Here is a 143,089-nt window from a genome sequence, read left to right on the forward strand (position 1 = left end):
GTCCCTGGTTCTCACTGCTGACTACTTTTTGGTTTTTTGTTTGTTTGTTTGTTTGTTTGTTTGTTTGTTTGTTTGTTTTGAGACGGAGTCTCACTCTGTCGCCCAGGCTGGAGTGCAGTGGCGCATCTCGGCTCACTGCAAGCTCTGCCTCCCAGGTCAAGCGATTCTCCTGCCTTAGCCTCCCAAGTAGCTGGAACTACAGGCACGTGCCACCACTCCCAGCTAATTTTTTGTATTTTTATTAGAGATGGGGTTTCACCATGTTCGCCAGGATGGTCTTGATCTCCTGACCTCGTGATCCGCCTGCCTCGACCTCCCAAAGTGCTGGGATTACAGGCGTGAGCCACTGCGTCTGGTCCACAGCTGACTACTTATTACAGAATCATCCAGGAGCTTTAAATGAGAGTGCTCATCCCAGGCCTACTGCCAGAAATTCAGATTCAGCTGATCTGGGGTGAGCCTGGCCTTGCTCCCACATTTTTGTCCTTTGTGTTGTTTTAAATGCCCCCCAACTAGGGTGATTTTAATTTTCAGCTACTATTTTTTAAAATAACTGAAGTATGAGTAAAAGGCCATAATTTATTTTACCCAAAGTGAAAGACCTCCAATTAAAGCCAACCGACTATAGCATGTAAAACAGAAGATAGTTTAAATGATATCAAATGTCAATTGATATAAAGTTTGAAAAACTGCAAGTACTCTTCTTTAGCTTTAGATTAGTTGTGCAATACAAGAACACTAACCAAATTAATGGCTTTTGTTCTCAAAGGACTTCCTAATTTATGGAGAAATGTCATCATGACCCCAAAAATCAAACTCATGGCATAAGTACATTTTAATCTTTTATATCTCTCAAAGAAAAAATTTCAGCTAAATGGGATTATATTTGTTTCTCTCATGACAACTTGTACTCCAGATATATGAAGTCAAATATCAGGATTTATTGGAATTTTAAAACAAGAGGCAAATGCTTTTATTCATAGCTTTGTTCTCCTGAAAATTTTTACTCTCAGTTTTCTCAGACAGACTCTATGAAAAGTGCCATGGATAGAGTTTTTTTTAAATCCTTGAGTTTATATGTGTCAGTGCAATAAATCGCCACCAGTTTGTGGAATAATTAGAAGACAATGGATCTAATGAACGTGTGTTCTTTGCCAGTTCTCATTGGATGAATCATGGAAAATTTTTACAAAGATTTACTCTACTATTAATTCCAATTCACAATTTTCTTCAAACAGAAGGAATACTTGCCAAACATTTAATAATCAAAGACCACAATGGGCAATGTAATTTATGTTTTCTCATTGATGTTACATTTCACACATGAGCTGAAATTTAGCCTCCAATCAAAGGAAAAGCTTATTTGTAAACTTGGTAAAAAGATATGACAATTATATTGAAATGGAAACTTTTTACAAGACGAACAATAATGATTTCACATACTTTTAACTTTTTTTTTTTTTTTTTGAGACAGAGTCTCTCTCTATCATCCAGGCTGGAGTTCAGTGGCACCATCTCGGCTCACTGCAACCTCTTCCTCATGGGTTCAAGCAATTCTCCTGCCTCAGCCTCCCAAGTAGCTGGGATTATAGGTGCCTGCCACCACATCCGGCTAATTTTTGAATTTTTTTAGTAGAGACAGGGTTTCACCATGTTGGCCATGCTGGTCTCGAACTCCTGACCTCAAGTGATCCACCCACCTCAGTCTCCCTGAGGGCTGGGATTACAGGCGTGAGCCACCGCACACTCTTTTAACTTTTTAACATTCTAATAGGCAGAAGATTTTGATTGTCATCAACATTGTTATGTAAAGTGGCTGTAAAAACTATAAAAACATTAAAACATTCTGTTGGTATTTATAAATTTAGAGTTGATTTTCAATTTTTGTGATAACTGTTTTATTATGTTCGTAATACTGAGTGGACACAGAGTTAATGAAGTTACTTAATTTGGATGAATTTAGTTTTGAAATTGATATGAAGTGATAGAGTTCACTTCACATGAAATCAGGAGAGCGATATCACCAAGATGACAGAGTAGGACATACCAGCCTTCATTCCCCTTGCTGCCCTGCACCCCCCAAAAAATAGGTATCCACAAATCAAAATGGCACTGACAGGTCTCAAAGACCCTCTGTTAGTCTGTTCTTGCATTGCTATAAAGAACTACCTGAGACTGAGTAATTTATAAAGAAAAGAAGTTTAATCGGCTCATGGTCCTGCAGGCTGTACAGGAAGCATGGCTGGGGGGCCTCAGGAAACTTTCAATCATGGTGGAAGGTGAAGGGGAAGCAGGCATGTCTTTCATGACTGGAGCAGGAGGAAGAGAGCAAACAGAAAGGTGATACACATTTTTAAACAAACAGATCTCATGAGAACTCAGCCACTATCATGAGAACAACAACAAGGGAGAAATCCACCCCTACAATCCAGTCACCTCACACCAGGCCCCTCCTCACACTGAAAAATACAATCATCCTTTCTCAACAGTCCCCCAAGTCTTAACTCATTTCAGGATTAACTCAAAAGTCCACAATCCAAAGTCTTACCTGAGACAAGAAAGTTCCTTCCACCTATGAGCCTGTAATATCAAAAAACAGTTACTTCCAAGATAGGATGGGGGTACAGGCATTAGCTAAAAGCTCTCACTCCAAAAGGGAGAAATTGGCCAAAACAGAGAGACTACAGTCTACACAAGTGCTCCCTCACTGGTAATTAAGAAGAAATTCTATCTTTATTTATTATCCCTTTTTTCTCACATTCCACGTCAAGCCCATTAAAAAATCCTGTTGTGTTTACTTTCAGAGTATCTTTAGAATTCTACTTTTTTTTTTTTTTTTTTGCCTTTCCCACTGTCACCACCTCGATCCAAGCCTCATCTCTCACTGTAGTATTGCCATAGCCCTTCTGTTCTCCCAGCTTCCAGCCTTAGTCTCCTAGAGCCTACTCTTATCTCAGCAACCAGGGTTATGTCATGTGATGTACTTAACCTCTGCTCAAAATACAACCAGGGTCATGTCATATGACGTACTTGCCTCTGCTCAAAATCCTCCAGCGTCACCCACCTCACTCAGAGCAAATGCCAAAGCCAGAACAATGTGGGCCTGCTGTTCGTTTCCTAGTGTTCTGCTGCTTGCTCACCTGCTTGGTTATCCTCCTACTCATCTTGTTCTTCTTGCTCACCTCCTTGCTGTTCTGCATGCTTTCTGTTCTTGCTTACCCTCCTTTCTCACCTTATTTTCCTCCTGGCTCACCTCCTTGCTTACTCCATTACTCTCCTTACTTATCTCCTTGCTTACCTCCTTACTCTCCTTGCACACCTCCTTGCTCACTCTTACTGCTTACCTCCTTGCGTGTTCTCCTGGATCACCTCCTTGCCTAACTCACTGTTCTTTTCCTTGCTCACCTTCCATTTCACCTCCTTGTTCTCCTCCTTACTCACCTCCTTGCTTATCTCCTTACTCTTTTGCTCACTCTTCTTTCTCTCCTCCTTGCTCACCTTCATCCTCTTCTTCTTGCTGTCCTCCATGCTCTCCTCCTTGTTTACTCTCTTTGCTCTTTTCCTTACTCACCTCCCAGCTATCCTCCTTGCTCACTACATTCCAGCCCCAGTTGATCTTTTTGTCATTCCTTGAGCAGCCACACTCCCACTCAAAGCCTTTGTACTGACTTGTTCCTCTTCCTGAATCGCTCTTCCCCTACATATCCATGAGGTTTCTTCCTTTTCTCTCTCCTACCCGTTCTTCAAGCATTCACTAAAAAGTCACCCTTTCAGTGAGACCTTCCGTGATCACTCTACTGAAAATATTAACTCCATCTTCCAACAGGCTTTCATATTTCCTTCCCTACTTTATGTTTTCTTCTTAGCATTGTACAACCTAACATTATACTTATCTAATTTACTACACATTATACTTATCTAATTTACCACCCATCTGCCCAACTGCAATGAAAGCTGTGCAAAGACAGGGATGTTCATCTGCTTTGCTCACTATCTTATCCCCAGCACTAGAATAGGACCCACCATATAGCATGAGCTCAGGAATATTGGTTGCATTGATGGATGAATGCATGAAAAGGTGGATGGATTAATAAACAATGGAAACAAAAACTTGACTTAATTAGTAGCTACATCATGAATGAATGACCACAAGATGGAGACATTCATTAATAAAATGTTATCCCTTCGTTTTGTTGTTTGTTTATCTGCCTCTTCCCGTCTGTATTTGTGTGTCTTGTTTACCTCAGTTTACCTCAGTTTCCCTCTGTCCGTATCTGTCTGGGGCATGTGTGTGTCTTTTCTTCCCTTTTTTATTTTGCATCATTTCTTGTAGACTTGGTTATATCATATTCTTTCTCTGTCCATGTAGTCTGCATTTGGCAATACAAAATAAAAGTTAGCACTGAAATTTATTTTGTCCAGATTAAGGATGCGTCCAGGAGACAGGTCTGTACTTTTCTTCAAAGATGATTGTGATGGCTTCAATATTTAAAGGGGAAAAGACAGATACTGGGGAAAGTGGAAAAAAATTTTTTAAAGTGAAGGTCAATAGGAGGCAAGCAGTGGCATGCTTCTGAGTCTTTGATAAACTCTTCACATGTGACAAGTACGTAGAGGAATAGTCACTTATGCATTCATCTGGCTCAGTTAATCTGCATTTTTATATAATATAAAATAAACATAAGGCAGAATGTTGGGGGGATCAGACCCAATACCAGGTCATGGGGGTGACAAACTCTGGTCGAGTCAAAGGATTGAGAAAAAGTTTGAGAAGTAAAGTGGGACCAGGGGGCCATCGCGGTTGTGGAGGCTGTGAAGGCCCCAAGCTCCGGGAGCCCACACTGTTTATTAGGTAATCCAACAAAGATTGTGGAGGCTGTGAAGGCCCCAAGCTCCAGGAGCACACGCTGTTTATTGGTAATCCAACAAAGAAACAGGTGGTGAGAATGTGCAGGTCGAAAGGGTGCGTTGCATCAAGCACGTGATTCACGGCTATGATGGTTTAGCATGTGCTCTGCTACTTGAGATAATGGAGAGCAGGTTCTTTTAACTCAAGATACAATCGATCCTGGGAGAGTAAGGAGCAAGGAGCCAGCAAGTCTAGACACATTCCAGAGCCACGAGCCCTGGATTCTATCCAAGCCATGAGGGATTTTATGCCCTGGGCTTAGATTATGGTGCATCAGGGTAGCCTTCCACCCTTTAGCACAGAACTTGGTGTTCCAAAGACCTCAGGGGATTTTAGATCCTGGATCCCGGACATGTTCCAAGACTCTTTTATGTTATGTCAGATATGCAAGCCCTGCCTCAGCGTCTCCCAACAGTCAGCTTTTCCCAACACAGAGGAAGAAATCTGATAGGCATTTGTCTCAGGTGAGCAGAGGAATGACTTTGAACTCTGCCCTTTGTCCCATACCTGTGAAGATATGCTATCAATTTACATGGTCAGGGTGAAATTCTGCAGAACTATTTTAGGGTAAAGGAATTTCCTAATGTACAAATTGTGAAGGAGGTTTTTTTTTTTTTTTTTTTTTTTTAATCTTTGAGGCTGTCTTATTTAGGAACAAAATGGGAAACAGATCTGCCTGATGTGGTTCCCAGCTTGACTTTTCACTTTTGCTTAGTGAGCCTGGAGTCCTGAGATTTATTTTCCTTTCACAGTTCCCATGTCAAAGCTGGACATGGATGTTGGACGTGGATTTGCTGGAGTGGAGGCAAGAGGCAGATACCAAAGGACCTTTGGGGCTGAGTGTTGGGTGGGTCATCTACACAGATTTGAAAGGGGGCAGGCCTGAGGTTGGGAGAGCACCATGCTTTTGTCTTAGAGACCTGACCTCTGAGAAGGATCATCACTGACCCGAACTGGGGTCTGCCCGCCCAGCTGGTAAGACCAGATATACACATTGAGGTTTGCAGCAGTGAAAAGGAAGGCAGTTATTTGCAGAGCACCAAGCAAGGAGGACCAGGAAGCTAATGCTTAAATCCTGACCTCCCAGGTGGCTTGCAGGTAATGGTTTTTAAAAGCAGGGTAGACCAGCGCAGTGGCTCACGCCTGTAATCCCAGCACTTTGGGAGGCCGAGGTAGGTGGATCACCTGAGGCCAGGAGTTTGAGACCAACCTGACCACCATGGAGAAACCCTGTCCCTACTAAAAACACAAAATCAGCTGGGTGCGGTGGTGGCACCTGTAATCCCAGCTACTCAGGAGGCTGAGGCAGGAAGTCTCTTGAACCTGGGAGGCGAAGGTTGTGGTGAGCCAAGATCTGACCATTGCACTCCACCCTGGGCAACAAGAGCAAAACACCATCAAAAAAAAAAAAAAAAAAAGCAGGGGTAAATTTCAGGAAAGCTACACACAAAGTTGTAAATCAATCCTGGAGGTTACACACTGGTTCTGACCTAAACAGGTGGGATATCTTGAAGTGGGGCTTACAGGTCAGGGTAGATTCAAAGATTTTCTGATTTGCAATTGGTTAGACAGCTTTGTTTAAAAATCAAACAAAAAAGAATATTAGCCAAAAAGACTGTTAGCTCTGGCTCATGGGTATGACCTTCTCCAGGCCCCTCAGAAAGAAATTTCTAATGGCAATCAGAGTTCAGTCCTCAGTTCTTCCTTATCTGAGGTCCGTGTGTCCTCGGTTCCATTTTATGGGGATCCAGGTTTCTGAAAAATAGCTCAGGAACATATGTTATGATATTATCTTTAATTTCTATAGGGAGCAAACATCTTCTGGCTCTAGTTTCTTTGGCTATTGTTTAAAACTACTATCACCTTCTTGCTTATCAAATTATTCATTTACTTTTCTAAGCTAGCTAGGTGCCTGGAATTTTCCTTGAAGGTACTCAAGAATTTCTTTTATGTCCATGCCTGGGGGACTCACAGACCTCTAAGAGGGGTCCCTGCTCTGTCTCAGGATCCAAGAGCCACAGCAAAATGAAGAGCCAGAAATGAGCTGAGGTCATCAGCCTCTGTGTGTGGAAAGTGAAGAACAGCCTCTACCTGAGATTACGACAGGCACAATCGTTCCTCCCTTCATCAATTTAAGCCCGTCAGGCATGCTGCATTATGTTCAGTTACCTAAAGCAATGGTCTACATTATATTTCATACTCTTTTCTGCAGGAGGCAACAGAAGATTGGTTCTACATTTTTGTCAAATTTCTTGTAGGGTCAAGTGCAGTGTGGCTCACACCTGTTACCCCAATGTGTTGGGAGGCTGAGCAGGAGGATCACTTGAGGTCAGGAGTTTGAGACCAGCCTGGGCAACATAGAGACAACCTGTCTCTACAAAAAAAAAAAAAAAATTTAAAATTAGTCAGGCATCATGGCATGTGCCTGAAATCCTAGCTACTTGGGAGCCTGAGACAGGAAGATCATTTGAGCCCAGGAATTCGAGTTTACAGTGAGCTATGATTGTACCACTGCACTCCAGTCTAAGCAACAGAGTGAGACCCTGTCTTTAAAAAAAAAAACCTGGTAGGACATCATCCATAATGTTCAGAGTTCCATATAAAAAGATTCCTATAATAAATCTCTCTCAAAGGTTTGTTCTATTGATGATCTCATGTGCTTTGTGTGTGCTAATTCCCTCTCAAAGACAGCCACAGCCATAAATGAGTTTTCTGGTATGGTGGCCCTCCCCTTCACCCATCGTATAACACATCTTTGTAATATTTTCCTTAGCATGACAGTTCTAATAGTCCTCATTTATAGATATCTTTTGTTGACCAAAAAAAAAAAAAATACTTGAAGAGATTTTATTCCGAGTCAAATGTGAGGACCATGACTCATGATGCAATTTCAGGAGGTCCTGAGAACACGTGCCCAAGGTGTGTGGGTTACAGCTTCATTTTACATATTTTAAGGAGACCTAAGACATCAATCAATACATATGACATATACATTGATTCAGTCCTAAATGGTGGAACAACTCAGGGCTCACTCTGTTGCTGCACAGGTGGATTCAAAGATTTTCTGATTGGCAGTTGGTTGAAAGAGTTAGGTTACTAATCTAAAGACCTGGACTCAATAGAAAGGCATGTCTAGGTTAACACAAGGGATTGTGGAGACCAAGGTTCTCATTATGTACAGAAAGCCTCAAAGGTGGCTGCCCTTGGAGGCAAGAGGTGGCAAATGTTTCCTATTCAGGCCATTAGAACCTGCCAGATGCCCAGGCTCAGCAGAAGACCTGGAAAGGGAAAGGGATTCTCTAAAGAATGTAAATTTGCCCCGCAAGAGACAACTTTGCAGGGACATTTCAAAATACATCAAAGAAATTTACTTTGGGGTAAAATGCTTCGATTTCCTTCAGGGCCTGCTATCTGTCATGTGATGCTATGCTGGAGACAGGTGGAAATTTGGTATCTTATCGCTACAGAGTCTGTTTTGTCAGTATTAAGATCTCTGTTTTAATGTTTTGTTGTTGTTTGTTTTGAGACGGAGTCTTGCTTTGTCACCAGGCTGGAGTGTAGTGGCCCAATCTCGGTTCACTGAAACCTCTGCCTCCCAGGTTCAAGCGGGAACCTGCCTCAGCCTCCTGAGTAGCTGGGATTACAGGCGTGTGCCTCCACACCTGGCTAATTTTTGTATTTTTAGTAGAGATGGGGTTTCTCCATGTTGGCCAGGCTGGTCTCGATTTCCTAACCTCATGATCCACCTGCCTCAGCCTCCCAAAGTGCTGGGATTACAGGCATGAACCACTGCGACCAGCCATCTCTGTTTTAATGTTAATGCTGCTTAGCTGGGCCTGAATTCCAAAGACAGGAGAGTATAATGAGGCACGTCTCACACTCCCTTCTCATCCTGGCCTGAACTAGTTTTTCAGATTTCTTTGGAATCCCCTTGGCCAAGAGGAGGGGTGTATTTAGTTGGTTGAGGGGGTTAGAATTTTATTTTTGGTTTACACTTTCATTGTAAGAATTGTAAAAAAAAAAATTTAAAAACTATTTGTTTCCAAACAGATGGGTTTTGTGGTGGCTAAATACTATCTTCAAAATAAGTCCATATCCTTATCCCCAGAACCTTTGAATGTCATTTTATTTATTTATATATTTATTTATTTATTTATCCTACTTATTTAGTTTTGAGGCGGCGTCTCCCTCTGTCACCCAGGGTGGGGCAAGGCTGCGATCTCAGCTCTGGGTGCAACCTTTGCCTCCTGGGCTCAAGTATCTTCCCACCTCAGCCTCCCAGGTAGCTGGGACAACAGGTGCATGCCACCACACCTGGCTAATTTTTGTGGGGTTTTTTGTTTTGTTTTGTTGTAGAGACGGAGTTTCACCATGTTGCCCGGGCTGGTCTGAAACTCCTGGGCTAAAGTAATCTGCCCAACTCGACCTCCCAAAGTGCGGAGATAACAAGCTTGAGCCACTGCGCCCGGTCTGAGCATCACCCTGAGCGCCATTTTATATCGTAAAAGAGACTTTGCAGATGGATGAAGGACCTTGAGATGGGAAAATTATCCCAGATGATCTGGGTGGGCTTAGTGTAATCATAGGAGTTCTCATGAGAGAGAGGAAGGAGGAGTTAGGGTCTTAGGAGTGGAGTGATGTACTTTGAAGACGGAGGAGGGAGGTACAAGCCGAGCAGTACAAGTGGCCACTAGAAGCTGAAAAAGACAATGAAATGGATTTTCCCCTCAGAGTCTCCAGAGAAAACAGCCCTGCTCACGTCAGCTCAGTGCAATTCTTTTCAGACTCTAGCCTCCAGAACAAGGAATGAAATTGTTTTCTAAGCCACTACTTTTGTGGTAATTTGTTATGGCAGCAATTGAAAACTGATACAAGTTATTAAAAAAATGAACAAAGAATTGTTACCAAGTCTAAATTTCTACAAGTAATAAACTGGGCAGCTTGATTATTTCACCTCCAGAGAGATTGGATTCAAATCTCAACTCCACCATTTACTAGTTGGACAAGTTAGTAACCTCTTTGTGCCTCAGTTTCCTCATCTATAAAATGGGAATAAAATAGTACAGTACTTCCATTATGGGGCTTTTGTGAGGATCAACTGAGTTAATATATGTAAAGCAGTTAGACCAGAGGCAGGTATGTAGTAATCCCTCATAATCCCTCAACAAATGTTAGGAAATGTTTGTCATTACTGAAATTCAACTTTCTTCTTGTGAGAAACAGAAGAAATTAATTCTTACTCATTGATAGGCAGAGTACTGCAAAGACCCATAGATCACCTCCCAGATCGACTCTGGACATGCAAAGCTGAACACAATGTGCAAATACTTGAAAGCTCTGTGTCTAAAACACACGTTCCTTGCTTTCTAATATTTCCATTGAAGAATAGCTTCACTCCCCCAAATGAGGTAAGACGGTTGGAATTTAGATGTTACCCTGAATCTGCAATTTCTGTTCTGGAAAAATCAGCAGAAGGAGTCAAAGCACTTCCCAGCAGGGGTGGTCATGCAGCCTTGATAACAGAGGCTAAAATAAGTGTTCCCCTTTGATCTGGCTCAGAGCCCAAGGGAACTGGGTTTGTTCTGAACTGCTGACCAGTTTAAGCAAGCAGAAATCTTCACGTTCAGGCCTGGGGAAGGAATAACTCACGAGTTTCAGGGTGTTACTTGAGACTGCGCCTCTTAGATGGCAACTGTCAAGAAAAGCCTTTGGGCTGGTCTCTGCCTTGTAGTCTGTACTCCTCTCATTGCAATTAAGATGGATTAGTCAGGACAGGCTAACAGGTGTACCCTAACCCCTCATATTTCAGAGAGTTAACATAGAAGTGTTTCTTTATTGCCCACATAATGGTCCACATTGGGCATTCATGGTTGGGACACTACTTTAGGTGGATCTCCTCCAAGTAGCAACTTAAGGACCAGTCTTCTCTATACTGAGTCTTAGCCCTCCTCAGACACAAAGCGCATCCCACACAGTCAACAGATGCAGAAAGGGCATAAAGGGTCATGTCTGAAAGGGTTCCATGGGCCAGGCTACTGGAGAAGGGTGATCACTTTGGCCCACATATGGCTCAAAAATTGCTGCGAGATGTGGTCTAGTCGTGTGCCAGGAATTTGGAGAATCAAGGGGTCTATTTGAGCCTACCACAGGGTTACTTAGTTGTGGGATCAGCACCACGAGAACATCATACAAGTTTGAATCCTGTAAAAGCTTTTCCTTGCCTGGACCCCCTGCCTTTTCACAGGCATTTATGAAGTGTTGCTGTGGCTGCCGTGGTTCCAAACCCTGCCACGTGAGGACACAGCCCTCTTGGCTCTCCATGCATGCACCTCCATCTTTTAAACTTAGCATTTAAAACTACCTCACAGACCACCTCTGCCTGCATCCTTTATCCTGATATCCATCCATCCTTGAAAGCAGAGGTATCCAGAGTATATGGCAAAAATTTCACACACAGGATCCTGAGGTCGGGGAGAGTCCATTACAGCTGTGACTTTACAATCTGTGGGAAAGGACCCTCTTGGGATGCGAATTGTTCACTCAAAATAATTTTCCCTGGCAATGGGCAGTTAAGGATCAAGAGTGGGAATTGAGAATACAGGAAACAGGTGCATTCCAGGATGTGTGACTGAGGATATAGTTCGATTCACACCAAGATGGCAGCACAGGGATTCTTACAGATGCCATTTAGACTTCCTCTGAAATGTGCTATTTGGGTTGAAGAAAGAGGCCATTAGAAGAGCGAATAGGATTTTTTTAACCTCAAGAACAGACAAGTAATCACACACATACTTCTGGACGTATCAACCTTTTAATTCTCTGATGTTGTGGGTAGGCAGTATTGGGGGAGGGAGACATTCAAGGTCTCCAACTTCTTCAGGTTTATAGAAGTGCTTGGAAATGTTTGTAGATGGCCTTAGAAGTGCCTCAGAGATCAAATCAAGACTTTCAGCAGAAAGAGAGCAGTCAGAATTGTTGAGATGATGGACGTCAGCTGAAGGCTTCCATTACTGCTGCCTACACAGTAGGTACGGATTTTTATGTTATTTATCGTCTCCTCATCCTTCAAGTTGCAAGCAGTTTCAGTTGCACAACCCATACCAAATAATAATATGGTGTCATTAACTGCAAAGAGAAGGATCCAGAGGTTAGTCGTGTCCCCCTCCTCGCCCACATCCTCAGGTCAACCTATCTGCATCCTCTGTGGAAGAGAAGGCTGTGCAGAGTGCCCCAGAATCCCTGCCTTCTGCCTTCTGCATGAGAGGCATCGACGGTGGCTCCAGCTCCATCCAGGGACCAAGCCTTACTGCCTTCTGGTCCCAACATCTCTCCAGTTGAGGAGAGACCCTACAGGGACCTTGCTGTCTCAGATGCATGACTGAGACTGGGGCCTTTGGGTCCTGACTAAGGAAGGGATCGTTGATGTAGGAAAAAAGCTAGAAAGAAGTCAGATCTCATGTGTTTTGCTAAAATACTTCAGTGGTACCTGTCCTCCTCCTTACCTTTGCTTCCTTTGGGGAAACCACAGTGAAATATTGCAGATCTCTCTCAAGATTGTGGCTCTTCTCCCCAGGGCTCTGAGTTTCTTGGGAGATTAGTACTGTGAAATCTCATTGCATGTCTGTGCTATCCACATGGTAAGAGGGAGTAGAGAGACTGCCCACTATCAACAGCTCCAACCCTTTTCTGTGTCCTACCAGACATCATATTTTTCTCAGTCATCTCAACATATCCAGACAAAGGGCCCTTCACCTGCTAGTACCAGACCCTCCTTCAAGATCTTCCTCCCTTCCCCTCCAAAGAAAGCATAACTCGTCTCTTTTCCCACTAAATTCTCTCTCCTGTCGTTTAATCAGCTCATAAAACACCACCAATTCCAGAAAACCTCTTCCAAATGGATCAGAAGAGAACTGACAGTACCTCCATCCAGCTGTACAATCTAGAAAGAGAAAGATTACGGTCGAATGGTATATGTGCCCTTCACCACAAATACACTTCTTCCCTACTCAGGAAAATTACAAATCTTTCTATAGATTTCAGAACAACACCATGCAAAAAGTAAAGGCTTAATCATGGGGTTTGGTAATGGTAATAACGGTAGCGATGATAACCGGAACTGAGGTGCCATCACACCCTTCATTGCCAATGAGCCAAGAGCTCATTTCAGGACATCATAGTGATACATGTCCCCCTCAAGCCTCAGTCCTAGCTATGGGAAGCAATTATGTTCTCTCTTCCCCTCTCTTCCTTTTTCTTTTTTCTCCTTCCAGATGTCTCCCTCCAAACCTTAGAGGGATAACCAAGCATCTGGCCCTGTAGTACACCTTGCTGTGTGTACCAGTCAGCCTCTCAAATAATCCCTAGTGGTTCCCATCTTCTGGTATTTGTGCACTGGCATAGACCTCTCCCAGGCTGTCAGTCTTGATCTGTGTGTGACCAAGAGTGGAAGTGAGGGTGTGTCACTTCTGAGATTAGATTATTAAAAACTATAGTCTCTCGCGCTCTCTCTCTCTCTCATTGTTCTGGGAGAAGCCAGCTGATATGTCCAGATGACTCTCAGGCACCTATGAGGATCATAGGAGACGAACAGAGACCTGCCAACAACCACGTGAACCAGCTTGAAAGCAGACCCTTCATCCAAACGACCACAACCCCTGCTGATACCTTAATGTCCACCTCATGAAAGACCATGGGCCAGGACCATCCAGCTATGCCACATCCAGATTCCTGACACACAAAAACTGTAAAATAACCCTTTGTTGTTTTCAGCTGTACATTTGGGAGTAACTAGTTATCCAGCAATAATTGGCTAATACACTACGCCCGTTAGGAAAGTGAACACCAAAATGCTTGGGTAAATATCGATACCTGTGCCTATAAAGTTAAGACACTTTGTCTCTTCCCCTTTACAGGCGAGGTCAGTTGGTTGGCAGGTAGCACCATTCTCGTTGTAGCAGGCAGGACAGGTAATGCCATTGGGATCCGAGGACTTCCGAGCCACTGATTGAAGAGAGAAAAAAATGTCTCAAGAAATAGGCAGATAAAAGAGTTCATTATTTATCCCCAAGATCATGGTTATTCTAGGATTTCTACACGCACACAATTACAACTAGGATGGCATGGGGAGGAGTGAGGAGGATTGTAGGTATTAGATGTTTCCATGTAAAGTAATGAAAAACATTTATTAGGAATTCAGTGTTATTTTCCCTTTTCATGAATCACCCCCTCTCTGCCCTGACTGGAGAAAAATATTTAAATAATGGTGGAGAAGATAATCTGTGGTCTAAAAAGATACGATTGAAGGAGTGAGGAATTAAATAGATGAGGAAGGACAAGTCTTTCAGCTGGAATTGAAGAGAAAATTATTGAAATCGAAAGACTCACATTTAGAGAAAATCCCCAAACCAATCCCTGCCACCCCCGGTCACTCAGTCTCCCCCACTCTCACTCAGTCTCCCATGCAGAGAGAGACTGGTGTCTATCCATGATGCTCCACAGGAGGAAGGACAAGCAATTGGCAAGCAACGTCAGTGGGTATCTCAGAAGCAGAAAGATGGGTTGTGGACTGGTTCTTAGAAGGCAGAGGCTAAAATCGATGGACTGGGATCAGGAGGAGGAAGGGAGGGAGAGCACAGCTGAGCTGGTCCTCACCTTGGAAGTCTAGCCCATATGTGTGGTTATCCCCCAGTGTCACCGAGAAGGCCCGTGGCTCACACTTGCTTGAAGAACAGCCTTTCTGCAGGATAGTATAGGGCGGCAGCCCTGCACAGAACCAACCCCAAGAATTTTCTCTCTGCGCCAGAGGCAGTGATGCCCAGTGGGCAGCCAGCATTAAAGGGTTGCAGGTCCCCACTCCGTGTGTTTAGTCTTTCCTCTTCTGCGAAAGACTGCTTTTGCATTGGTCCATTCCATAGAATAAACCAACAGAGGGACAATATGTTAGAATTTGCTAGAAAGGGAGTGTCAGGCCTCAACGGTCCCCACGAGATTGTATAGGAGCCAGAATCACCTATACCTTTCCCTGGACACCCAGTGTTCACACAGTGCCCCATCCCTGACACCACACTGTCCCAGCCCCATCCTGGCAGGACATTATTTTAGGAAGAGAGGATAAAGGAGATGATGCATAAAGGAATGAGGAGATACATAAAGTTTCTGAACAAAGTAACCCCTCACACTAAGCACCTCCTTTGTCTGCCCTGAGTGTCCAGCAGCTTGGGCAGGGTGGCTGGGACTTACCTGTCGTATTAAATTCCTTCTTTTTGCTGAAGCAGCCATGAGAGGAATCACAAGTTTTCTCCTCGTTACACTGTTGATCACATTGTACACATTTCACATTCCTCTTCTAAAAGGAAATAAATATTGTTCAAAAAATAATTCAAGAATGAAAACTGTCAAGTCAGAGTTGATGTTTTCAATAGCGAGAGATCCCTGGGAATCAAAGTCCCATGAAACCTGGTCCCTGTGGGGCTGGATGGGTCCTCGGAGGCCCACACGGTCCACAGTTGCTCCCTAAGGGACTTTATTGCTATCCTCACCCTTCAGATCTTTGGGAGAAAGGGGCATTTGTTCATTCTTACCCACAGTGCTGGCAACGAAAGCAGCGAGGACACAGACGGTGAGGAGACTCTTTAGGCTGGAGGACAGGGACATAATGGCTCCTCTGATACGCTGCAGAAGACCCAGGTGAGAATGAAGGAGTCAGGGACATGGGCCCAGGCTCCTACTATAGCATGTGCTAGAAAGGTCTGGGCTGTTGCATCTCAAAGCAAGCATCCCATTAGCTAAGGACACACATTTCTCAGTTTTGAAGTCACCTTCCCACAAAGAACCAGCCACCCTGACACGGGTATTAGCACCCACACTGGAAATGCTCACCTTCAAGTATTTCAGATCTTCTTATGAAGGGACTGCCTCTGAGATGGAGAGGAAGGCAACTGTCCTCACCTAGAGAGGAATGGAGACTTGGAAAAGGAGCAGAATCCTGAAGAAGGGCTCTCCCTACCCCTTTCTTTCGCTTACTTTTATAGCACTCTAATTCAAGTGGCCTAATGAGTATGCACAAAAACAAGTGCAGTAAATTGCACTGGTCTTGGCACTGGATACTGTGAGAACAACTGTTCCTGACCCTCTGATCTCCTAATAGAAAACTCTCTGGGAAAAAAGATTGTTGTGAGTTTAGCAACTAAGTTTTGAAAAGAAAAAGAATTCAGAACAGCTTGTAATTCAGAACCACCCGGTCATATGTTCTTCAACAACCGTTTTAATGTTGGGTCTCGCACAGGCATTTATCGAGCATCCAGCTCCAGAAACAGAGACACAAAATGCAAGGCAGTTGTAGCGGAGATATCGTTGACTGAACTAGACATTGCTGTGGAAGACTGCAAATAATAAATCTCTCGTAGAATTAAGTGTCGGGGGGGGGAACTGCCTCTCTTTCAAAGAAACAGCATGCTTCCTTTTTCGAATAATATGAAGTATGAACTCTTAGATAAAAGAGTTTTTGGCCATCAGGAAGTTCAGAGTTGTATTTTATGCCAAACCGTGATTTCTCTAATTTCTTCTTCCTGTTCTTCTTGTATATTGCTATGTTCATCTTTTTGAAGACGACTTGTCACCATTCAAGGGGCAGTGGAGATATTAGTAGGAAGCCCGTCTGTGAAAGAACATGACCTGGGAGAAAGTGGGGGAAAGTGGTCCTCATGGCAGGGGGTGACAGGGGTACTTCACAACACCTCTGGGCCTCTGTTTTGTGAGTTGTAAAGAAGAGTCCAAAGTCTCCCTCCCTGGGTTCTGTGGGGATTAAAGAGATGGTATGTCTCTGGCTTGTAGCTGATATTGTCCAGCTGTTCCTCAACGCTAATTCCCAGGTCTCCTTCTCATGAGATCCATCCCTTCCTTTCTCCTACCAGAATCAACTCTTATGGCATGCTTGTATTTCTCCAGATGAGGAACTGGGAATCTCCTTCTACCCCATTTTCCTTCTCCCTCTGTCTTCATTTTCTTGCTGATCTATTGTGAGGGCATAAGCTCTATCCCAGTCTACTTGTTTGAAATGGGAGACAAGGGAGATAAGATAAACACCTTATAAGCAAACTTTGAGAATTTCTTATTACAACATATGTCATTCTTCATTGGTATCTATGGACAAGTTGATATATCTAGCCATAAAAGGCAATAAACCCTCCTGCCAGGCACTGAAATCCTGATTGCACAGTCTGAAAGTTCAGGATGTTGTGGTTATTTTCTACAGTGGGCAGGCAGGAGCTTCCTGGGGTCTCCTTCGGCTGAGTGTCGAAGAAGAAGGTGTCAGGCCTGCAGGAGAGGAGAAACAGGGCTGTCCAGGTGCCTTGGAGGCCAAGGCATGGAGGAGCAGGAGAGGGACAGGCCCAGGACAGGTATAGAGGTCAGCAGGGCCTCACTGGAATCTCTGCAAAGGCACAGCACGATGCCGAGAAGTGAGGCAGCAAACGTAGCAGGTTCTTGTTTATTGAACAAAGTCGATAAAGAATTGCAGAGGAGACCGAAACATGAGCTCAGAGAAGGCCAGAGGACCCACCAACCCCTCAGACGTAGTTAGGGTAGAAGATGCCCTTCAAAACTGGTGGGAAATGCCAGCTTCCATTCCAGACAGAACTCTGCTCAGGCCCCACAAAATGACAGAGCCAGGACTTGCTAGACAGATTCTGGCATTCCTTCTAGACATTCTGTCATCAATTCTCCTTTCAAAGAAGATGTGCAGACTTCCCCAACCTAGGAAGGAATCCCAGACTCCCTGCCTTGTGGAATTTCATAAGCCGTCTCCCCCACCACCAGCCTGTCCCACCCCACCTGCCTTGAAACTCATCTTGCAGGGGTTGGAGGAAAAGCCTGCAAAACTCCTGCAATAACATGATGTGACGACTCAGCAGGAATCAGGGCCCCACTGCTTTCACCGCGTGGCCTTCTTGAAGGCAGGTTTTCAGGAAATGGCAAAGATTTATTTTATACTCTGAAATTCAGGTTTCATTTTCTATAACCTTAAACCAACCCAGAGACAAATACATGTGATACCCAACCAAGAATAACCTGCAGCCTCATTCCAACTTTCTCCTGTTCAGCCTCCATCATAACCTCAAGCTAACAGATAAAAATATTGTCTCTTGCTTTCTTTAAAAAGAGGGAAAAGATCGTTTTGCAGTGAGAATAGGCTTTGGAGTGAGTCCTGTCTCTGGCTCTGCCACAGAGCACTGTGTGAACCTGGACACACTGTTCCACTCGTCTGAGCCTTGGTTTCAGGAATGTGCAGGAAAGATGGCAGTGCCTGCTTCTCAGGATGGAAATGGAGACAGCATGTGTGTGACACGCCTGTTGCAGTGCAGGCACATAGCAGTGGACCTCCCTTGTCCATATTAGCAACATGTGCAAAAATAGGCAAGAGTTTGTGGTTGGTGGAACAAGGTCAGTGAGGCCAGTCAACCTGTTGCAATGCTCTGCATGTGCCAACGTGGAAGTGAACATCTGCTAGCAACAATGTAAGGCGTGTGCACATCTTGCATTTTTCCTCCACCACCTCACCTGAGGAGACGTCTCACAGGGTGACTGAATGTCCAGAAGCCCCAGAGGCTTGGACCCCCAGATCGGAGACTCCCCACAGAGTCCTTAGTATGGTTGTATAGAAAGAAGGGTAGCATCTTCATTTTTACTACCTTCTATCTGAAACGTAGCCCTTTCCTTCCATGATAAATGGAGCCCACAAACCACGGCAAATCTACCCACCAGTAGTCATCATCGAGGTTTTCTTACGACGTGGCGTCTGCAGATGTCTGAACGTATTCTTTGCCTTCATCAGCTGCTCTAGGCTACCTCCTTATCAGTCCCACTGACAGGTCCTGCTATCTGGTACTAGCCCACATGTTAGGGGAAATTTATGACCGTATTTTAGTATAATGATAATCCCGTGTGATTGAATTTGTTTAATGAGAAGGGGTTCTTGGATCCACAGCCTGCCACATTCCCATGGCAGACATGGTTTCTACCCCACTTCTAAAACAGCAAAATCAGCATCTCCCTCCCAGAACAGTGCTCTGTCCCCCTGCCCATGCAGAAAGCATGGCCCACGCTATACATTTTATGATTCTTTTCTTTCCTTGGCCCATTGAACCTCTCCCCTTTTTCCTAATAATACTTACCCATGAACTCTGACCAGCTGAGGTGGCTAGAAATAAGGATAGTTTCTGGCACAGGAATTTCAGGCCAGGAAGCCACACTTACAGTGTAGTCTTGGTTAAAATTTTGCAAGTTAAGTCCAACTACCTGCTGCAATGCAGCGATGCTGGATGCCTACCTGGGCTGGCTGTCAGCGTGGCCTGGAGCCTGAAGGGCAGACTGGGGTCCGTGAGGAGGGATAGGCAGAAGGAACTGTTTTGCCACTGCTGGTAGAAAGCCAGGGTCTGCATCTCTTATGTCACATGGAGAATAGAATGTAACAGTTATTAAATTTGGGACCGCCCACCTCTGTGCCAACTTCCTACTTCCCCAAGCAGGTCCTCAGCAAACTGTGGCCCAGGGAGCACAGACCTGGGCTTACCTGTTGTTACTGTGGCAAAGCTGCCAGCGGCCCACCTGGGGACACCATTCCTGCAGAAACACAGAAGAGAGTCCAAGACACTTATCGGGCACACGGGGATTCACTGTCTATCACCTCCCACACCTTCCGGCTTCAGAACCATCCCACAGATCTCCTTGCGAGCATCCCGCTCTCTCAGGGCAGCTGAGATCATTCTTGGAACCAGAAACAACATTCTGCTCCATATTTCAGACGAAAGCACTCCCCAGGGGAGCACCATGGCCACCCTCCCGTCAGCCCAGCTCCCGGGCTCAGTTCTGAGAGAGGCACACTCTCTGTTCTCCCAGTCAGACAAAGATGGTCTTCTGGACCAAATTCTACTTCAGGCTCTCTCTCAGCTCTCTTCTCAACTAGGCCCTGATTTTTGGGCTTCCATGTGGTTCTACCTTGTCCAATTTTAGCAAGAATCCTGCGATTCTGGGTGGGTGAAGGGTACTGAGAGCAGGATGCAGGAGCTGGGAGTGTAGAGACAGAAGAGCCAGGCCCAGGTGGAGTGCCCTGGGGGCCTGCAGAATGCCTGGCCCTGCCTCCACTGTCCTCACCAACCTGCCATTCTAGCCTTCATTATGTTATAACCCCTGGCATAGCATAGGAGGCCTCATCTGAAGGTCTGAACAACTGCCAGTTATCCTTATCAGTTGAAACCCAAGTATCCAAGTATCAGCAGGTCACAGGCAGGCCAAGACAGGAAGCAGTTTCACTCTGGAGAGGTTTCATTTTTACTTACCAACTGCAAGTCTTCTGTAAGAACTATTTGTCTAGCCCTTTGACCATATATTAACATCTTAACATTTTTTCCTTAACATTTGATGACAGTCATACATATATATAAAACTTATGTATATGAACTTACATATGTATATAAAACATGTATGTAAACATATACTATAACTTCTATATAAAGATATCCATTTTTATCACATTTATTGTTATTTGGTTCAAGGTCTATCATTTAACATTCAATTTGGGGGATCTTTGTTCTGATTAAAATGCCATTAATTTTGATATAAGCAAATCTTGTAGCTTTTCCTACCTGTGAGCTCCATGGAATAAGATTTCCATCTGCTTTGTTCACTCTTGCATCTTTAACAAATGTGATGCCGATACTTAGTAGGTGTTTGATAATTTTTGTTGGTGAATGATTCTTGATCTAATAATGGCAATGTTCTATTATTTGAGGCTTTCTATGTAACTCTTCAAACATGGAAAACAACATGGAGTACTATGTGGTGATAGATTTCGACTTTATGGGCCACATTTATTGATTTTAGACTTTTAATAGAAATCTGCTGTCAAAAAAATTAACCGGGCATGGTGGCAGATGCCTGTAATCCCAGCTACTCAGGAGGCTGAGAATCACTTGAACCCAGGAGGTGGAGGTTGCAGTGAGCCAAGGTCATGTCACAGAACTCCAGCCTGGACAAGAACAGTGAAACTGTCGAAAGAAGAAAAGAAGGAAAGGGAAAGGGAAAGCAAAAGGAAGGAAAGGAAAGGAAGGAAAAAGGAAAGGAAAGGAGAATCACCTGTCAAACCCCAAAGACTAATGAGCCAATGTGCCATAGTCAACATAAAGTTTTTATTTCAGCTGAAACCACTGAGAAGATGAACCGGTCATGTGGAATCAGCCACACTCCTCATCTCCTCAAATTCTGGAGCATCTTCTGTCCCTAGAAATGTGTGCAGGCAAGAGATTACAGGCTCGTTTTTTATTCATTATCACCCTCCCAAATGTAAAGCAATAGGCAACTATTCTGCAGCTTCTCCTCAGTCAGCACAAAAAAGCACTTTCAAAATTCCATTTTCTGACCTGGAGCTTCACCAACTGGGTGTCCCCAATCTCTGAATTTTCACCTCCTCTAGACATTCCTGATTATTGTGTAGAAATAGAACATATTTGGCAGCTCATGTACCCAACTTTTACACATGTGGTTAGACTAACAGAAGCATGTAAACTAAGCATTATTGGTTGTTATGACTGAATGTTGCCCCTAACAGTGTATACATTGAAGACCTAACCCCCAGTACCTCCGGATGTGACTGTACTTGTGTTACTGGAAGGAGGAGCTTGAGTGAGTTGTCCAGGTCCTTGGCATTTTGAACAAAGAATTGGACAAAGCGCACAAAGCAACAAAGGAATGAAACACAGGAACAAAGTAGCAAAAGCAGGGATTAAAGCGAGAAAGCACTCCACAGGGTGGGATTGGGTCCCAGCAAGCCACTCAAGGACCCAGTTACCAAGTTTCCTGGGCTTCGTGGGTTACCCCTTATCTGGATGAAGGATTTGATCTGTGGCTAATTGAAGGCTGAGGTGAGCTGGTAACCTGTGCAGATGAAGGGGTGGTACCTGCTTGGCCCTCAGGCAGTTCAAGGCACTCTCCCTTTCGCTGTGAGCCTTGGTGGAGAGGGGAGGGGTGGTAGGGAGCGTAGCCTTTGATCCTTTGTTGTCGGTGTGGGAAGATGGGGATTTTCCTTTCGGTTTAGCTATAGGAAGTTTGAGTTAGTTGGCCTTAGGGTCCCTGCCTCCAGACCCAGGTGTTTTCCTTTTGACCCAGCTTTAGGAAGTAATCATGAATTGGCCTCAGATTCCTTGTCCCCAGACCTTGGAGTTTTTCCTTGATTTGGCATGAATTGGCATTAAGTTCCCTGCCTCCAGACCCTATTTATTCTCCTGCCCCAGATCCTGTTCTCCTGCCTCATTTGGAGATAGGGTCTTTACAGGATAATTAAGTTACAGTGAGGTTATTAGTGTGGGCCCTAATTCAATATGTCGACAAAAAGATTATGCATGTTGTTATGTTGTTATGTCATCATAAACATTTGTGTACAAGTTTTGGTGTTTACGTGTTTTCAGATATCTGGGGTATATACCTACAAGTGGAACTTCTGAATAAGATGGTGGCTCTATGTTTAACTTTTTGTAAAATTGCCAGTGTTTTACAAAGTGGCCGCATTATTTTACATTTGTTATTGTCTTTTTTATTGTAGCCATCCCAGTATTGGGCCCCAGGACAAGATGTACTCTGGTGGTGGCTCCAGTCCCATTCCTGAACGTGCCGTGCTGCAGCAACCTGGGTCCTGGGCCACGGGGGGATCCCAGCACAAATTCTTTCTCTGGAATAATAAGGTTATATGGACTCTAGGCAGCACCCTATACTGCACTTAGGGACTGTGAGCAACCTCGGGCTGTGAGGTATAAAGTATCAACTCATTGTGGGCTTTTTTGGTTTCTTTTTTCTTTTGTTTTTGAGACAGGGTCTTGCTCTGTCACCCAAGCTGGAGGGCAGTGGTGCAGTCACAGCTCACTGTAACCTCAATCTCTTGGGTTCAAGCAGTCCTCCTGCCTCAGCCTCCCGAACAGCTGGGCCTACAGGCACACACCACCACTCCTGGCTAATCTCATCGTGGTTTTGATTTGCATTTCCGTGGTGGCTAATGATGTTGAGCATATTTTTTTGGGCTTGTTGGCCATTTGTATATTTTCTTTGGAAATGTGACAGTCTTTTGTTACCTTTCCTTTTTACTTTTAATGGCTAAACACGATCTTTTCCCTTTTTGAGCTATTTAAGAAAAGCAACACCTTAAAATAACATATCAACAATTAGATGAAGCTATGGTCCAGATAACTCTCCTTTGCTGATTCTGTTCTTTGCACTCAGAAGTGCCAGTGTTCATGAAGACCTGCAGTCCCCACATGATGAGAGGCAAAAACAGGAGAATTATTAGTTTAGGTCACATTGAACACTGAGTTTTGTGGTGGGTGGTTTTTGTCTTATTTAGGGAAGTTTAAAACAATACATATTTCATCCTACTGACAGAGTTAAGCTTGCTTCATCTGCCTAGTGTCCTGAAGAAATTTCACAAGAGGTTATGAGAAAATGTAGTTTCAAAACCAGCAATGGCAGCAATATCCACAGCCGGTTATAGATATTTTATAAGCTTTTCTGTCTGAAAACCAGTTTCTAAAAATGAATTGGTTGCAAAATCATATGTATTTTAAAGAGAATGATAATTATATGGGGCAGTAGAAGAAAAGCTGGAAAAAGAACACAAGCAAACTTGAATGTTGATGCAATTTCATGCTGCTCTTCATGTATGTCTTTATATCTTATAAAGACAAATAGGGAGGTAATAATAGGGAGAGAATCAAAAATGTACATAATTGAGTGAAAATTAAGCATAAGTACAATTATTTAACGTGTAGAGTTTGTTTTTGAGATTGCAAAAATGTTTCAGAGATGAATAGTAGAGGTGGTTACATCACATGGTGAATGTACTTAATGACACTAAATTATACACTTGAAAATGGTTTCAATGGTAAATTTTATGTTGTATATATTTTGCCACAATAAAAAGATTTTTTAAGAGTCAGTAGCTCAAAAGAAGAGATAGAGATCAAATGGCTAACTAGAGGTGCCTAGCACTCACCTTTTCCACAAAGAAGAACCAAAGTAACAAATAGATAACCCCACATTGACTAGAATGTGTAAGGAAGAACACTGGAATTCAGCAGATAGTGTTCAGATTCAAAGGAAAGAAACTTTGTGGCACAAAAACTCAGGATGGCAGCATAGAGAGGTAAGCAATGCAGCCTACCGAGATGTGCTTGGAGCCAGGAGGGACTCCCTCCCCATTGTGGAGAAAAGGTTAGCAGGAGGTCCCCAGAAATCTACATTCCCACCAGACACCTGCAGTCCTAGCTACAGGAGAGCCCTCAGCCCTCACAGTCCCTTAGTCTAGTATAGGGTACTGCCTAGAGTCCACATGACTCTACTACTCCAGAGAGAGAATTTATGCTGGATTCCCCCAATGCCCCAGGACCCAGGGCTGCAGCATGGCACCATTTTGGGAGTGGAGCCATCACCAGAGTACATCCTGTCCAGGGGCCCAGTTGCTCCCTTCATCTCCATCCCTGGGGTCTCATCCACATCCCACCACAGGTATCCAGAGTGCTGCTGCATAAAGACACAACTTAGATCTATTATAGCAGTGCAGCTGTGACCCTGGCACCTGAGCCTATGCAGCCCCTTACACCCCGTGGAGCCAGAAGATTGGTGTGTGTGCTCCCCAGACCCTGAAAGCCACCTGCCCGGGCTTTTGCTGCTTCTGATGGAGAACACATCCACTCTAGTGGTAGTGTCATCCCACACCTGCACATACTGCCCAAGGGCCAAAGGAATGGCCTGCCTAGAGCCTGCCACCACCAACACCAGCACCCATGAATGCACCCTTGGGATAAAGACTGACAGTAAAGGGATGGAAAATAATACTCCATGCAAATGAAAATCAAAAGCATCCAAGAATAGCTAATATTTATGTCAGACAAAATAGACTTAAAGTCAAAAAACATAAAAATAGACAAAGAAAATCATTAAATAATGATGAAGAAATAAATTTAGCAAGAAGGTATAACAATTACATACACACCCAACACTGGAGCAACAATGTAAAGCAAATACAATTAGAGCTAAAGGGAGAGATAGACCCCTGATGTAATAATAGTTAGAGACTTTGTGAAAGGAAAATAAGTCTTGAGGCCCCAAAATCACTAAGCTAAAGGGAAAAGTCAAGCTGGGAACTGCTTAGGGCAAACCTGCCTCTTATTCTATTCAGTCACCCCTCTGCTCACAGAGATAAATGCGTATCTGATTGCATTTGGTCTTTGGAGAGGCTAGTCAGAAACTCAAAAGAATGTAACCATTTGTCTTTATCTACCTATGACCTGGGAGCTCCCTCCCTGCTTCAAGTTGTCCCATCTTTGCTTTGAGTTGTCCTGTCTTTCCAGACTGAACCAATGTTCATCTTACATATGTTAATTGATGTCTCATGTCTTCCTAAAATGTATAAAACCAAACTGTGCTTTGAGCACCTTGGGCACATATCCTCAGGACCTCCTGAGGCTGTGTCATGGGTGTGCATCCTCAACCTTGGCAAATGAACTTTTTAAATTAACTGAGACCTGTCTCAGATATTCAGGATTCACATTTTGTTAACCATGAAGGGATTCTGAATGGAGATGCCCTTTGACCTTTGACAAATCTCCTATTGGTGCTTGGTACCAGCATGAGCTAACTTTATGGCTCAAACTAATAGGACAATTTGCTGAGGTCTGGGAGCACCCCCTCCAGATGATACAGGGGCTAGAAGGAAATTATTTAGGCAGTTAATGAGGGTAAGAGAGTCCTCAACAAGGTTTCCCTTTTAATAAAAAGCAGACCGCAAATCATTTCTTTTCTAACAAAGAGCAACCTGAAAAATCAAGCTGCAGACATAGAAAAGCAAGCTAGAAGCTTGCATGGGTGAATGCTGGCAGTTGTACCAATAGGAAAAGGCTACCTGGGGGCCAGGCATGTTCAACATGGAGGCTCCATCTTCCCTTTTCTTTGTCAACCACATGTACAGTAAAGGAACAGACAACATGGTGCCTGCCAGGTAGAGGACCCATCTGCACAATAAAAGATTAGGATGGGGCAACCAGCTTCTTTGTGTACTATGTAAATGGCACACCTGCTCCTACCAATCTCTCATCCCCCTGTGTAAATCACACTATGCCTTCTCAAGCTAATCCTTAAAACCACGTGCATTTCATCATGAAACCAGAAGACCCACTTGGAACCCCTTATCTCTCTGTTTTTTTCTTTCTCTAGCCTATTGAACTTCTACACTTAACTTCACTCTGGTGTGTTCGTGTCCTTGATTTCCTTGGTGTCAGGCAACAAACCTCAGGTATTACCCCAGACAAACAATACTGCTTCATAGAGAATACCTGATCTCCCAAAATTTGGTTAAGATCTAAAGTTTATTTTGCTTTGAAATACTATTACTATTTCTCACTTTTAAAGGGAATACTATTACTATTTCTCACCCTTTAAAAGTGAGAAATAGTAATGCTCTCCAGCTCATTTTTTAACTTATATAAGTTCTTTTCCTCAAGTTCTGTTTGTTGCGGCCTGATGATAACAATGTTTTCCTAAAGGTCTAAAGGAAATGTTTTCTTCCAACATAATATTGTATGCAGTGCAGGTCTTTTCTTTTGCCTCTTGGTAATTGTCATAACAGATTTTAGGGTTTATCAAAACAATTCCTATGCCATTATTATTATTTTTTTTTTTGTTTGCTTGGAAAAACTGAAATTAAAATAATTTTTTTTAATTTAAGGTTATTACATTTGTGAGTCTTTCTGTATGGGCTTTTAGAGTCATTGTGACATTGAGTTACAGGGCTTTGACTCCTGGGTCTAAAAAGGACACCAAGTTCTGCTAAATCTTAAACACTGACAGCAGTTAAAGACTCATCTTCAGGCCTGGTAAAAGAAGCCAATCAAAATAAACTGCAATCCAGAGACACAAGGCCAGAAATTAAAGCTATTCAGCTCCTTAAGGCCCAGGGGCTATCATGGAAGAGATGGGCATATGAGATTGTAAGTGGTGATTTGAAAGATATAACAAGTTCAGTTTTTCTATAAATTAATCCTTAATGTCAAAGTCACACTGATGCAAGACTGGCATGTGGCCCCCTGTGTCAGATTAACAAAGTTTTCCTGAAGCATTAACTGACTCTTTAATAAAGGTTATAAATGTTATAAAAGACTTATGGAAGTTATATCTTATGATCAAGACTAAAATTTTATAGATTGTTTATAAAATTTTAAGAAACAAATTTAATTGGCTTAATGCTATTTTTATTAGGGCTTACTATTTGGGAAATTGAGTCTCCTCTCTCAAAGAATAAAGATTTTCACCTTTTTTTAAAATCCTTGAGTTATCACTTTGGTCAAATGAATGACTTATTTTACAATGACCTTTAATATCAAGTGTTTTAAATTTTTGATATTGGACAAACTTTCCAAAATCAACATATAAATTATGTCTTTTTCTGACTTAATCCTTTAAGATGTTAGGTTCCCTAAAGTTTAAAAATGACAAAATTTGACATATTTGGAATAAACTATAAGCATTATATATATTATATATAAGCATTATATATATAAATAAAATATAGGAAACATTGTCAAATATAAAATGGTATTTAAATTTCTTTGACCTACATTTGTATAAATATGTTACTGGTGTGTATTCCAAAATTACGGAAAACTCCTGTAATTCTGATATGAATTAGTGTACATTATTAGTAATAATTATAATTGTTATGTTAAATTATCACGTGCCACAAAGGTAACAACTTACCTTGTCTATTGTGTCTTTGACTATGGCTGCCCTAAAACGTTTTGTCATCCATGGACAATTGTCTTGTTTTTGTCCACTTTAAAAAGTGGTTTTAAAATCAGCTATAAAATTCTAACAGGTGCTCTTGCATACAAGTTTCTGATAACTTTGGAGATTGTGACATCAGAATAGAAGAAAAACATTTAGGACTTATGGAGAACTGAAATGTTCATGACTGTCAAGCAGAACAGGAATTAACTACATGAGGTGAACTAATAGAAGACTAAAGTAATCTTTTTGACTTGTGCTTAAAATGTTGCTCATTCTTTTTTTTATTTTTTCAGTGGCAAAGAAACTTTTCTTTTGAGCTACTGACAGCTTTTAACAATTTAGTATACTCCTATGAACAAAATTTAGAATATATTTGTTTCTCTTTACCTGATTTATCCAGAATTTGGAAACTATTTTTGAGTATCTTTAACTCATGTCAATACAGTTATTTGCATAAGTGCATACGAATCTGTTTTTATTTATAACAGGACACAATAACGGAAACTGGTTATTTTATGAAGGCTTTGGCTGGAATGGTGTGCTTTCCTTTAAGGAATCAAACTTGACTTATGGAGCCAATAAAAGCTACTTGGGAAAACTGGCCTCTTACCTTGTCTACACAGTCCCTGTACAGGATTCCTGACCTGTGGTAAATAAAGCATGTCACTTTCTGACAGGCCCAGGAGCCCCAAGTTTATCTTGGAATCTCAAGAGTAAAAGAATTCACCCAACTCATAGGTACTTGATGCTACAAACCCACGGCTGGGCTTGGCTTTAAAAAAGTCTTATTTGAGACTCCTTTTACGGAACAAAGTTCCATCAAAGCCAACTTAAAAGCCTGTGTAAAAAAAAAAAAAAATATTCTTGCTGCACTTTATACAAATAATTAGGCCAAGTATAATAAAGCAAATTAATCCTACCATGATTTGTCTTTAGTAAAAGTGGGAAACCGGAGAGAGAAAAATTATATTTCAAAAACTATAGTACAACTGTTGTTAGAGTCTAGTCTTGCCTAATGTTTTTCCATTTTTATTATTTTCTACAATTAAGACTGAATTCTAATGTTTCTGGGCTATAAGTCTTCAAAATGCTTTCAATTTTTTTCTTCTTTTTCCCCCATTTTTCCTAATTTAGAGTCACTGAAAACTAAGCTGTACTTTCATAAAGCCCTGTGAACTGAAGCTAGACAAGTTAAACTTTAGAAGAAAATAACAGTGACCTATTTGCATACATAACCCACTTTCATACCTGCAGACTAACATATAGACTTCAGAGTAATATGGTCTATATCAATTTTCCATGATTGTTCTTTTGTTGTTGTTTTTCTCCCTTTCTCTCCCTATTTTCCCTTCATAGAACATGAGACTTCACAATCTGCCAAAAATGAATTTTCCTAATAACTCAGGACCTACCCATCTAAGAATAAACCATCCTAGCCATGAGAGATCAGACAAAACCTGAGGACAAAGACCATTCTCTTCTAATGTGCTTTCTACAAAAGATTTTGAGAAATAAAAGGAAGAAAATGTGAAAGGAAAATAAATGTAAATGTGAAAGGAAAATAAATCTAAATGTGAAAAAATAAATCTAAATGTGAAAGGAAAATAAAATCTAAATGTGAAAGGAAAATAAATCCTGAGGCTGCAAAATCATTAAGCTGGAAACTGCTTAGGGCAAACCTGCCTTCCATTCAATTCGAAGTCACCCTCTTCTCACTGAGATAAATGCATATCTGATTGCCTCCTTTTGAGAGGCTATTCAGAAACCCAAAAGAATGCAACCTTTTGTCTCTCATCTGCCCATGACCTGGAGGCTCCCTCCATGATTTGAGTTGTCCTGCCTTTTCAGACCAAACCAATGTTTCATCTTACATATGCTGAATGATGTCTCATGTCTCCCTAAAATGTATAAAACCAAACTGCTTGACCACCTTGGGCACATGTTGTCAGGACCTCCTGAGGCTGTGTCATAGGTGTGCATCCTCAGCTTTGGCAAAATACACTTTCTAAATTAACTGAGACCTGTCCCAGATATTCAGGGTTCACAACTTCAACACTTCACTTTCATCACTGTAAAAATTAAGCAGAAAGTCAACAAAAAAAATCAGATTTAAACTACACCATAGACCAAATGGACATAACAGACATTAACAGAACTTTTTATCCAACATCTGCAAAATACACATTCTTCTCATCAGCATATAGAACATTCTCCAGGATAGACCATAGGTTAGGCCACAAAATAAAACTCAACACTTTTTAAAAATCAAAACCATATCAAGTATCTTCTCAGATCACAAAGGAACAAAACTAGAAATCAACATAAAAAAAATTTTGGAATCTGTAAAAACATCAAAAAAGTAAAAAGATTTCAATTACACAATCTAACAATTCACCTCAAGGAACTAGAAAAGGAATAACCAATCCAAATATGAGTAGTAGGAAATAAATAATAAGGATCAGAGTAGAACTAAACAAAATAGAGACAAAAACAAACAATACAACAAAATAAAAAGTTTAATTTTTTTGAAATAGCAAACAAAATCAACAAGCCATTTTCTAGAGTAACTAAGAAAGAAGAGACTGGGCATGTTGGCTCATGCTTGTAATCTCAGCACTTTGGGAGGCCAAAGTGAAAGGATTACTTGAAGCCAGGATTTCAAGACCAGCTTAGGCAGTAAAGTGAGACATCCATCTTTGCAAAAAAAATTTTAATCAGCAAGGCACGGTGGCTCATGCCTCTAGTCCCAGCTATTCAGGAGGCTGAGGTGGGGTTCAAGGCTGCAGTGAGAAATGATTGAACCACTGCACTCCCGCCTGAAAACCAGTGAGAACCCATCTTAAAAGAAAAGAAAAGAAAAGAAAAGAAATAGAAGAACCAAGTAAATAAAAACAAACAAAAAAGAAGACATTACAACTGATACCACAACTGAACTACAAATGATCATTAGAGACTATTATGAACAACTACATGCCAACAAATTGAAAGGCCTAGAAGAAATGGATAGATTTTTGGACACATATAAGCTTCCAAAATTGAACCATGATGAAACAGAAAGCTAGAACAGACTGACAATAAGTAATGAGACCAAAGCAGTAATTAAAAGTTTCCGATCAAGGCTGAAGTAGGAGGATCGCTTGAGCCCAGAAGTTCAAGTCTGCCAGGAGCTACAATCATGCTACTGCATTGCAGCCTGGATGACAGAGCAAGCTCCTGTCTCTATTTTTTATAAAAGAAATCCCATCAAAGAACTCAGGACTGAATGACTTCACTGTTCAGTTCTACCAAATTTTAAAGAAAAACTGATGCAGTTCTTCTCCAACTATTTCAAAAAACTGATGAGAAAAAAAATCTTTACTAACTCATTCTACGAAGTCAGCATTACACTGATACCAAAACCAGAAAAGGACACATGCACACACACACACATACACACACACACACACACACACCCCTCAAAGAAAACCACAGGCTAGTATCCGTCATACAGAAATGGATTGACATATGCAAATCAATAAATGTGATATATCACATCAACAGAATGAAAATCCATATGATCATCTCAATAGACACAGAAAAAACATCTGATAAAATTCAACATTTCTTCATGATAAAACCTCTAAACAAATATGATACAGAAGGAACACACCCCAATACAATGTCTATATATGACAAATCAACAACTAACATCATATTGAACAGGAAAAAGCTTTTTCTCTAAGAACTGGAACAAGACAAGAATACCTACTTTCACCATTCTTATTCAACATACTACTGAAAGTTCTAGCTAATCAGGCAAGAGAAAGAAATAAAGGCACACAAATTGGAAAAGAAGAAATCAAATTGTCCCTCTTTGCAGATAATGTGATCTTGTGTGTAAAATAAATAAATAAATAAAAAGAACTCTGCAAAAACCCCTTAGAACTGATAAATTCAGTAAAGTTGCTGAATACAAAATCAACATACAAAAATCAGTAGCATTTTTATACACCCAATAACTAACTAGATGAAAAAATCAAGAAAGCACCCTCTTTTCCAATAACTACAAAAGAAATAAAATGCCTAGGAACAAATTTAACCCAGGAGGTGGAAGATCTCCACAATGAAAACTACAAAGCACTGAAAGAAATTGAAAAGGACACACACATACACAAAATGAAAAGGGATTCAACACTCCTAAATTGGAAGAATTGATATTGTTCCAATTTGGGAACAATACCCAAAACAACCTACAGATTGAAAAACACTAATGGCATTCCTCATAGAAACCGAAAACACAATCTTAAAATTTGTATGAAACCATAAAAGATCTTGAATAGCCAAAGCAATACTGAGTAAAAAGAACAAAGCTGTAGGCATCACACATGTGACTTCAAAATATACTATAAAGCTGTAGTAACCAAAACAACAGGGTACTTGTATAAAAATGGATACATAAAGGTCAATGAAACAGAATGGAAAATCCAGAAATCTATGCATTTATAGCCAACTTATTTTAAGAAAGGTGCCAAGAATATACGTTGGGGAAAGGACAGCCTCTTCAATAAGCAGTGCTGGGAAAACTGAATACCTGTATAAAGAAGAATGAAATGAGACCCCTACTCCTCACCATATACAAAAATTAACTCAAAATGGACTAAAGACTTAAAAGTAAGACCCAAAACTACTAGAAAAAAATAATAGGGGAAATAGATGAAGACATTGGCCTAGGCAATGATTTTATTAGCAAGACTTCAAAAGCACAAGCAACAAAAGCAAAAATAGACAAATAGCCTGTATGAAACTAAAAAGTTTCTGCACAGCAAAGAAAACAATCAACAGAGTGAAGAGACAATCTGTAGAATGGAAGAAAATATTTCCAAACCACTCGTTCTACAGGGGACTAATATTCAGAATATAAAAGGAATTCAAATAACACCAATAATAATAATAATAGTCTGATTTAAAAGTGGTCAAAGGATCTGAATAAACATTTCTCAGAAGGAAAAATATCATTTCTTTTTTCTTTCTTTTAGGCAGTAGGATTTTTACTTACCCACCTTTCTGCTTTCTTTCAACATTATAAACATTATAAACCAAATTACTTTCTTTGTGACCCAGAGTTATGATAGGAACCGTCTTGCTACAAAGGTATACAGGCAACAAATAGCACAATGAATAGAATAGTACCTCACATCTCAAAATTAACGTTGAAAGTAAATAGCCTAAATGTTCCACTTTAAATATACAGAATTGCAGAATGGATAAGAATTTACCAACCAACTCTCTGCTATCTTCAAGAGAATCACCTAACACATAAGGACTTACATAAACTTAGAAAAAGACATTCCATGCAAATGGACACCAAAAGTGAGCAGGAGTAGCTATTCCTATATTAGACAAAACAAACCTTAAAGCAACAGCAGTTAAAAAAGACCAAGAGGGACTTTATATAATGACAAAAGGCCTTGTTCAATGGGAAAATATCACAATTCTAAATATATATGCACCTAAACCTGGAACTCTCAAATTTATAAAACATTTCCTACTAGACCTAAGAAATGAGATGGAAAGCAACACAATAATAGTGAGGGACTTTAGTACTCGACTGACAGCACTACACAGTCATCAAGACAGAAATTCAGCAAAGAAACAATGAATTTAAACTATACCCTGGAACAAATGAACTTAACAAATATTTGCAGAACATTCTACCCAACAACTGCAGAATATATATACTATTCATCAGTGCATGGAACTTTCTCCAAAATAGACCATATGATAGGCCATAAAACAAGTCTCAATAAATTTAAGAAAATTGAAATTATATAAAGTACCCTGTCAAACCACAGTGGAATAAAACAAAAATACACTCCAAAAGGAACTTTCAAAACCACACGAATACGTGAAAATTAAATAACCTGCTCCTGAATGATCACTGGGTCAACAATGAAATCAAGAGGGAAATTTAAAAATTATTTGAATGGAATGATAATAGTGACACAACCTATCAAAACTTCTGGGATACAGCTAAGGCACTCCTAAGGGGATAGTTCATAGCCTTAAATACCTACATCAAAAAGCCTGAAAGAGCATAAATAGACCATCTAAAGTCACACCTCAAAGAACTAGAGAAACAAGAACAAACCAAATCCAAACCCAGCAGAAGAAAGGAAATAACAATGATCAGGGCAGAACTAAATGAAATTGAAACAAACAAAAAGAAATACGAGAGATAAATAACACAAAAAACTGGTTCTTTGAAAAGATGAATAAAATTGATAGACCTTTAGCAAGATTAACCAAGAAAAGAAGAAAGAAGACTCAAATAAGCTCAATTAGAAGTGAAATGGGAAATATTACAACCAACACTACAGAAATACAAAAGATCATTCAAGGCTACTGTGAACATCTTTACATGCATAAAATGGAAAACCTACAGGAGATGGATGAATTTCTAGAAAGATACAACCCTCCTAGCTTAAATCAGAAAGGATTAAAAACCCTGAACAGACCAATAACAAAAAGTGAGATTAAAATGGTAATAAAAAAAATTACCAACCAAAAAACTCCAGGACCAAATGAATTCACAGCTGAATTCTACCAGACATTCAAAGAAGAAATGATACCAATCTTATTGAAACAATTCCACAATATCGAAAAATTGGGAAATCCTCCCTAAATCATTCTATGAAGCCAGTGTTGCCCTAATACCAAACCAGGAAAGGACATAGCAAAAAAAGAAAACTACAGACCAATATCCCTAATGAACATAGATGCAGAAATATTTAATAAAGTACTAGCTAATCAAATCCAACAACATATCAAAAAGATAATCCACCATGATCAAGTGGGTTTCATATGCAGGGATGGTTTAATATATGCAAACCAATAAATGTGATATACCACATAAACAGAACTAAAAACAAAAATTACATGATTATCTCAATCGATGCAGAAAAAGCATTTGACAAAATCCAGCATCCCTTCGTGATTAAAACCCTCAGAAAAATCAGCATCAAAGAAACATACCTCAATGTAATAAAAGCCATCTATGACAAAACCACAGCAAACATAATACTTAAAGGGGAGGAGTTGAAAGAATTCCCTCTGAGAACTAGAACAAGACAAGAATGCCCACTCTCACCACTTCTATTCAACATAGTACTGAAAGTCTTAGCCAGAGTAATCAGACAAGAGAAAGAAAGAAACGGCATCCACATCAGTAAAAGTCAAACTGTCACTGTTTGCTGATGATATAATTGCCTACCTAAAAAATCCCTAAAGACTCCTCCAAGAAGGCTCAAAACTGATAAATGAATTCAATAAAGTTTCAGGATACAAAATTAATGTACACAAATCAGTAGCTCTGCTATACACCAACAGCAACAAAGCTGAGAATCAAATCAAAAACTCAACCCCTTTCATAATAGCTGCAAAAAAATCAAATAAAATACTTAGGAATACACCTAACCAAAGATGTGAAAGACCTCTACAAGGAAAACTATAAAACATTGCTGAAAGAAATCATAGATGACACAAACAAATGAAAACACATCCCATGCTCATGGGTGGATAGAATCAATATTGTAAAAATGACCATACTGACAAAAACAATCTACAAATTCAATGCAGTTCCCATCAAAATACCACCATACCACCATCATTCTTCACAGAACTAGAAAAAATAATCCTAAAATTTATATGAAACCAAAAAAGAGCCTGCATAGCCAAAGCAAGACTAAGAAAAAAAAAAAATCTGGAGGCATCATATTACCTAATTTCAAACCATAAGACCACAGTGACCAAAATAGCATGGTCCTAGTATAAAAATAGGAACATAGACCAATGGAACAGAATAGAGAGTCCAGAAATAAACACAAATATTTTTAGCCAACTGATCTACGACAAAGCAAACAAAAACTTAAAGTGGGGAAAGGACACCCTATTCAACAAATGATGCTGGAATAATTGACAACCCACATTTAGAAGTACGAAACTGGAGCCTTATCTCTCAATTTATGCAAAAATCAACTCTAGGTGGATCAAGGATTTAAATCTAAGATATGAAACTATAAAAGTTCTAGAAAATAACGTCAGAAAAATTATTCTAGACATTGGCTTAAGCAAAGATTTCATGACAAAGAACCCAAAAGTAAATGCAATAAATACAAAGATAAATAGGAGGGACTTGGAGGGGCGTGGTGGTTCACGCCTGTAATCCCAACACTTTGGGAGGCCAAGGTGGGCAGATCATGAGGTCGGTAGTTCAAGACCAGCCTGACCAACATGGTGAAACCCTGTCTCTACTGAAAATACAAAAATTAGCTGGGCGTGGTGGTGCACGCCTGTAATCGCAGCTACTCAAGAGGCTGAGGCAGGAGAATTGCTTGAACCCAGGAGGCAGAGGTTGCAATGAGCCGAGATAGTGCCATTGCACTCCAGCCTGGGTGACAGAGCGATACTCCGTCTCAAACAAACAAACAAAACAAAAACTCTTAAAAGAAAAGATGGGGTTAAATTTTTATGACCTTAGATTTAACATATTCTTAAATATGACACCAAAAGCACAAGGAACAACAAACATTTCCTTGAAGAATTGGACTTCATCAAAATTTAAAATTTTTTGCATCAAAAAATACTATTGACAGGGCCGGGCGCGGTGGCTCAAGCCTGTAATCCCAGCACTTTGGGAGGCCGAGACGGGCGGATCATGAGGTCAGGAGATCGAGACCATCCTGGCTAACACGGTGAAACCCCGTCTCTACTAAAAAATACAAAAAACTAGCCGGGCGACGTGGCGGGCGCCTGTAGTCCCAGCTACTCGGGAAGCTGAGGCAGGAGAATGGCGTGAACCCGGGAGGCGGAGCTTGCAGTGAGCTGAGATCCGGTCACTGCACTCCAGCCCGGGCGACAGAGCGAGACTCCGTCTCAAAAAAAATAAAAAAATTAAAAAAAAAAAAAAAATACTATTGACAGTAAAAGGAACCCACTGAATGGGAGAAAATATTTGCAAATTACATATTACAAAGGTCTAATATCTATAATACGTAAATAATTTTTACAAGCCAATAACAAAAAGGCAAATAAACCAATTTTAAAAGGAGCAAAGGATTTGAATAAACATTTATCCAAAGAATATATACAAACGGCTAACAAGCACATGACAGAGTTTTCAACATTATTAATTGATAAATGCAAATCAACACAACTGTCACAGGCGGAGGGTGTCCAGGTTCTTGGTGTTTTGAATGAAGAATTGAACAAAACACATAAACAAAGCAAGGAAGGAATGAAGGAATTTACTGAAAATGAAAGTACACTCCACAGTGTGGGAGTGGCCCAAGCATAGGGGCTCAAGGGCCATGTTACAGAATTTTGAGGAGTTTAAATACCCTCTAGAGGATTGCACTGGTTACTTCGGGTACGCCCTATGCAAATGGAGAGGGTAAATGGGGATCACGGAACTCTCGCCCTGCTCTGTCTAGTGGTGGCAGGGTAGCTCTTTCATGGCCAGCAGTGGTATCTTCACTTGGAACTGGCTGGAACCTTTGTTGCATGAACATCTGAAGCTTGATGGTCTCTAGGCTAGAAGAAATGAATTCGATTAAAAGATTTAATGGGAACTTTAGGGGTTGGATACCTATGCTCTCAGGAATGTTTGTTATAGAGATTTGAAGGAGAAAAACAAAACCTGGTCTGTTCTAGAATCTATGCATTTCCTTAAAATCTTAGCACAGATAACTCCAGTTTGATTTGGTTTGGTTTGGTCTGTTGGGGCTTAGTAAATGAGCTTAGTCCAAAACAACGGCCTCCCAGAATTTTTTTTTTTTTTAATTCCCCCATTTTGGTCACACTCTCGTAGCCTCACTCTCAGTTACCATCATTTTGGGTTTCCAGTCTCAGCACATTATTTATAGGTTATGGTGCCCTCATCGCTGCACATTTCTTTCAGCTCTTGTCATTCCAATTGAAGAGAGATCATATGACATTCTAGATATGGCTACATGCAAGCATTTAAAACCTTTGAGAGAATACAGTGCACCAGGGAGACTATTATTGTGACTATTGGGAGGATAACACCAAGAGTTTGGAGTATGCTCTTTTTTTTTTTTTTTTTTTTTTTTTTTTTTTTTTTTGAGGCGGAGTCTCGCTCTGTCGCCCGGACTGGAGTGCAATGGCCAGATCTCAGCTCACTGCAAGCTCCGCCTCCCGGGTTTACGCCATTCTCCTGCCTCAGCCTCCCGAGTAGCTGGGACTACAGGCGCCCGCCACCTCGCCCGGCTAGTTTTTGTATTTTTAGTAGAGACGGGGTTTCACCGTGTTAGCCAGGATGGTCTCGATCTCCTGACCTCGTGATCCGCCCGCCTCGGCCTCCCAAAGTGCTGGGATTACAGGCTTGAGCCACCGCGCCCGGCCTGGAGTATGCTCTTTACCCAAGGTCCCCACAAACCAAACCTCCTAAAATCAAATAAACCAAAGAATGGGCTAAAGAGTTTGTTCACTTGACTGAGCATTTTTTTTTGTTCCCAAAACAAAGAAGCGAGAATATTCAAGCTGATGAATGTCCCAAATATCCTTACTTGCTCATTACACATTGTACGCATGTATCAAAATATCACATGCACTCCATAAACATGTAAAATATCAGCAAAAACAACAATAAAAACAAGTGAGAGACACCTTTCTGGTCATATTATCAGTATAATGTTGTTTCTATGCCTATTACATCAAATTTTTTTTAAATGAGGGACATAAAAACTGAAGTCCAATAGAAAAATAGATAAAATAAATCCAATAGAAAAGCAGATAAAAGACATACATATATTGTATATAAAATCTTAATGGACTTCAAATATATGAAAAATGTTCAAACTCCATAATTAAAGAAATGCAAATTAAAACACCCTTGAAATGTGATTTCCCACCTGTCTGACCGGCAAACATTAAAATGTGAAATGGAACCGTCTTTGGCAGATCTGCTCATAAACTGCTGTTGGGAGTGCACAGGTCAGCACCATCTTTCCATGGGGGAATTTGGCAAACGTAACAAAACTACTTGTGCACTAATGACCCAGCAACCCAACTTCCAGGAATCTTCTCTGAAGACACACCTTCCGTGTTAGTAGTCGCAGAGGTCTGAGTTACGCTGAGTTCTCCGCGGCATCCACAGGAGCCCACAGGAGCTTCAGCTCTTGCTTCCTCAGGAGAAAGAACTGACTGAGGCGCGTGAAGCAGAAAAAGAGACTGAGGCAAGTTTCAGAGCAGGAGTGGAAGTTTATTTTAAAAGGCTTCGGAACAGGAAAGAAACGAAAATTTCCTTGGAAGACCCAAGGGGGCGCCTGAGGGTCCAAGAGAGAAAAAAGGGGGCCTTTAACCTCGATCCCAGAACGTTACAGACTCGCTTCTATCCGACCATTCTTCCCTTTGGCCGGGCTTTCCCGCGCCCCGTGCTCGCCTGGCCCTTGAAACTGAGCATGCGCAGTGTGTTTAGGCGTTACACGCATGCGCTCTGAGGCTTCCTGTCCTTTTCCAGTGGCGTGGACCAGTAATGTCATACTTGACATTTTTGTCTTCTTAATGTGCATGCCCAGCAAGTTTCTCTTCCCTGGGGCCTTCATTCAATGAACATTTCAATGTTTAACAGCTGTGGATCATCAGGAGATTTTCCTCTCCATGGCTCTGGAAGTACTATTTTTACACAGGCAGTTTGATCATTGTCGAACCAGCACCTGATGTTTCTAGTGGGTGAGGGAGAACCCTCCCCTGCCCCACTCACGGCTATCCACCTATAACAGTCAGCAATAGAACAATACAAATGCCCAAGGGTATTCCTTGAAACATTGTCTGTGATTGCAAGATATTGGAGCAAACTAAAAGCCCATACAGTACAGAGCAGTGGCAAAGCCACACTGTGGATTCCTGTGACACACTGCAGAAGAATGTCAGACCCCATGAACAGAAGCAACAGATTTCCAGAATATACTGTGAAGTGAGAAAAGCGAAATTGCATAAGGGTATTTACCGCAGACTACTGCTACTCAGGTGGGCCGCTCTTAATTGGTTGTTTTTACAAAGCTGAGATGACCAGCTGGAGTGATTTGGACAACAGACAGGCCAGAAGAAGCCCAAGTCCCCCAGGGCTCTTCGAGTGATGGGAGTGTGCCCCCCGCAAAGTGTCGATGGAAAGACACGCCAGAAGGTGAGCCCTAAGGCATAGCGCACACACCATCCGCAACTCAGCCTGGGCCGTTCCCAAGCTCCCAGAAGTGCGCAGGCCCCAAAAGGGGTAGAAATGGAGCGTGGAGAATTCTATTGGCCAAGAATGTCTCTGAACTTCAGGAGGAGAATGAATGAATAAGCAAGCAAACAAATAAAAGCTAGAATCATCCAGGTAAAAAGTGACTAATTTAGCTTATAGAGAAAAAAATACAAATGATTCAATGTAAGAAATAAAAAAGATAAACTTTAGTGCTATATTATGGTCACAGGGGAAGAAAAAGTGAAAGCGAGTGAGATGGGGTTGGAGAACACAAATGAGGCACTGAATTCCAAAAGAAAAAAGACAAATAGTGAGATGAAGACCTGGAGGCAGGAAGAAAGACAGCTGGGAGTCCACTCTGCCAACACCAGACTGAATATCCTGGGGTGCACAAGTACCTTGTAAACCAAAAATAAAATTCTAAGGCCCCCCCAGCCATCTGAATGGACTTCTGGTCAGCCAGGGCTCTTTTAAAATTTAACTGAGAGACTATTTTAGGCTATGACAGGAAGTGGGGGTTGGACATGTCTCATTATACCTCTCTGGCATTAACATCAACACAGGCTTTAAGTCTGATAAGAAACAGTTTACATCCTATTCTCTCTGAAGCCTACTACCTGAAGGTTTCCTCTGCAAACAGGAACTTGGATCTCCACAATCCTTTATCTTAACCCAGACATTCCTTCCTATTGATCCCAGGCCTTTAGTCACACTCAACAAACTGTCAACCAGAAAATGTTTAAATTTACCTGTAGCCTGGAAACCCCCACTGTGAGTTGTCCCGCCTTTCTGAACCAAACCAAGGTACCTTTTAAATGTGTTTGATTGATGTCTCATGTCTCCCATAAACATGTAAAATCATGCTGTGCCCTAACCACCTTGGGCACATTTCTCAGGACCTCCTGAGGGCTGTGTCATGGGCCATGGTCACTCATATTTGGCTCAAACCCCAACTCTGCCCCTCCACTGAGGAGGAAGTATGGCTGTCTCTGGGCCCCTAGGCCACTGTGTTCACCTGAAAACGAGTTCTCAATTTTGTGTTGTCCCCTCCTGCCCAACTGGAAGCCCATAGAGGATGATATCCAAGCCTAAGTCCTCACTGTGGCTAAAAGGTTCTAAAGGAACAGAAGCTGAGAGGAACCTGAGGGGTCCTGAAATCACCATTTCACAGATCTGTAAGGAACCGGAGACAGAAGGAAGCAGACTCACCCAGGCCACCTAGCTGCCAGCACAGAGCTGCAACCACTCACTCAGGTCTTTCCCTGGGGTTCTGTGGTCAGGGAGAATTGTGTGAAATCCCAGGACCTACCTCCCTGGCTGTGTGACCTTGGACAAGGCACTGACCTCTGCCAGGCTCAGTTTGCTCATCTGAACAACAGGGACATGTGATACCTACCTCCATGGGTTGTCATGGAAATAAAATATGGCACAAAGCCCATTACTCAAAGGGAGTATTGACTTCTACTACCATCGCAGCTGATACCATCATTGTAGGTAATAATACTGGGTTGACTCCAAGTCACACATAGTTGGGTGGGGCCTGTGCTCATGTCTAGGGGAGTTTGTCAGTGTATCTTAGGGACTCTAAATTCCCTGATTCATGCTCCCTAGCCTTCACCTTTATGAACTCTTCCTGGTTTTCCCTCCTACCTTCTGGTTTAGCTTCCTTAAGAGCCCTCCCTCTTGGCAGCAACTATCCCCGTAAGATGTCAGCTAACAGTGATTAGAGTGTGACTCCCACTGAGGACTAGTTAATGGGAAATAGATGGCTCTTCAAGGGCCAAGAGAATGGCTGGAATTTGAGACTGACAGTCCTTGCAGAAAGTGTGGGTGGCAGGGGGTCCCAATTTCTTTGTGTTGGCGAAAGCCCGCCAGCACTATTATTGTGTGCTTGTAACTTCTGCTGCTGGGGCTGGCAGTAGGAGACCCACCTCCTGTTTCAGGGTTAATGTGCAAGAGTCTGAAAGAGTCCTGACGCATCCTCATTCAAAACCTGCTCTGGTGATCATCCAGTACGATTTGCTGGCACTGTATTTCTTGAAGCCTCACTTTCCTCTGTAGCTTGGCTGGTTGGAGCGAAACCAGAAGCCCCAGAATCACTTGCCACAAGTAGCTGCTTTCTCAAGTTTAAGAGCAACCCTGCCCTAAGTCTACTGCCCATTTTGCCTGCGACCTCCCTTCTCTGAACCCTCCTCACTCTTGTTCTCAGATCTAAAGCCAGATTTGGGTGCTTAAGGACTCGGCAAAACATTTCTAGGTTCACTTGTTGAGTTCAATATGTACGTTGAAGATTTATTTCTGCATTCTCTATTCTATTCCATTGGTCTATTTGTCTGTTTGTGTGCCAGCACTATGCTGTTTGGGTTACTACAGCTTTATAGTATCTTTTGAAGTGAGGTGGTGTGATGACTCCAGATTTGTTCTTTTTTCTCAGGATTGCTTTGGCTATATAGGGTCTTTTGTGGTTTCATATGAATTTAATTGCTTTTTCTATATCTGTGAAGAATGTCATTGATATTTTGATAAGGATTGCATTGAATCTGTAGATTGCTTTGAGTAATACAGACACTTTAACAATATTAATTATTCCAGTCTATGAACACGGGATACCTTTCCATTTTTTTTCTGTGTCCTCTTTAATTTCTTTCATTAGTGTTGTATAGTTTTCATTGTAGAGCTCTTTCAACTCTTTGGTTAAATTCTTCCCTAGGTGTTTTTTTCTTGTTGTTGTTGATTTTATTTTGTTTTTGTAGCTGTTATAAATTAAACTGCTTTCTTGATTTTTTTCAGATTGTTCAGTTAGCAAATGGAAATGCTACTGATTTTGCATGTTGACTTTGTATCCTCCAAGTTTACTGAGTTCATTTAGCAATTCTAACAGTTTTTGGCGTGATCTTAAGGTTTTTCTAACTATAAGATCATGCCATCTGCAAACAAGGACAATTTGACTTTTTTTTTTTTTTCTCGAGATGGAGTCTCCATCTCTCATCCAGGCTGGAGCGCAGTGGCGCCATCTCGGCTCACTGCAAGCTCTGCCTCCCGGGTTCAGGCCATTCTCCTGCCTCAGCCTCCCAAGTAGCTGGGACTACAGGTGCCCGCCACCACGCCCGGCTAATTTTTTTCTGTTTTTTAGTAGAGACAGGGTTTCACCATGTTAGCCAGGATGGTCCCAATCTCCTGATCTCGTGATCCGCCCACCTCAGCCTCCCAAAGTGCTGGGATTACAGGCGTGAGCCGCCGCGCCCACCTGACTTATTTTTTTTCTATTTTGAATGTCCTTTGTTTCTTTCTCTCGTCTAATTGCTTGGGCTAGAACTTTCAGAACTGCATTGAATAAAAGTGGTGACAGTGAACATCCTTGCCTTGTACCAGATCTTAAAGGAAAGGCTGGATGTTAGTTGGAGGTTAGCTGTGGATTTGTCATGCATTGCCTTGATTGTTTTGAGGCGTGTTCCTTCCATGCCCCGTTTGTCAAGGGTTTATCATGAAAAGACGATGAATGTATGTGACGTGAAATAAGCCAGGCACAAAAAGACAACTATTGCATGTTTTCACTCATGTGGGAACTAACGAAGTTTATCTCATGGATAGAAAGAGTAGAATGGTGGTTAACAGAGATTGGTTGAGGCAGGGGGGAGGTAGGGATAAAGAGAGGTTAATTAATGGGTAACAAAAATACATTTCAATAGAAGGACTAAGTTCTTGTGTTCAATAGCACAGTAGGCTATCGTTTTTGTATTTCACAATAGCTAAAGAGGAAGATTTGTGATGTTCCCAATACAAAAAAAATTGATACAAGTCTGAGGTGATGAATATCCCAGTTATCTTGATTTGATCATTATGTATTCTATGCATGTATCAAAATATCACATGTATCCCATAAATATATGTGCAATTATTATGTATACATTGAAAATGTACATTGAAGACACATAGTGATAAATGGTTTTTACTTTGGTTCAATTTATACTTCAGATTAAAGGTTATTTGGAGATTTAGTTCAAGAAACTTTTAGCTCAGATGTGCTAAACCCAGTCTTGAGCACAAAGAAAGGAACCCCACATCCTTCTTTTGTCTTCCTGGATGAGGCAGTGAGAAGGGGTCAAAAGGGCTTGGGGGTCTGATGGAAACAGTACCTTATCCTAACCCCTTCCATAAGGCAGAGTTGTTGCTGGGAAAAGCTGACCCCTAGGGACTCTTCTGCCTGTTGTCTTGAGTCCAGGTGTTGCTGAGTGAATGCTCAACTCACTGGGTTGTGAGCAGGGTGTTGCCCGTCACTTCCAGGAGGGGAGAGTGGAGATGCCTGGGGCTAGCATGCAGTGAACTGCATAGTGACCCAGGGGAACTATCGGAGAGGCTTTCATGTCTTCACTGGGGTGGGGGGTAGTTACAAGGGCACGTTTGTTGGTTTGCTGATGCTCATTAGACTGCACACATACATTTTATTGTATGTAAATCCTGCCTAAAATGTAATTCTGCATACAATTTCATTCTAAATAAAATAAACCAACATGGGCAAAAGAACTTTACTAATTACAAAGTACTGTGGAAAGATAAGGCCATTGTCATTAGTCCAACCATACAGTGTGTAGAATTCTGTGAAGTTTCTCAGACATGGGGGCTTATCCTAGAGCCCAGGCTGGGCCTAAGGAAAAGTTACCAGTAAGGGGCTTTAGCTTAGGTGCAAAGTACAAGACCTGGCTCAGGGGCCAGAGGACAAGAGTCTAGAGTTAAGCATGAACAGCCAGGAGGATAAAAAGGTAGACACACAGGCAGGAGTGGCACTCTGCTCAATTCCCTGCTCTGGGTAAGGAGGTGGGAGCCAGTAATGCAAATAGAAGTACATTAGGGTACTAGTTTATACTCCATTAACAGGATGAAAAGCATCTGCCCCTGGGCAGTACCCACTATTTCTGTTTAACTTTGCTGCTCTGTCTTTCTGCTCTCTTTCCACCTTCAGCCTGCAGTCTAGGTAAGCTTCCCAGAATGGAAACCCAATCCCACTCTTCCAATCTCACTTAACTATACATTGACTCCCCATGGCCTTCAATTTAAAGCCAGAGTCATCTACAATGCTGTGGAGACCTCCTGGGCTCTGTTCCTGCTTGCCCTTCATGCAGGCTCCCATGTGACCCTTTGCAGTTCCCCAAACATGTCGCTGCTTCCTCACATCAACATGGAGCAATGGGGCTTCCAGAAGACATTAAGAATGGGCTAGCTGGTAGTTCAGACAATGCAGATGGGAGGCAGAGAAGCCCCCGTTGCTGTCTGTGAGGCCATGGTGTCAGCAGCCACGGAGGGCCTAGGAAGGGTGAGTAAAGTGTATACAAGATTCTGAGACTGAGACAGAAGCAGCTGTAACCTTAGTGAGGTTGGCATCGTCAGAGGGAGCTGAGCAGGGGCAGTTCCTTCTACATCAGCATTTCTTGTGGCCCCTCTTCCCACTGTCTTTAGGGAGCACCTTCCAGACTGCAATCTTCTACTGTTAACATTTACTCCTTGCCAAGCTCTGTGCTAAGCTTCACAGGGAGAACTATGTTGACAGACCTCACAACCCCATGTAGCAGACCTTATCACTATCCCCATTATACACTTGGGGAAACTAAGGCCCAGAGAGGAAAAGTCTCTTGCTCAAGGTCCTGTGGCTGGATTTACGAGCATAAGTGATGGATGTCACTGCCAGCCCTGGCCCCTGGGCCATTCTGCACAGCCCTCCAGGCACTCTCTCTTTGTACTTATCAGCTGGCTACAGACAGAGCACTTAACTGAGAGTCCAATGGGTCATGGGGGATGGTGGAACTGTGGGAACAAAGAAGCATGATGCCTTCCTTACTCCTGGAGAAGAGCAACCCTGGACAGATGTCCAACCAGGAGCATCTATATGGAGTTTAAGTTGCTGAGAAATAAACTCCCATTGTGTGATTTTTTTTTTTTTACTAAGGTATACTTGTTATAGCAGCACAACCTAGCCTATTATATTAAGAAGTAATAGCAACTTTACAATGGAGAAACCTGAAAGATATTAACCTTAACCAAGGTTAACATCACCAGTAATATGACTCGTTGACATCACGTATCTCCTGATAAAATGCACTGAGACGGGCATATCATTGCCATGGTTTTCTTGCCAAAAATGCATAACCTCAATCTGATCACAAGAAAACTTCAGACGAGCTCAGATTGGGAAACATTCTACAAAATGGCCAATAATCTTCTTAATTATCGAGGTCTTGGTAGATGCCAGAACTGCCGCCATTTGAAGGAGACTGAGGGGACATGACAATTAAATGCAAAGAATTGGATCCTGGATCAGGAAAAAAAGACATCCATATAAACTGGTGAAATGCAAATGAGTTCTGTTCGTGAGCAATATTGTTTCTGGGAACATTTCCTGCTTTCAGTAACTGTACTGTGATTATCTAACGTGAACGTGAGGAGAAGCTGCATGAAGGAGATAGTGGAATTCTGTGTACTAATTTTTGCAAGTTTTCAGTAAGTCTAAAATTCCATTTCAAAATCACAAGCTGAAATCAGTAAGAGTACATGTGGTGATGAGTTGCCATCCGAGGACCTTTATGGTGGCTTTGTCCACGGTGCATTGCCAGCAATCCTGGCTAATGTTGACCCACATCAGTTTACAAAAAAATATTTATTACCGCAAACCCCATTTTTCCAAGCTCAGCTCAAGGCCCACCTTATTTACTAGACCTGGACCTCTGGGCATATTTGATTGAATGGTTTTCTTGCTCCCTTGGCGTTTGATATGGAGTTAGTAACTCTGTGTTTGATTACAAGCTCTCAGAGGGGCCGGACTGGGGCTCTGTGGCCACATTCCATTCTGCACAAGGCTGCAGAAAACTTCCTCAGCCAGGAATGGAGCCTGGCATGGCAGCCTTCCCAGTGACTTACTCATGCCCCTGCCTGGGAAGGCTAGTCAGTAGGAGCATGCTGGTCTTCAGCAGCCCCTCCAACCCTCCTTGGGCCCCCATCGTGATAGGACCCTGAGGTGATGCTGTTTTCTTCACTCGCTGTGGACCTCTGACCACAGTCAGGACAACTGTGGAAGAGCCATATATTGGCCAATACTGAAGGAGCTTCTGTACTGGGGTCAACACAGGCCTTATAAGGTAGGCAGGGGAGCTCCTTGTGTGTGACAGTGCGGATGGTGGCATGTCCATCCCCAGAGGTGCAGGGCTGCAAGGTCAAGGGGTTGGCTTCCCAGAAGCAAGATGAGCAGGGATGTCATCAGATCCCAGAAACAAACGTGCACAGTTTCAAAGGCAAGGACCCCACCTGCAGCCCAGGAGTGGGAGGTGGTGCTGGATAACGGCTCAAATGAGGCCCAGCCCAGAATGCATCAGGACAGATTTGGGCAGTGAATGAACCAGCGCTTTAGTAATGGAGAACAAGGCAGCTGTCGGCATTACCTGGAGACCTGTGACTCCCACTTACTGGGCAGTTAAATGGGGCAGGGCGGGGAAAGAGGGTGTCAGCACCCCATGGGGTGCTCTGGACCTCAGAGCAGCAGAAATGGGGTGCTGGGCAAAGTGCAGCCCCAGGACCTCAGGGCCGCAGTCCCAGCAGAAGGAGGCTGGCAAAGGCCAAGAGGCTGAGGGAAGCTTTGAAGCCCATGTTGTGGGAAGTGGTCGGTGTAGACATGGGGGTCAAGCTGTTTACATTTGCACACTCAAACTTTCGAAAGATGACTCCTCCAAAAGTCTTATTTTCTCCAGACAGGAACTGACAGGTGGCGTACTGACATTGGAACAGCCTTTCACCACGAGACTGTTAGACTCAGTGTCTGTGAATGCAAAGGAGACAGGAGGGACGCCACTCAGTCCTTTGTCCTTCCACCCACGCCTGCTCTCAGTTTGTCACCTGCAGCGTGCTGGCCCGGTGACCGGCAAGAGCTGGTGTGCTCCTGAAACCCAGGCAGGAAGGAGCCTGCATGTTCAGAGTCAAGAACACCATGTGGCAATAGCAGAGAGACCCTGGAGGTCAGAGGCCTAGACTCCCACCCCCACCTGACCCTGGAGGAAGCAGACTCCTGGAGGCGAGTGGCCAGCCCAGGCTAAACAGTGAAGGTCAGAGCTGGACCTGGGACTCACATCTCCTGTGTTCCTGTGTAGCTGGAAGGTGAGGAAATCAGGATCAGGTTCCAAAGGCAGTTCTCTGTTCTCAGTTCAGGAAGGGGTCAGTACCTTGGGCTCCTCTGTTCTCAGTTCAGGAAGGGGTCAGTACCTTGGGCTCCCCCTCCCCTTCCAGGCTTTGTTTTCTGTCCTCGCTCGTCTCTGGACCTGAGTCCTCCCTGCCCGAGTTTTCCCCGAGAAGAAGGAAGGACCACCAGGAGGGATGTAAGAGACCACGTCTTGTCTCTGCCGTAAATTGGGGTTCTGCTATGTTTAATCATGTTTTGAGATTCAGGTACCAGAAAAAGGCCTAGGGCGCTTGTACAGAAGACGTAGTTATGATAGCAGCCACCGGTTATTGAGCACGTACTGTGTGCCCCGATTGCTCTGTCAGCTGCAATTCACACAGCCCTGGAGGCAGGCACCTCACAGAGGCCAAGGGACTCACGGAGGCGAAGTGACTCCACTCACCACTTGTCAGAGGCAGGGCTGCAATTTGAGTTCAAGGCCGGCTCTAGGACTAGGCATGGTGGCTCACGCCTGTAATCTTAGCACTTTGGGAGGCTGAGGTGAGAGGATTACTTGAAGCCAGGAGTTTGAGACCAGACTGGGAAACATTGTCTCTACAAAAAATTAAAAAGTTATCCAGGGGTGGTGGCACGTGCCTGCAGTCCACTACTGGGGAGGCTGAGATGGGAGATTGACTTGAGCCAGGAGTTTGAGGTGGCAGTGAGCCAGCGATCACACCCCTGCATTCTAACCTGGACGACAGAGCAAGACCCTGTCTCGAACAGCAGCAACAACAATGGCTGATTCTAAACTTGCTTGGAAAAGGAGTGGGAAACCTCCAAATGCTGTTTTATAGCAAGCATCAGTGCTGACGTTTTTTGTTTTGAGATGGAGTCTCGCTCTGTCGTCCAGGCTGGAGTGCAGTGGTGCAATCTTGGCTCACTGAAGGCTCCATCCCCCAGGTGCAAGCGGTTCTCCTGCCTCAGCCTCCAGAGTAGTTGGGACTACAGGTGCATGCCACCACACCAGGCTAATTTTTGTATTTCTAGTGGAGATGGGGTTTCACTATGTTGGCCAGGCTGATCTTGAACTCCTGACCTCAAGTGATCAGCCTGCCTTGGCCTCTCAAAGAGCTGGGATTACAGGCATGAGCCACCGCACCTGGCCGGTGCTGAAGACTGAGTTAGAGTGAGTTAAAGAGGTGTGTTTCATGGAATATTTCTACTGTATTTAAAAAAGTGATCTTGGCCAGGCGCGGTGGCTCAAGCCTGTAATCCCAGCACTTTGGGAGGCCGAGACGGGTGGATCACGAGGTCAGGAGATCGAGACCATCCTGGCTAACACGGTGAAACCCCGTCTCTACTAAAAAATACAAAAAAAATCTAGCCGGGCGAGGTGGCGGCGCCTGTAGTCCCAGCTACTCGGGAGGCTGAGGCAGGAGAATGGCGTGAACCCAGGAGGCGGAGCTTGCAGTGAGCTGAGATCCGGCCACTGCACTCCAGCCTGGGCGACAGAGCGAGACTCCGTCTCAAAAAAAAAAAAAAAAAAAAGTGACCTTGAACAAAAAGAAACAAAAATACCCCTACATTTATGATAGCTTTGATCTGTCTGGCTTTCAGCGTAAGTCAAGTCCTATGAGAAAGAAGAAAATCGATCCCTTTTATCAGACCTGGGGACAAGATAAGTAGACAGAGAAAAATCTTTCTGATGTCATGTTGCCTTAGGACACAGCTTTAGAATTAAAAATCACAGCAGTTTAGACATCCCAGAAATGTTAAAAGTGAAAGGCGCTTTAAATGGATATTACTAAGGAAAGAAGCCGTTTGGAAAAGGCTACATACTGTATGATTTCAACTATAGGATAGCGTGGAAAAGGCAAAACTCCGGAGGCAATAACAAAGACCAGTGGTTGTCAGAGCTTAGAGGGCAGGGAGGGGTGAGTAGGTAGAGCACAGAGGAATCTGAAGGCAGTGGAAATGCTCTATATGGTGCTACTACAGTGGTGGACGTATATCATTATAATTTGTCCAAACTCACGGAATATACAACACCAAGGGGAGCCCTAATGTAAGCTGTCAACTTTGGATGATGCTGTATCAATGCAGCCTCATTGCTTAGAACAAATGTACCTCTCTGGTGAGGATGTTGGCAGCGGGGAGATTATGCTCTGGTAGGATGTTGGCAGTGGGGAGGTTATGCTCTGGTGGGTATGATGGCAGCAGAGAGATTATGCTCTGGTGGGGATGTTGGCAGCGGGGAGGTTATGCTCTGGTGGGTATGATGGCAGCAGAGAGATTATGCTCTGGTGGGATGTTGGCAGTGAGGAGGTTATGCTCTGGTGGGGATGTTGGCAGCGAGGAGGTTATGCTCTGTGGGTATGATGGCAGCAAGGAGGTTATGCTCTGGTGAGGATGTTGGCAGCGGGGAGGTTATGCTCTGGTGGGATGTTGGCAGCAGGGAGGTTATGCTCTGGTGGGGATGTTGGCAGCAGGGGAGATTATGCTCTGGTGGGATGTTGGCAGCAGGGAGGTTATGCTCTGGTGGGGATGTTGGCAGCGGGGAGGTTATGCTCTGGTGGGGATGTTGGCAGCGGGGAGGTTATGCTCTGGTGGGGATGTTGGCAGCGGGGAGGTTATGCTCTGGTGGGGATGTTGGCAGCGGGGAGGTTATGCTCTGGTGGGATGTTGGCAGCGGGGAGGTTATGCTCTGTGGGTATGATGGCAGCAAGGAGGTTATGCTCTGGTGGGGATGTTGGCAGCGGGGAGGTTATGCTCTGGTGGGGATGTTGGCAGCGGGGAGATTATGCTCTGGTGGGATGTTGGCAGCGGGGAGGTTATGCTCTGTGGGTATGATGGCAGCAAGGAGGTTATGCTCTGGTGAGGATGTTGGCAGCGGGGAGGTTATGCTCTGGTGGGGATGTTGGCAGTGGGGAGGTTATGCTCTGGTGAGGATGTTGGCAGCGGGGAGGTTATGCTCTGGTGGGATGTTGGCAGCAGGGAGGTTATGCTCTGGTGGGGATGTTGGCAGCAGGGGAGATTATGCTCTGGTGGGATGTTGGCAGCAGGGGAGGTTATGCTCTGGTGGGGATGTTGGCAGCGGGGAGGTTATGCTCTGGTGGGGATGTTGGCAGCGGGGAGGTTATGCTCTGGTGGGGATGTTGGCAGCTGGGGAGGTTATGCATGTCAGGTAGATGGGAAATTTCTATCACTTCCGCCCAATTTTGCTGTGAATCTAAAACTACTCTGAAAAATAAAGTGTATTTTAAAAAAATAGTAAAAAGACGTTCAGGGCTGGGCGCTGTGGCTCACTCCTGTAATCCCAGCACCTTGGGAGACCAAGGCAGGCAGATCACCTGAGGTCAGGTGTTTGAGACCAGCCTGGCCAACATGGCGAAACCCCGTCTGTATTAAAAATACAAAAGGCAGTCGGGTATGGTGGCACATGTCTATAATCCCAGCTACCCAGGAAGCGGAGGCAGGAGAATCGCTTGAACGCAGGAGAATCGCTTGAACCCAGGAGACTGAGGTTGCAGTGAGCTCGGATCGCACCACCGCACTCCAGCCTGGGTGACAGAGCAAGACCTCATCTCAAAAAACAAAAAAAACAAAAAAAAAGAGGTTCAGTATAAGCGGTTTTTGACACCGCTGAAAAATCCATAATTACAGTTAAACACTGATTTATGATGCTAGAATTGACACTTAACAAATATTTAAATGAAACTGTACCTGGACATTAGTGCTCTTAAACTCTTATTATTTGGAGTCATATTTTGGCAGAGACTGGCTTGTTGTTCATTTTAGCTTCATGCCTCTTTCTTTCCTTCGGGGTCATACTACCTGACTATGTCAGGCTCCCTTACAGCCAAGATGACTGTCTTACTGGGTCCTAACCAGTGAACTGTGGGAGGAAGTGATGCATTCACATCCAAGCCCAACCCACAGAAACCCACCTGCCTTCCTCCACTACCTCTCTATCCTACTGCTGGCAAAGGATACAGCACAGAGCTGCCAAGACCTGGGGAGTGGGGGCCAGAGCTACGGGACAGAAGGAAACTATGGCCTGGACTCTGCAATTAACTGCTCCAGCAAGAAATAAACATCTATTGTATTGAGCCATAGGCTTTGGAGGTTGTTCTTTAACTCTTTAACTAGTTAAGGTTTCTAAATCTTCTTAGCTTTAATTTCTAAGACAGTGTATACTGACAGATGGAGTCCACATAAACAGAAGTTCTTTGGGGCCCTCAATAATTTTTAAGACATAGAGTCTTAACAGAGGGCCTGAGATCACAAGATTTGAGAACTACTGATGGCCTCTAATGTCCCTCTAACACAACCTGAATCGCTAAGAAAGAGGGGAGGCATGGAGGAAGTGCTGGTTTGCCCCATTTGTTTCCTGCGTAATTGCTGTACGTCAGATATTGATGCCATCTGGATACTCACTGAAGTGCCTGGACTTAAGATGTCCACCCAAGGGAAAGGAGAACAGGTGAAAAAGGAAGAGCCATGGCTGGGAGGACACAGGAAGGCCACTCGCACAGCCAGCACCCACCCAGGACATTGCTGGTGTTATTAACACCAATTAACTCACCTTAACTAGTATATTTAATAACCTTTAACTCTTTGGGCAAATGTTAGATATGTATGTTTTACAATGGTTAGTATCAAATTGCTTTTGTAGAAAAGGACAATTGGTTGGACTTTAAAACCCAATTTGACTCTTTCCGCCAGGTGATCCAAGCTACCAAAAGCCAACACCTCTTAGTGACAAGTAGAGAAGAAAAATGTAGATATAAAAGGAAATAAAAGTTGCACCAACCCTCACCTACAGAATGATGCAACCTGGTAAAGAAGTAAATGTGAGGAGGGGTGTGATGCGCTTAGACAAACGTGACTGGATTACAAGCCACAGGAGAATAGAGTTCGAGGGAAGCGTAGCCCAGGATAAACAGCTCTGGTCTAAGAAGGCAAAAATAGCAACAAGCTCAAGGCTACATGAACAGCCTCTTTATTTAAAGACATTATGACCTTTATCCCCTTTGTTCCACTACTCCCCTGGTCCTTCTGTGTTAACCCAGAATTTATGAACCAAGACTTGACATGTTCCCAGCTCAAGTCCCATAGAGGAATTGGAGCTACAAGACTTACCATTCTCAAATTCTGCAACTAGAAGGACACACTGTTCTTCTTCATAACATTTCCAGGGATTCCCACGACAGGAAGTGCCATTAGATTCATAACAGGCAAGGCACTCTGTGTTGCTGGACACATTCTTCCGGGGAGGGTCTGGAACAGTCAGAGTCATTGCTCAAGACAGTGTTATCATACAGAACATGGGAGGAAGGGGATAGGCAAGCAAAGAAACCACCAGAGATCCTGAGAACGGAGCAATTACATCCTTGGGAATCTCAGATCTAGCCTTGAAAACACCATGTCCCCTCAAAATATTTATTACACACAGCTCCACAGATCTGTCCTTACAGACTGTCTAGTCTTCAAGAACTATGGCCATCAGTGCGTTGGGGTGTAGACTGAGAAAGGTAAGATTCTGAGCTAAAACCAAACTATAGTCAACATCAACATTAGCCATCATGAACATTTGCCAACAAGTGGGTGACTGTTACCAAATCTTGCTCTGAACAAATAAACACAGGCCATTATTTAACATTATGACTAGAAGAAAAAAATGTATAATGAGACCAGCTCTGCTCTTAATTAACTGTGCTTTACGACCATGGCCAATAAACTTTGCCTTTTCAGCCACATTTTCTGTTTTTCAAAGAGACCTTTGGTGTAGATCAGCAGGTCTCAAATCACGGTCCAGGATGTCCTGAGTCCCTGAGACCTTACAGGGAGTGCTGCAGGGCTCAAACCATCGTCATGATAATACTAAAATATTATTTACTTATTTCACTCTCTTTCTCTTGTGAACATAAATTGGGGTTTTCCAGAGGCTCCATGATGCGTGAGACTGTAACAGAGTAAATGCACAAGTAAATATGAGAATCCAGCTGTCTTCTATTAAGTCAGAAACTAAAGAATTTGCAAAAAGTATAATAACAATGCTACCCTTCCCATTGTATATGTTTCTTTTGGAAAATATATTAATGTTGATGTGTCATGGGTTTTGGTTATTTTGGCGAACTAGTTACAATTTCTAAATTTTCTTAGCTTTAATTTCTAAGACAGTGTGTATTGACAGATGGAGTCCACATAAACAAAAGTTCTTTGGGGGCCTCAATAATTTTTAAGACATAGTGTCTTAACAGAGGGCCTGAGATCACAAAATTTGAGAACTACTGATGGGAACTAATGTCCGTGTCGCACTACTTGCAATATCTGTCTTCACTAAGAAAGAGGGGAAGTGCTGGTTTGCCCCATTTGTTTCCTGTGTAATTGCTGTAAGTCAGATGTTGATGCCATCTAGATACTCACTGAAGTGCCTGGACTTGAGATGTCCACCCAAGGGTAAGGAGAACAGGTGAAAAAGGAAGAGCCAGGGCTGGAAGGACAGAGGAAGGCCACTCACACGGTCAACACCCACCCAGGGCATCACCCACACAGCCAGTGCCCACCCAGGGCATCCCCCATGTGGCCAGCACCCACCCAGGGCATCGCTGGTGTTGCTGCACTCCTTTCCTTGGCAGCACTGGCTTACAAAATGAAAGTGTTCTTTAGCAGACACGTGGACAGTGAAGGCTGTAGCTTGTGTCTCCTCACTGCAGTTCTCCGCGGAGCAGAACATTTTCTGGTATAATCTGATTAGTGTCTCTACACAAAGACAAACACAGACTGTCAACCCCGATAAGGAGGAGGTATGGGGAGGGTGGAGACCCGGAACAGCAACTGTTTCAGGCAAAGGCAGAAAATGCAACCTCGATGTAATGCAGTTTTGAAGACACTGGAGAGGGTTTTCTGGAAAAAATAATAATTCTTCCCCATCAGGTAGCCCCTCCTTTGAGCAGGAGACTATCAGAAGTGCAGGTTAAACTCCAGGCAAAAGTTATTGGGAGCCTGAAAATGGGTGGTCCAGGTGAGCAGTCCCTGAAGCCACCGGTAGGTAAGTCCTAAGATCTGTAAAAACGATCAAACAGACATGATGAGCCTTATGTACAATATGACATCCACAGTTCCTGCCTAAAAATTGAACCTGAATCCAGTCAAGCTTCTAGCCAGAGCTATCTAATATGGTAGCCACTAGCTATTTGTGCCTATTTAAATTTAAATCTTATTGATTAAAATCAAATCAAATTTAAAATTAAGCTCCTCAGTCAGAGCAGCCATATATGAAGTGCTCAGTGGCCATATGTGACTGCAGAACGGCATGGTGTTCACACAGATACTTCCACCACTGAAGAAAGTACTACTGGACAGCCCTGATTACCTACGCAAGAAATACTGAGAAGAGGAGAGCAAGTTATGTCATACCACTAGGAAGCAATCAACCACAGCTAGAACATGGGACAGCTACAGGGCAAGTGACCCATTTCTCCAACAAACCAATAGGATTGAACAAAAAATGACGGAAGCTCTTATAAAATAAGTTAGGTTTAACAGACCTAACAGCAAAATGGGGGATGTGGCTGGGATCCTAATTCCACACGTAGACCATATCATGACATCTTTGAAACAATTAAGAAATGTTTAAGATGGCCTGGGTATTAGAAGAAATTAAAGAAATACAGTTAACTTTCTCAGGTATGATAACAGTATGTGTCTTAGTTCATTTTGTATTGCTATACCAGAATATCATGGACTGGGTAATCTATAAAGAGAATAAATTTATTGTTTACAGTCCTAGAGTCTGCAAAGTACATCAAAGTGCCAGCCTCTGGTGAAGACTTTCTTCTGCATCATCCCACGGCAGAAGGGCAAGAGAGAGTGAGAGCAAGTGAGGGAAAGAGGGGGCCAGACTCCCTTTTATCAGGAACCCACCTCCACACTCACGACATTAATGCATTTGCAAGGGCGGAGTCCTCATGGCCTAATCACCTCTGAATGTCCCACCTCTTAATGCCATCACAATGGCAATTAAGTTTCAACATTAGTTTTGGAGGGAATATTCAAACCATAGCAATATGGCAGTTATGTAAAAAAAATTATGATCAGAGATAGTGAAGTATTTATGGAGAAAATGACCAATGACATGTACACACATACGCATATATATGTGTGTGTCATGTCTATTTAGATAATGTTTAATTTAAAATACCATAGCCAAAAATACTATAGTAAGAAAAAAAACTATAGTGAAGAAATAGCTAAATGTTTAACTGCCGACACAGGGTAGTGGTTACAGGGCAGTTCATTGTACTCTTCTTCCTACTTTAAACATACACGAAGTGCGTTTGAACGTGTCTATTACAAAAAAGTTAAGAAGAAATCTAAGTGCCCTGAGAAAGAGGGTGCAATAGTGGTTACACTCCACATGCCCTGTGGGGGGGTCTTGAATGAAGGAAAGTATGTTTGATCCAGAAGAGGAGGAACCATGAGGGAGAGATAAAAGGGCTGGGAAAAGGAAGAATGAAAGCTTCCAGAGCAAATCTGCCTGGTAATTTAACTAAGAGCTGCCCTTGCTTCTCACATCCAGGTACATGCATCTAGAATGAAGCTTTGTGATCAAGGGCATCGGTGTCCAAAACACGAGGGTCTCCCATCTGCTTTGACCCCGTGTTCTTGTCTGGCTCCTGCTTGTGTCAGCCATGCGTTGTTTCTCCTGGGAGTCACCTTTGTGGTTTCCTCTCTCCGTGGACAGCATGTCCCCATCTCTGCCTTTCTTTCCTGCCTGGACGTCGTCTCCAGCTCCCTCCCGGTGCAAGCCCCAGAGGCGGGAAGGACACACACACCACCTCCCCCCCCCCCGCCCCCCACTCACCTGGAGAGGAGCTGGCTGAGGAGCTGACACAGCTGGTGTTGGCATGCGAGGGACATTCAGAGGCAGTGCTGTTGACACAGGATTGTTCCCATGAATTACACTGCACACAGCTCAGAGATTCTGAGGACACAAGACGTCCAACACCAGTCAACATTCAGTAGACATTTATGGAGCATACTCTAGGAAAGCACTGCTCCCACCTTGCAGTAAAAGACAGATGGGATGGCATCCCTGCCCTCTGGGGATCCCTGAAATTGATGCTATAAGATGAGCCACCCTAATTAGTTTCTCCCACTGCTCACTATTCCCCAGTGGAAAGATCCAATCTTCAACAACAATACAGAGTGGCCCCTTGAAAGCAGGCTGCACAGACAGGTCTCATGGTCATCACTAACCATAATGTAACATGCGAGGCCCTCGGGGCTTTGAGAGCAAGAAGACACTGGTGAGGTGGAAAAGAGGGTCTCCATCCTAAAAAGGGGCCACGTGAGCTCTCCTACCTACAGCTGCAACAACAAGCACTGCAGTGATACCAGCAACGAGGACGCCCTTCATGGTGCTGGAGCTGACTTCTCCCAAGGATGGGGGCCACAGGGCCTCGAGCCTGAAGAGACACAAAAAAGGCAGCCCCGGGGCCTTGGAGGGCTGCCTGTCATCCCCTGCGGGTTTTAATCACACGGTAACAAGCCCAGTACTCAGTCCAACCTTGGCACAGAAAGAATCAAAATCCTGAGCTGGGAGCACAAAGCTGACTCCACCCTGCTGCAGACAGAGGTCCGAGTTTCCTGAGTCTCAGCCTGCAGGAGCATCTACACGCGGGTGTGAAACACAGCCAGGGGCCGTTTCCCATGGGGCCAAGGCAGTTGCAAAATGTGTGGGCAGATGAATTTTTGGTTTCACTTTTGGGACGGGGTCCAAGAAGACAGAGCTGGGCTGGGGTCTGTGCCCCTCCACTCCCACAGAGCACAATGTCCCTCCTGCAGCCAGTCTCTCACTGCATCCGTATTTTACACTTAGGGGTTCTGTTGCTGCCACCCGCCACCACCTCCGCAATAGGCAAACATCTATTGAGCACTTACTCCATTCCAAGCACTTTACAGGTATTAATTTATGTAATTCATCTACTGGAGCAGGCAGGTACTATTATTAGCATCCTAAGAAAAATCAAGCCTTAGAAGGATTGGGTATTGCACTGAAAGTCAAGGTCTTACTTCTGGGAAATATCAGAACTGGAGTTTAGCCTATGTCCCTAACCGCTAGCCCACACTGCTTTCCACTATTCCCACAGTCCTGGGCCTGCAGCACTAAATCAGAGTTCCCCATGCACTTCTGAAGAGTGTGTCACCAATCTCTCTGCACCTTGCATTCCCTGCCTGCAGATTGTCTGAGTTAGACCTTTGAGGACTGCAAAGGCTTGGTCACATTCATTAGAATTCGAAAGAACTCCCAGAATTCCAACTTGCTTGTGTATCAAAGCAGCAGAGAGCAGGTGTGTGGCTCTGGCCTGAGCCCTTCTTGATCATTATCTCATTTACTGTATACACGGTCACTGTGAGCCACGCATGGCTATTTACGATTCTTTGATTCTTCGAGGGTAGATAAAATGAAACATTCTGTTTCTCAGTAGCACTGGCTACATTCCCAATGCTCAGGGGCCACATGTGGCTGGTGGCCGCAGTATTGGCCAAGGCAGGCACAGGACACTCCCATCATTGCGGGGAGTCCCAGTGGACAGTACTGTAGTACAGCAGAGGCTATTAGCCCCACTCTACAGGCGGGAAAACTGCAGCAAAGAGGGATAGCGAAGTAGCCCAAGCTCGCTCCACCTAGAAGGCAAAGCCGTGCTCTATTCTAGGCCCTTCCGGCTCCAAAGCCAGGGTGCACGGTAATAGCTGCTACTTATGAAACAGAATCGCCTTCATCTGGAAGCCCCTACTCCCACCTCACCACACATAGGCACATCACACCACACACACACACCACACCCTACACAACACACACCACATCACACACACCACACACCCTACGGTGATACCCTGGTTGACTTATTAGGGTTGGTAAAGAGGAAGGGAAACCAGTTGTTCTGGGAGAAGAGGCCCATCCATGATGTCAATGACCCCACCATTTAGATCCAAGGAGGAAAATAAAGCATGTCTGGTCTGGAGCTTGTAGCAAACATGCGGCAGCCCTGCACCCCTACATGCCTGGGCACCCCTACATGCCCGGGCACACCCCGTCAGGCCCTGGCACCCCTCCAGGCCTGGAACCCCAGCTGCTTGCTTTTCTCCTCAGTGGGAAAAGAGTTTCAGGGGCCTGGCCTTCTGGGAAAAGGCTTCTCAAGCCTCATAGTGTGATGGAGGAGGGGAAAGGAGAGGATGAGATGAGATGAGAAGGAGATCCCAGCAGCATGTCAAGTGCACAGATCACCTCAGCCTATGGTGAAGACCTGACACTAGCCTCATTTTCAGGGAGACATGATGGAGGCCCAGAGAGGTCAGGACCTGACCCAGGGGCACACAGCAGAGAAACAGAGCCTGGGAGTGACCCCATAGCAGGACCCAGGGCCATGCTCACCACCACCTCTGTGGGTAAGAGGGACCAGTGAAGCTGGGGCCAAGGCAGGGCCCACCTGGGACAGGAGAAGAAGTGGCATCTGAGGCTGTTTCACTAGGTACTTCCCATGTGCAAAGTTTTATTGTGGAATCTTTTCAACAGCCTGGCAGGGTCCTGCTATAATTGCTTTCATCTTCCACAGAGAAAGCTGGAGCTCAGAGAGGCTGTGAGGACACAAAACCACACAGAATGAAGGATGCCACACACAGAATGATGCACAGAAGACACACACATACTGCACACAAACCACACACGGAACAGCAGATGGCAAAACAACAAGAAAACTACGTCCCCAGCCCACATCCTCCCTGAACTCCAGACTCCCCTCTCCTGAGCATACGACTGCCTAGGGCAATGCCAAAGGAGCAAGGGCCACAAGAATGTCCTGGACCTGGCCAGGGAAGGACCTGAGCTGGTCCTGAATGCCCTTCCTGTGGTTTCAACTTCTCCCAGGGCTCGGGCCCTGGCCTTGCAGTCCTCTCACTTTCTGGATCTGGCCTGGTGATTGTCCTACAGAAGGAGGATCCCGGTAGAAGCTTAGTGCTGGTGTGGGAGAGGCCTTATATAGCAGGTGGCCGTACAATCAAAAAGCACAGCTGCTTCTGGGGAGGGACCTCTGGGTCAGACAGGCTAAGGCTTCTGGCTGTCAGACTGTGCCCTGGCCAATAGGGCTACAGGCTGCTCAACTCTTTGGCATCTGTGCAGCTCGTGTCCTCTCTCAGACCTCTAGGAATTGGGAACAACTTTGGTCAAGGCCTGCCTTTGGCAAAATGTAAAGAGGAGTAAGTTATCTTCCACACTCTCCCAGTCTCCTCACACTGTGCCATGGGTGCTCCTGGTTTTGAGTGTGGACTTGAGTTATCTTCCCTCCTCAGCTTTACACTGTCTTGGCACTTTACACACAGACACATACACGGTGGGGAGTGGGGGGAGCCCACTCATCCGAGGAGGCAGAGGTTGAGGGATACATATCATACCAGTGTCCCCCAGCCTGTGTTTAAACCTTGCAGTTCCCTGCTCTTGAAAATGCCCCTTGGCGATGGCCACCCTTCCCATGTCTCAGCTCTCTCTTCCTTCCCCAAACTCATGCGTTCATTCAATAAACATTTTTTGAGCACCCTCCGTGTCTTAGGCCTACTGTAGGAAACCGGGAGGTATTTGTGAGCAAAAAGACAAAGACCTTTGCCCTCCTGGAGTGTAGTCTAGAGAGGGCTACAGACAGCATAAATTAAAGTGGTAGATAAGCAAATCACAGGGAAAGTCAGAATGTGGTGACTGCTCTGGCAAAGAGACAGAGTAGGATGAGGCATCAGCCATGCTAGGGGCGAGCAGGTGCAGGCTTCCACTTTCAATGAGGAGGCTGTAGTCAGTCTGATGGAGAAGACAAAATCAGAGTTATTTTTATAAGCAGAGACTCCGGCCATCCCTTTTTCTCTCCGCTCCTCACCATGTGCCTTCAGGCTGCTTATGACAGCATTTTCCTTAAAAAAAAAGCAGCTTCCTCCCTAACAGAACCATATTGTTTCCCACCACACATTAGTCAGTCACCTGGCAGGGCACAGAGGGCCCGACGAGCGCACGAACACTGTTCTGAGAGAACAGCTCTGGTGTCAGACTGAGTCCTGACATGGGAAAATCGGGTTGATCAGTGTTAATTCCTCTCAGAAGGCACCAGATACTCAGGCAAATGGACCCAACGCAACCACAAAGATCTGAGTCTGAATCCAGACTTTGTCCCTCACATCACATGAGTTACTTATTAACCTCACTCGTTGGGCCAGAGCTTTTTGTCTTTAAAATGGAATCATCAGGCCCTGAAGAAATGCCTCCTGATGATTTATTTACTCCTGGAATCATCACCCCATTCCTCTGTGTTTTTTCCAAGGCCATCTATCTATCAATAATGTCCTGAGGACGCCTACCTCATGGGGAATTATTATTAACACCATGTATGATTTTAACTGGGCCCATTTATCAACAAGGACACTGAAGACCACGGAAGCCCCTGAACTAGGCTGCGCAGTCTACATGGCTGCTCACAGCGGTCCTGGGTTTGAGGCCTCAGGCAGTGTGCCAAAGGTATCACCAGCTGCCGTGACAGATAAGGAAACAGGCCTAGGGAGGCCTTCCCTATAGGCCTTCAGACACCTGGGCCACCAATCTTCCCGTTTCAACATGGCTGATACGGGACGCAGCCTCCACCCATGGGATTGGAGACATTGACTAGATTCCCCTTGTCCCTCCTCCAGGAGTTCACCTCTCTGTCATCAATGTGGGGTCCAAGGACCGGAATCAGTCACAGGGAATTATGAAAAAGCCCTCCTCTAAAGCAGACTCCTCCTGACTAGCCAAGAAATCCAGAGACCCAGGAGAAGCTACGTCTCAGCAAGCAGCCCAACTTTTAAACTAAGAAGCCCTGGGCACACCTCAGGCAGGCTGGTTCCATCATCTTTTTAGAAGAGGACAAGGTTGCCTGTCCTTACAACCTGCTGAGCTGAGGCAAACCTGGAGCTCAGCTGAGTCCCAGCGAGTCATCCAGTGCTAAATCTGGAACCACTCTGGGAAATGGCCTTTTCCCAAAGTTTCCCTTGATGACCAGCGAAGTTTGGAGGTGAGTTTCCAGAGGAGTCCACCCATTTTTGAATAAGCGTGTGGAGGTGTGTAGGGTCAGGTCAGGGAAGCCAGAGTAGGAATTGTATCCAACAGGAGTCCAAGCCAAAAACTCAACGAGAGGATCAAGGGCATCCGCCCTGACCCGCCTTCTCTTTGTGTTTGCTTCTGGGAGCCTTTTATTGTCTAGCTTATTCCTCCAGCTTGGAGATGTGAGAACAGGCTAAAAAGAATGAATTATTGCCCCCAACATTCCTGTCCCCTCCCCCCCCCACCCAGTCACCTTGCAGAGGAAATTAGCATGTCCTGGAAGATAAACTTCCCCAGTCGTCCGTGGCCTTATGTAAGATGATGATCCCCTGAGTCTTGGGTTTCTCATCTTTCAAGTGGCAAAAATGGCGCTACTGCCTGAGAAGCTATTCTGAAGGTTAAAGGAGGTCACACAAGCAGACGATGAGGAGAAACTATCATGTCATAAAGGGCTCTAAAAACAATGGCTACTGCTGCTATCATTGTTCTATGAGCTCATATCAATGACTGCATAGCCCAGAGGGGCTTTCATATCTGCACAGGGCAATGGTCTCAGGCGAGGTCCAGCCTCAGAACACACTTCTACCACAATTAGATACCACTTCATGCCCACTAACATGAATAAAATCAAAAAGAAAGAAAGAAAAAGAGAGAAAGAAAGAAAGAGAAGGAAGAAAGGAAAATTGCAAGTGTCAGGATATGGAGAAACTGGAACTTTCATACATTACTGGTAGGAGTGTAAAATGTTGCAGCCACTCTGGAAACAGTTTGGCAGTTCCTCTGAGAGTTACCAATGACACAGCAATTCCACACCTAGGTATATACCCAATATAATTGAATGAAAACAACTGTTTATACAAAAACTTGTATATGAATAATCATAGCAGTATGATTAGACTTAATTTACAAGCATATATATATATGAAAGTTATGGGTGCACCTTTATACCTGTAACTTTCTTCACATCTCTCTTCCCCACTTCTGGTTTCTTTTTACCTTTTCAAGTAAATGACTTTAAAATGACTTCCAAATTACACAAAATTATTTTTTATAAAATGCAATTTATAGAATTACATATTAATTAGAATTTTTATTTCTAGTAATCTTAAGTTTTAGTGAAAACGAGAAGCAAGAAATCTGAACTGTATGTCAGATGTTAGCATTTTATACATAAAATTATTTCACAATTTCAGAACCATGTTTTCTCATATAATAATTATTTACATTGGAAATGACCCAGACATTCAATAAGCATTTGTTATTTAATTTAAAATAATGTTAAGATTTTACATTACACAAAAAGTCCACTTATAGGTATTTATCTCATTTACATGTATTTAATTAATTTATTTTTTAACAATTTAGATTACTCTTGAAAACCAAAGTATTATATAAAGTTAGTCATTATCTAAAGTTATTTCCCTAATAACCACAGAGGTCAATATAAAATTTATTGATTTAGACAGAAATGTATGCTGATGACTCTAAAGATATTTTTATTATTTTAATAATACCTTTTGAAGCCAGTTTTATTTATCAAAGATTCACATGAACTTGAAAACTGTTTAGACTTGATTTATGAATACTCATTTACTTATACGCCAATTTGGTAGCAAGTCACGTGAAACAAAAAGCTGGTTCTTTGAAAAGATAAATAAAATTGATAGACCACCAGCGAGATCAACCAAAAAGAAGAAAACAGAGGAGCTAAATAAGCTCAATTAGAAACAAAACAGGAGATACTACAACTGATACCACAGAAATACAAAAGACCACTCAAGGCTACTATGAACATCTTTACATGCATAAACTAGAAAACCTAGAGGAGATAAATAAATTCTTGGAAATATACAACCCTCCTAGATTAAACCAGAAAGAAATAGAATATTTGAACAGACCAATAACAAGCAGAGAGATTAAAATGGTAATTCTTTAAAAAAAAAAAAAATTGCCAATATAAAGAAGTCCAGGACCAGACAAACTCACAGCTAAATGCTATCAGACATTAAAAGAAGAAGTAGGTGCAGTGGCTCACACCTGTAATCATGGCACTTTGGGAGGTCAAGGGGGGTGGATAACTTGAGGCCAGGAGTTCAAGACCAGCCTAGCCAACATGGTGAAAGCCTGTCTCTACTAAAAGTACAAAGATTAGCCGGGCATTGTAGTGCACACCTGTAATTCCAGCTATTAGGGAGGCTGAGGCAAGAGAGTTGCTTGCACCCAGGGGATGGAGGCTACAGTGAGCCGAAATTGTGCCACTGCACTCCAGCCTAGGTGACAGAGCGAGACTCTGTCTCAAATAAATAAATAAATAAATAATTGGTACCAATCCTGTTGACACGATTACAAATGGTAGAGAAAGATGGAATCCTCCCTAAATCATTCTGTGAAGCCAGTATCACCCTAATACCAAAACTAGTAAAGATTGTAACTAAAAAAGAAAACTACAGACCAATATCCCTGATGAACATAGATGCAAAAATCCTCAACAAAATACTAGCTAAGCAAATCCAATAGCAAATCAAAAACATAATCCATCACAATCAAGTGGGTTTCATACCAGGGATGCAAGGATGGTTTAACATATGTAAGTCAATAAATGTGATACGCCACATAAACAGAATTAAAAACAAAAATCACATAATCATATCAATAGATGCAGGAAAAGCATTTGACAAAATCCAGCATCCCTTTATGATTAAGACCCTCAGCAAAATCTACATAGAAGGGACGTGCCTTAAAGTCAGAAAGGCCATCTATGACAAACCCACAGACAACATCACACTGAACAGGGAAAAGTTGGAAGTGTTCCCCATGAGCACTGCCACAAGAGAAGGATGCTCACTCCCACCACGTCTATTCAACATAATACTAGAAATCCTCCAGAGGAATCAGACAAGAGAAATAAATAAAGGGCATGCAAATTGGTAAAGAAGAAGTCAACCTGTCGCTGTTTGCAGCTGGTATGACTGTATACCCAGAAAGGCATATAGACTCATGCAAAAAACTCCTAGAACTGGTAAATGAATTCAGCAAAGTTTCAGGATACAAAATGTACACAAATCATTAGCTCTGCTATACACCAACGGTGACCAAGCTGAGAATCAAAACAAGAACTCAATCCCTTTCACAATAGCTACAAAAAAAGATTAAATACTTAGGAATATACCTAACCAAGGACGTGAAAGACCTCTACAAGGAAAACTACAAAACATTGCTGAAAGAAATCATAAACGACACAAACAAATGGAAACACATCTCATGCTCATGAATGGGTAGAATCAATGTTGTGAAAATGACCATACTGCCAAAAGCAATCTACAAATTCAATGCAATTCTCATCAAAATGCCACCATCACTCTTCACAGAACTAGAAAAAACAATCCGAAAATTCATATAGGACCAAAAAAGAGCCTGCATAGCCAAAGCAAGACTAAACAAAAAGAACAAATCTGGAGGCATCACTTTACCCAACTTCAAACTATACTGTAAGGACATAGTCACCAAAACAGCATGGTACTGGTATAAAAAATAAGCATACAGGCCAATGGAACAGAACAAAGAACCAAGAAATAAAGCCAAATATTTACAGCCAACTGATCTTCGACAAAGCAAACAAAAACACAAAGTGGGGAAAGGACACCTTATCCAACGAATAGTGCTGGGATAATTGACAAGCCACATGCAGAAGAATGAGATGGGATCCTCATCTCTCATCTTATACAGAAATCAACTCAAGATGGATCAAGGACTTACATCTAAGACCTGAAACCATAAAGATTCTAGGACATAACATCGGAAAACCCCTTCTAGACTTTGATTTAGGCAAAGACTTCATGACCAAGAACCCAAAAGCAAATGCAACAAAAACAAAGATAAATACATGGGACTTAATTAAACTAAAAAGCTTCTGCACAGACAAAGAAATAATCAGCAGAGTTAACAGACAACCCACAGAGTGGGAGAAAATTTTCACAATCTATACATCCAACAAGGGACTAATATCCAGAATCTACAGTGAACTCAAACAAATCAGCAAGGAAGATACAAACAATCCCATCAAAAAGTGGGCTAAGGACACAGACAGACAATTCTCAACAGAAGATACACAAATGGTCAACAAGCATACGGTAAAATGCTCCACATCGCTAATGATCAGGGAAATGCAAATCAAAACCACAAGGCGATACCACCTCACTCCTGCAAGATGGTCATAATCAAAAAATTAAAAATAATAGATGTTGATGTAGATGCACTGAACAGGGAACACTTCTACACTGCTGGTGGGAATGTAAACTAGTACAACCACTATGGAAACTAGTGTTAAAGAACTAAAAGTACAACTACTGCCTGATCCAGCAATCCCACTACTTTGCTAGAGGAAAAGAAGTTATTTATTATTTATTATTATACAAAAAAAATTATTATTTGTTATTATGCAAAAAAGATACTTGCACACGTATGTTTATAACAGCACAATTTACAATTGCAAAAATGTGGAACCAACCAAAATGCCCATCAATCAATAAGTCCATAAAGAAAATTATATATATATATGCACACAATGGAATACTACTCAGCCTTAAAAACAAATAAATTAATAACATTTGCAGCCACCTTAATGAGATTAGAGACTATTATTCTAAGTGAAGTAACTCAGGAATGGAAAACCAAATATTGTATGTTCTCACTTATAAGTGAGAGCTAAGCTATGAGGATGCAAAGACATAAGAATGATACAATGAACTTTGGGGACTCAGGAAAAGGGTAGAAAGGGGTGAAGGATAAAAGACTACAAATTGGGTGCAGGGTATACTGCTCGGGTGATGGGTGCGCCAAAATCTCACAAATCGCCACCAAAGAATGTCCTCATATGGCCGGGTGCAGTGGCTCATGCCTGTAATCCCAGCACTTTGGGAGGCTGAGGAGGGTAGATCACCTGAGGTCAGGAGTTCGAGACCAGCCTTACCAACAAGGAGAAACCCCATCTCTACTAAAAATACAAAAAAAATTAGCCAGGCAGGGTGGCCCATGCTTGTAATCCCAGCTACTCAGGAGGCTGAGACAGGAGAATCACTTGAACCCGGGAGGCGGAGGTTGTGGTGAGCCGAGATCGAGCCATTGCACTCCAATCTGGGCAACAAAAGTGAAACTCTGTCTCAAAAAAAAAAAAAAAAGAATGTACTCATGTAACCAAATACCACCTGTTCCCCAATAACCCATGGAAATCAGAATGTTATATATATATAAAATAGGTAACAGTTGTTTTATCATGATTAAATTGGTATCAAATTAATAGGCATAAGTGAAAAAACTAATCATTTACTAGTCATAAAAAATGCAATAATATCATTCACTATATATTACCAAGAAAGTAACTCAGATAAGCAGCAGGTGACGAGAAGACCATCCTGAAAATTCTGGATATATCTTTATGTATATCCTTAAAAATCACTTACTTACTTTCCTTTATGTAATTTTGATTTTAATTTAAATGTCATGTATTTTCAGCTAACATTTAAATTAGTCTTTTGTTGTAAAACTTCAGTTGTTATAAATCATGAAACATTTTCAGAAACTTGCTTGAAGGTAGAAATAATTCTTTCCTTCTATGATATAATTATATCACATTAAATATTTACAAAATTATGTTTGAGAAATATATTCTGACCTTGAACATAATCAGATTCAAGAACAATATTATAATAGAATGAAGATTTATGGGGAAATGTTGCAATCAGTAAAGTCTTCAAGACCAGGTAATAGTAAAGAAGATACCCATCTGGAATATTGCAGAGTGGCTGATATCACATTTTATCAAAGGACGGTGATGTTCATCTTCTGTTTCCCACAGAACTCTGGATCCAGTTAACAGAGGTAGGGAGAAGCAGCAGCAGTATTTCAAATGTCCACATTTGATCTGCAAAAGATTCTGAGCAGGTAGAAAAAAATTGCATTCTACTTCAGTCTGTGAAATTAAGGTTCAGTTATTTTTCAAAATTGGGAGGACATCACAGTGTTGATTTTTTTTTTTTTTTTTTTTTTTTTTTTTTTTTTTGAGATGGAGTCTGTCACCCAAGCTGGAGTGCAGTGGTGTGATCTCGGCTGACTGCAAGCTCCGCCTCCCGTGTTCACACCATTCTCCTGCCTCAGCCTCCCGAGTAGCTGGGACTACAGGCACCCGCCACCATGCCCAGCTAATTTTTGTATTTTTAGTAGAGATGGGGTTTCACCGTGTTAGCCAGGATGGTCTCAGTCTCCTGACCTCATGATCTGCCTGCCCCAGCCTCCCAAAGTGCTGGGATTACAGGTGTGAGCCACCACGCCCGGCCACCTGCAGAGATTCTTAACAGAGGAGCCAATTCATTGTAAACTTCTTGGCCATATTTGGTCCGAACTTAACTTCAAGGAATTTCAGCATGAGCCCATTTTCTTTCTGTAGGACAAACATCTTCATTATAACATACAATGTCACTGTTAGAGTATACACCAAGTAAAAATTAATCACTTTCATTATTTTAGCTACAAAAGTTCCTTTCTTTAGATTTAGCCAAAGGCACTTAGTAAGCATTGAGACTGCTACCAAACTTAATAAACAAGATACCAAGAAAGCTTGATTCTCTAGCTGCAGTAAATATCCCAGGAAGAGAGAAAATACATAGATTTTATAAACTTCATAAACCTCATCACTTTGCTCCAGTGAAAAGATATCTAGCAGGAACAGAGATATTGCTTGAAGAAACTGGATAGTGGCTGTACTCCCCATCATCATAAATGTGTCAATGGAAGCACTCATCGACACGTAGCAAAACCTCTCTCCATAAGTATTTAAGTTGCTTTTTCGTAGCCTGGAAGTCCAGTAACTTGGCAGGCAAAACATGGCACTGCCCAGTTTTCTCTTAAAGAAATGGAGTATTCAGTTCTTGTTGTATTATGTCTACCCTGGTAATAATAACCCATTGCAACAGCAAGCATTCCTGCTAGCCACATTCCATTCATAAGCCAACTTGTAACAAATAAAGCAACAACATATATTCCTTACACTCCAAAAACAATGCCAATAGAGAAATACTCCACCTCAGTTATCTCATTGCTACCAGTGGCTTGATATAAAACACTGGCAATGAGTTCTGGATATGTGGCAGGACGAACCGCAGACAAAGCTCCTCAGACCCCAGAATAAAGAAGGAAGAGGTTTTCTACTCGGCCGGGAGTGTCGGCAGACCCATGTCTTAAGAGCCGAACTTCTTAAGAAAGAAATACTTGGCCTTTGTAAAGGTTTACAACGTTAAGGGGTCCACGTGAAAGGGTCGTGATAAATCCAGCAGTGTGGGAAACGTGGCTGGGGACTACATGCATCAGCTAACAGAACAAAAAGTTTTACAGTGCTTTTTTCATACAGTTTCTGGGATTTACAGATAACACAAGTAGTTTAGGTCAGGTGTCGATGTTATTATCATTACTTTCTTTAACTCCTAGGGTCGGGTGGTGGTGCCAAGGTTGTCTGGCTATTTATCTTACTTTTGTTTCTTTCTAACTTTTTGCTTTCTCTCTTTCCTCCTGTCTTGTGAATTAGGCAAGGTCGGGGGAGAAGGGCAGCAGGAGAAGTAGTGGTCTCCTTCCTTATCCCCCTTCTTTGAGAATTTTCACTAATTAGTGGGAGTTCTCACTTTTATTTTTACTTTCCGAGTCTCTTTGCGAGACAGAGCGATAGTGTTTTATGTAATACACTTAGGCTGAAGTTTTCTGAGGACCCCATGGTAGCTACAAAACCTTTTATCATTTGAAGGAGCAAGCGTAATACACAGGGGAGCAGCAAGCAAGTTTCTATTACCACTAATATACTTATAATAAGGGCTTTAAATTCTTTATAGCTGGAAACTGTTTTCTAAATGAAGACCTAGGATCAAACCTGTGTTAAACCTGCACAGGCACATGTATCAACTTTGTCATGTCCTAAGCAGGTTAGTTTTTCACTGGGTCTTAAACGTTTTTTCTTAGTGAGTAACACAGTATTTTTTAATGACAGAGGTTTTTAAGAGCCAGATGCGTGAACTTGGGGCATCTGTTTGGGGAAAGAGTTAAAGTCATCTTCAGGCATTAACTCTTTTGCTTCTCAAGGCCATTGGTCTCTTATGTTAGCCTTTTTATAAACACAACATGAAGAAACATCCAGGCTGCCAGCAATGTTTCCAGCCAGCTGAGCAAATAGGTTTTTTCCTTTTTTTTTTTTTTCTAAAGGAGGAGGATCTGGTAACTTCTGGTTGATGTGTTTAGAGAATGACTGCAAGACTCGGAATTGTTGCTGGGCTGGATGGGTCTGGGTTTCCTAAGTAGTATGTGTGCAGTGGGGACACCTTATACAGGTGTTTCTTCTAGCATGGTTATGGGCGGGTAACAATAGCAAAACAATGTACGGTATATTCATATCCAGCAAGGACAAAAGAGATCCTTACCTGGGAAAAAGGCTGAATACAGTGACAGAATAGGAAAACAGTATTACAGGAAAACTGTTAGTCTTAAGATTTTTAACTACATTGACTTGCTTGATGAGTCCTCAAGCTTTGGCCACGCGTAGACTGGTCAGCCTCCGGAGTGACCAGAACAGGGCTGTCGTCCTCGGCAGCAGCTTGGTCTCATCTCAGGATCAGCCAGGTTGGACGGTCTGTGTCCTGCTGGCTGGTCCACTTGTCCTGAGCTGCCGGTGTTAGCTGACTGGTGGATCCAAGACACAACACCTGCAACTTTAACAGCAGTGGGAGTGGACAAGATTACGATATAGGGCCCATCCTATATGGGTCCTAGAAAAAGTAGATTTTACTTTAAGCAGAGTCACTAGATTTAAAAGGGTGTCAGGCTTATAGGCATTTTCATTTATTTAATTATGAACACTTCGTATGGTTATTTTTAAAGCCTGCATTTGCTTTTTTAAGGTTAATTCCTTTAGTTTCTGGAGGTCACCTTTAATCTGACCTATGATTTGGGGGTGGCCAACCAAACAAAATCTTATAGGGCAAATACCTAGTTTGTTTGGTGGGGGTGCCCCCAACTCGGAGGAGGACCATAGGCAAAAACCTGATTTTATCTTAAATGAATTTCCTGGCAATATTTCTTTTTCAGTAGCTGCTCGAGTGTCCAGTTCATGAGTTCCACCTTTTCTTGAACTTTGTGGCCAATAGGCTGTGTGTAACTTCTATTTTATTTTTAATGGTCTTGTTAAATCTTGCACAATTTCAGCTACAAATGCTGGCCTATTATCTGACTTTAAAGTTAGAGGTAGTCTAAACCTGGGGATAATGTCTTTTAATAGTACTTTAGTCACTTCTTGTACTTTTTCTGTCCTCGTGGGGAAAACTTTAACTTAACCTGAAAAGGTGCAAACAAGCACGAGCCTGTACCGATAGCCTCCAGCGTGGGGCAGTTCCGTAGTCTATAAGCAAGTTTTCACAACGTATGGCTCTTTCTCCTGTTCAAGTTTCTTAGAGGAGGGGTTCTTCCCTCTGCCCTCTGCCCCTGCTGTGTAACTCTCTGTAGTGGCTTAGCCTTCAGTGAGAAATTGGAATGCAGATACAGCAGAATCTTGCTGCTTTTAACTTCTAATGTGACCATGGGCTCCTGGGAGCCTAATGAGAAGGTGCCGGGTCTGCCCTAGTCTTTACATTCTTCAGCTCCTGTCAGCCTGAACAGATCAGTATTTGGTTCCTCCAAGGTGCGGCAGCGCTTGGCCGATGGCCTCTTTGTCTTGCGGCCTTGGTCGTTTCCTTTACTGCCTTTTGAACACTTACCCTTCTAGTGCCCTTTCTTTTTGCATCTCGCACATTAATCTCTCGCTACCCTTGTCTGGCTCTTGAATCCTAACTCGACTTCTTTCACATCTACATCCACGTCCATGTGCTCTCACATGGCTAATTTTTCTTTTTATAAGAGCTGTTGCTAAATATTGGTGTTTTTCTTAAGTCTTTAATTTACTTTTTCTTCCCCCCACTTCTGAGTTCTCCTGCTCCTATGGCCAGCTGGTGGGGCTGGGCAATGGCACAGGCCCTGCCCCCGTGCACTGCTGTCTGTCTCTCCTGTTTTCTTTTGATTCTTTTTTTTTCACACTTACTTTTAGTCTTTCTTTTTCTTTTGCTCTTTCCCAGTTTTGGTCCTTGGTCCCAGTTAACTTACACCCTGGTGGCCACTTTCATAGGCTCGGCGGTATTCCTGCCCGCAGCTTCTGCTTGACGTCACCCTGGTGGCCACTTTTATGGGCTCGGCGGCATTCCTGCCTGCAGCTTCTGCTTGACGTCACCCTGGTGGCCACTTTTATGGGCTCGGCGGCATTCCTGCCTGCAGCTTCTGCTTGACGTCACCCTGGTGGCCACTTTCATGGGCTCGGCGGCATTCCTGCCCGCAGCTTCTGCTTGACGTCACCCTGGTGGCCACTTTCATGGGCTCGGTGGCATTCCTGCCCGCAGCTTCTGCTTGACGTCACCCTGGTGGCCACTTTCATGGGCTCGGCGGCATTCCTGCCCGCAGCTTCTGCTTGACGTCACCCTGGTGGCCACTTTTATGGGCTCGGCGGCATTCCTGCCCGCAGCTTCTGCTTGACGTCACCCTGGTGGCCACTTTCATGGGCTCGGCGGCATTCCTGCCCGCAGCTTCTGCTTGACGTCACCCTGGTGGCCACTTTTATGGGCTCGGCGGCATTCCTGCCTGCAGCTTCTGCTTGACGTCACCCTGGTGGCCACTTTTATAGGCTCGGCGGCATTCCTGCCCGCAGCTTCTGCTTGACGTCACCCTGGGCTTGCTTTACAAATGAAGTATTCACTTTATACTGATTTTCAGCAGCCTCCGGGTTAAATGGGTGTAAAGCCAGAATGCTTTATAGAGGCTCTTATAAAACTGTCTTAGGCTCTTGTCAGCTCCTTGAAGCATTCCTGAAATCTTTTTTATATTACTTGCTTTTTTTCTACCAACTCTTAGCCTCTGCAGAAGTGCTTCTCAGTACCTCTGCAAATGCTGAAGTTGAGTTGCATTCTCTGGGTGTTTTTTTTTTCCCTCTTTTTCCTAGAATTTAACAGGCCCTTTTCTTTATATAATTTTTTATGCACTTGGAGGGTTAAACAGGCATACCAGAGTCAGTGAAAATGTTTAGTCTTACCTTTACTGAGTTCTGAGGCCCAAATTAAAGCAATGAGCTCAGCTTAATGACAGTATCCAGGGCTACCACCGCATATTCTGCACATCTCTCTCCTTGTGAGTTGATGAAGCTGCTCCCGTCCACGTATAGCTCCTAGTCTACTGATGCCCAAGGCTGGTCCCAGAGGTCAGGTCTGCTGGAGTAAACTTGAGTCCAACACCTCCACACAGTCATACTCGACAGGACTCTAGCTGTCAGGAGCAAGGTAGGGGGTTCAGGGTGTTTCCAGTTTAGTAGATCAATGGTTGAAAAGGGCTGATAGATGAAAGTCTGTTGCCCCTCCGGATGTGGGCCTGGTCATTGTAATAGACAGGTCCTCACGTCTCCCTGAGAGGCATTTACGTAGCTTGAGCAAGACCAGATCTGAGATGGCCCACTTGACTATCTTGACTTCCTTCCTTGGCCTCTCGAGGCTCCGATCCTCCCCTTCGAGGTGAGATCTGGGGCATGTTAGCTCCTGAATCTAGTTTCTGAGCGGTCTGTTGGCCTCGGTAAAGTGGGGTAGGCTGGGACACATGGAGAAAGAATTTCTATGATCTCTGGCGGCTCCTGCAAAACCAGCTTCTTTTGCTGTTTCTGGGACTCCCTTTTTTAACTCTGTGTCTGCTGGCGAAGTTGCTCTTACCCTCTTACTTTTACTTTTGGCTTTTTTGCAATAAGCTGTTAAACAGGGCTAAATTTATGCCAGTTTTGTCTATATTCTATTTAACCATGAGTCAATATAAAGGGATTTGATCTAGGTATACTGGCTGTCCTCCAACCCCCATCACCACCTTAAATACATGGCCAATTGTTCCTTGTCTATAGTTCCTTCAGTGGGCCATCCAACACCAAAAGAGGGCAGTTCTAATTCACAGAGAGATTTTAACCTCTAAGGGGTTAACTTAACTCTATAATCTCCTGCAAAACCTTTCTTAGGGTTCTGTAACATGCATTTTAATAGAGTAAGTTTTGATGATTTGATGACTTTCCCTTTTTCTTTTTGGATTTTTTTTAACACAGTTCCTAGCAGAGTGGGCTTACTGTGTCTGACCTATTTTTCTTTTGAGACAAAACAACATTCACACTACAGAAAGGAAAGGGTAAAAAGTCACTCACTCATCTCATTCACACTAAATCAAAATCAAAACTAAAACCAAAGTGTTGTTAAAGTCACACCTGTTCATCAAGCAATTTAAGCCAAGTCAAAATCAGAACCAAAACCAAAGTGCCAAGAAAGGCAGGGCTGTTTATCAAGCAATTCAAGTCAAGTCAAAATGAAAACGAAAACCAAAGTATCAAGCAATTAATTCAAGTCAAGTCAAAAACAAAAACCAAAGTGCCGGTACAGGCACGCTGTGGGTGATCAGGCCATGCTTCCACTCAAATGGGTGGGCAAGTTCCAAAGACCAGTCTTACCAAGTTTCAGATGTCTGGACTTAAAGTGCCAGTTCCTTCCCGGTGTTCAGCCACTGTGTTGATCCTCCATGGGGGCCTGCTGTGGACTGCTCTAACGAGGCATTCCATGGGGCAAATGCCTACCCGGGAGCGCTCTCAGGATCCACATCGCTCAAGCTGGCCGGGGACACAGGGCAGGCCTAAGCTGCCTAAGGGGCTGCCTCGGCTGTCCGTTTATCACCTCGTTTCCTGGTCAGGGAACCAAGAAACGTAGCAGGACAAGACGCAGACAAAGCTCCTCAGACACCGGATTAAAGAAAGAAGAGGTTTTATTTCTGGGAGCGTCGGCAGACTCCCATCTTAAAAGCAGAGCTCCCCGAGAAAGAAACACTTTGCCTTTTAAAAGGCCTACAACTTTAAGGGGTCTACGTGAAAGGGTCATGATAAATCCAGCAAGCATGGGAAACGTGACTGGGGCCTACATGCATCAGCTAACAGAACAAAAAGTTTTACAATGCTTTTTTCATACAGTGTCTGGAATTTACAGATAACATAAGTAGTTTAGGTCAGGGGGTGATGTTATTATTATTACTTTTTTTTTTAACTCCTAGGCCGGATGGTGGTGCCAAGGTTGTCTGGCTATTTATCTTACTTCTGTTTCTTTCTAACTTTTTGCTTTCTCTCTTTCCTCCTGTCTTGTGAACTAGGCAAGGTACAGGGAGGAGGGCAGCAGGAGAAGTAGTGGTCTCCTTCCTTAGATATAGAAACATTTGCTACACTGCATTTATGCTATTCAGAGATACAATTTTGTTATTGTGTGTCAGTTCATAAACACCTCTTCCAAATGAAGGTGACGTTAGCACATCTTTATGAGTGATAAATGCCACTGTCACCCTGAAATGTAATTTCCCGGTCAAGCTCCTGCCTGCTGGAAAGTGAGAATTTCTGTTCATGGTATACGTAGAGATCATGTATCATACCACTAGTAATGGCTGCAAGACAGCCAATGAAAATCTTTGCAAAGCCTTGAAATTATACACGTCTTGGAGCTCCTTCAGAAACTGGAATGTCACTGATTTTCTCTTCTTTGGCAGATTCCTTATTTTCTGAAGATTTTGGCATTTTTCTTTAACGCAGCTCTACAATTGGTCCTTATTCATCTGCCATTGTCCACTCAGGGCTCAGGGCGCCCTTCCAACTCCCTTATGGCCTGGAGTCTCCCTCCCTCCACCTGGCGGAACCCCCCGACCTTGGCCCACTCATAGCCATCACACCCCCAGTACCTGACCTGCCCACTTCAAGGTCTATTTTTGATGAAAAATGTTATAAATAAAATAATTTTTTTTTAGATAGAGTTTCACTGTGTCACCCAGGCTGGAGGGCAGTGGCGTGATCTCAGCTCACTGCAACCTCTGCCTCTGGGGTTCAAGCGATTCTCCTGCCTCAGCCTACTGAGTAGCTGGGACTACAGGTGCCCGCCACCACACCTGACTAATTTTTGTATTTTTAGTAGAGACGGGGTTTCACCATGTTTGCCAGGCTGGTCTCGAACTCCTGACCTCAGGTGATCCACCCACCACAGCCTCCCAAAGTGCTGGGATTACAGGCGTGAGCCATCACACCCAGCCAAAAATAATTTTATATGGAAAGAAAATCTTATATGATAATTTTTTGCCCTAAAGTAAAATAGCTGATTGTTTAGGAAAGAGAGAAACGTAAGACAAGTCACACGGTCTAAGCATGTGACAGACTATATAAGTTGTAATAAGGTTCGTGTAGGAGAATTTACAAGAGGAATTTTGTATGTGATTAAGCTGACTATAATTAAAAGGGAATTATTTATAATAATCTCTCTAGCATTAGTCCCCTATGTTAAAACAGGGTTTTCTTACTGTACTCATTTGCTCTTAATGAATTACAAAATGTTTCTTTTTAACTTTATAACCTCTTCTTTTAATTCCTCAGACTCATATCTCAGAGCTTCAACCTTTTCTGTGTCTCACTGCTTTCAACTTGTTCTCGCCTTGAGACGGCTTAAAACAAAGGCCTAAAACTCTCCTTTACCTTTTTCATCAGCTCCCGTAACTTTTTTCCTCTATTTATAACTATTGTTGTGGCCTAATGCTAAAATGTTTTATCTTAAAGGACCAGAAAAGCAATATTTTCCTCCAGTGTAACTTGATTCTGTGCTCTGGGCTTTTCTTGATATATCTAAATTTTGCAATGTGATCAGGACACTTGTCATACAGTTACTAAGAATTATGTAATTCCTTGTTATACTCATCACCTTGAACACATTCTTCCCAATTAAATTGAAGTAATTTCTTTCATCAGGTTTAACTTCCAGGTTATCTAATGGGTTTCCCATAAGGAGAACAGCATGTTATGTCTTGTCAAAATAATTCCTATGCTGCCTTTTTGTTGGTTGGTTGGTTGGTTGGTTGGTTTTTGAGACAAGGTCTCACTCTGTCTACCAGGCTGAAGTGCAGTGGCACAATCTCGGCTCACTGCAGCCTCGACCTCCCAGGCTCAAGCAATCTTCCCACCTCAGCTTCCCAAGCAGCTGTGACTACAGGAGCGTGCCACTATACCTGGGTACTTTGTGTATTTTTTGTAGAGATGGGGTTTCACTATGTTGGCTAAGCAAGCTATGTTGTCTTTTTGGGTTTTCAACTGCCTAGAAGAAACAGATCTAAAAGCGTTAAGGTTTTTACATCCATTGCAACCTTCTATATTGCCTTTAATGTCTTCTGATGATCACTTTGGTTAAATGAGTACTATTTTACAATGACCTGTGATTCTGTTTTAATCAAATCCTTTGAGTATTTTAACATCTTTGACAGACGTCTTTAAAACTGAATCCAGAATTGTGTCTGACCTTTTGCCCAAAGCTATATAAATTAAACACCATAAGATTACAAGATCTTTTTGCAGCTTCCAGTCAGGTCGTGGACTCCAGTATCACTATCTCCAACCCCTTAAAAAGGTCCTTATCAGGTGCTATTAACTAATCCTTGTGCTGTTAAATTATACAGTTTTGACTCATGAGTGCACATATATTATCCAAAGAAGACTTTGACTCCTGCCAGTATCTGACACCCCAACTCAAGTTCATTAGAGCCTTGTCTCTGGACCCAATCAAAGGTGACAACCAAAGTAAACAGCTTTTATGAGACACAGGGACAGGCCAGTATTCAAAATCATTAGGATTCATTTAATAATTTTGCCTTTATCTAAAATAATATAATTTGTTCCATGTCTTGATACTAAATAACTTAAATGTTTAATTACCTTTAAGCTTCCTTTTCTGCCATTCTCAGAACTAGGCAGGGCTTATGACATTTTGATTTAAAACTTTGCTAATTATTTATATTTTGTTTCACCTCTAAAAATCTAAAACTGTTCAATCCCTCCAGGCCCAGGGACTGTTACAGAGGAGATGCGACACAGCTTGGCTCTGCATCTTCACCCCTGTCTCACCTCGAATTGTAATCCCCACATGTCAGAGGAGGGGCCGGGTGGGAGATGACTGAATCATGGTGCAGACACCCCCCTTGCCATTCTCACAATAGTGAGTCCTTGTGATTATTTGATTGTTCTAAAGTGTGTGGCACTTCCTTCTCTCTCTCCCTCCAGCCACCATGTAAGAAATGTCTTGCTTCTCCTTCACTTTCCACTGTGATTGTAAGTTTCCTGAGACCTCCCCACCCATGTGGAACTGTGAGACAGTTAAACTTTTTTCTTTATAAATTACCCAGTCTCAGGTATTTCATTATGACAGTGTGAAAATGGACTGATTGAGAAAATTGGTACCAGGAGAGTGGGGCACTGCTATAAAGATACCTGAAAATGTGGAGGTGACTTTGGAACTGGGTAACGGACAGAGGTTAGAACAGTTTGGAAGGCATAGAAGAAGACAGGAAGATGGGAAGATGTGGGAAAGTTTGAAACTTCCTAGAAACTTGTCAAATGGTTGTGACAAAAATGCTGATAGTGATATGGACAATGAAGTCCAGGCTGAAGAGGTCTCACATGGAGATGAGAAACTTATTGGGAACTGGATTAAAGGTCACTCTTGCTATGCTTCAGCAAAGAGACCCATGGCATTTTGCCCCTGCCCTAGAGATCTGTGGAACTTTGAATCTGAGAGAGATGATTTAGGGTATCTGGCAGAAGAAATTTCTAAGCAGTAAAACATTCAAGACATTACCTGGATGTTCCTAATAGCATATAGTCATATGTGTTCACAAAGAAATGATCTGAAATTGGAACTTATGTTTTAAAGGAAGCAGAGCATAAAAGTTTGGAAAATTTGCAGCCTGGTCACGTGGTAGAAAGGAAACGCCCATTTTCCGGGGAGGAATTCAAGCCCAAGCCAGCTGCAGAAATTCGTGTAAGTGATAAGGAACCAAATGCTAACAGCCAAGAAAATGAGGAAAATGTCTCAGGGGCATTTCAGAGATCTTCATGGCAGCTCCTCCCATCATAGGCCCAAGGCCTAGGAGGGAAAAAAGATTTTGTGGGCCAGGCCTAGGACCCAGCTGTTCTGTGTAGCCTCCGGACTTGACAGCCTGCATCCCAGCCACTCCAGCTCCATCCACAGCTAAAAGGGGCAAAAATACAGCTTGTGACCATGGCTTCAGAGGGTGTAAGCCCAAGTCTTGGTGGTTTCCATGTAGTGTTGGGCCTGTGGGTGCACAGAAGGTAAGAGTTGAGATTCGGGGATCTTCACCTACATTTCAGAGGATGTATGGAAACTCCTAGATGTCCAGAGACATCCCCACCAAAATCTCATCTCAAATTGTAATCTTCATGTGTCAGGGGAGGGGCCTGGTGGGAGGTAATTGAATCGTGTGGCGGGGAGAGTGGGTACTTCCCTCTTGCTGTTCTAATAGTGAGTGACTTCTCATGAGATCTGGTTGTTTGAAAGTGTGTGGCACTTTCATTTATCTCTCTTTCATGCCACCATGTAAGACACGCCACTTCACCTTCTGCCATGATTGTAAATTTCCTGAGGCCTCCCCAGCCATGTGGAACTGTGAGTAATTAAACCTCTTTCCTTTATAAATTACCCTATCTCAGGTATTTCTTTATAATAGTGTAAAAATGGACTAATACAAGGTGGGTTTGTGAGATTGCAAGGGCTGGGTTTTGGAGGATAAAATCAATTCAGACCCTCCAAATCAAGCATCTAGGGAACACTGATGCAAGGGGTGGGCTCTCAAGGCACTCAGTAGCCTCTGTGGCTCTGCATGGTACAGCTCCTATGACTGCTTTCACAGCTAGTGTTGAGTGCTGCACCTTTTCCAGGTACTTGGTGCAAGCTATCACTGGATCTGCAAGCTATCCAGATCTCTAGGTTCCGGAGGATGGTGGCCCTCTTGTCACAGCTCCACTAGGCAGTGCCACAGTAGGAACTCCGTGTGGGTGCTCTGACCCCGCATTCCCTTCCTCACTGCCCTTGGAGAGTTTCTCCATGAGTGCTGCAAACGTTCCATATCTGTACACTTTGCTTCCCTTTTAAACATAAGTTTCCATTTAATACCAATCTCTTTGTGAATGCATATAAGCATACACTTTCAGAAAGAGCCAGGTTACATATTGAACGTTTTGCTGCCTAGAAATTTGTTCTGCCAGACACCCTAAATCATCTCTCTCAAATTCAAAGTTCCACTGATCCCTAGAGTAGGGGCAAAATGCCACCACTCTCTTTGCTGAAACATAGCAAGAGTGACCTTTACTCCAGTTCCCAATAAGTTCCTCATCTCCATGTAAAAGTTCCTCAGGCTGGACTTCATTGTCCATATCACTTTCAGCATTTTGGTCACAGCCATTCCACAAGTTTCTAGGGAGTTTCAAACTTTTTCATATCTTCCTGTCTTCTGAGTCCTCCAAACTGTCCCAACCTCTGCCCATTACCCAGTTCCCAAGTTGCTTCCACATTTTCAGGTATCTTTACAGCAGTGCCCCACTGTCCTGGTAGCAATTTTCTGTATTACTCTGTTTTCACACTGCTATAAAGAACCACCTGAGACTGGTAATTTACAAAGGGAAGAAGTTTAATTGACTCACAATTTCACATTGCTGGGGAGGCCTCAGGAAACTTACAATCCTGAGGGAAGACGAAGGAGAAGCAAGGCATGTCCTACATGGTAGCAGTAGAGAGTGAAAAATGAGGGAGAACCCATCAGCCCTCATGAGAACTCACTCACTACCATGAAAACAGCATGGGGAAACCGCCCCCATGATCTAATCATTTCCCACCAGGCCCCACCAATTCAAGATGAGATTTCAGTGTGGACACAGAGCCAAGAGCCGAGCCATATCAGTAGCTGAGTCCATGGGTTGAGGCAGGAAAATTCATAAAGGCTCTGAAATCACCTGTTATCCTGACGAGCAGGGATTTTCAATCCAAATGTCAGGAACAACACAGAAAGGACAAAGGAAACAATCTACAGTGCCCACTGGCCACAATGTGGCAATCTGAATATCGAATATTTTCTCTTAGCAAGACTTTGAAAGATAGCATGTTTAATAATGAGCTTAAAAGAAAAAAAAGGTAACGTTAACATATTTAAAGCCAACTTGGGCAAGGGGTGAATACAATTAAATATGTTTTATTTTTATTGATTTGTCAAGTAGGAAAATATGGTAGCCTGAGTAACCCCCCAAACCTATCAGTTTCTAATCCCTGGAATTTGTGAGTGGTACTTTATATGGCAAAGGCTTTACAGCCTAATTAAGTCAAGAATTTTGTGTTGAGGAGATTATCCTGGATCATGTTGATGGAACCTAAATGCCATCACATGTATTCTTATAACATAGAACCGGGGGGAGATTTGAGATAGACGATGAGGAGAAGGCAGTGTAATCACAGAGACCAAGATTAGACTGATGTGGCCACAAAGCAAGGAACACCAGCAACCACCAGAGGCTGGAAGAGGCAAGGGATAGATTCTTCCCAAGAGCATCCAGAGAAAGTATGGCCCTGCTGACACCTGGATTTCAGTCCAGTGAAGCAGATTTCAGACTGCTGACCTCCAGAGCTGTGAGAGAATAAATGTATGTCGTTTCAAGCTACCAATAGCTTGTACGGTAATTTATTATAGCGGCCACAGGAAGCTAATTCAGGAAGTATTAATACAAAATGGGTGTTTTGTTGCTGCTACTGATGTCTGTTTTTAAAGTATGCAACTTTTTCTGTGTAAGTTAAAGGAAGGAGTAATAATATTAGGGGCTAATGCTGAATGTGCCAAATAATAGCTGATAAAACAAGAATGTGAGGACAGGAAGAGTGGCTATTTTTGTAATCTCAGCACTTTGGGAGGCCAAGGCAGGAGGATCACTTGAGCCCAGACTGGGCAACATGGCGAGACCTCATCTATACAAAAAATAAAAATAATAATAAAATTAGCTAGGCATGGTGGCATGTGCCTGTAGCCCCAGCTACTGAGGAGGCTGAGGTGGGAGGATTGCTTGAGCCCAGGAAAACGAGGCTGTACTGAGCCATAATCACACCACTGAATTCCAGCCTGTGTGACAGAGCGAGACCTTGTTTTAATCTAAAAGAAAAAGAAAATAACAAGAAACACCAGAAAAAAAAGAATAGAATGTGAAGAGTACAAGGTTTAGGAGTATGTTGTTCAACAGGGATGAATAAGCCAAGTCCTTACAAAGGAGAGCCTGCTAGCCAGACTCAATACTCCTGACAAAGATTCTCTCCCTCACCAAGCTAGCCAGGCTCTGCTGAGCTCTCTTCTCAACTAGACCTCAACCTTGACCTATAAAGACTTGAACAAAACAGTTACTTCATTTCTAAGAACTCAAGTCTACATCCCTAGGATAACCCCAGCCTTCCTTAAAGTCTGGTCTGAAAAAAACTAAGATTGCCAAAAGAATTTACTGTTTAAGTTGATGCCTGAAAAGAGGGGCCCTGTCTCCCAGTCTCTGTGGGAAGCTGGGAGCCTAACTTCAGTAAGCACCAGTTAACAAACCCAGGTGGGTTTCACATGGACCAACCCCTTCTTTTTGCAATTTTTAACTTCTCTACTCTATGGAGCCCCTGCTCACTCCCCGTCCCTAGTCCTGTATTCTCCCTTTTAAATGGCCAGTCACCCTTGTACAAAGAGAAGTCATGTTCAGTTCACACTTTACTCGTTCCCTATTGCAATCATATGTTACTAATTAAAATGTGTGCTGACCCTTGTATAGCGGTGTGAGCATATGGTCCCAGATACTCAGAGCATATGGTCCCAGATACTCAGGGCATATGGTCCCAGATACTCAGGGCGCTGAGGTGTGAAGATCACTTGAGTCTAAGAGTTCAAGATGAACCCAGGAAACATAGCAATACACACTTCCCATCCCCATCTCTATACTAAACAAACAAATAAATAAATAAATATGTTCTTACAACTTAACTAGTGTCCAGCTCTGTTTCTCTTTGAAACCCCCACCCCTCCTGGGAATCGGATCTTCCAAGGCCCCTACTGATTATTACAAAATACTCAGGAGAGTTCCAGGGCATTTAACACTGCTAACAGATCAGGTCTCCACATCATATTGATCAGGCTTTGAGCTGCACCATGCTGACCGAGTGAGATGCCAAATTAGGGGGAAACAATGTGTTACAATAAACAACAACAAAAAACACTATGAAAAACTAAAATCTTATTTATGAAAAGGGAGCAAAGGGGTAGCTACAAACCACCTGGAACCACACACCTATGTCAGGGTCCAACATGAACTCAGTGCTCAGTCACCCAGACCCCAGGGCCATGGCTGGAGGGTGCTGTTTCTACTTTAAAAGATCCATAAGATTTACAGACTTATGAAGAGTAAAAGGAGTAAAATTCCTGAGACCTGATAGAGGCAAACCCTAAGAAAAAGCGGGGCTAACAGGAAGACGAGAAGTGTAAGGTAATGGATATGCTTTGGTCAAGGATAGGCTGAGGGAAACATCCAGAGTGACTCAGCGAGTTTGGAGTGCAGGTGTATAACTCCACTTGTTATCACAGCTATGTACCCATCACACAGGAAAGCCATCATCTGACTCTCAGCCACTATTGTCTGTCACAGGTATAATTGTCCTGCTGACACTGTACAAGCTCGCTTGCACTCGTGCCCCAAGAAAGAGAGAGTCGGAGCGGTTCATCTTTGCAAACGGACAGGCGGAGCCAGGGCACAGCTTAGTTCACTCCAGCCCAGAGAGAGAAAGAGTGAAGCTGCTGACCCTGAAGGGAGAGCTGGCCACGCAGCTGTGTGTGGGATCTGCCGGATTAAGCAGCCGAGACAGGGCGAACAGTGTGAGAGAGCTACTGTGAGTAAGCTGCTGATGAGAGAGCTGCTGAGTAAAACTACCTTTCACCTGCCTGTGGCCCCCGAGTGTTCTTGCGGCTATCTGCTCATCCACCCTCTCCCTTCGGACCTCAACATGAGTGGAACCAGACCCCAAGCATAACATTTGACAGAGTCATGAACCTGACAAGGGACCATATGCTCGCACCACTGTGCCAGGGTCAGTACAAATTTTAATTGGTAACATATGATTGCAATAGAGAAGGAGTAAGTGTGAACTGAACATGACTTCTCTTTGCACAAAGGTGACTGGCCAGTCTCAGCTGGTCTGGTTACAAAGGTAAATTTTCACTGCAAGCATCTTATTTCTTAAAGGTAAGCAGAGTTAGGGGAGCGTAGAAATTCAGCTATGACACGTAGGCATTCCACCAGGTAACATCAATGCAGGCTGGGCTTTGGAATCATGTAAAACTGTGTGTGTTGTCTCTGTGTGCAAAGGGGATTAAAGTATTTAACTAGAAACTAATACATTTGGCTTTGGATTCTAATTAAATTTTTAGAGGTGTGTATACATTTGGGGAATTGTAATTTGTTAAATTCATATGCAGATATTTAGAGGATCATTGATGGTTTACTAAGATCAGTGAAATGGCGATGAAATAGCACGTGGGAGATCTCAGGAATTACAAAATCATCACCAGTGATAAACTCCAGAGGCTGTAAGGTGTGATACACAGTTCTACTTCTTCCTTCTCAGAAGGAGAGAGAGGACAGGTGGAAGGGAGACTCCACAGTCCTGCGGGGAACAGATGGAGAGGGGAGGCTTGTCCATTCTCAGCACCACGCCAAGCAATGGCTCTTGTAGCTGGGTAGACAGAGACCCAGAACCAGAATCATTCTCTCCCCAGAGTAGGGCAGGCGGTGTGGAACACTGGTTTTATTTCTCTGTCTGGGCAAAGCCAGTGGGGAGAGAGTCACAGGTCCCAGGTGCTGTCCCTCCTTCTTGCCACTGACTTGAATCTCCACTTGGCAACTTCTCGAAGATGTGCTCTTCCCAGGGCAGGAAAAGGAAAAGCACCACATCAGTGTTCAAAGGTCAAGCAGTGGAGTGGAGACGGGGCCAGGGGTTCTGGGCAGCGCTGAGTGAGGGGCAGCAATGACACCAGAAAGCCTGCCTAACTCTATTGCCTGGTGGCAGTGAGCTCAGCCTCTGACAATGCCCCTTTCCAATGCCTGCAAGCAGAAGTGACTCCTGCCCACCCCCAGCCCTTTACTAAGAGCAATTAGGACAGTCCTGCATCTGTCACAAAGGGGTGGTCTAGGGAAGACCTGGCTGTTCCCCACCACACCAAACTCCAGGCCCCACACCCTGGATGCCACTCGGTGGCTTGCTGTGAACCACTCTCTAGTAATTTACAGGCACTCTGGAAAACCTGAAGAAAGGCATTCTCCCCGCAGGCTCAGGCTCTGCCTCACTATCCGGCCTTGGAACCGCCACTGGTCCACTCTGGACCTCAGACTCTTCATTTATACAATGAAGTCGTGCTCCCAATTATCCCCACAACCTTTACATTTCTAGCTCCTCAGAGAGGAAGGGATACACCCATTCTGAGATGTCACTCCTCATTCAGAAGTCACATGGGGAGCCCCAGGAATAAGAATGCACAGCGCGCAACTTTAAAGGGCTGACAGTTTAACGAGGATGCAGAGACGTAATGTATAGTAGTAGATACAGATCCTTGTACATTTGTTCACACTCATAGAATGCACAGTGCCAGGCTGAAACTCAAGGTAGACGACGGACTTTGGGTGAAAATGATGATACAATGTAAGGAATGCATCATGACGCATGTGTGGGGGGCATATGGGAAACCTCTGTACCTTCCTCTCAAGTTTTCCATGAGCCTAAAACTGCTCTAAAAACAAATTAGTCCTTGTCCAGGCACAGTGGCATGTGCTTGTAGTTCCAGCTACTCAGGAGGCTGAAGAGGGAGGATCCCTTGAGCCCAGCAGTTTGCGGCCAGGCTGGGCAACAGAGTGAGGTCCGATCTCAAAAAAAAAAAAAAAAAGTATTTAATTTTAAATAAATTATCGTAATTCGGCCAGGCATGGTGGCTCATGCCTGTAATCCCAGCACTTTGGGAGGCCCAGGCGGGCAGATCACGAGGTCACAAGATCTAGACCATCCTGGCTAACACGGTTAAACCGCATCTCTACTAAAAATACAAAAAAAAAAAAAAAAAACTGGGCGTGGTGGCGGGCGCCTGTAGTCCCAGCTACTCAGGAGACTCAGGCAGGAGAATGGTGTTAACCTGGGAGGCGGAGCTTGCAGTGAGCAGAGACTGTGCACCACTGCACTCCAGCCTGGGCGACAGAGCGAGGCTCTGTCTCAAAAAAAAGAAAGAAAAGAAAACTGCTAAAAGAGTAGGTTTCCAACGTTCTCACCACAAATAGTAAGTGTATGAGGTAATGGATATATTAATTAGCTTGATTTAGTCTTTCCACAGGGTCTACATATATCAATCTGTTGTACTCTGAGAGACTTTCTCAGGTTATGCTTCAGCTGTCACTGTGGACTTCCAATTTCAGGGTTTCCTGGGGGGATGGGCTGCCCTCTTCTACCTCCAGGTAAGACTGATCCAGGCCAGCATGTAGCAGTGCTCCATGAGGTGGACACACAAGAGACACACAGGGACCCTGGAAGCAGAGGGCATCAGTTCTCAGCTCAGCCCCCTGACCACTGCCTGGGGCACACACCTCACCGAGTCAGGCGACTGCATCTGCAGCTGCCTTATGCACCCTTTGCTGGCAGCTTGTTCCGAGTAAACAAGAGAGAAAAAAAAAAAGTCAATCCTGTCTGTACATATGTGATAGCTGCATTCTTGGAAAATTCAGTCCAAAAGCTATGTTGCCAAATGCCTTGCCTTTGTATGTAAAACTGGTTTAGATTCTAAGCCCCAATCATTATAACTTCTGTCCACCTAGATGTTCTACAGTCTATGAGAGATTGGGACAATCTTTTGTTGTTCAAGACCATCCCCAAAGTTACAGGAGGTCTAATGTCCCTATTTCCTGCCCATGAAATGGCACGAATCACCACTGCCGCCAATAATAATTGTTATCATGCTAAAACACCCCCATAAATCAGCAAAACACTTCCCAGGGAATTGCACCTCCCTGTTGACAACGGCTACCTGATGTTAAAGGGTTTCGTTAATGAAAAGGTTAGTATTGACAGAAATAAAAAAGAACGCATCCATCAGCTCTGATTGGTGGATGAGACGGGAGTTAATAGCCACAGATCTCCAAAAGAACGTCAGTAATTGTATAATCGTGTCTTGGTGTATCAGTCACATGGATTAGATTGTGTTGCAGTAGAACCCTTCACACCCTAAGTTCCAGTGGCCTAACAGTGTCTCCCCCACACGCCATGCCTGATGGGCACTGACAGAAGCAGGCTGCTCATCCTTCCATCTCAGCACCTCTGCCTGGTAGAGCTTTGCCTTCCCATATGACTTCATTTTCACACTGCAGTAGAAAGAGGATGAGGTGAACCTCCTAAAGTGGCTTCTGAAGCTTTCCCTGAAACGTGACAAATGTCACTTCTTGCCAAAGCGAGTGTCAAATTCATTTTGCGACACACAGAGAGTGGGGAAGTGCAATCCAACACACGTTCAGGAGGGAAAGAAATAAATATTTAGTGACTAGCTCCAATGACTGCTCTTATGGATTCGAACTCAGTGCCCACTTACTAACTGTGCAACATGCGCGTATTGCTCGGCCTTTCAAATCTGTTTCCTCATCAGTAATCACAGCAAAAATTATAGTAGCTGCTGCTTACCACTCCCTTATTGTGTGTACTAAACATTTGACATTTCACTGGATTGACAGAAAACTTACAGGGTAAATGAGGAAAAGAATATATTTTAATGGCAATGTCATGAAAACTAAACAAGATAATCTATGCAACAATAGCTGGTGCTTTAATAATTACAACCAAGTTCAGCTCTGTGAAGGTACGGTAAGAGGTGGGGAAGAATAGGCCAGGAGGCTCAGGAGAAGACGTCAAGGACGTAGACATAACCTTCAAGAAGGATATGGGCATTTGGGAAGATAAGACATGAGTGCAGAAAACTGTAAGATATTCTTCTTGCTGTGGCAACTCTGAGGAAGAATAAAAACAGGTTTTGAGAAAGCAGAAAAGGAAGAATAGGGGACACCAAGCTAGGGTGAAGAATAAGCTGAGGTATAAAGACAGATTGAGATTCCAGGGTCCAGGGGGAGGGACCCCTACGTCACATGCAGTGAGGGCCTGGAGAAGAGTTTCTGACAGTTCTCAGTTATGCTGTGCTATCTGGAGTTATCCTCCTAATGGATCTGGGTTTTCCACATACTTGTAATCAGCTCCAGCTGGCACCAACATTAACACTTGTCTAATCCAATCCCCTCTTTTTCAGATAAGAAATCTGAGGCTCAGCAAAGATACAAAATCTGGCTGAAACTGAATGACAATTGATCTGGATTTCCTAATTCTCTCTAATGCCTGTTGCCCTCACCTTCACCAACTGCCATCCATGGCCACTGTCCCATCTCCCCAGTTCTGAGATGAATATCCAGGAGTGTGCTCTTCTATCCACGCAGGGTCCAGGAGAAGATATTAATATATCCAGAGAGTCACTGACCCTCCCTGGGGAACATTATACCCTCCTGCCTCATTGATGTCAGACTTGGTCAAATGGCTTGCTGCAATCAGTGCAACGTGAGCAGCAGTGGTGTGTGTTCCTCTGCAGCAGATGTGAGGAACAGTGTGTGGTTTGCCGTGCTCCCTTTTCATTCCGCGTGACAACTAGTGATGCTTCATACTGAGTCTTCTCCATCAGCTGGGTCCCAGGTTAAGATGACACAGAGCAGAAATGCAGCTTACTCAGATAACATAAACAAGAAGTAAGTATTTAAGCTTTTAGCTTCTGCACCGTGGGTCACTTGTGATGGCACCGTTACCTAGCCTATCCCGACTGATAAATGTGACACAGCTGTTGTCTCTCACTTGCTATCGGCACTGTTGGCTAAAGACCGTGAAGGTTCTATGCCACCGCATGTACCTTACACATAAGTGAAAGGTATGTTTCTACTCTCTAAATCCTCAAGATGTGCGACACAGACCAGGAGTGCAAAAAGTTGAAACACAAAGGTGGAATACAACTGAGCAGGTGCATTCATCGACGTGGGGCACATTCAAATGGCCTAATCCTCTGGGCTGTTGATGCATAATTTTCTTCAGAAGGGTCTTTTGAGAAAGGTTAGAATAGTGAAGGGTGGCGCATCCAATTTTCTCTGTCTAAAGAAAATGGCAGGAAAGAAGAGAAGCCTGGGCAGGGGCAAAGCTGTTCCTTAATCACTATCATCCCACGCAAGAAGTTTTATTGCTACCCTACCCTTCATAATATATGGATAGACAGGGGTCAAAGAGATGAAGAGATGTGAGGGTGTCAGTCATCCAGTCCCCAGCCTGGGATCACCCACCACTTTCACTACCCCTAGCAGCCAGCCACCCAGGATAACAGGGCCTCGTGGAGTGTCTGTGGGTTCGTGCTCATGTTGACCAGGGACAGATGGTGTTTGCATCTCTTTCAAGGACAGACCTGTGGCATGCAAAGGTGAAGGAGGAAATAAAGACTCTGCAAACATACTCAGTCGTCACTTATGACACCCATTTTTATAGCTGGCAGCTGACCAGTTCATCAAAATTCTGCCCTTCCTGGACATGTAAAATGGGTGCAAAATAACAGGTCAAAGCTCAAGTGGCCAGGAAGCAACCTGGATGGGAGAGAATCAGGCTGAGTACGGAGCAGTGTCCATGGTAGAGCCCATGCTAGAAAATCAGGCTGAGCATGGAGTGGTGTGCGTGGTAGAGCCCATCCTAGAGAATCAGGCTGAGCATGGAGCGGTGTCTGTGGTAGAGCCCATCCTAGGGAATCAGGCTGAGCATGGAGCGGTGTCCGTGGTAGAGCCCATCCTACAGAATCAGGCTGAGCATGGAGTGGTGTGCGTGGTAGAGCCCATCCTAGAGAATCAGGCTGAGCATGGAGCGGTGTCCACGGTAGAGCCCATCCTAGAGAATCAGGCTGAGCATGGAGCAGTGTCCGTGGTAGAGCCCATCCTAGAGAATCAGGCTGAGCATGGAGCGGTGTCCACGGTAGAGCCCATCCTAGAGAATCAGGCTGAGCATGGAGCGGTGTCCGTGGTAGAGCCCATCCTAGGGAATCAGGCTGAGCATGGAGCGGTGTCCGTGGTAGAGCCCATCCTACAGAATCAGGCTGAGCATGGAGTGGTGTGCGTGGTAGAGCCCATCCTAGAGAATCAGGCTGAGCATGGAGCGGTGTCCACGGTAGAGCCCATCCTAGAGAATCAGGCTGAGCATGGAGCAGTGTCCGTGGTAGAGCCCATCCTAGAGAATCAGGCTGAGCATGGAGCGGTGTCCACGGTAGAGCCCATCCTAGAGAATCAGGCTGAGCATGGAGCGGTGTCCGTGGTAGAGCCCATCCTAGAGAATCAGGCTGAGCATGGAGCGGTGTCCACGGTAGAGCCCATCCTAGAGAATCAGGCTGAGCATGGAGCAGTGTCCGTGGTAGAGCCCATCCTAGAGAATCAGGCTGAGCATGGAGCGGTGTCCGTGGTAGAGCCCATGCTAGAAAATCAGGCTGAGCATGGAGCGGTGTCCGTGGTAGAGCCCATCCTAGGGAATCAGGCTGAGCATGGAGCGGTGTCCGTGGTGGAGCCCATCCTAGGGAATCAGGCTGAGCATGGAGCGGTGTCCGTGGTGGAGCCCATCCTAGGGAATCAGGCTGAGCATGGAGCGGTGTCCGTGGTAGAGCCCATCCTAGGGAATCAGGCTGAGCATGGAGCGGTGTCCGTGGTAGAGCCCATCCTAGGGAATCAGGCTGAGCATGGAGCGGTGTCCACGGTAGAGCCCATCCTAGAGAATCAGGCTGAGCATGGAGTGGTGTGCGTGGTAGAACCCATCCTAGGGAATCAGGCTGAGCATGGAGCGGTGTCCACGGTAGAGCCCATCCTAGAGAATCAGGCTGAGCATGGAGCGGTGTCCACGGTAGAGCCCATCCTAGGGAATCAGGCTGAGCATGGAGCGGTGTCCGTGGTAGAGCCCATCCTAGGGAATCAGGCTGAGCATGGAGCGGTGTCCGTGGTAGAGCCCATCCTAGGGAATCAGGCTGAGCATGGAGCGGTGTCCACGGTAGAGCCCATCCTAGAGAATCAGGCTGAGCATGGAGTGGTGTGCGTGGTAGAACCCATCCTAGGGAATCAGGCTGAGCATGGAGCGGTGTCCACGGTAGAGCCCATCCTAGAGAATCAGGCTGAGCATGGAGCGGTGTCCACGGTAGAGCCCATCCTAGAGAATCAGGCTGAGCATGGAGTGGTGTCCACGGTAGAGCCCATCCTAGAGAATCAGGCTGAGCATGGAGCAGTGTCCGTGGTGGAGCCCATCCTAGAGAATCAGGCTGAGCATGGAGCTGTGTCTGTGGTGGAGCCCATCCTAGGGAATCAGGCTGAGCATGGAGCGGTGTCTGTGATAGAGCCCATTCTAGAGAAAGGCACCAGCTGCGCAGCTCCTCATCAGACTTCAGGTTCCTCATGGACCCATCAATATCTGCTATGCTCCTGGTAAGAACTTGTGCATAAGGAAAGTATGACGCTTAGAGTTTTCTTATGCAGATTCTAAAGCCAAAGTGCCTGAGCTCCAAGCACCTGCAACAGGATGTGGCATGACAGGTTCTGAATAAGTTTCAGCTGCTGCTGCTACAATGCTCCTACCCATCACTTCCATGGAGCTTGTAGCCAGAAAGCACTGACCTGTTAGGGATAGACCAAACCTGAGACTTGAAAAATGAGTGAAATCAGATGGGGCTACAGGCTTCTGGTCTATGGAACTCCCACTTCCAGGAGCCCAGATGGAAAAGAAAAAGGCAGATGTTGTGTGTGGAGAAGCCACCAGACCAAGCACGAGGATCTCAAACCTGAGTCCCAGCTTTTTTTTGGTTTGGCTCAAGAGGTAGGAACTGAACAGCCACACCTTGGAGGACCAGGGGTGAGGTGTCATCCTGAGGCCTATATTTGCTTAGCCAGAAATGAGGGAGTGTCAAAAATTACAACACATTAGTTTGAAGATCTCAACTGGCTATTAATTGCAATTCTAATTTTATTTCATTTTATTGAGACAGGGTCTCACTCTGTTGCCCAGGCTGGAATGCAGTGGTGCAATTATGGCTCACTGCAGCCTTGAATTCCATGGGCTCAAGTAATTCTCCCACCTCAGTCTCCTGAGTAGCTGGGATTACAGGTGTGCACCACCACACCTGGCTAATATTGTTGTTGCTGTTGTACAGATAGGTTCTTGCTATGTTGCTCAGCTGGTCTCAAACTCCTGGCCTCAAGCAATCCTCCCACCACACCCTCCCAAAGTCCTAGAATTATAGGCATGAGCTGCTCCCCCAACGTATTTGCGATTCTAAAATAAGCAACACCTCATTCTATAAAATAGAATGAATGTTCCCATGACCTGAGCAGGGGAGGTTGGCTTTGTTGATGAAAAGAGTTCAACTCTGTAAAATATTTGAAAAGATTTATTCTGAGCCAAATATAAGAAATATAACCCATGACACAGCCGCAGGGAGTCCTGAGAACATTTGCCCAAGGTGGTTGGGCTACAACTTGACTTCATATGTTTTAGGAAGACGTACGACACCAATCGATACATGTAAGATGTACATTGGTTTAGTCCGGAAAGGTGGAAAACTCAAAGTGGGACAGGAGGTGTGGTTGGGGGAGAAGTGTGGGGGAAGGAGTAGGTCATAGGTGGATTCAAAGATTTTCTGATTGGCAATTGGTTGAAAAGTTAAGTTGTTTAAATAACTGGAATCAATAGGAAGGACTGTCTGGGTTAAGATATGGGGTTATGATCCGGCATATGGCTCACACTTATAATTCCAGCACTTTGAGAGGCTGAGGTAGCAGATCATGAGGTCAGGAGTTCAAGACCAGCTTGGCTAACATGGTGAAACCCCACCTCTACTAAAGATACAAAAAATTAGCCAGGCATGGTGGTACACACCTGTAATCCCAGCTACTTGGGAGGCTGAGGCAGGAGAATCACTTGAACCTGGGAGGTGGAGGCTGCAGTGAGCCAAGATCACACCACCGCACTCCAGCCTGGGGAACAAGGCAAGACACCATCTCAAAAAAAAAAGAGACGAAAAGTTTTGGGGGGCGGAGCAAGATGGCCTCATAGGAACAGCTCCAGTCTCCAGCTCCCAGCGCGAGCAACACAGAAGACCGGTGATTTCTGCATTTTCAACAGAGGTACTGGGTTCATCTCAATAGGGAGTGCCGGACAATCGGTGCTGGTCGGCTGCTGCAGCCCGACCAGCGAGAGCTGAAGCAGAGCGAGGCATCGCCTCACCTGGGAAGCCCAAGGGGGAAGGGAATCTCTTTTCCTAGCCAGGGGAACTGAGACACACAACACCTGGAAAATCGGGTAACTCCCACCCCAATACTGTGCTTTACCAAGGGTCTTAGCAAACGGGCACACCAGGAGATTATATCCCACACCTGGCCCAGAGGGTCCCACACCCATTGGAGCCTCCTTCATTGCTAGCACAGCAGTCTGCGAGGCTGGGGGAGGGGCGCCCGCCATTGCTGAGGCTTAAATAGGTAAACAAAGCTGCTGGTGAAGCTCGAACTCGGTGGAGCTCACAGCAGCTCAAGGAGGCCTGCCTGTCTCTGTAGACTCCACCTCTGGGGACAGGGCACAGCTAAACAACAACAACAACAACAACAACAACAACAACAAAAAGGAGCAGAAACCTCTGCAGACGCAAACGACTCTGTCTGACAGCTTTGAAGAGAGCAGTGGATCTCCCAACACGGAGGTTGAGATCTGAGAACGGACAGACTGCCCGCTCAAGTGGGTCCCTGACCCCTGAGTAGCCTCACTGGGAGACATCCCCCACTAGGGGCAATCTGACACCCCACACCTCACAGGGTGGAGTACACCCCTGAGAGGAAGCTTCCAAAGTAAGAATCAGACAGGTACACTCGCTGTTCAGCAATATTCTATCTTCTGCAACCTATGCTGCTGATACCCAGGCAAACAGGGTCTGGAGTGGACCTCAAGCAATCTCTAACAGACCTGCAGCTGAGGGTCCTGACTGTTAGAAGGAAAACTAACAAACAGGAAGGACACCCACACCAAATCCCCATCAGTATGTCACCATCATCAAAGACCAGAGACAGATAAAACCACAAAGATGGGAAAAAGCAGGGCAGAAAAGCTGGAAATTCAAAAAATAAGAGCGCATCTCCCCCTGCAAAGGAACGCAGCTTATTGCCAGCAACGGATCAAAGCTGGATGGAGAATGACTTTGATGAGATGAGAGAAGAAGGCTTCAGTCCATCAAACTTCTCAGAGCTAAAGGAGGAATTACGTGCCCAGCACAAAGAAACTAAAAATCTTGAAAAAAGAGTGGAAGAATTGATAACTAGAATTATTAATGCAGAGAAGGCCATAAACGAACTGACAGAGATGAAAACCATGACACGAGAAATACGTGACAAAGGCACAAGCTTCAGTAACCGACTCGATCAACTGGAAGAAAGAGTATCAGCGATTGAGGATCAAATGAATGAAATGAAGCGAGAAGAGAAATCTAAAGAAAAAAGAAGAAAAAGAAATGAACAAAGCCTGCAAGAAGTATGGGATTATGTAAAAAGACCAAATCTACGTCTGATTGGGGTGCCTGAAAGTGAGGGGGAAAATGGAACCAAGTTGGAAAACACTCTGCAGGATATCATCCAAGAGAACTTCTCCAACCTACTAAGGCAGGCCAACATTCAAATTCAGGAAATACAAAGAATGCCACAAAGATACTCCTCGAGAAGAGCAACTCCAAGACACATAATTGCCAGATTCACCAAAGTTGAAATGAAGGAAAAAATCTTAAGGGCAGCCAGAGAGAAAGGTCAGGTTACCCACAAAGTGAAGCCCATCAGACTAAAAGCAGATCTCTCGGCAGAAACTCTACAAGCCAGAAGAGAGTGGGGGCCAATATTCAACATTCCTAAAGAAAAGAATTTTCAACCCAGAATTTCATATCCAGCCAAACTAAGTTTCATCAGTGAAGGAGAAATAAAATCCTTTACAGACAAGCAAATGCTTAGAGATTTTGTCACCACCAGGCCTGCCCTACAAGAGACCCTGAAGGAAGCACTAAACATGGAAAGGAACAACCGGTACCAGCCATTGCAAAAACATGCCAAAATGTAAAGACCATCGAGGCTAGGAAGAAACTGCATCAACTAACGAGCAAAATAACCAGTTAATATCATAATGGCAGGATCAACTTCACACATAACAATATTAACCTTAAATGTAAATTGACTAAATGCTCCAATTAAAAGACACAGACTGGCAAACACGAAAAGAGTCACGATCCATCAATTTGCTGTATTCAGGAGACCCATCTCACATGCAGAGACATGCATAAGCTCAAAATAAAGGGATGGAGGAAGATCTACCAAGCAAATGGAAAACAAAAAAAAGCAGGGGTTGCAACACTAGTTTCTGATAAAACAGACTTTAAACCATCAAAGATCAAAAGAGACAAAGAAGGCCATTACATAATGGTAAAAGGGATCAATTCAACAGGGAGAGCTAACTATACTAAATATATATGCACCCAATGCAGGAGCACCCAGATTCACAAAGCAAGTCCTTAGAGACTCACAAAGAGACTTAGACTCTCATACAATAATAATGGCAGACTTCAACACCCCACTGTCAACATTAGACAGATCAACGAGACAGAAAGTCAACAAGGATATACAGGAATTGAACTCATCTCTGCAGCAAGTGGACCTAATAGACATCTATAGAACTCTCCACCCCAAATCAACAGAATATACATTCTTCTCAGCACCACATCGCACTTATTCCAAAATTGACCACATAATTGGAAGTAAAGCACTCCTCAGCAAATGTACAAGAACAGAAATTATAACAACTGTCTCTCAGACCACAGTGCAATCAAACTAGAACTCAGGACTAATCAAATCAATCAAAACTGCTCAACTACATGGAAACTGAATAACCTGCTCCTGAATGACTACTGGGTACATAACGAAATGAAGGCAGAAATAAAGATGTTCTTTGAAACCAATGAGAACAAAGATATAACACACCAGAATCTCTGGGACACATTTAAAGCAGTGTGTAGAGGGAAATTTATAGCACTAAATGCCCACAAGAGAAAGCAGGAAAGATCGAAAATTGACACTCTACCATCACAATTAAAAGAACTAGAGAAGCAAGAGCAAACACATTTAAAAGCTAGCAGAAGGCAAGAAATAACTAAGATCAGAGCAGAGCTGAAGGAGATAGAGACACAAAAAACCCTCCAAAAAATCAATGAATCCAGGAGCTGGTTTTTTGAAAAGATCAACAAAACTGACAGACCGCTAGCAAGACTAATAAAGAAGAAAAGAGAGAAGAATCAAATAGACGCAATAAAAAATGATAAAGGGGATATCACCACCGACCCCACAGAAATACAAACTACCATCAGAGAATACTATAAACACCTCTATGCAAATAAACTAGAAAATCTAGAAGAAATGGATAATTTCCTGGACACTTACACTCTCCCAAGACGAAACCAGGAAGAAGCTGAATCCCTGAATAGACCAATAGCAGGCTCTGAAATTGAGGCAACAATTAATAGCCTACCAACCAAAAAAAAGTCCAGGACCAGATGGATTCACAGCTGAATTCTACCAGAGGTACAAGTAGGAGCTGGTACCATTCCTTCTGAAACTATTCCAATCAATAGAAAAAGAGGGAATCCTCCCTAACTCATTTTATGAGGACAACATCATCCTGATACCAAAGCCTGGCAGAGACACAACAAAAAAAGAGAATTTTAGACCAATATCCCTGATGAACATCGATGCAAAAATCCTCAATAAAATACTGGCAAACCGGATCCAGCAGCACATCAAAAAGCTTATCCACCATGATCAAGTGGGCTTCATCCCTGGGATGCAAGGCTGGTTCAACATACACAAATCAATAAACGTAATCCAGCATATAAACAGAACCAGAGACAAAAACCCCATGATTATCTCAATAGATGCAGAAAAGGCCTTTGACAAAATTCAACAGTCCTTCATGCTAAAAACGCTCAATAAATTCAGTATTGATGGAACGTATCTCAAAATAATAAGAGCTATTTATGACAAACCCACAGCCAATATCATACTGAATGGGCAAAAACTGGAAAAATTCCCTTTGAAAACTGGCACAAGACAGGGATGCCCTCTCTCACCACTCCTATTCAACATAGTGTTGGAAGTTCTGGCTAGGGCAATCAGGCAAGAGAAAGAAATCAAGGGTATTCAGTTAGGAAAAGAAGAAGTCAAATTGTCCCTGTTTGCAGATGACATGATTGTATATTTAGAAAACCCCATTGTCTCAGCCCAAAATCTCCTGAAGCTGATAAGAAACTTCAGCAAAGTCTCAGGACACAAAATTAATGTGCAAAAATCACAAGCATTCTTATATACCAGTAACAGACAAACAGAGAGCCAAATCATGAATGAACTCCCATTCACAATAGCTTCAAAGAGAATAAAATAACTAGGAATCCAACTTACAAGGGATGTAAAGAACCTCTTCAAGGAGAACTACAAACCACTGCTCAGTGAAATAAAAGAGGACACAAACAAATGGAATAACATACCATGCTCATGGATAGGAAGAATCAATATCGTGAAAACAGCCATACTGCCCAAGGTAATTTATAGATTCAATGCCATCCCCATCAAGCTACCAATGACTTTCTTCACAGAATTGGAAAAAACTGCTTTAAAGTTCGTATGGAACCAGAAAAGAGCCCGCATTGCCAAGACAATCCTAAGTCAAAAGAACAAAGCTGGAGGCATCACGCTACCTGACTTCAAACTATACTACAAGGCTACAGTAACCAAAACAGCATGGTACTGGTACCAAAACAAAGATATAGACCAATGGAACAGAACAGAGTCCTCAGAAATAATACCACACATCTACAGTCATCTGATCTTTGACAAACCTGACAAAAACAAGAAATGGGGAAAGGATTCCCTATTTAATAAATGGTGCTGGGAAAATTGGCTAGCCATAAGTAGAAAGCTGAAACTGGATCCTTTCCTTACTCCTTATACGAAAATTAATTCAAGATGGATTAGAGCCTTAAGTGTTAGACCTAATACCATAAAAACCCTAGAAGAAAACCTAGGTAATACTATTCAGGACATAGGCATGGGCAAGAACTTCATGTCTAAAACACCAAAAGCAATGGCAACAAAAGCCAAAATTGACAAATGGGATCTAATTAAACTAAAGAGCTTCTGCACAGCAAAAGAAACCACCATCAGAGTGAACAGGCAACCTACAGAATGAGAGAAAATTTTTGCAATCTACTCATCTGACAAAGGGCTAATATCCAGAACCTACAAAGAACTCAAACAAATTTATAAGAAAAAAACAAACAACCCCATCAAAAAGTGGGCAAAGTATATGAACAGACATTTCTCAAAAGAAGACATTCATACAGCCAACAGACACATGAAAAAATGCTCATCATCACTGGCCATCAGAGAAATGCAAATCAAAACCACAATGAGATACCATCTCACACCAGTTAGAATGGCAGTCATTAAAAAGTCAGGAAACAACAGGTACTGGAGAGGATGTGGAGAAATAGGAACACTTTTACACTGTTAGTGGGATTGTAAACTAGTTCAACCATTATGTAAAACTTCCATAATGTTTGAGGATCCTTGAGGGGATTCCTCAAGGATCTAGAACTAGAAGTACCATATGACCCAGCCATCCCATTACTGGGTATTTACCCAAAGGATTATAAATCATGCTGCTATAAAGATACATGCACACGTATGTCTATTGCGGCACTATTCGCAATAGCAAAGACTTGGAATCAACCCAAATGTCCATCAGTGACAGACTGGATTAAGAAAATGTGGCACATATACACCATGGAATACTATGCAGCCATAAAAAAGGATGAGTTTGTGTCCTTTGTAGGGACATGGATGCAGCTGGAAACCATCATTCTCAGCAAACTATCGCAAGAACAGAAAACCAAACACTGCATGTTCTCACTCATAGGTGGGAACTGAACAATGAGATCACTTGGACTCGGGAAGGGGAACATCACACACCGGGGCCTATCATGGGGAGGGGCGAGGGGAGAGGGATTGCATTGGGAGTTATACCTGATGTAAATGACGAGTTGATGGGTGCTGACGAGTTGATGGGTGCAACACACTAACACGGCACAAGTATACATATGTAACAAACCTGCATGTTATGCACATGTACCCTAGAACTTAAAGTATAATAAAAAAAAAAAAAAAGAGACAAGGGGTTATGAAGACCAACGTTTTTATCATGCAGATAAAATCTCCAGGTAGCAGATTCTCGACAGAATATAGATTTTCCCTACAAAATAGCTATACAGGGCCTTTTCAAAATATGTCAAAGATACATAAATAATTTGATGTCTTTCAGGGCCTGCTGTTATGTTGGTATGTTATTGCTATAAAGAGCTACTATGTCAGTCTTCAGATCTCTGTTTAATGTTAATGCTGTTCAGTTATGCCTGAATTCCAAAGGGAGTATGTTATAGTGAGGCATGTCCAACCCCCGCCTCCCATGATGGCCTGAACTAGTTTTTCAGGTTAACTTCCGAACGCCCTTGTCCAAGAGGAGGTGTCTGTTCAGTAGACTGGGGGCTTAGAATTTTATTTTTGGCTTACAGCTTTATAAATGGAAAAGGGATCCGGAAAGCAGAAGAGAGAACTAAAAGAGCATTGGTCATTTCGAAGTTACTTCCCTTGTAAAAGTTAAAGCAAAGGGTACTCTTATCATGTTAGCTAAAATTGGCTGGTTTGAGGATCTATTATCTCTCTCTCTTGATTTCCTGGCAAGTCAGATCAAAAGCTTAGTTTGAGGTTGGGATTGAGGACCTTTAGCATGAGTGACTCTACTTCGGTTTGGTCTTTTGGGCTCAGTGGCGGGGGCTTAGTCTAAACCAATGGCCTCCTATAAATTTTACTCAATGGGAGTTAAATAAAGGGAATGTGTGTTAAAGAGAACATGTGGTATGGCTCCAGTATCTCTGTCAACCCCAAGGCCTAGAGGGCAGCAGGGCCTCCCACTGGGCAAGGCAGGAGATCAATAAAGGGTACTCAGACTGGATGGGCCTCTTCTGGTTAAAGAATGCCCCACGGGCAACAGTTTGTGTTGGGTCCTGAAACCTGAAAGAGAGATTTAGATAGCCTTTTCTGAGCAATCTGCACGCCCTTTTATCTTAGTTCATTTATTGGTGCCATGTGTTTAGCAGAACAAATGGCTCCAAGACCTATCCTTCCTTAGTATAGCTGATTTACATAGGAGTTATTGGGAATTAGCTGTCTAGAGCCATAGCTGTCGATATCAGCCATCACTATGAATTAAAATCATATGCGGATCTTTAAACATATATCCATGTCCAGTTTATCCTCACAGATTCTGATCTAAACTGCCAGGAGAGGAGCCTTAGCAACTTTATTATTTAAGTTGGGCCTGGAATGCTGAATGCATCGGTAAAATGGCAGATGTATAAGAAGTGCTTAGAAACGTGCCGAGCATTCTGTGGTCCAGCAGGGATCCCTGAAGGTGACTCTGCCCTTTCAGGACAGCCACCGTCCTTGCGACCTCCCGGGAAATGGCTCCTCAGGGGAACCAAGATCCATGCCCTGCACCTCGCCCAACTCAGCAAGATGGAAACTCTACTCTAGACTGTTACAGCCAGGAACACAGGGCTTCCTCTCCCCAGTGCTCCCAGTCCAGGGGCAAATTTCTGTCAACCTACACTGACAGAGAGGGAGACTCTCTAACAAAAATGATGTTTATTTAGGACTAGAATTGCAATGGGAATATATGTGTCATAGAAAACTATATGTGTATTCAGGGAGGTAACAGAAGACAGTGGTTTTTAAAGGAAAAGTGAGGAGGAGTACATAATTGTTTTGAGCTAACTGTCCTTGGCTACAAGAATCAAATAATAAAGGTGGTGCCAGTCTGAGGTTGGACAAGCAGTTGCTGGGCAGACGTCCGCACAGAATTATATTTTTGTGTAAGGTTGTGATGGCCTTTGTGCAAGGCTGTGGTTTTGCAGAGCCTTTTGTAATAGTTCTTCTTGTCAGGCATTTTTGTATGAGAACCCTCTGTTCACAGCCTTTTCTGGTTCTTTTTGTCAGAGCTTTCCACACAAGGGACTTGTTTTGATTCTGATAACTTTCACACTTTCCGGAGTAGGAAGTTAGCATGTCTCACCCTACCCCCAGCTTCTTCCTACTGAGGACAATAAATTCCAGGTGAGTATGGCTGACAGGTGAAGACTCCCTTCTTCCTTGCCACTCCTAGTCATGGGATAGAGAGGCTCGACCTTGAGAATACTGCACATACTGCAAATACTGAGGCCCCAGTCACCATTACCCTAGTTCACTGGAAGCAGTCCCATGCCAATAAAAGCCAATCTGAGAAATTCTAGGGCTGCTGCACACTGTTCTACTAAGTGCTCAGCTCCTAAAGTAAAGGTGTCACTCAGGAGAAGCATGCCATGGTCTCCAGAGCCATGGCTCAGAGATTTTTACCCAGGGGCAGAAGCAGGCTATAGAACAGAGAGCTCCAGCTTTGTTTCTTTGAGTAGAAAACTCAAAGGAACAAATCTCACTTGTAACTGAGTGTGAAGTTCAAGTCTAAGAGTCCTCTAAATATAGGGGGAATAAGGCAGTGGAGGTTGTGGTGAAAGGCAATTGGGAAGCAGTTAGTAGATTCATTGAAGATTGCTATGGACTGAATGCTTGTGTTCCCCCAAAATTGGTATGTTGAAATTATAACTCCCAATGTGATGATATTAGGAGATGATATTAGGAGATGATATAACTCCCAACGTGATGATATTAGGACCGCCTTCAGGAGGTCATTAGATCCTGAGGGTGGAGCCCTCATGAATGGGATTAGTGACCTTATAAAAGGGCCTCAGAGAGCTCTCTCACCTTCTTTCCACCATGTGAAGATACAATGAGAAGTCAACAGTCTGCAACCTGAAGAGGGCCTTCACCAGAACCTGACCATGCTGGCATCCTGATCTTGGACTTTCAGTGTCCAGAACTGTGAGAAATAAATTTCTTTTGTCTATAAGCCACCTAGTTTATAATATTTTGTAATAGCACACCAAGCTGACTAAGACAGAAATATAGGCTGAACTGCAGGCCAGCTAGTTTGCCAGAGAGAAACAAGAGACAAGACCGCTACAAAGAGCCCTCCTGGAGTCAGAACATATTTCAGTAACTTTGGCAACTGTCCCTTCAAAGGAGCCTGAATTTGATTAGCTAAGCCTATAAGGCAATGTATGCCCAGAGCATTGTTAAAAACAGCTGAGTAATCAGCCTCCAATTAGGGAGTTTAACAGCTGAGTAAGGTCAGGAACAGAGAGTGAAAAAGCAATCTGCCAAAACCACTGTGGTCGCGCAGTGACTGTGGGCATACCAAAGGTTGTGTGCTACAAGGAGCAACATTAGAGGCTTCCCACTGCAGGGGATGGGGAAGGATGAGGGTGGTGGTGGGAGAATAGGCTTCATGGAAATAATCCGGCTAATCACTACACAAATAAGCAGGAAATAACCATAACAAGCCCACCAGAGGTGGCGGGCATACCCGGAGTTGCTTGAATACATGATCCAAAATGTCCAGCTTCCAGCAAAAGTTATGAGACATGCAAAGAAACAGAAAATATGGCCCATAAACTAAAGAAAATCAGGAAACAGAAACTGCCTATATGAACAATATATTAGTCAGGATTGTCCAGGAAAACAGAATCAACAGGATGTTTAGAGACAGACAGAGAGAGAGAGAGAGAGAGGTTCATTTCAAAGGATTTCTTCATGCAGTTGTGGAGGCTTGGCAAGTTCAAATATGCAGGGTAGGCTGGCAGGGCTGAAAACCCAGGGAAGACTTGTAATTTGAGTCCAAAGCAGTCTTCTGGCAAAATTCTTCCTTCTTCCAAGGAGGTTAGTCTTTTTCTATAAAGGCTTTCGACTGATTTGAGGAGGCCCACCCATATCATAATGGGTAATCTGCTGTACTCAGTCTACAGATTTAAATATTAATCTCATCCAGTATATAACCTCACAGAAATTTCTAGAATAATATTTGACAAAATATTTGGATACTGTGTGGCCTAAGTTGACACATAAAATTCACCTTCACAAGTGACCAGATGTCAGATTTAACAAAGTCTTCATGGCTCACACCTGTAATCCCAACACTTTGGGAGGCTGAGGAAGGCAGATCACATGTCGGGAGTTCGAGAACAGCCTGACCAACATGGAGAAACCCCATCTCTACTAAAAATACAAAATTTAGCCAGGCATGGTGGTGCATGCCTGTAATCCCACCTACTCAGGAGGCTGAGGCAGAAGAATCGTTTGAACCCAGGAGGCAGAGGTTGTGGTAGGCCGAGATCATGCCACTGTACTCCAGCTTGAGAAAAAAGAGTGAAACTTCATCTCAAAAAAAGAAAAAAAAAAAAATCTTCAAAGTAGTTCAAAGAACTAAAGGAAATTTGATTAAACAACTAAAGGAAGGTATGATGATAATGTCACATTAAATTGAGAATATCAATAGATATAAATTATGTTTAAGTGTAAATTCTGGAGTTGAAAAGAACAATAGCTGAAATAAAAAATTTAGCAGAGGAGTTCAACAGTAGACTTGAATTTGCAGAAGAAAGAACAAACTTGAAGATTGATTGATAGAGATTTTACAATCTTAGTAACTGGCAGAATAAAGGATTAAAAAAATGAACAGAGCAACGGGGGGAAGTACCAAAAAAAAAAAAAAAAAGAGAGCGAGATAGACAAGGAAGAGAAAGAAGCAGCAACAACTATTCAAAGAAATAATGACTAAAAACTTCCCACATTTATTGAAAAACATTACATATAAAGGAAACCCTCTCAACAAACTGTCTCTTCCTTGGGTTTCCAGACTGCTGGTCTACCCTACACATTTTGGACTTTGGAATATCATTACACATTTTTTTAAAAATCAATAGTTTGGAGCTCTTTGCAGAATGTCTATGGTGGGTAGCCTGCAAAAACTTTGCCCTAAGATTTCCTCTAACCTTAATTGGTAGATGTTAGAAAATGTTACTTAAATACTATGAGAAGTTTTCTGCATCAGCAAACCTGAAACTTCTAAGTTCTTTGTTCTGTGACAGCTGCTATCATGGTTGCTTCAGCTGAAATGAGTAAAGAAACTCTCACCGAGTAGTCCCCTTCTCCTGTCGAGTCGGCACTGTTCAAGTTGGTGAGAGGACCTTTCTCACTGCCTTTTCCCAGAATTTCTCTGTAAGCTAATGACGAGGTATCTAAGCAGCAGTCTCGCTTGTAAAGCAATGGGCATAGAAGTTCACTACATGTGACTGGCTCTGAGGGCAGAGAGCTTGCTGGGGAAGACGTGACAAGGAGTCTTCTGTGGGGGCATATGTTAAGTTCTACATCGTACACCCCAGGAGTAGCCAAAGTATCAGAAGTTGCATGTCAGAGTCTGGAGTTTCACTGATGAGTGGCTCTGCTTTACTGATACCAGGGTGTCATTGCTTCTAAACCCTCTCAGCTTACTGATCAAGGAGATATATGAGTGTGTATTAACACTTATGTATACACATATTTATAAATATTTTTATATGTAAATCTCTATCCATATTAAGCTAAACATTAATTCATGCCACTGTCTCCAATTTTAATCCATTAACATGTGAGTACTTCTAGCCTCCTCCCCTTCCTTATCTGTAACCTCCCACAGAGAAACCTGGCTTTCACTATCTGCCATCCATTTACTTAATTGTTGAATTCTAGCATACATGTATAGCAGTATCAGAATTGTTACCTCCATGGGAAACAACTTTATTTACTAGAGTTCAGTGCTTATGAACAATTTCTTTTGCCTTTTGTCTTACAGATTCTACTAATTTCCAAAGTTGCTTAGGGGTCAGGTGCAGTGACTCACACCTGTAATCTCAGTACTCTGAGAGGCCAAGGCAGGAGGATCACTTGAGCCCAGGAATTGGAGACCAGCTTCAGCCACTTGGTGAAACCCCATCTCTACAAAAAAATACAAGAAAAATTAGCCAGACATGCTGGCACATACCTGTTATCCCAGCCACTCAAAAGGCTGAGATGGGAGAATTTGTTGAGCCTGGCCGGATGCGGTAGCTCACGCCTGTAATCTCAGCACTTTGGGAGGCCAAGGTGGGTGAATCATGAGGTCAAGAGATTGAGACCATCCTGGCCAACATGGTGAAACTCTCTCTACTAAAAATACAAAAATTATCTGGGCGTGGTGGTGGGCACCTGTAATCCCAGCTACTTGGGAGGCTGAGGCAGGAGAATTGCTTGAAGCCAGGATGCGGAGGTTGCAGTGAACCAAGATTGCACCACTGCACTCCAGCCTGGTGACAAAGCAAGACTTCACCTCAAAAAAAAAAAAAAAAAAAAAAAAAAGGAACTTGTTGAGCCCAGGAGGTTGAGGCTGCAGTGAGCTGAGATTGCACCACTGCACTCCAACCTGAGCAACAGAATGAGACCCTTTCTCAAAAAAAGCAAAACAAAAAATAGCTTAGATAGGTCCGCATCTTAATCCTCCAGCCCCTTGAGTGAGGTTACCTCATAAAACATTTAGATTACTTTGTCACAGTGTTCATTTCTTCTTGTGATTCTCCCCACCTCATAAATGATTTTTAAATTTTGCATACATTAAGGTAATTCTTTGTGCTCTAAAACTCTATAGAATTTGATAAATACTTAATGTTTTGTGTTCACCATTACATGACCACACAGAAGTTTCACTGCCCTGTACATTTTCCTGTGCCTCACCTATTTAACCTTCACTTCCTTCCCCAAAACCTCTGGCACCTACTAAAGTGTTTAAGGTCTTTTAAGTTTTGTCTTTCTCAGAATGTCATATAATTGGAAGCATATATTACACAGCTTTTTTCTGGCTAGCTTCTTTCACTTCATAATATGCATTTAAGATTCTTTTATTTTCATAATTTGATATCTCATTTCTTTGTATTGATAAGAAGCTATTCCATTGTATGGATGCAACAAAGTTTGTTTATCTGTTCACCTATTGAAAGATGTCTTCCTTGCTCCCAGTTGTGGGTGATTATGAATCAATCTTGCAAATATTCACATGCAGGTTTTTGAGTGGACATAAATTTTCAGTTGGGTAAGTATTTAGGAGCGGGACTGCTGGATTACATGGTAAGATCATGTTTAGTTTTGCAAGAAAGTGTCAAATTATCTCCCAGAGTGGTTGTACCATTTTACATTCCCACTACCTATGAATGTGAGTTTATTTTGCTCTGCATACTTGCCACCAGTCAGTATTGTCAGTTATTTGCATTTTGAACATTCTAATAAGTGTATAGTGGTATCTCACTGCCATTTTAATTTTCAATTCCCTACTGACTTACCATGTTGAACACCTTTTCATATTTTTATTTTTCATCTGTGTATCTTTCTGTAAGGTGTCTGTTCAAATCTTTTGCCCATTTTTAAACTGGGTTGTTTTCTTGTTGAGTTGTAAGATCTCGTTGTATATTTTAAATACAAGTTCTCTGTATATTTTGATATTATCAGATATCTATTGTTCAAATTTTTCTCACAATCTGTGGTTTATCTTTCCTTCCTTTGAAGCATGTCTTTAGCAGATCAGAGGTTTTCAATTTTAGCAAGTCCAACTTGTTAATTTTTTATTCCACGGATAGTGCTATTGAAAAACACATCATCAAACCCAAAGTCATGTAGATTTTCTCCTGTTTTTTTTCAAGAAGCTTTATAGTTTGGCACTTTACGTGTATGGCTATTTTAAGTTAACTTTTGTATAACGTGTAATGTCTCTGTCTAGGTTCATTTTTTTGCATATAGTTGTTCAATTTATCCAGCACTTTTTACTGAAGGCTATCTTCTCTCCATTAAATTGTCTTTGCCCCTTTATCAAAGTTCAGTTGACTATATTTATGTGGATCTATTTCTCTTCTCTATATTCTATTTCACTGATCTGTGTGACTATCTTCAATTAATAATATGCTGTCTTGATTACTATAGCTGTATCATAAGATTTGAAATTGGGTAGTGTCATTCCTCCAAATTTGTTCTTCGTTAATATTGCATTGGCTACTCTAGATCTTCTGCCTTTTCATATAAAGTTTTGAATTAGTTTGTTGCTATCTACAATAACCTTCTGGGATTTTGATTGGGACTGCATTGAAAAAAGCCAGGGACAATCTGTGTTTCATTTTTAAAATTATTTTTAGTTATGGTAAAATACACATTACACCAAATTTACCATCTTAGCTATTTTTAAGTGTTCGGTAAGTGGTGTTAAATATATTCTCATTAGCATGCAACCAAACTACAGAACATTTTTATTTTGTGAAACTGAAATTTTATACCCACTAAACAAGACTTTCCCATTTCACCTTTTTTCCCTGGTAACCATCATTCTACTTTCTGCCTCTGTGAATTTGTCTTCTAGATATCTCATGTCAGTTGAATCATACAGTATTTGTCTTTTGTGACCGGCACATTTCACTTAGCGTAATTTCTTCAAGTTAGTCATTGACTTCTTATGTTAGTCTTGTATCCCATGACCTTGCAATGCTAACTTACTTCCATAAATTGGTTTGCTTTGTTTGGTTTGTCAATTCTTTGAGATTTTCTACATAGAAAATTGTATCTTCTGCAAATAGTTTAATTTTTTCCTTTCTAATCTGTAACTTTTTTCTCGTTCTTGTGTTATTGCACTAGCTAAGATTTCCAATAGAGTGTTGAATAGGAGTGGTAATAGAGGACAACCCTGCTTTGTTTCCAAGCTCAGAAGAGCATGCAGTTTTCATCATTCTGTGTAACGTTAGCTGTATGTTTTCTGCAGCAATTCTATGTTAAAGAAGTTTTACTAATTCATAATTTGCTGAGAATTTTTATCATAAAGGGGTGTTTGATTTTGTCAAACTTTTTTTCTGAATCAGTATAATCATACAGTTTTTCTTCTTTAGTCTGCTGACGTGCTAAATTATATTGCTCAATTTAGAAAGCTGAATCAGTCGGCCGGGCATGGTGGCTCACGCCTATAATCCCAGCACTTTGGGAGGCCGAGATGGGCAGATCACCTGAGGTCAGGAGTTCGAGACCAGCTTCAACATGGAGAAACCCCGTCTCTACTAAAAATACAAAATTAGCCTGGCGTGGTGGTGCATGCCTGTCATCCCAGCTACTTGGGAGGCTGAGGCAGGAGAATTGCTTGAACCTGGGAGGCGGAGGTTGCGGTGAGCCGAGATCACGCCATTGCACTCTAGCCTGGGCAACAAGAGCGAAACTCTGTCTCAAAAAAAAAAAAAAGAGGAAGAAAGAAAGTTGAATCAGTCTTATATACCTGAAATAAATTCCACTTGGTCATGGTGTAAAATATTTTTACATACTATTTGCTTTCATTTGCTAATATTTTGTTGATAATTTTTACATTTATGCTCATGAAAAATACTGGTCCATTGTTTTCCTTTCTTTGGTGCCTTTATCTGATTTTGGTTAAGATAATGCTGGCCTCATAGAATATGCTAGGAAGTGTTCCACTGCTTCCATGTTATGGAAGAAATTATGGAAAACTAGTATCAGTTATTCCTTCAATGTTTGCTATAATTTACCAGTGAAACCACCTGGACCTGATGTTTTCTTTTTTGGAAGGTTAATAATTAATGATTTAATTTATTTAATATATAGAACTGTTCAGCTGACCTATTTCTTCCTTGTGAATTTTGGCAATTTGTATTTTTCAAGGAATTAGTCCTTTCATCAAAATCATCCAATTTGTGAGCATGGATTTATTCATATTATCTTTTTATTATCATTCTAATGTCCAAGGCATGATGAACACTCTTTCATTTATAAAATTGATAATTTGTCTCCTCTCCGTTTTTCTTGGTTACACTGAATTATTAATTTTACCAGTCTTTTCAAAGAACCAGCTTTTGATTTTAATTTTTCTCTATTGTTTCTTGTCTTCAAATTCATTCATTTATGCTCTAATTTTTATTATCCCTTTTCTTCTGCTTCCTTTTGGCTCAATTTGTTTGTCTATCTCTAGTTTCCTAAGGTGGAACACTGGGTTATTGATTTTAGCTCATTTTCTTTTCTAATATATGCATGTTACTAAAAATTTCCCTCTATGCACTCTTGCTGCATCCCACACATTTTGACAAGTGGCATTTTCATTTTCATTTGTCCTAAATATTTAAAAATTTTTCTTCAGACTTCTTGATTCATTGTTTATTTAGAACAGTTTTTGTTTCATTTCTGAATATATTATAATTTTCCAGCTTTCTGTTATTGATTTCTGGTTTAATCCCATTATGGTCAGAAAACATACTTTGTATGATTTCTATTAATTTTGTCAAGATACTATTTTTATTATGGTAAAAAAAAAAAGTGGATAACATAAAATTTACTATCTTAAGCATTTTTAGGCATACCATTATGGTTTTTTTTGTTTTTTGGTTTGTTTTTGTTTTTTTTTCTGAGACAGGGTCTTGCTCTGTCACCCAAGCTGTAGGGCAGTGGCATGATCTCAGCTCACTGCAACCTCCACCTCCCAGGTTCAAGCGATTCTCCTGCCTCAGCCTCCCCCTATGGGTCCTGCCTAGAGCTTGAGCTGACTCACAGCATCTGGTTTCCTGTTGTTGGATATTAAACACTGTTGGAGCCAACAGAGGTTGGGACGTGTCTGAAACAAGACTCATAGTGAGCTTCCCGACATCAGAGTCATAACCCTCTGGCCGGCAGTCAGCTGAAGGGTTCAGGCAGCACTGGGAATGACCATTTCACCTAGGAACTTGGAGATAGATCAAGATAAGGAGGGCTGTAAATCTAACTCGGGCTCAGTTAGGGTCCTGGCACGTATGAGTATCATTTGTGCTACCAGCTCGGTCACCTGCCGAGGCTTTCCTCTTCTTATCTCTGCTGTCCCTTCCTCCAGCATGAATTTTCACGTCTCTCCTCTCTGCTGCTTCACTTTTTTCACTTTCTCCAATTCTTTTGGGTTTGTCTAGCTGCAGTTTTCTCTCATTCTCATCATTTATGGTTCCAGGTCAATTTTCCTGTCATTCTTATTCTGCCTTTATCTCTGTCACATCCTCTCTGAATGTGTTGTTAAATATATATATGTGTGTGTGTGTATATATATATATATATATATTTTTTTTTTTTTTTTTTGGAGACGGAGTCTCGCTCTGTCACCCAGGCTGGAGTGCAGTGGCGTGATCTCAGCTCACTGCAACCTCTGCCTCCCGGGTTTACGCCATTCTCCTCCCTCAGCCTCCTGAGTAACTGGGACTACAGGCGCCCGCCACCATGCCCAGTTAATTTTTTGTATTTTAGTAGAGAAGGGGTTTCGCCGTGTTTCCCAGGCTGGTTGCCAACTCCTGAGCTCAGGCAATCCGCCCGCCTCAGCCTCCCAAAGTGCTGGGATTACAGGCGTGAGCCACCGCACCTGGCCCTAAATATATTTTTAACCAACTCAGAAAAAATTAAAAAGTATATCCCAGGTGGCAGGTGAACTAAATACTTGGTTCACTTTCTTTAACCTTGGGTTTGTTTTTGTTAGTGTTATGAAGATGTAGCTCCCCTCCTCCTAAGGGAGACCATCCTAAGGCCTCATGCCCTTTTCTGTTAACAGTCCCTTCCAATGGGGCAGCCATGGTAGCTATTGCCAAATGCAACTGTTTGAAGGGAGAGGATTGTAACCTGAGTCTTCTGAAATTCTACCCAAAGTGAGAGAGGGGATCTGGTAAAAGGGGTGAAGATCAGTTTGAGACAGGTCAGATGTGAGTACAGCAGGAACTGTTATATTCCCACCCTGGGCTGCAGAGGCAGGTGGGCTCCTGGCCACTCTTTGCAAGTTGACTGGGAGGCTGAAACCATAGCAACACTGAGGTTAGCACAGAAGGGACGTGACATTAAGCAACATCCTCTCCTTCTTCCCTAAACTGCAGCAGCCCCTGAGAACCTGTACAGCTCCATGAGCCTCCTCCAGCCTTCATTCCTGCCCCAGGCCCCCAGTCCCTTAAGACTTCCTGCTGGAAAAAAGCAGGCCCTGGCACAACTTAGATTTCCTTGTGTCGATGAGAAGAGGATCCAGCCCTTCTGCATGTTACTGCAGAAATCAAAAAGAGAGAGGAAACAGGACAGGGTGGCCTAGAAGGAGCATGTAAGATGAAGCAGCAGCTGAGGAAGAAGGCAGCCCTGCTCCTCCACTCCATCCTAGACCAAGAAGGTTCCTCTTTTCTAAATGCAGAAGAAACTCATTTTGACACTCCCTTTCTCCTATGTTTGAATAAATCAACAAGTTTATCTGCACTGTGCAGCAAAAGCCACCTGCCTGCCTGGAAAAGGAGAAACTACTGCCCAGCACTCTGAGCTCTTCGACCTCCGTGGATGATCATCATCTCACACCCAAGCAGAAACATCCAGCAGCCTTCTGCTGCCTCCAGCCTGGGTCCTAACCAACTCTGGACTTGCTCAGGTTTCTCATGCTCCAACCCCTAACCCTCTCTGCAAACACATGCACCATTTCACATCATCCATCAAAACTCCTTGCGTGGCCCAGCCTCCACTGCCCGCTGTATAATTTTAGTGCTTTAGATAGCCTTAGAGATTATCTACTGAGGCTGGCCACACTTTCAGCAGATTGGAACAGTGAGGCCCAGAGGAGCTGAGTGAACTTTCCCTGTGCACACAACCCCTTGTGGCAGGGGCAGGCCAAGGACAACCCTCTCTGAATAGTGTGGTCGATGTTTTTAACACCTAAGCTCTCAAATGAACTAATGTTTACTGAGTACCTAGAATGAGGGTGACCATATATCCTAGATCACCCAAGCCAGTCCCAGGTTACACCTGTCCCCTTTCACACTCAGCTGTCCCAGTTTAGACTATACATCACGTATGGTCCCTGTGCATATGTCTATTGTGTTATGTGTTGAGTGAGATGGAGTCAGGGATGATACTGACCCCTTCTTCTGAGGACTCAGGACCAACAAGAGACATGTCTACAACATCGAGCCCATTCTTCAGTAAGTCAAAAGAGCCATGGGGAACTTGAGAGTAATAAGGATTAACTAAGCTAAGACTGCGCTAGAGAGCTGCCTGTGGTTGAATCCCAGCTTATGTGGACTTTTGACCACATGATCTGGTCCTCAAACCACAGGCAGCAGTTTGACAGGTTGAGACTTGTGCCAAGGGTAACACAACCAGAAGTAAGTCAGTAGACAGCTGTTCAGTGAAAATTTCCACATTCCAGGTCCTGAGAACACCAAGATGGGTGAGACACAGGCCCTGGGAGCTCAAGACAGATTTGGGAAGAATGAGGACTGGAGCTAGGGGCCAACTCTCCAGTCTGAGACCAAGGGGTTGCTTCAGAGCTTCGGAGAGCAATGCCTGGCTGTAACCTCCCGGATTTCTCCTTGACTGCAGCCCTCATCAGTTATCTACTTATTTTTAGAAATAGGTTCTCCCTCTGTCACCCAGGCTGGAATAGTGGTGTGATCATAGCTCACTGCAGCCTCAAACTCCTGGGCTCAGGAGATCCTCCCACCAGCCTCAGGAGCAGCTAGGGCTACAGGTGCACACTACCACGCCTGGCTAATTTTTTTACTTTTTGTAGAGTCGGGTTCTCACTATGATGTTGAGGCTGGCCTCAAACCTGGGCCTCAAGTGATCCTCCCACCTTGGCCTCCCAAAGCATTGGGATTACAGCTGTGAACCATCATTCCTGGCCTGGTTATCTATTTTTCACTGCCCTGCAACACCTGTGCACACTTGCATTCCTTACCTGGAAGACCCACCATAGCATTATAGTTTATAGTGTTCCCAACAAGACCTACCACAGTGTTTGTACACTGAAAGATCCTGGTGAACATTTCTTAGTAAACTACACATATCCATTTCCCAACCAGTGTATGGTCTCCCGGTTCCCTTATCCCAGGGCATGAGCAACGTGGTGCAGCCTGGGGCTCAAGAATGGTGAGCAGGCATGGGTGGAGAAATTTATAAAGAGGCTGTGGAAAGGGAGAGGGAAAAGACACGAGGGAGGCCAAGGAAGGAAGTGAGCTCGGAGGAGAACAGGGGGCATCTGCAAATATGGAACATCTTACCTCAAAAGACCAGCTGCGCGGCAGACTCGAGCCAGCTCTCACACACAGTAGGCGAGTCCGAGGACACATGGGAACGCAAGAGGCCCCTGAGAAGTACACATGGGGCCCCATTCTGATGTATACACACCCCCACCCTTCTATGTGCAGGTTTTCAGGCCCTTCTGCAAAGGGCCCACGAGGCTGACCACGCAGGCTTGGAGGGTCAACACGCAGTGCGCGCAGAGAAATGCAGAGCAAGGCTCTGCGCACTTTCTGGCAGCTGCTGCCCTCTGCCGACATAGCAAGACCTTGACAGCCCAGGAAGGCCACCTGCCGCTCTTTCTGCCAGGCGGAGTAGGATCCTCTACAGGTGGGTTCATTCCATACCCCATAAACACATGCAACTACAATATGTCAATTTTAAAAGATGTCCAAAGGCTGGGAGCATAACCAGGCATGGTGGCTCATGCCTGTAATCCCAGCAATTTGGGAGGCCGAGGTAGGTGGATGGTTTGAGCCCAGGAATTTAAGACCACCCTGGGCAACACAGGGAAACCCCGCCTCCAAAAGAATACAAAAATTAGCTGGGCATGGTGGGAGGGACATACCTGTAGTCCCAGCTACGTGGTAGGCTGAGGTGGGAGGATCTCCTGAGCCGGGAAGGTTGGGGTTGCAGTGAGTCAAGATCACATCACTGCACTCCAGCCTGGGCTAGAACAAGTGTCACACACACACACACAAAGGCAAAGAACAGGGGTTCACACCTCTAATCCCAGCACTTTAGGAGGTCAAGGTGGGAGGACTGCTTAAGTCCAAGAGCTCAAAACCATTTTGGGCAACATTGCAATACGTCTCTACAGAAAAAAAAAAAATTAAGTTAAAAATTAGCGGGGTATGGTGGTGTACATCTGTGGTCGTAGCTACTAGGGAAGCTGAGGCAGAAAGATTGCTTGAGCCCAGGAGTTCCATGCCGCAGTGAGTTATGATTGCACCACTGCACTCCAGTCTGAGCAACAGTGCAAAACCCTGTCTCATAATAAAATAAAAATTAAAAATTAAATTTTTAAAAAAGGCAGTGGGGTTGTCATGCTTGTCAAAAATCACATCCAGACAAGGAAGGAAACACAACTCTTTTATAGAGTCCACGTGCCTAGGGCAAGACGGGATGAAGCCTCCGTAAGTTAAGCACCCTGAGGCTGTAAAGAGGTGCTGACGAGAATCGAGAATCGCTGCACCTCAGATCCACTGATGCAGCACGTTCCACATGTGCCTCCGTGCTCCCATTTTATAGGCGATAAAATTGCAGGGTCACGAAATGTGAGAATTCCCACAGAGATGTGACCCTGGGATTGTACATCACCAGGTCCTGACCTCCGAACTGCTGTGCTGATTAACTCACCTGATACAGCTGTGGGCTAAGAGAAGGGGCAAGAAGCCAAAGCACATTTCCTGAGCATCTGTTGGTGCAGGGCCTGTGTCAGGTATTGGATAGACTGAGGCCCCAGCCCCACACTTAAGGAAGATGAAGATCAGAACAATTCATTACCAACCAGCCAATATGACGTGTAACAAGGCACTGTACAGGAATGGGGCATGAGGCCCTACGTCCCCTACACCTTGACCATCTCTTCCTCACCTTAAACAAAATTTCTCGACCCTCTTTGCTGGGAGAAGGAGCTAAGAAACAGTACTCCCACTTCTCAGCTCTTCTTTTCAGCAAAACTTCCTCGGAGATGACTACCTCCACTTCCCCACCTCCTGTTCCTGTGAGCTCAAGGGCTAAAGTGTTTGGACTCTAGAATCGAAGCGCCTAGAGCAGCTGCCTCTGTCACCTTCAGCAAGGCTGAGTACCGCACTATGCCTTATTTTCTCACTGTGGAAAGGAAATCATAGTGTTTATCTGTTCCATAACAGTGTTGTGGAGATTAATTAGGGGTGTTCCTGGTAGTGAAATGCACTGGGTGAGTACAAGCTACTATGACGAGGGTGGGAGGAAGGGAGCGCTGTGGCTTCTGTTTTCTTCTCCTTAGAAGTAGTACCATTGGCTGTAACCTTCCTGGTCTCTCTTCCTGCCTGCCTTATCTTGTAGGAGATTTTGCAAGGAGAAACAGCATGTGCATGGCACAGCCCTTCTTTTCTGGGGCTCTTCTGCACCAGGAGCCTCACAGGTCCTGCCTGCCAGACTGGGTAGGGAAGTCCAGCACCGTGTGCCATCTCAGAAAGCCCCTCATTAGGACTATACATTATCACAGACTGAAAATTTGCTGAGAGTAGATTTTAGGTGGTTTTACAACAAAAAAGGGGGAAGGTAACTGTGCAAAATGATTGATGTGTCGACTCGATACCTATTTCATTACGTACATCAAAATACCATGGTGTACATCTCCTATACATACAATTAAAAAAATTTAAAGCCCACTCACCCAAAAACATAAGCCATGCATTTTCCTAGCAGCTTCTCTAGTAATAAAATATTATGACACCCATCTGCCAAGTCAGGGAAGGCAGGCTCAAACTCCTGGACAGCACCCGTTCGAGGGCTCAGTGAGTGCTCAGTACACGGTGGCCCAGATGGCCCCTTGGATGGCATCCACAGCCACCAGGGTCACTGCTCTGATGGTGTGCCTCCAATTCTTGGCCTTCATCCTGCCCCCTGACCTCCATGGTTTCCGGTCTTCCTCCCTGCCAGCACCTTCTTCTTTCCTTGGCTGACCTCTTCTCAACAAAACTCCAAACACTGGTACACCCCAAGTGCAGCTCAGGCTAAACAAAGCCTTTTGCTCTTCTTCAAACCCCTCCCACCCCCAGCCAGTCAAACCCTGACTTGGAAGTCACCTTTTATCTAGGTTTTAATTTCAGAGAAACAATAGATAATTCATAATGTCAGTGCATCCTAAACACTGCAGTGGACAAAAATACCACCTACTTGAAATTTAAGTGGATACACTGTATTGATAAATCTGGCATCACTACTTTTGTCCCTCCTCTGCCTTCATGCTCACATCCAGACACATCTAAGATCCCACCCCTCTGGCACTCTCATCTCTTAGCTCAGAGCCCACTCCACCCTGCAGGCCCCTTTCTACCAAACCCTATCCTGGCACCCTTCACCTCACACAGCATGGCCCCACGAGGCACCAACTCCTTTGCTCAGAGCGCACTCCACCCTGCAGGCCCCTTTCTACCAAACCCTCTCCTGGCACCCATCACCTCACACAGGATGGCCCCACAAGGCACCAACTCCTCCCTTGCTTGTCTACGCTTGCCCTGTACATGACCACCCTGGCCATGGGGCCTCACACGTCCCCAAGAGCATGCATAGCGTGGCTCAATCTGGTCCTTCACCTCCCCTCCCTGACCACACCATCTAAAGAGCCCACCGCCTCACCCTGCTCTTCCCTCCCCCAACCCTTGCCTCATCTTTGCACCTTTTCTCTTCCTCCAGCAAGGACAGTAGATGTTAACTGTTACATAAACTACTTTATTTAAATAAAACCAGTAAAGACCCTTTCCCCCTTACACACCAGCACATGCACACACGCACACCCACACCCTCCCTCCCTTTCTGCTCTCTGCCCATGGCCACCTCAAACCCTGAGGTTCTCATCGTGACCAACCTCCCTCGACCTGTAGACCCCATGTGGAGGCCAGATGCCCACTCATCCCGGTCGCTGGCAGAACATGGGCCTAGACAAGAGCTCTCCACTATCCTGGGGTGGGTCAAAAGGAAGGACCGGTTCTCCCGAGGCACCCAGATCTGGTGTGGCTTCCCTACAAACTGGGAGCACTGTCCCAGGCAGCTGGAGCTGCTCCCCGCGGAGGGCAGGACGTTTCACCCCAAGCCAACCCCTCCCTGTAACAAAGGAAGTTAAGAGGGTTGGCAGCCAAGCTTGAGTGTGCCCCGAGGGATCCTGTGGTAGGTACTGAGTTTGGGTAAGAGCAAGGGAGAGCAATTGAGCACCAAATTCCCTAACCCCGCCCTGCAGGAGGGTGCTGAGTCAGTTCAGCATCCTCTACCCAGAAAAAGTAAACACAACTGTGCAGCAAGTGAGGGTGGGAACGACAGGGGCCTCAGCCTTCAGGACCTCATGACTTCACCCCCACCACGGGCCGTCTTAGGGACCCACTAGCACCTTGGCAATGTTAAGGACCCAGCCCAGCCAAACACCACACCCACAGGGGCCAGTCTGGAGTGCGTGATGTTCCCTGTGTTGACGGTGGGGTTGGGTTTCTCTCCCTGACACCAGCTTCCTGCAGGTCCTGTAAGTTCTGCTTTGGGGCACACATTGCAGAGCGCCTCGGGTCATGAAAGGGAACGCTGAAGGGAAAGACGGTATCTTCCAGAGGTGCACAGTACGTCTCACAGGTCACACACGCACGGGCTGGAACAGGACGGGGGTGCAGGGCTCAGCGGCATATTGACGGTGCCCTCCAGAGTCGCCTTGGGAAGGCGGCGGGGCCAGAAAACCAACGGGAGGGTCCCTGTCCATCCCCTCTGACCGGAGTGCGCAGGCCCAGCACCCATTTTCTCTGATGAGCTTCCCCGTGCCTTCCAGACCAAGTTCCCTGAGGGAAAAAGCCAAACAGATGGAAAGAGAGGGAGGAGAAAGGGAAAGCAAAGCGTCAGTGCCCCGCAGATCGTGATGAGCCAGCAGGAGGGGCAGGCAGAGCGCCGAGGGCAAGCCTTCCGCATGGGTAAGGCAAAGACAGCTGCCTGCTGAAGGGAAGGGGGAGGCTGTGAGAACGCCAGGGCAGGCACAGAGGACTCGAACACAGCTGGCCTCTCCAGGGAAGCACTGGAGAAGGGGACCTCCGGGAAGCCAAGGCCCCGGAGGAGAGGGCGTGAGAAGCCTGTGGGCCCCGACCGGCCCAGGATAGCAGATTCAAGCCAGGAACCCCGGTCCCTCGACTACAGGCTGACACTGCGCTGGTGCCGACCCCCACGGACTCCGCCGTCGCTGCCCCGGCGCCCTCCACTCCGGGTTCCAAGCTCTTGGCCGTCCAGACTGACGTGGTCCGAGAGGCCTCGCAAGTGCTCCACGGAGTCGCACTTCTGCAGGTCCGAAGCCACCGTGCGCAGGCTCAGCAGACTCAGGGTGTCGGTGTCGGGGGCGGGGCCGGGCCCCAGGCTGCTGCCCTCCTCCAGCCCCGCACCCTCGGCCCCCTCAATCCCGCTGTCTCCGTCCTCTATGTCCTCAGGTCCTGCTTCAGCGCCCACGGGGGAGGAGCGCCGAGGGCCCAGCGGGTGGGGAGGCAGACCCCCGCGGCGCCGCGCGTGAATCTGCTCGCTGATCTGCTCCAGGTTGCGAAGGGCCACTGAGTAGCGCGTCTTGGCCTGAGCTACCTGCTGCTCCAGTTCTGTTACCTTGGCCTTGTGCTCCTGCAGAGGGCAGAACTGAGTCAGGCGAGCCGTGGCGCACCGCTCCACCGTACCCAGCACTCTGCACTGAGGTCTGAGGGCCTGCTCTCCCCGAGTACCTGGACAGCTGGCTCCGCACCCACCACAGACCCACAACACCCTTCCCAGCTCCACTGGCTCTCTGAGCTGTTCTTCCCAGCAATCCTGCTCCTGACCTGAGCCCCACCTTCCAGAGCCTTCCTCTCTGGCCTTCCTCTCCACCAGCTCCTGCTCCTCATCCTCTCCCCACTGTTCCCCTTCACCCCATGGCTGGTTCTTCTTCCCCATCCCTGGGTTTCCACCAGTTCTTTTCCTCGTCTACCTCCCTTCTTCCAACTACGTTCGCGCCATCACCAGCCCCCATCCCTGCCTCCCACTCCTGCAAGGTCATCTGGCACATGTGTGCCTCCACCCTTCCCCACCACTGGCCGGAGGCCTCACCCTGGCCACCTCACCAAGATGGCCCAGAGAGGCCGACCAGCATCCCCTCCAGCGGCCCTCACTTTCCATGCCTGCCCCTGCCTGCACCCCCACCTAGCCATTCCTCCTCCCCCTCACCCACTCAGCTACCTCCAGGATCTGGCTGAACTGGGCCTTGAGCTCAAAGTAGGGGCGGCTCTTGCCAATGGCCCTCCGGAGCGTCTTCTGCAGGGCTTGGACCCGAGCCTCCGCCTGTTGGCACAGCCGAGTCACTCGCTGGTGCTCCCGCTCACCTCGAAGCCGTTCTTCCTCCGCCTCGTTCACCTGGCCCAGAGGGACACACCACTGAGCCGGGACCCAGGCTTCAGTCTCTGGCATCTGCCCCAGGCTGCCAACCTGAACAATGCCCTGGGGGGAACCCAAACAGGAACATCCTCTGCAAACCCCCAACTGTGTACAGAGCCCGAGACACGCAGGGGAACAGAGCATCTGTGAGCCTCAAGAGAGCTTATTTCTGTGTCTCTTGGATCTGCTGCCTGACCATTGAGGACCACATCACAGTGCACGTGCCTCTGAGCCACCTCTTCCCATGTTCTTGCCTCCTGTCACCAGAGCTTATTTCTGTGTCTCTTGGATCTGCTGCCTGACCATTGAGGACCACATCACAGTGCACGTGCCTCTGAGCCACCTCTTCCCATGTTCTTGCCTCCTGTCACCTGCACCACTGGCTACTCAGCTTTGCTGCTGCCAGGAAAGGGACGCTGGCGCCCACTCAACCACTTGAGCATCAAGGGAATGTGTCAGCACATCACACATCTGCAGCAGCCACTCTCTTCAGGGAGCCCTCAGTGCCAGTGGTTAAGGATCTGGGAATCAGAAGAGCCCGTGTGGGGAGCCACAGCTGTACACTGGGTTCTCCAGGTTTCCACACCCTATGTGGGCACTGTCCAGGACACGTGGGCCAAGGCTGGATGGGGCTCTGGGGTGCTTCTGCTCAGGGTGTTGGACAGTTGGCCCACTTGTCCTGGTAGACAAAGTAGCTGGAGCCCTCACCTGCTTCCTGTTCAGGGGTAGCTCCAGACTGTACACCATCCCCTAACCCCTCCCCGAGTGCTGCGTGCTCTCATTTGCATGAGCTCTAGAGTAGAAGTGAGGTGCCTGTTCTATGGGAGGGGCAGATGAAGAATCACAAGCCACAAACACGCCCTGAGGAGCTGACACCTGCCCTGTGCAAGCTGAAGGTGGCAGGCAGGGCCAATGGCAGAGACCCTTCCACTCCCCAGTCTCCTTTCAGGAGCTTGGAAATGATACATAAATTATACTTCAAAACTCGAAGTGTACTGTCAGAGCTCAAAAGCAGGAAAGGGAGCAGATTCTGAAAACAGAAGCGAGGAGTCACACAGCTAAATATAACAAAATGTGAATGTTGAATCCAGAGTATCCACCAGGGATGAATTGTTTGGGTTAGTCCCACACCTGGAGGCAAACGTTCAAGAGCCCAGGATGACATTCTAAGTCAGAGGGAGATGGAATATGGGAAGCACTGGAGGCCAAACAGGACAGAAAACTAGGAACAGGTTTTGCCTGAAACAGAATCAAAGTTGAAAGAAGGCGAGAGTGGAGGAAAAAGTGAGGAGGTGAGGTGATAAAGACATAGCAAAGAATGGATGAGAACCAGCGAAGGGGCCCTGCCAGCACCGCCCACCTCACCTTGCAGGTGGCATGGTTCAGCATCTCCTGCCACGTGGGGTCCAGTCGGTTCTTGTCGGCCATGACACCCTGCTCAGCCACAAACACCATCTCCCGAGCAGCGTTGTGCATGCTGACAGCTCGCTCATACCGCAGCGCTGCCTTCTGTGTCTCCTGCTGAGCCTGGGGGGAGAGGGGTATCAGGACAGGGAATCCCGAGGGACCCCAGCTGCCCATGGAGACCCATAATAGATGTGAGGATAAGAGAAGGAGGAAGGCCTACTAGCAATGTCGGCTTCATTCCCCAAACTGTGCTGAGGATAAATGCCAAGGAAACAACATTCTATAAAGAATATTTCATAAGGATATGGACTAGAAGAAATAAAAATTTTGCCAGTGGAGGGTAGGTGTGTGAAATCCAGCACTCCCAAAGGCTGCTAGCCTTTTGCCCTAGGGAAAACAAAGGAAAATACAAACCATTTTAGTGTAAGGTGGTTAGCAACATGGACAGAGTCTGACAGAAAAGATGACCTTGAGACCATCAATTCCATGTTCAGCAGGCAAGCGGAAGGAAATAATCGGACAAGTTCAGAGACAGTCATCACAGCCACACCAACCCAGCAAAAAACGAAACAAACCTAACTTTTCAGTTACAGGACATTGGTTAAATAAATAACAGTACATCTAATATAAGAAAATAAGCTGGGCGCAGTGGCTTCTGCCTGTGAGCCTGTCTACTTGTGAGGCTGAGGGAGGAGGATTATTGAGCCTAGGAGTTTAAGGTTACAGTGAGCTATGATCACACCACTGTACTCCAGTCTGGGCAACAGAGCAAGACCCCATCTCTTAAAAAAATAAAATAGTGGCCAGGCGCGGTGGCTCAAGCCTGTAATCCCAGCACTTTGGGAGGCCGAGACGGGCGGATCACGAGGTCAGCAGATCGAGACCATCCTGGCTAACACGGTGAAACCCCGTCTCTACTAAAAAATACAAAAAAAACTAGCCGGGCGAGATGGCGGGCGCCTATAGTCCCAGCTACTCGGGAGGCTGAGGCAGGAGAATGGCGTGAACCCGGGAGGCGGAGCTTGCAGTGAGCTGAGATCCGGCCACTGCCCTCCAGCCCAGGTGACAGAGCAAGACTCCACCTAAAAAAAATAAATAAATAAAAATAAAAAAATAAAAAAATAAAAAATAAATAAAATATTAACTAATCAGTCCTTTAAAATGACAGCACAGATGTATAGTGATTGACCTGGAACCATGTGATAATGCTAGTAAAAGAACAAAACAGCACACACCGTGTAATCCCATTTTGGCGGATATATATATACACACACACACAGACACAAGACATGAGCACATGGTTATCTGTGCTGTGTTAATCATACTTTTATTTTCTACACTTTACAATGCTTTGATGTCTGGGGGACCTTGCTGGCCAAGGAGAAACTGCCCCTTCCAGAGCTACTTCCTAGAGACAGTAAACTCCCCTGTAAGCGTGCCTTTCCTATGCAAACCAACCAACCAATCCAAAGCCTGGATCCCCAACTAGCTCCTTTACCTACTTCTCACCCACCAAGCCAATATTTCCTCTGCCCTAAGTCATCCCAGGGCCAGGTACTAGACAATTAGAGGCCACCCCTATAGCCCAGGGCCTAGCAAAGTTATTCCAACTATCCACTCCTAAGCTTATCCAAACTTGTCTACCCTGCCTCACCTACTCCTTTCCACAAAAATCACAATAAGGCTCCACGCTATGCTTTCTCCTTTACTTCTTCTGCCTCCTGAAGGACCCCGGTTGCTTCCCAGTGTGGCCCTGCATGGCATGGTATGTCCCCTCCTCTTGGGAACAAACTCTTCTTCCAAGGCAGTTGTCTCTGTATCTGTCACCTCACCATGCAGGATGAAAACAAATCCCAGGAAATAGAATGCATGAAACGTGCATGGTAGGATTTTGGGTGGTTTTTGTTTCCTTCTTATTTTATGTTTTTCCAACGGTGAACACACACTATTTGTTAAAAATAATTTGTTACAGAAAAAAGGGGTGTGGGGTGGGGAAAAGAGTGAGGAGAAAGCAAAGAAAAGATTCAGAAGAGAGACATGAGCCAAAGGGAAGAGGAAATGGCAGTAGGTGAAAACAGTAGGATGTTAGAACTGACATATCTGATATACCCTAAAGCCTGGTTCCTGATACGCAGAAGGCACTTAAATATTAGCAGGGCTGAACTAAATGTTCTCCCACACCCTCCCTGACCATTTTATAGACCATGAGCCCACGGCCCACGGTGGTAAAGGAACCTCTGAGCCCACAGAGCTTGTTCCGACCAGCCAGGTCTAGCCCAGGGTTCTGCCCTCAGGTCTGGTGCTTTGTCTCTCACTTCACATAGAGACAGAAGAATCCAGGGACAGGCTCAGCATGTAGCCTTCCTCAAACATGGGTCAGCCAGCCATACCTCCTTAGCCAGCCGCCGAGCCTCATAGTAGGGCCGGGCCTTCTCGATGCAGCTTCCCAAGTGGGAACCCTGTGTATTCAGTTTCCTCGCCGACTCCTGCAGGATCCTCCGATAGGTGGTCCTGGCCTCCTGCAAAGGAACACGGCAAAGAAAAGGCACATGTTTGGGTCCCAGCTCCTCTTGTTTCTCAGACACACCCCTCCCACTGCCACTGCCTCAATCTGGGAAAGAGACAGATAGAGATGCTTCCAAGGACCAGCCCAAGCACACAAGGAAGAAAACACTCACATCCAGCTGAAGTTCCACCTGGTTGATCTCCTCGCTGGCCTGGTTCAGGTGCTCCAGCTCCTCCTGCCACAGAGAGGGGTGGCAAATTAGTGCGGTGGAAGGAAGTAGCCTTGAGTGAACCGTGCAAGGCAGGAGCAACAGAGAGAGAGAGAGCGCCCCACTTGCCCAGAGAAAGGAGGTGAGGCACTCAGGAAGGGAAAGAAGACATGGAGATTGCCACATACTTTCTTGTCTATCTGGGAGCTGACATATACAATCTCACGTAATCCTCACAACTCTACCTTGTTTTGGGTAGTAAAACCCCAGTTTTCAGGATGAAGAAATTGAGGTTTGGAGAATGCTCAGCGTGCAGTTGTGGTGAGTCCTCACGCTCTCCATCAGATTGCGGCACTTCCTCAAATGGAGAGGTCTCCTTGGACCTGAGGGCTCTCTCTCTCTGCGAGAGGATGTTCACCTGGACCAGGGCAGGGCCACTCAGTCAGCACATGTCTACTGCACACTTATCACCTCTCGGGATCCTGACACCTGAGAATTCAGGACATAGAGGTGGCAGCTTACAGCCTGTGAGGAAACCCAGCAAGTCAGCAGCAGGCCCTGGGCAGTATGCGCAGCCTTGTGAGGGGTGGGTGTGGGTGCCCTCCGGGCAGCAAGGTCACCCACCTGGGCAGCAGCAGGTCAGGGTAGGGTGCCTGGAACACTTGCTCCCCAGCTGGGAGGGCTTCATAGACACAAAAGTGCCAGTGGATGGCTGGGCGCGGTGGTTCACGCCTGTAATCCCAGCACTTTGGGAGGCCGAGGCAGGCAGATCACCTGAGGTCAGGAGTTTGAGACCAGCCTGAGCAACATGGTGAAACCCCGTCTCTACTAAAAATACAAAAATTAGCCGGGTGTGGCAGCATGCACTTTTAGTCCCAGCTACTCAGGAGGCAGAGGCAGGAGAATCACTTGAACCTGGGAGGCAGAGGCTGCAGTGAGCAGAGATCGCGCCACTGCACTCCAGCCTGGGTGACACGGCGAGACTGTCTCAAAAAATTAAGTGCCAGTGAAGAACAAAGGGCCAAGGAACCAAAGGGGAGCAGGTACCCTGGGCAGACAAGTTGGCAGGTGAGAAGGTCAGTAAGGCTACAGCACCATGGAAGGGAGTACCAGGCGTTTTTGCAATGGCAAAAGGGTCTCTCAGAGCCTGGTGCCAATGTAACAAAAGCCTAGGGGAGCCAGGGAGAAAAAAGTGGAGGCTGGGATGGGCGTGGTGGCTCACACCTGTAATTCCAGCACTTTGGGAAGCAGAGATGGGCAGATCACTTGAGGCCAGGAGTTCAAGACCGGCCTGGCCAACAAGGTGAAGCCCTGTCTCTAGTAAAAATACAAAAATTAGCTGGGCGTGATAGCACACACCTATAATCCCAGCTACCTGGGAGGCTGAGGCATGAGAATCACTTGAACCTGGGGGGCAGGGGTTGCAGCAAGCCCAGATCGTGCCACCGCACTCCAGCCTAGGTGACACAGTGAGACTCCATCTCAAAAAAAAAAAAAAGGCCAGGCGCGGTGGCTCAAGCCTGTAATCCCAGCACTTTGGGAGGCCGAGATGGGCGGATCACGAGGTCAGGAGATCGAGACCATCCTGGCTAACACGGTGAAACCCCGTCTCTACTAAAAATACAAAAAACTAGTCGGGCGAGGTGGCGGGCGCCTGTAGTCCCAGCTACTCGGGAGGCTGAGGCAGGAGAATGGCGTAAACCCGGGAGGCGGAGCTTGCAGTGAGCTGAGATCCGGCCACTGCACTCCAGCCTGGGCGACAGAGCGAGACTCCGCCTCAAAAAAAAAAAAAAAAAAAAAAGGTGGAGGCTGTCTATAGTATTCCAGGTGGCAGAGGAGAGGGCAGATCCCAAGGAAACGCAGGACACAGAATCACAGGGGCTTGGTGGATGACTAAGGTCAAGATTGGGAAAGTGTATAGAGTCCAAGAAGCCTTTGGCCTGCCTGGGCAATGGGTGACCATGACCGCAGGTCCCTGCAGAGCAGATCCTGCGGGAGAGAGGGAGAGACCTGGGGAGAAGTCGCTGGACAAGCTGGTTTGAGTGTCTCCCTGGCCCCTGGCAGGACTGGAGAGAGAAGCAATAGAACCATCCAGGGCTTTCCATGAAATGGCAAAGAGCTGAAAGGGGTACTGGCCTCAAGTCATCCTCCCTTGCCCGAGAAAACACAAAAGTTCCCAGAGCCCCTGGTGAGCCAAGGACACTACGGAGGAGCAGTGCCGGTCTGTGCCAAGGGCCTTGTGCCAGGAAATACCTGGTGCCGAGCTACAGGATTTGCCTTCAGCAGCCCCTGCTGTCTCTGGACAGGAGGCTAGACAGGCCAGAGGGACCCAGCCCAGCAAGTGCCTGCTGCCCAGACCCATGACCTGCACTTGGCAGCAATCCCACAATCACTTCCCATTCATATGGCCGTGATGTCGGCCCCCACTCACCTCGTTCAGGACTTTCAGTAACCCAGTGCGGGAGTCAGGCTGACATGCACAACCTTCCTTTTAGTCCCTTCTATCCCTTCCATCCTCCCCCCATCCCCTGCCTTGATCCTGCAAAGATTTGGGTCAGCAGGTAAGAATACAGGAAACCAGTGTAACATGTTAATTACAGTAAAAGGAAGAACACAAGGTAGAAGCCTGTCATGGAATGAGGATGAGGATATGAAATGCACACACCTACAACAGCGTAGACCCTGCCTAAGGAGGGCCACAAATCTGGCTCTAAACTAGGGGTGTCCAATCTTTTTGCTTCCCTGGAACACACTGAAAGACGCACTGTCCTGGGCTACACATAAAATACACTAACACTAGCTATAGCTGATGAACTAAAAAAAAAAACAAAAAACCGTGGCCAGGCGCAGTGGTTCACACCTGTAATCCTAGCACTTCAGGAGTCCGAGGTGGGCAGACTGCCTGAGCTCAGGAGTTTGAGACCAGCCTGGGCAACATGATGCAAAGCCCATCTCTACTAAAATACAAAAACAATAGCTGGGTGTGGCGGTGCACACCTGTAGTCCCAGCTACTGGGACGGCTGAGGCAGGAGAATCACTTGAATCTGGGAGGCGGAGGTTGCAGTGGTCCGAGATTGTGCCACTGCACTCCAGCCTGGGTGAGAGAGCAAGACACTGTCTCAAAAAAAAAAATCGCAAAAAAAATCTCATCATGTTTTAAGAAAAGTTTACAAATTTGTATTGGGCTGTGTTCAAAGCCATCCTGGGCTGCATGTGACCTGCAGGCCACTGGTTGAACAAGCTTGCTCTCGACTCTCTTGAAGAGACCTACTCAACAGAAATGTAACAGGAGCTGCACATGGAATTTGTAATTCTAGAAGCCACGTTTTTTAAAAGTAAAAAATAAAAACAAAATGAGTGAAATTATAAAAATACATTTAACTCAATATATCCAAAATATCATTTCGACTTGCGATCAGCATAAAATAATATTATTATCCATATTTATACATTTTTAAACTAAGTCTTCAAAATCCATATGCATTTGATTCTTAGGACACATCTCAACCTAGACCGTGGCATGTGGCTCCTGTGTTGGATGGCGAAGGTCTAGAAGTTGTTGTATTTGGGTAGCTGCATCTACAATGTCACACAACCCAGTGTCCATAAAATAACCATTCTGGAAGAACAGGCAGCCAGCACAGCTCAGGACCCCAGAGGAGGCATAGGGTCAGCACCAACACTACCAGACACACAGAACTCCAGGTTTCACAGTGCCTTCCTAACAGAGACATCACCATCAACTGACATGATCACCCTAACTGGCCCTAAAAAGGCAATGCCTGTCAAGGTGAAAGGCAACCTATCTCCCTGGGGGCCCAGTTTCCTGTGGCTTGACGTGGCCTACAGGGGCTTTTAGGCTATCTGGGAGACGAGCGACCAGTTCTTTCAGCATGTCCTCTGGAATATTCTTTCTCAGTTCCTTTGCATTTGATAGATGAGAAACAACCAGGCAGAAAATTAGTGACAGACTTGGGTCTGGATCCAGGACCAACCTTTGATCTCACTTTCCTTCCACTGTGACCACCCTCCTGGGACCGAGGACACCGTTGGAAGGACATCTCAGTACAGAAGGAAGTGCTGTCATCTAGGAAAACCACAGCCTGTGTAGGAAAAGGGCAGGGCTTGGAAATGCAGCAAACATTGACTGCGGGGGTTCAGTTGGTAAAGGCCACCCTGCAATGTTCATGTGGCAAATCAAAGTCCAAGACTGGACCCTCACTGGATTCCACGGCCTAAAATGCTCCCAGTCACCAACTTCCAGCTCCTGACAAGACAATCAACGCACCGGACGGCTCAGCATCGGCTGTGACTACTGGAAAAAGGACAGGAAGAGCTGTTGCTGTTGGCAAATGGCAGGAGTGGGCATTATCTTTCCACACGGGAACTAGCATTGGAGTGGGCATTATCTTTCCACACGGGAACTGGCATCCCAACAGCACCTCCAACAATTTACAAAAAGCCATCTGCTGATGGGATCTGTCCCCTCAGAGTCATAAAGCTCTCTCTAACAGGACAAGAAGATGCCTGGGGAGCAAAGCAGCCTGGAGGGCAAGGTCAGCACGGGAGGGAGGGGGAGAGCCCGCCTAGGGGATACCCAGGGAAAGGCTGAGCAGGAATCCACTGAGGACCTGGGACGGTTTTGGGCAGTCAGCAACACATTCCATTTGGCCTGCTTCACCAGGGACTCCTGGCACTCAGCTGAAATGGAATTCGAGGAGGACAAAGTCTGAATCAGCATGCATCATCCATCAGTGAGCCAGCAGCCAGCAGGGAGGGTGACCTTCCCAGGGCACAGCAGTCAAATTCCCAGGATGCCAGGACACTGAATCAAAGGCATGGGGACTCAGGCTGCAGATGCTCCCACCCCACCTCGTCTTTTGTGCAGACCATCAAAAGACTCCAGCTAATGGTACCTGGGGCCAGGGTGATGACTGCCCTGTGAAAGCTAAATCCATACTTCTAGATGAGGTCACAGAGGTTGCAAAGTCACCCTAGAGAGTTTGGAAAGGAGCAGGTAAACGAGTGCACTCACATCTGAGGAAAGAACGCAACCACTAAGAGGAGGCTCAAAAGTCACAGAACAGACCCAGGTCCATCCTAGATCCACGCTCCTTTCCTCTTCCCTCCACTGGAGCCCTCTCAGAAGTCTGAGGATGAGCCTGGAGGACTCAAAAGAACTCCACTAAGATCGTGACATGCAGACACAGTCAGCAGCCTTCCCTGGAGGGACAGCACACTCCAGGTAGGCACCAGCTGACTTTCTTCCAACTTCCAGAGGAATTCCACCATAAATGGCCATGGAGTTGCCTGCTTGCGAAGGATCCCCAGCCCCAGGTCAGAGAGGGCCTCATCCTAAGGACAGCCTTTCTGGGAGGCTCAGAAAATATTGAAACAGGTGCCCTACATTTGGGATATACCTGGCCCAGTGGATTTGGCTCTGACTGCAACATTAGAATCCCTTCTCACCCCACCCAGACTAAGAGAATCCACGTGTCTAGAAAGGCTCAGGTAAGGGTATTTTGGAAGCTCCCTGGTGACTTTTTAATGGACTCTGGATGGAAATCCAGTAAACGCACTGAGAATCCAGAGAAATGAACACCCACTTAAAGCACTGAAACACGTGATCAAAGCAGTGTGCACGGTCTGGTGAACTGTCAACACTAAAAGGGACCTCAAAAGACGAACACCCCAATCTCCTCCTCATCTTGAAAGCCCAACCACAGAAGGGCAAAACGCCACCAGCCTCCTCCAGGAAGGGCGCCCCTCCAGCCAGGCTACCTCTCTCCCACAGCAAGAAGACACTAACTCCCTGCTGAGGTCAGAGCACTGGCCTAGCCACACCTGTGTCACCAAATGAGGGAAGCTATTACTAGACCTTCCCTCCCTATACAACCTACAACACTCCACAACGTGCTGTGCAGTTTAGCAAGAGAGACCAGGGTCTGGTTTACCCTCCTTGCACCAGTGACACCACAAGCTCACTGGAGGCAAAGTAAACCTTACGCCAGCTCAGTGTACTCCAACTCTGATAGAGCGCGTCTGATACAAGAGTCAGTGACGATAGAATGTTCTATTTCTGCACTGTCAGTATAGCATTGAGGAACTGCTTTTTTTTTTTTTTTTTTTCCTGAGATGGAGTTTTGGTCTTGTCACCCAGGCTGGAGTGCAGTGGCACAATCTCAGCTCACTGCAACCTCTGCCTCCTGGGTTCAAGCGATTCTCCTGCCTCAACCTCCCAAGTAGCTGGGATGACAGGCACCCGCCACAACACCCGGCTAATTGTTTTTATTTTTAGTAGAGATGGGGTTTCACCATGTTGGCCAGGCTGGTCTCGAACTCCTGACCTCAAGTGATCCACCTGCCTCTGCCTCCCAAAGTGCTGGGATTACAGGTGTGAGCCACCATGTCCAGCCGAGGAACTGCATTTTTACATGTTAATTTTAATTGATCGTGTTTAAGTAGCCACATGCAGCTAGTCCATCCTATTAAACAGCACAGTGCAAGTATGACTCTTCCTACTACTACCATTGCAGACACTGGAAAAATACACAGGAGTAGCAGAGGCCAAGTAAAGAGACCACAGTGGATTCTCCTCTGCAGAAACCTCCTCTGGAGCGGGGCAAGGAAGGCTGCAGGGAGGCATATAATGCACATCACACAGCCCTCCTCCACAAGCAGCAGAGAGAGCTCTTTCCCAAAGTGGTATCTACAAACTATCACCAAGGAACAAGCAAAAAGCGTTTGAGAAAGAACTGTAGACTTGTGTCAGAGCAGAGCAAGAATGAGTTGTGCAAATCAGCTAGACAAACTGCTCACTTTACAGATGAAGAAACTGAGGCTCACAAATGTAAAGAAAATTCCATAAAAATCATAATCATGGGGTTGGAGGTAGCATGAAACTCAGCCCAAGGCTTTTATCACTACAACTGATTTCCTCAGAGGATGATAAATCTGTAGAATTAGCAAGAGAAATTGGCTGTTTTCAATGCAACGTCAGGCACAGCAGAAATAAATTACTGATTCATGCCAGAAACGAATGGCTCACCACTGCTCCATTATAAGCATGGACACAGCAGAAGAGGAACCCACACACACACACACATCCCAGGAACCCACACAGAGAGAGAAGGAAGAATGCCAGGGCTGGCTTTGATTTCTTCCCAACTCACTGGAGTAATCCAATAAAGGTTTGCTGACAGGTAAGCCTAGGAATTGGAGCCTTCGTATGTTCTTGCTCACCTATGGAAGAGTCACCTCCACAACATCAGAGTCTTGGAGATGTGACCGGACCAAATGGCAGACTCAAGCCCCAAACATGCAGAAGCATCCTGGTCATCACCTGCCCAAGAAGCTTCCTCAGGAAGTCCTTCTCAGCCAATCCCCTGAAACACTGCAACCCAGCTTTGACTGGCCAGGCATCTCTTCCACATGGAGTTGGTCTTCCTCACTTCCTCACCTTCCCCAGGTCTCCTACACAAAGATCTACCTGTCCTACTAACTAGACTGTAGACACTCCAAGGCAATAAACTGCTCTTCCATTCCTTTAGGAGACCCACCATCCTGAGGGCCAGGTGTGTATGTTACTAAGGATTGGCCACAACGAAAGTTACAAATCCTTGAACACATGGGGTTTCTTTATAGATCTCAAGTTGATGCTACCTTTTTAACACTGGAAAGGTCTGTTTACCAGAGTGGAACACATTATCAGAGCAATGTGGGCTGCACATCCCTGAAAGGTACTGCTGAGAAGGTGAGAAAGGGGAAAAGATTCTCTCACTCAGCCTCAAAACTGTCTCCCAATATCAAAGTCATCTCCTCTCACACAGCATCCCTAACTAAGGTGGCAGCCCCTCTGCTTCTCTGCAAAGTACAACACTCCTACCCTCCACTGACCTAAAGTGTGCCTCCTCCGTCTACTGCCAAGTGACACTTTGCTCCTTCAGCGAAGCTTTCAGCAATGCTTGCCAAGCACTCAGGCCAGGCCTTTCTCTGCACTCCCTCAGCCCTTCAGACACACAACTCTTTTGGAACTTGTCACATTACTCTGCAATGATTTGTTGACAAACTTGTTCTCCTTTCCTGCCCCAGCTGACTGGGGACAGAATAAGTCTAAGCCCTCATTCATCCAACACTCTTCAGGGAGGCTGGAATCAGGGCTCTCCTTCCCTCCCTGCTCTCAGTGTTCTCACCTGTATTCTAGGATCCAGTTCTTCCTCCTCTCTTGGGGACAATTTGGCCTCACTGCTGCTGCTTCCACCTCCTCCTGGCTCTTCTGCGACTGGGCTCCTAGGGACTTCATCCTCTGCCACTTCAGGCCGCAGCTCCCCCTGTGGGGTCTCCCGCCCTCCTGGAACCTGTCTGAGCTCAGCCATGCTGACAGGGAGAGGGCAGAGCCCTATGCACAAGAGAGGACTGACATGCTGGGACCAGGGCCCCAGCTTGGGGCTTCCTGGGTTCTAGACGGCCAGGAGAAGGGTTTCTCTTCTCAAAAGGCAGAAAAGGTGGGCACAGGAAGAACCTCACACTAGGTTAGAGTTGACATTCAAGTTGTCAGTGGGGTTCTTAGAGCTGAAGCCTTGTCTGTGCAAAAGTTCTTCCCTTCCCGCCACAGGGAGTCCGCTATGAGAAACCCGGAGCAACAGCTCCAAGGCTGGGGGCAAAGGGGGCTTGGATCCTGGGCCGAGGCCTGCTAGAAGGAGCACCATTCGGGAGGGTGGAGGCAGGCGCCTCCAGGCTGTGGTGGCAGCTGGAGAGAGAAGGTTGGGCCCGAACTGAGGCTGTAGGATGAGCGTCTCTGGCGAGCTGCAGAGAAACAAAGGCCAGGTCATGTCAGCATCAAAACCGCGCCCACCAGCCCCTTTCAACTCTATATAGCCTCCCAAAAGCTACACTCTCACCACGCGCCCACCCATGTATTCCGACGAGTCCCTACCTCAACTTCTCTCCTTAGCCTTCAAGGACTTCAGATTCTACTCTTCCTCCATCCCAGCTCCTCTGGACCCAGCCCCTCCCCAGCCAGCGCCTTCGAGACTTTCCTCTGCACCCCTAGGCTCTCCCCCATCTCCTGTGGTCCCCGGCTCTTCCCACTCCACCCCCGCCCGGCTTTGCGATTCACCTTGTAACCCCGAGCCCCACCCCCACCTTTTCTGTCCAACCCCAGAGACAATCTAAGCCTCCCGTCTCCAATTCCACACTCTTCTGCAATCCCATGGACCCTACTCCCGGCCATTCTACCCAGCCAGGCGCAAAAGCCCCCCTCACAGCCTTACCTCAGTTTACATTCCCGTCCGCGGAGCTTCTAGGCAGCAAACAATCTTCCCCCTCCCTCCCCGCAACAAGCCGATCCAACCAAAAACGACCAGGCAGACCAGAAGCGGAAACACGTCATCGGTGAACAACGCCCTCCCCGCCACGCTCTCTCTCAAGCCGGGCCTCCTCGGGAGGCCTCACACGCCCCCGCCCTGCCTTCAGTTTCCGTACAAAATGGTGCCCCAGGCTGCTCAGGCTGGTCCTAGGTTGCCTCCAGACCATCCTCCACCAAGGCTGAATGAAAGAAAAACATGAATGTGGTGCTGACGAAAATTAGGGTGCGGGATAGAAATCGAGAGTAACTGGTGAGAAGAGGAATACTAGCTATAAAATGGAGATAATAGCCTCAGAGAGTAGTGCCATCTTGCTTTACGGAGCTGCGGCGGCGCTGTCCGGAAGCCACTTCCGGTCTGGTCCAGGAAGGCGAGCGCGACGCCGAAAGGGAGCTGGTCAAGTTCCGGTAGCGGCTCCTGGGGCGACTCCAGTCCGGACCCTGGCGGACTTCGCCGGCGAAGGCAAAGTCGATTTCCAAAAGTGACTTTCCTCCCTCCAGGGAAGTCGGCGGAACCCTTACTAATGGCGTGTGAGCGGACGGCTCCGATGGGTAAATCCCAGCCCTCGAGGCCTCTGGACCTCGCACTTGAACGACATTTTGGTGTGGTCACCAATTACTCCGTGAATACTAATCAGGAACGTAGTCAACAGTAACTCAGTTAATTCACTCGTGCGCCCAGGGTCAGATGCCCTCGATGAGCAGGAGTTTGTTCCATGGCATTGTGTGTCGTTACCTGGGTCCATGAACGAGCGACCCGGTTGTCACCTCTACCTGTCGCTTGGTGAGGCGGGGGCCTAGGCCTACAGGGAAAGGCTTCAGCGTGGCATGCGTTGTTTTTACAAAAGGCGTAACTTCCTCGGAGTCAACTCAAAGTTTGCCCTGCAGATGGAAAAGGCAAATGGGCTGAGTTCCCCTTCTTTTTGGATCCTGGCAAAGATAACCCAGCTAAACACTGAAGCAGTGAAAAAGACTTTATTCAGTAACCACTTACAGAAAGGGGAAGAACTGACCTCTGTTCCGATTTCTACAGAAGTGATTGGGCATGTCAAAGGGAGAATGAAGGAAGGAAGGTGATCAGGCCTCAATAGTGTCAGAGAAGTGAAAAGTTAGAGTTGATTGGCATAGATGCGATTAGGCCAGATGTGTCTGCTAGCTAGCAGCTGTAGAAGTTAGAATGCTACATTTATTTATTTATTTATTTATTTATTTATTTATTTATTTATTTATTTTGAGACGGAGTTTCACTCTTGTTGTCCAGGCTGGAGTGCGATGGCGCGATCTTGGCTCACTCCAACCCCCACCCCCCCAGGTACAAGAGGTTCTCCTGCCTCAGCCTCCCGAGTAGCTGGGATTACAAGGGCATGGCAACACCTCTGGCTAATTTTTCTATTTTTAGTAGAGACAGGGTTTCCCCGCGTTGGCCAGGCTAGTCGCAAACTCCTGACCTCAGGTGATCCACCCGCCTGGGCATCCCAAAGTGCTAGGATTACAGGCGTGAGCCACCACGCCCAGCCTCGAGTGCTATTCTTGCACTGATATTGGGAGGTAGAGGCTCTGCCCTTCTTGACGATCCATTTCAGAGGAATGGCTCCCAGGTCCTTTAAAAGGACCTCTTGAGTTGTAGCAGACACATAAAACACCTTAAAGAGAAGAAAGAAGGATTCATAATTGTAAGCCCTTAATAAACGCCCTGAGAAAGGGAGATCAGGAACCTATCATCAGGTGTTGGCTAGAACAAACAGTAAATTCTCCTGTCTTAGCATTGAGCTTTCTCAGGCAGGCATTTTCATGGGGGAGCTGGGGTTATCCTAGGGACATGATCTTACACTGCTAGAAGGCATGCTAAAGTCTGTCTGTTAGTAACTCAGAGGTTTGGATGGAGTCATGTGCCAAGAGTTCTACAGTTCTCAGTCCATTTCTTTATCCCTTCATCCCATGAGTAACGATTTTTTTAATTGAGCAGAGCAAAATATATTCCTTTAAAAGAGGTGATTGAAAACAGAGATTTTCCATTAAATTGGAGGTTTTGTTTTTAAAATTACAAAAGTGATTTTTCTAATTTCAGTAAGTCAACAGGACCTTGAGTAACGTTGTCTAAGTGGACAGCTTTGATGGATAATAATGCCTCAGTCTTCTACTACAGTCCTTTTTGTTATTAAAGTGCCATACAGAAACCATAAAAATTAAATATAAGGTGATAAACATGATTTATTTGTTCTTTACCAGTCACTTTAATTTTGTAGAACTAGAATTTCACTGTAATAACCTCATTTTACCCAAGATGTTCTGTTTACCCTAGCCTGAATTCTCCAACCTTTCTTATTCAGCACTGTTCCAGTACCTGTCGTTCTTATACCCCATCGCATAGCTCCTTTTCTCTGTGTAATGCTTAGCAATCACAAACTGCTGCCACTTGTCACAAATCTTTGGTAAGAAAACATTATGAATACATAGAATGCCCAGACCTCTAGATCACGTCCTGAGCTTTAGCATCCCCTTTAAAGTCTCCACTGGCCTCTTCCAAGGTTGACTCTCACCCACTGAGACCAGGTGTGAATCTATTATGTATAAATTGTAATATAATCCCACAAGAGCTTTTCTGCTGGGTTTGGATAATGTTTTAGGTAGGAAGAGATTGTGCGATGCTATGCATTGATTTAACCTAAACTTGTTTATTGAAGCCAGCCACAAACATGATGAATTAAAACTTTTGTCTAGAGCTGCACTGTCCGAAAGACCTTTCAGCAAAGAAGGAAATGTTAATCAGCTCTGCACAGTATGGTAGTCTCTAGATACATGTGGCCATTTAGAACTTGAAATGGAGCTAGTGTGATTAAGAAATTGTATTTTTTATTTTAATTTAAATAGCTATGTGTAGCTAGTGGCTTCTTTCCTGGGCAGCACGTTTTTAGAACCTGCCTTTTCTATATAATTTCTTCAGAATACATACTGAACTTTCACATCTTCAATACAAAACAGCCTCTCAGTCTCCACTCTGATTTGTCTTTTCTCCACTTCCTCTCCCTTCCCATTCACCTCTATAGTCTGGCTCCGGATGCTGCCAATTCATAGGAATTACAAAGATAAGGTGAACCATGCTCTCAATATTGTCACATCACTTACATCTGACACTGGGTTATCTCTCTCTTTTTTCTTATTATTTAACTTCTGAGTCACTCTTATACTGGGTTTCCTCTTCTCTGGCTTGTTGATTCATTCCTTTATGCAATATGTCTTTACTGAGTGCCTATTATGTGCCAGAATTTCAGGCAGTGATGAGAAAAAGGACACTATCTCAGTTCCCATGTAGCTGATAGTCTATGGGGCTCATTTTATTTTATTTTTATTATTTATTTATTTACTTGTTTGTTTGAGATGGAGTCTCACTCTGTCGCCAGGATGGAGTGCAACGGAGCGATCTCAGTTCACTGCAACCTCCGCCTCCCAGGTTCAAGTGATCCTCCTGCCTTAGCCTCCTGAGCAGCTGAAACTACAGGCACATGCCACCACGCCCGGCTAATTTTTTTGTATTTTTAGTAGAGACAGGGTTTCACCATGTTGGTGAGGCTGGTCTCCAACTCCTGACCTCAAGTAATCCACCTGCCTCGGCCTCCTAAAGTGCTGGGATTACAAGTGTGAGCCACCACACCCAGCCGATGGTGCTCATTTTATAAACTGGTGAGATTCAAACTAATTGGAAGACAACCTAGATACATGTTTTACCTTGCAACCCAGTATACATATATGTGTGTAAATATATTCGTTAAAAAGGTACAAGAAAAGATCTTTACCCAAATTATATGTAAAGCACATTAATATTTTTAGACTATTTTTAAATGCTGGTGGAGATCTCTTTTGTGGATTTCATTACCTATTCACAGTTTGAAAACCCTGTCCTAAATGTTACTGTGCCCCAGGCCCTGATGTTAGCCTCTGACCGTCTCATGCTGCCTACTTTCCCTGAGTGCCCTTACCCTAGTGCATGGCTGTAGTCCTTACCCATGGCTACTGTTCCTTCCTTGGAGCTCTGTCTCCACAGACTTTCCACAGATCACATTCTGAGATCCGTCAGCCTTTGAGATACAGCTGGCCTGTCCCAGAGTTGCCTCTCTGTCAGTGGATCCAAATCTAATTTCATCCCCTTTCCCAGATTCTGCTCTTCTGACATTTAATGTTGGTCAATGGTTCTAGAGTCCATCTCTTTACCCTAGGGAAAAACCTAGAAGGCACCCCCCACATTGCTTTTCATCACACTGAGTATCTCAGAGAGATGCCTTCTGTTCATCTCATTGCTGTAGCTTCAGCTTAGACTCTCCTCATTTCCGTCATAGGTCACAACCTCAGAAGTCTTCTAAATCAGCGCTTAAGGTCGCACTTAAGCAATGACGGAAGTTACTATATTTGCACTGTCCAACATGGTAGCTACTAGTCATGTGTAGCTCTTGACGGGGTTTAAATAGCCACATATGGATCCTGTCACAAGGATCCCTCCTAGTTCCTGGCACTAATAAACAAGCAACCCACCCCTGTAGCCTGACTTAGTGAGTGAAATGTAAAAATATGAAAGCCATACAAAGATGTTAGCAACACCGTCAATTACAATGTAATATCACAAATCAACTTTACTTCTTAGTTAAATAATTTTTTCATAAATTTTTACTTGCAACTTTTATTTCTAATTTTCTCACATAAGTACCCTAAATTGCCTCCATCATTAAAAATTACCTTTTTAAGGTTTTTTTGCCTACCAATATAAGCTATCTTTTTATAGTTCTTAACTTTTTTCCTACTGTCAGTTATATATTTAATAAATACCACCATTAATTGCTGATTAAACATATCAGCGTTGACAAATATATAGTAATAGCAGATCAGTGGTTGCATGGTGGGGAGGTGGTAGAGATTACAAAGTGACATGAAGCAACTTGTGGGTAGTGGATATGTTCTCCATCTTGATTGTAGTGAGGCTTTCTTGAGGGTGTGTGTATATATATATATATGTCAGAACTTTTCAAACTCTACATTTCAGTGTGTAATTTGTGTATCGATTATACCTCCCTAAAACTTTTTTAAAAATCCAGTTGAAGGCCGGGCACAGTGGCTCACGCCTGTAATCCCAACACTTTGGGAGGCCGAGACGGGTGGATCACGAGCTCAGGAGATCGAGACCATCCCAGCTAACACGGTGAAACCCTGTCTCTACTAAAAAATACAAAAAATTAGCCAGGCATGGTGGCAGGCGCCTGTAGTCCCAGCTGCTCTGGAGGCTGAGGCAGGAGAATGATGTGAACCTGGGGGGCAGACGGAGCTTGCAGTGAGCAGAGATCAAGCCACTGCACTCCAGCCTGGGTGACAGAGCAAGACTCCGTCTCAAAAAAAAAAAAAAAAAAAAAATCCAGTTGAAAACTTGCTCCCAGAAATATATAATGTAAAATCTACTAATAAATGTTAATGAAAGGGACAGCCTGTATTACACTTATTTGTTTATTTAACTTTTTAGAGACAGGGTCCTGTTTGGTCACCCAAGTTGGAGTGCAGTGGCCTGATAATAGCACACTGCAGCCACCAACTCCGGGGCTCAAGCAATCCTTTTGCCTCAGCCTCCCAAGTAGCGAAGACTACAGGCCTCCACCACCATGCCTGGATAATGTTTTGATTTTTGTTTTTGTAAAGATTGGGTCTTGCTATTTTGCTCAGGCTGGTTGTGAACTTCTGGGCTCAAATAGTCCTCCTGCCTCAACCTCCCAAACCATTAGAATTACAGACTTGAGCCCCCATGCTTGCCCTGAACCTATATGACTAAAAATCTTTATTTTTACCCTTGTTAAATCTGCTGAGTTTTTCAGAGGTAAATTACTTCCCCGAGTTGCTCATTACATGTCATAATAAAAAAAGGAAACACTTAGGCAGTATATGCCTTGCACCAGGCCCTGTTCTGGTTTATTCATTTGATCCTGACAAAAACCAACTACAGCAAATTGTACCTTCATTTTACATTGAGGAAATTGACAGACAAGGAGATTAAATAACTTGTCCAAGGTCATACTGCTGCTAAGTGGTGGAACCAGTCTTTAAACACAGACAAAAGTATTTAAGATTTTTAAAAATAACTTATAGCGACACATCATATGTTATGTTTAAATGTATCTACTTACATTTTAAATGCTCTAATTTGTGAAAATAACCAAAATCAAAATACTTTCTAAAGATCCGACAGGTTTGCATGTGATACCATTATTATTTATAGTACTGTTCTTTTTTTTTTTTTTTTTTTGAGATGGAGTCTCGCTCTGTCACCCAGGCTGGAGTGCAGTGGTGCTATCTTGGCTCACTGCAAGCTCCATCTCCTGAGTTCACGCCATTCACCTGCCTCAGCCTCCCAAGTAGCTGGGACTACAGGCACCCACCACCATGTCCAGCTAATTTTTTCTATTTTTTAGTAGAGACAGGGTTTCACCGTGTTACCCAGGATGGTCTCGATCTCCTGACCTTGTGATCCACCCGCCTCAGCCTCCCAAAGTGCTGGGATTACAGGCGTGAGCCATGGTGCCCAGCCCCTATACTACTGTTCTTAACTTTTTAAAGTAGTTTCAATTATAAAAACTGATTTTATCCTACCTTGCATTTTACTTTGAAACTGATTTTTCCCCTGAGAGTTCTGCTTTGTGATTTTAAGCTCATTTTCTGTATTTTATTTTGTGAACCACTGAGTCTAGATACGACTTTAGAACATAATTTTTATATAACATAACTCAAAAAAATTGTCGTTAAGGACTAGGAAGCAATTTGTATTTTAAAGGAAGTTGATCTTCAAATATCCTCTCAACAAATATTCTACTTTTGTGCTATTCCAATTTTATCTAGTTTACTATAGCTCTTCACAATTAGTTTACCTGTACAAATGTAAAAATAAGTAAAGTAGCAATCTCTCCGATGGAATCAGTGTTTGAGTCCTTGAAGTTGACCACAGACTGTAAGCAGCACAAACTCCAATAGTTTTCTATTAAGGTTACTGTTTAATTTAAAAGACATTAAATCCTCTGTGTCAACCCATTAAGATTAATATGTGTGTTACTGATTTATGTTTTCACTTATCTTCTTGTTTCCTGAAATCCATTTTGATATGGCTTTACAATATGTTTGCAACTTGAAATTAATACAAACCCTTATTCCTTAAACAACAAATAAAACCTTCATCTCAGGATTTAATCAGTACAGTCTTTCCGGTTCTTATTATTCTAAATTGTTAGATTTCACTTTTCTGTGCTTGGTTCTTTCCTCTATTTGAAAACTGTGTCAGTTGACATCTGTGGAGTTATTCCGGGAAGAACTGGGAGCTACTGTCCTCTAGAAGCCAATATTTTTATTGTAACTGAAATTAGAACGTTTGAAGAATGGAAAACATTTAGCAATATAGGAACAAGATGAATGACACTGAAAGTCTTCTCAGTCCTTATACCACTAATAACATGGTAAGGCTTCAGCATCTGATTTTCGGCATTGTGAATATCCACTGGGCTCACACTTCAGACAGGGATTTGAAATAGTGGGGTATACCTCAGCCCTACTTACTTGCCTTTCAGTTGCCCCCAACTCACTCAGTCTGGATTGAGTGCATGCTCACTCCTTTCCTGTTCATCGAATCCCTCTGCCTGACCCAGTCCCATCACTTATATTGCAGAAATCTCCCAGTGGGGGTGTGTGTTGGGAGGTGAAAATCATTGTCACCTCCATCCACAGACCCCTATACAAAATCCTGGCTACATGCTGAGCCAATGAAGTTTACTGATTACCTACTGCAGAATTACCCTGTTCTTCCTCTTGTGCCTTTACACCACTTGGTACTTTGCACATGATGGGATGGCAAGGTCTATGGGGGGGTCTGCCCTTCCTCAGCATGTCCTCAAAGGACTCAGTCTCCATTTCATCTCCAATACTTAGCCCATTTCTTTGCACATACCAGGTGTTCAGAAATGTGCACCCAGCCTCTGACTGACTCTGCCCTCAAGCTTATAATTTAGTAGGAAAAATAAAGTATGCACATTATTCTAAAGTACATGGTGGCCAGGCATGGTGGCTCTTGCCTGTAATCCTAGCACTTTTGGAGGCCGAAGACAGCAGATCACTTGAGGCCAGGAGTTCAAGACCAGCCTGGGCAACATGGTGAAACCCCATGTCTACTAAAATTACAAAAATTAGCTGGGCATGTTGGTGCGTGACTGTAGTCCCAGCTATTTGGGAGGCTGACACACGAGAATCACTTGAACCCGGGAAGCGGTTTCAGTGAGCCGACATCATGCCACTGCACTCCAGCCTGCGTGACAGAGCAAGACTCTATCTTAAAGTACTTGGTAAAGGATGTAAATAACAGAGAAAGTGTCTTATGTGGCTTGTGGCTTGCAGACAATAAATACTTTTACAATTTCTGGATGAACAATACTAGTTGTCTTCAGAAAGAAGATACAGTTTTCACTTTGAGTGGGTTGGCATTTGAACAGAAGCCTGAAGGATAAGTAGGACTTTGGCAGACAAGAAAAAGTGGAGCAATAGGAGAAATGTATGCCAAGTTGAGAGAAATGTAGAAGGTAGGTGGGGAGTGATCCGGTTTAATGAAGAGTTTAAGAGAACAGAATGGAAAGACAGGTTGGAATAGGTGAAAGAGGGTCTTGAATATTACACCAGAAGAGTAAACTTCATTTGGTGGTTGTACAGACTTTTTTGACTGTTACTGAGCAGGAGTGTGATGCAAGCAGAACTTTAGGGAGATTCATCTAGTAGGTTCACAGCTGTTATCTCCAACATCTAGAATACTACCTGGCATATAGTAGACCTTCTATAAATATTTTGAATATTTACAGAACCACATTAAGAGTTGTCATTTATTGATGTAGATGTGTAGAGAAATAAAACTATTTGGATGTGATAGTTTTAGTTGACAGATATACACATAACTTCATCCTTGATCTTTCTTTTACTACCTTTGGCATTCCTGTTACAATTATTATCCCCCATTGTGATGACTTCCATAACACAGGAAACCTAAATCCAGCTTCCTGTTCTTTCCCCCGCGTTATTCTTTCCCCTCCAAAGCTACACAGAAGAAAGTCATCTAATCCAGGCCTCTTTCACGTGAAAGTTTGTTTACAATTTGTGTACAGTCATTATGTGCACAAAAAAAGATTTCTCTTTCTAGGTTAAATATCCCCAGCCCCTTTAATTGGGTGACCATCCTAGTCACCATCCTCTTCATGTCTCTGGGATTAGCCAAGTGTGTCAGTGCCCTTAAAAACATGACATCAATACCGAGCAATGAGTCCAGAAATGTCTAAATTAGTACATTTCTCTGGCTTAAAGACTCTGGAAATATCCTCAACTAATCATTCTCTATATAATACTACCTTATCTGTGTATGATTCTTTACAATAAATATATATATACTTCAAGCGCATTTTCCATGTCTCAATGTTCTCGCTTCCTGGTTCAGGCCCTCATCACTCCAGACCTGCATCCTGTGTCTTGCTTTCCAGCTTTCTTGCCTGCTGCTACCAGACTTGTCTTCCTTAATCCGTGTTGTCATATGCAGGTCAGCAAACACTCATTGATCATCTGTGGTGTGCTGGCCCTGCGCTCATGCCTCAAGGGATCAATTGTTCATGAGTAGGACAAGGCCTGTCCCTTAAGCTATGGGGGAACAGTATTCATCTGACTATAACAACAGTAACAACATGCGGGAGGTTGCGCTGCAGCATGGATATATCCTCAGGACTGAGGACAGAGAGGGGTATTCTAGCATAGGTTTATAGAGATAGCATTTGACTAAGCTTTTACAAATTAAAACAGAAAAGAGGGTAAGAGTTATCCAGTCCAAGCATGGCAGGTCTAAGTGTACACTAATTTAGGGGACCCCCTGAGCAGAGCTCAGGATGTGTAACAGGAAGACTGGTACTAAGTGACCTGGAAAGGAAGATTAGAGCAGTAAAGAAGG

The 143,089-nt window shown here is 44.4% G+C and overlaps 3 protein-coding genes and 1 pseudogene across 10 annotated transcripts; all 4 read right to left on the reverse strand.

Moving 5' to 3' along the window:
- Window positions 1-11,698: 11,698 nt before the first annotated feature.
- LOC104663005 (protein RoBo-1-like) lies at window positions 11,699-19,495 on the reverse strand. 5 transcript variants are annotated; one of them, XR_004058816.1, is made up of 8 exons: window positions 19,479-19,494; window positions 19,236-19,349; window positions 15,788-15,856; window positions 15,490-15,580; window positions 15,149-15,254; window positions 14,561-14,671; window positions 13,778-13,909; window positions 11,699-12,034 (listed from the first exon to the last, which is right to left on the reverse strand). XR_004058816.1 is itself a non-coding variant. In XM_030936150.1 (7 exons), the coding sequence occupies exons 5-7, from the start codon at window positions 14,739-14,741 to the stop codon at window positions 11,844-11,846; spliced, it is 504 nt and encodes a 167-aa protein (XP_030792010.1). In that variant the 5' UTR covers window positions 14,742-14,796; window positions 15,149-15,254; window positions 15,490-15,580; window positions 15,788-15,856; window positions 19,236-19,349; the 3' UTR covers window positions 11,699-11,843. The 5 variants fall into 5 exon arrangements, 3 of the variants coding, with proteins under 3 accessions (XP_030792010.1, XP_030792011.1, XP_010362425.2); XR_004058817.1 differs by lacking the exon at window positions 14,561-14,671 and having other exon boundaries at window positions 19,479-19,495; XM_030936150.1 differs by lacking the exon at window positions 19,479-19,494 and having other exon boundaries at window positions 14,561-14,796.
- Window positions 19,496-47,338: 27,843 nt separating this feature from the next.
- On the reverse strand, window positions 47,339-102,784 carry LOC104663004 (ly6/PLAUR domain-containing protein 8). The gene is given in 7 exon segments (XM_030936152.1): window positions 47,339-47,725; window positions 47,728-47,772; window positions 53,254-53,391; window positions 54,712-54,876; window positions 56,981-57,100; window positions 57,481-57,584; window positions 102,757-102,784. Coding segments are annotated over 6 exon segments (714 nt in total). The 5' UTR covers window positions 57,536-57,584; window positions 102,757-102,784; the 3' UTR covers window positions 47,339-47,534.
- On the reverse strand, window positions 61,130-75,959 carry LOC115899005 (annotated as a pseudogene).
- A 14,128-nt stretch (window positions 102,785-116,912) lies between the features above and the next one.
- Window positions 116,913-133,938, reverse strand: SH3BP5L (SH3 binding domain protein 5 like). 4 transcript variants are annotated; one of them, XM_010365412.2, is made up of 7 exons: window positions 133,010-133,938; window positions 131,930-132,542; window positions 123,701-123,763; window positions 123,413-123,541; window positions 120,981-121,142; window positions 119,421-119,594; window positions 116,913-118,832 (listed from the first exon to the last, which is right to left on the reverse strand). In XM_010365412.2, exons 2-7 carry the CDS (start codon window positions 132,110-132,112, stop codon window positions 118,362-118,364), a joined length of 1,182 nt encoding a protein of 393 aa, XP_010363714.1. In that variant the 5' UTR covers window positions 132,113-132,542; window positions 133,010-133,938; the 3' UTR covers window positions 116,913-118,361. The 4 variants fall into 4 exon arrangements, with proteins under 4 accessions (XP_010363714.1, XP_030792001.1, XP_030792002.1 ...); XM_030936141.1 differs by having other exon boundaries at window positions 119,421-119,678; XM_030936142.1 differs by lacking the exon at window positions 133,010-133,938 and adding an exon at window positions 123,982-124,225 and having other exon boundaries at window positions 119,421-119,678; window positions 131,930-132,063.
- Window positions 133,939-143,089: the final 9,151 nt, after the last annotated feature.

This window comes from Rhinopithecus roxellana, chromosome 8 (assembly GCF_007565055.1).
Source record: "Rhinopithecus roxellana isolate Shanxi Qingling chromosome 8, ASM756505v1, whole genome shotgun sequence".
Taxonomy (NCBI): Eukaryota; Metazoa; Chordata; class Mammalia; order Primates; family Cercopithecidae; genus Rhinopithecus; species Rhinopithecus roxellana.

Coding starts and splice junctions, on each gene's coding strand:
- LOC104663005 (XM_030936150.1), bottom strand. CDS start 14,741: ATGCTGGCTGCCCACTGGGCATCACTGCCTCTGGCGCAGAGAGAAAAT. Junction 13,910..14,560: donor ATATGGGCTAGACTTCCAAG/GTGAGGACCAGC, acceptor CTCTTCAATCAG/TGGCTCGGAAGTCCTCGGAT. Junction 12,035..13,777: donor TCTTAACTTTATAGGCACAG/GTATCGATATTT, acceptor TTCTCTTTGCAG/TTAATGACACCATATTATTA.
- SH3BP5L (XM_030936141.1), bottom strand. CDS start 132,112: ATGGCTGAGCTCAGACAGGTTCCAGGAGGGCGGGAGACCCCACAGGGG. Junction 123,764..131,929: donor AACTGGATCCTAGAATACAG/GTGAGAACACTG, acceptor TCTCTGTGGCAG/GAGGAGCTGGAGCACCTGAA. Junction 121,143..123,412: donor CTCGGCGGCTGGCTAAGGAG/GTATGGCTGGCT, acceptor CTCTCCCCCCAG/GCTCAGCAGGAGACACAGAA.